Genomic DNA, 144179 nt, shown 5'->3' with positions numbered 1-144179 from the left:
GCATATTAAAATAAAAACAAATCAAAATTGGACTGTGGCACAACTTTATTCCTCTTCAACCATATTCCTAGGTTTAGCTCTAAGTGCACAGGTGCCTGAGGCTCCTCAGTGATGGAGCTTGCTACAGGTCTATACTATGTTCTATGCAGTCCATTCCAGACCCTAAGTTATATTCCAGATGCACCTGCATGGTTCAAGTAAAAACTTACTTTATACATTTTGATATTAAAGTTTATTTTTCAGTGTAGGGATCTAATTAGAATATATTCAGTCTGTAAACAAGTCACTATATAGTTGCAGGAAATTTATTTTTCCTTTCAACAGCATAAGGATTTTAGTTAGTAGCTGGTATGCAGATCAGCCAACCTTGTAGAAAAGGTAAGCTGTGTGAAATTATATATGAGTTATTAATAATTCCTAATAGGAGGAAAAGACCTGACAGAAAGGGTGAATTAAATGACTGTAATAATCACAGAGATGCATTACTTGGGATTCATTTCAGCACATTTGTGATACTCTGTAATGGAAAAGTCAACTTGTAACTCAGCAAGAAAGCATGTTCTTCCTCATTAACAATATTTCCTCTTGAATTTAAATTCTTCTGTTTCATATTCATACACTGATGCCAGTACTACACTTGTAGCATAGTTTTTTATTATAAAAAGGCTTGTCTAAATACATCCATTGAACTACAGCTCCTAAAGTGCAGAAGAGATTGTTTATGTCTATTCTCAGACTTTTCTTCATCCCCTTCTGCACTGAATTCTAAGAAGTCAGTAAAGAATTATTTGTTAAATACTGTGTAATGGCAAAAAGGTCGCTGCAAGTAAAGAAAAAAAGAAACTTATAACATGCTACAGTGCAGAAAAATAGGGTGGGAAACTGTTCAGTGATCTTATTATGCTAACCTTATCTGTCTGATAGAAATTTTAATCCTGCTTTGATGCAGTTGTCTTTCTTACAACTGGTTTTCAGATTATGGTATCTCTTTCTATGTGCACGTATTTTCAGCGCAGGGCTGCCTACATGCTGTTAGACAAAGCAAGATCATCTGGATAAGACTGATAACACATTGAAATATTTTAAAGAAAATGCTTTTCTTGTATGCCCCTAGGCTTTTTTCAAGATCCTGCATGTATTTCTAGAAGGGCTGGGTGAATCAGACAAGCGTGTGCACACCACCATGCACCCGCTGCACACACCCAAGGCCAAAATAAAGGAAAGCCTTTTGTGTAGCATGGAGGATTCATAAATGTCAGCAAGAGAGGTGAATAATAGTTATTAATTTGAGTAGAGGGACAAGAGCTGAGTGGGAAATTAAATTAATAGCTACGGAAGATGCCTTGATAAAAGAGAGCTGAGGAGAAACAATTGAAACAGGCGGAACATGTACATGATAATGGAGAGCCAGTGATAGCAGCTACATGAAAGAGGAAGTATGCAAAGTATCTGTGCTGTTATGTAACAAATTTCATCATAATCCAGCATAGGTCTAAGTATAGGTATGAAGTGCCACACCAGTTTACAGAGAAACTAGGACAAAGATGAGTAAACAGGGCTCTAGCACACAGTGAACGACTTCTGTTCCATAACTTATACAGAAGATGAGTAGGATGTTCATTGCAAATGTATATACAGTGTTAAACAGGTCCTTAAAGTACAAAATTACTAAGTGAAAATTACCGTTCCTCATTAAATTATAACACCTGTTTACAATGAACTGAAAAATACCAGCATGTGTGTGGGAGTTTGGAGGCGGAGGGGAAGGGAGTTAGCTATTTACCGATTTATTTGGTGGGTAAGTTTCCTTATATTTGTTCTTTTTTATACTTAAAAAATTTGCAGTGTAATTTATCTGTCTAAATCTAATCTCTGAAAATTAATTTTAGATGATTTCCATTTCTTTAGATTCCTGCTGGTTAGTATTCCTTCTATTAAACTGGTAGCACGCTTTCCTCTTTTGGTTTCACTTATCTGTTGAGAATTTTTTTAGAAGTTTTGATGAAAACACGAACATCACAAGAATATCTTTGCATCCAATGACCACTTTTGCTAAGTTCTTAGATCTTCTGAAACTGAGAATAAAGTTACCAGTCATATGCGTTTGAGAACAGGTAGATGTATAGATTGGTTAGTCTGATCTGCCATGACCAACAGATGCTGGTGAGAAACAAATAATTTGCATTCTCATCCGTATCAGTGGAATATGCTGAGTCTTTAAGGGCTTTTGCTGACTTTCCAAAACAAAATAGCCCAATTGTTGTTGCATTTTATCTTTTGGAAAAATTGAATTTTAATAATTGCTTACATGGTCTGCTTGGTAAAGTCAAACTGCAGTGACGTGTTCCTGTTTTGGAAATTCTTTCTATTTTTCTCAGTACTCCCTTAATATTAAGGGGTTTGTTCTAGGCTGAACACCATTGGGATTATTGTGCACAATTCATTTTTGTTAGGTAGGCAAACAGAAAGCATCCCAGCACAAATCCTTAGAGCTAGTGTTCTACTTAAAAGCTATTTTCCTCAGTGCACACGGGAAGGCAGAAAATGCACACGATCTCTTCCTCATCGTTTGAGATCAAGCATGTATTTCAAAAATTACATATTTGTAAAGGAAACAGGTCTCATGTTACTCCTTGAGTGGCAACAGACCATGCACTCTGCAGATGTTCCTTGGTTCAGTAATCTCAGTTATTTCAGGGCATTACTAACATTACAGGTTGTACCATTAAACTACAGATTTGCTTTACAGCAAAGTCAAGGCTGTTGAAATGAACAGAAAAGAGAATACTTTATGAATTGTGCCTTATCTTGCTAGGTATCACATGGGGATTTTTATTCAAGGCTCTCCAACATCATGTGCTATAAGACAACATTCTCAAATGCTTTTAAACTTTAATTTCTTCAAATGGAGATTGAAATTTTCTATGTTGGTCACATTTCTCTTAGAATATCTTGGGGAAAGTATCCAATCAGCCAAACACTTCCATTTTGGAGGCTTCAGTGATGTGGTTTAACATGTATCTTAATAAAGAGTTGTGTCAGTACAACTTAGGGCATGGAGGACTATGGTACAGGACAAGTTGTCCAAGGTTATAAGCTTTTGAAAACTTGCATATCAGAATCTGTTCTAGCTTCAGGGTGTAGGTCTTTTTACTAAAAAAGTAACAAAAAAGATGGTAGAAAAAAGAATCACCTATTGGATTCAAGGAAAAGGAGATAGGAAGAGAAACTAGAATAAAGCAGGACCAGGTTTTTGTGGAGTGTGGGTGTTTTTGTAGGACACACAAAATTTAATCAAGACAGGCATTAGCTGAATGGGGAAAACACACATGAGAATATAGGTATGAGAAGATGAACAGGAATCATACAGGGCCTGAAGGAGATGCTGGAACTGGGGAAACAGAAAGATGAAATAGCACACATAAAGAAAAGAAGGCTGGACAACTAAATAAAAAGAAAACCAAAATCTAGTGGTAAGCAGGCATGGCAATGTCTGCGTGACTGATTTGTGTCTGGCTGTAAAGAAAGAGTATACTAAGGGCAAGGAAGCAGCAAACTGAAAGAGAAGAGATGAGAAAACAAAGCTGGATGCAAGGAGCTGAGAGACTGTGAAAGGCTGTAGACTGTAAACTTTCAAGGGATAAACTATGTAAACCTAAGGGAGACAGATCAAAGTCTGGGGAAGTGAGCAGAAGTGCCTGTGCTCACTGGACCCCCTGTACTGAGCAGCAGTAGAAGAACCAATTTCTGTTTCTCTTCATTTGTATTTCACTATGGTGAAATATTTATGGTTCTCATTTCCTAACAGTGCTAATCCACATATAAGATCACAACTGTGTTATGCTGTTGTCAGCTGTGCCATTAGCCCAATGGTAAGCACTCAAGTCTCCATCCACAGAGATATTCAAAGGCTGTCTGGATGTGGTCTCTACCTGAGCCTGCTTGAGCAGAGGGATTGGATCAGATGATCTCCAGAGGTCCCTTCCAACCTTAAACAGTCTGTAATCCTGTGAAGTCACAGCTCAGCATCACGCAGTGTGCAGGAGGAGCAGATCCTTGGGGAATGGCTTGGTTTTTCTAAGTCCCGTGAAGTGCCACACACCTCTCTCTTTCTCTGTCCAGCCCACACACAGGAGTTTCACAAAATTAAACAAGTGTTAAAACTTTCTTCTGGGGCATTATTTCTGTTCCCACAGGTTAATGTTTGGACTCAATGATTTTAGAGATCTTTTCCAACCTTAATGATTCTATAATAAATTGCATAATGACGTGCTATTTGTTGACTGTTCCCTAAGAACCTGGAAAGCGTAACTGGTTTAACAGAGCCTGATGGCCATAATGCAAGAAAATTATTTGTAAACACAAATATACCTGCCACTAAAGGAAATAATACGAATACCTTGGGTTTCACTAATCTTCAAACAAACTTGGAAGGAATGCCAAAAATCATACAATATTTATATTATCTATTTAGAAGCATACTAGTTGCCCTGACTTAACATCTTTCCTGAGAACTGTTATTTCTGCAGTTTAGAGAGAGCCGCTAACATTTCTCTCTGCAGTCTGCAATAAAGACCATACAAACCAGATGCTAATAGCACTGCATTTTTGGTAATATGATAAATATGAAAATGAACCTTTGCAATTTTATCAGGTACCTGTTGAGAATTTATGGAGACAAGTGACCTTAATCTCTAGGAGAACAATAAATACTTACATATTTAAGTGAATGCTAACAACACAAAAAGGGTAGTATTGACATATAGACAGGATTTGGTTTTGCCTGCCTACTTTTGCCCAGAAGCCACCAGCCCTTTGGGTGTAGCTTGTTCTGGTTTTGGCACAGCTTCTGCTTTCCTCTATGTTCCTTTTCCCACAGTCCTGAAGCTGTGTCGCAGATGCCCGCAGGAAGAGAAATACACTGGCAGCCACCAGGAATTTTCAGAGACCTTTCAGTACCTGTTTGTAAGAACAATTCAGTGAGGCAAGGCCTCTTCTTAAAAGCAATTGAATTCTTAAGAACTAGGGCTTTAAGTAGGAAGAAGCTAAATGCTATCATGGGAAAATGCCAAAGCAATATGGGTTTGTTCTAGGGAGATGTAGGGGCTCATTCTCTGTCATCTGTGGTAATGTTCACACACAGCACAACAACCTTAAGTGGTGGCATACAGGAGTAAACGATGACATGTTTCAGCAGAGCTGTAGGGTAATACAGCTGCCCGTAGATCTTAACTCCATGAAAAGAAGGGTGAGAAAAGTCATGACTCCTATCCATACAGACCAACCACAAGCAAAGCAAAATTTTAGTTCTTTGCTTTTGCATTAGAACTAGTTTCCCCTCTGCCATGCTCTACTTTCCTACTCCCAGCCTGAAGGAACAACTCTCCTCACAAATACTGACTCTGCATGCCTTGAGTCTGGTTGCATAAGTGTCCCATGGGCTTGCAAAAAATGTGGTGCTGCTGTGTTCTTGAGTCCTGAGTATATGAATGACACTCACTGTGAACTGCCAAGTCCAGTTTCTAGGTGCTGAACCCCATGGCCTATATGACATTGATGGCTCGAGAAGTACATTGCACTCTTACATTTTTAAATGTCTAATGGTGTTTGGAAGCTCCTGAATAATTTCAGGTATGTGTATTTATACTTCTAAATGCATATATAAGGTATGTACGTGCGTGTATAATTCTCAAAAGGCCTGAACTATGCACTTGGAATGTTTTTTAAAAATTGCTTTCTGAGAAAATACACAGTAACTGATGGTGCTATTGACATAATTCATAAAGGGAATAGTTGATTACCTGTTCTGTAACTGAGCCAATGAATATTCATAGTTCCCTTGGTATGGAGCTGGCATATTTCAGCTAATTAATTCTTCTGCTTAGTTGGTGCATATGCACACTTTTTATACGATACCAAAGTATGTTTAATTGGGGTTTGGCAGATAATACCAAAGAGAGTTTGCAAACAAACAAAGTAGACTCCACTGCCATTTCAATAAATGGAATGGTATCACTTTCTGGACACTTGTTATAAAAATGTCACCTCATTTCAGAAGGGCCTAAAACTCACAGTATTAGGGCAGGTTTCAGTTAGAAAATGGCAGGAGAAACACTTCTTTTTAGGTAATACACTTATTTGAGACGTGCATACAAATTTCTACTCACAGTGTTTATAACTGTAGTTGAAAATTACATGATCCCCTTTCCTGAATGTATTTGAGAATACTATACCACCTTTGAATTAAAGGTTTAGGATGTCGTTTTTCCTCGGAGAATCCTGTACGCAAGCCAAGGTAAACTAAAGATCAGAAGTTGAGCTGCTACCTCAGTTTCTTTCTTAACTTCCCCACTGTGTTTTGCTGGGAACACACATCGTGGCTGGCAAGGAGCACAGCCTGTCACAGGCTGCTCATCACCACCTTGTTGAAAACAAGTTGCCTAATAAGATGACCTGAGGCTGTTTCTGGGGGGTGTATCCAGGTATCCTTTCAATGGCCTCAGCAACGGGACAGTCAGAGCCGTGCCTGGGTCTTGATTTAACGCAGGGTCCAGACACAGCTGAGGTGTGCCCCAAGCCAGGAATTCAGAGCTTTTGTGCTTTGAGAGGCTAGAGGTACCGCAACATCCAATCACAAGAAAGTGATACAAGTGATGTGTTCTGCTACTCTGCTTCCATGGAGCCCTTGCCTGGTCTCCCAGTTGTCTTTGTCCCTGCCACAGCTGAAGAGTTAAAACTTCAGTGCAGTGCCACAATGTTCTTGTGTTAATGGGAACATCAATCCAGCCACTGATCTTGAGTTACTCTCTTCTACCTATGAGAATGACATCTTGTTAAGTTTTAGTCTTAAATTATATTTCCCTCTTTTGCTGGTCTTTCCTCCACTCTATAACCTTTTCCACCCTTATGGCCCTTTCCCATGCTCTTCCTTGGTATCTGCTATTGAACAGAAGACTTATGTGAGTCTATCATCCCCAACAGCATCTTTATGTCTAATTGACTCATGACTCTTTTTGGATCCCATCTTTTTCTCTGACCCATGACTGCCAACACCTTCTGTAATCAAAATATCTAATTCTGGAGCACAGATGATTTAAGAGTTGATTATGAAACAGAGCTTTTTAATCAAAATTATTACTTCAGACCCACTCCTTGTTACACAGGGCTGGAGTCCATCTGGAGGAATCATATTGTCACAGGTTTAAGGGAATAAACTGTCTTTGCTCCATGGTGGGAAAGTGTTTCCATGTATACGAGCTCTAAGGCATCCACAGCAATATTTATATCAGATTAGATGTGTTGCTGGGAAAAAAAAAATCAAATCAAGCCACCCAGAAAAATTCTCCACACTCTGTACTAGCTTAATATAGTGGCACTGGAGTTAGACATCATGTTAGGGGATGCGTGGTTCTCACTTAACTCAGGTAAAACAGCTTCCTGCTGAACTCAAGCTTACTTAAGCAGTTATCAGAATCTCATCTAGACCTGTCCCCTAAGGAAGGTGTGGCTTTACTTCTAACCTAAAGTGTGGAGTTCTGATACATATTGAATTCCACTTATGATCTCAGCCATTAAAATTTTGTTCAGCTCAATGAAAATCAATTCTACTCTTCATTTTTTGAAAATCCATCATTTCTGTGTATACTCTCTAATGTGCTCAGAAACACCATAGCACTTCCCTGTGTATAAAGCTGTAAGATAATATAATCTCTTATAATCATGACCAATATGGCTTTTATGTTCTTGACACAATATATCAAAGAAGGAATAGAAGATAGAACATGATCCCTTTGAAAAGAAAGGTCTAAACTACATTTTGAATATTTCTTTCATAAAACTAGGAACAGGCTGATTCATATTCTGCTTCAGTAACTTCTCATGAAGAAAATACATTTAAAAACTGATTAGTCTTTTTTCCTTCTCATATTTGTTTTTTCTGTCTGAGAAGCTTTAAAAATGAAATCCATAATGAAATTATTTTCTCTGTAAAGCTAAGAATTTTAAGCTAATTTTATCTTACCTACATGATGATTTCATCATAAGTATCTACCTGTTATGTTGTAATGGCCAGTCAGATTTAGTATATAAATTTTAATTCATGATTGCCTTTAGTAGACTTTTAAATAGCAATTATGTCAAAAGAATTTGTAAAATAGCTGTTTTTACAAATGTTAAAGCTATATCAGGGTTTGTTTGGTTTTTTTTTTTTAAATTGTTAACCATGCTGCAGGGAGTAAAAGTAATTTTGCATTCTAAAAAAGGCACAGCATTGGGTTTAAGTATGAAATGTTTTATTGCCTTCTGGTAGCAATAGAGGACTGCAACACCTGGGAGAACCTTGTAATGGGTTTTTAACATTTGTTAGCATTTCCCCCCTATTTTACCCCAGTGCTTGTGGAAAAAAAGAAAATTAGGAGAAAAAAAAAGTCTCTGTTTCTGGGGGTAAATCAAGTCACATAGGGCCTAAAAGTGTTTAAAGTAAGGATTCAAGATTCAAACTGGTCACAGGAAAGTCATTGATTTGAAGTGGTTTGCAGGGTTTTACCAGTGTCTACCACACCAGGGACTACAGAAACCAAAGTGGCTTCTCCAAAGACTGTCCTTTCCCTGAGAAAAGTAAACACCAAATGTTTAGTTGCCAGTATTTCTGTATTGCCTGGGACACCAGCTTCTACAAATATGTTTATACTTACCCCTAGCAAGGGCTGCAGCAAGGGTAGCCCCATTCAGGGGAGATGACAGGGGCATGCAGCCAAGGGAGTGTAATTCCTCTCCCTAAAAGAGCCTTCGAGCCTCACAAGATGGGTTTCTTCTTTTATAGTGCCATCATTTTAATTAGCGTAAGCACTGAAATTATCTGATAGCACTATTGTAATGACCTCAGCTAATGCACTGGTTTTAGCACTGCGTTTTAAATGAGACAATGAATCTAGATGTGGCATGAAAATATTCCAATAGGCATTTTTAAGTATTTCTGTATAGATGGAACTACAGCTATAGTAATTAAAATGTTCTTGTGAGCCACTAACATTCCACTCCTCCTACCCCTTACAAGACTATTTGGATTAGTGTTAGGTTTTACCATGGGGATTCTCGAGCATGTATTTCTATCCAGACCAGAGCATGATCCACTTTTGTCTAGTTTAATCAGTCTCACAGGAGACCCCCGACCTGCTTGCCCAGAAAAGTGAGAAAATAGAAATTCACTTGATAGTCTTGTGACCTGGAGTCAGAAATCAAATAGCAGGATCTCTCAGGAGCACTAAAATTCACTTTCAAGAAGCCATGTATTTAGAGGCACCAGCCTAAGTTCCTATTAGAAGGTGAGACCTGAGACGAGTAACTCGTAAATAAAACAAATAAGGCTACTAATATGCTGCCACTCCAAATTAATTGACTTCAGCTGTTGAAGGTATTTAATGGAGTTGCTTAGATTTGGGTTTGGAAGAGGGCAGAATTGTGCAGGCTGCTTATTGAGTACTGTGCTTTCTGTTTGTGTTACAGATGATCAGTAAATAGCGTGGCCACTTGCAGGCAGGTTGCAATATTCTCCTTTGATTTTCACCTCTCCCATTTAGTGGAAAAGACATATGACTTTTTAGCTTAATCATAAAATACTGCTTTTCAGGTAAGTGATACATGTCCAAAGTCTGTCTACTCATTGAATCAGCTATGTATCTAAAGAGACATCTGCTAACCAAAAGAAGAATAAGAAATATTTTGTCTTTTTCCCTGTGGGACAGCAAACATCAATCAGTAGATCTGCTCCAGAATAAACTGCAGTGATTTTTTTCTTACAGAATTTAAAAGTAAAATTCCCATCCTCTTGATTTTATGGCAGTAAAGACATAGCACTGTTGAAACTAGGTAAGGTATTTATGGAGTAAGGCAATAATCTGAATAGGGGTGTCAGACTCTTACCATTGAAGACTAAATAATTAGAAGTGAGATCATAATGAAATTTTGTTCTGCCTACAGGTGGCTATTTTTTTTCTGTAACCTTTTTTTTACATCTTAAGAATCAGATGTAAATAAAACAGGCAAAGGCATTAAGTTGCATTACAACTGCTTTTAACTTAAATGGTGTTCCCTGAATCTGAAATAACCACTGTTACTTACAACTTGACCTCTTTGATCTGGCAATAACCTAGCCCCTTAAGCTGGAAGGTAACATGGCCAATTATACTTCAGCACTGTTTTTACATGAGACTTGTCCTCCCTAATGCAGATTCAGTGAAACTGATAATGTTTGCTGTATTTTTTCTTTTGCAGAAGTAGACTTGCAAGGGATTCCATTTATGCTTTTTAAATCAAAGATGAAACATTATTCCTGATCCATTGACTAAACTTCCAGGACTTATCTCCAACTATTCTTCTCTTACCCGAGTTTTGCTCTTTGCTCTCCCATATGTGCAAAAATATACAGAAAAAAAGCTACACAATGAATTCAAATATTGCCTAAAGCAATCCGGGGCATGTTGAAAATGTGTGAGTGTGGTGCATTTATATTACAGTAAGTACAGATAAGTGCTTGTGATTTGAGTTCTACAGCAGATTTTTCCTTGCAGCCTGATGTGGTTATGTGCATTATGACAAGAAACCTTTCAGAAACTCAATCTTTCAATCACATTTCCTACCTCTTCCTACTTATCTGGGGCTTTCCTTTTTCTCCCACTTCTCATGGGACCATGGGACATTATTTCCCTAAGTTACTGCCTGTAAAAAAACCCAGAGATCTCCTTCCATTCTCTTTGCTGCAGCTCAGCGTCAGGGAATTTTCTCTCTCAAGGCTGTGTGAGCTGCCAGGTAGCTATTTTTTAGTTTTATCTTTGTTAAAAAGCTGACAAATAGGGCCACCCAGCACCTTCTTTCCCCATACCCTGTTAAATGTCTGTGTCCCTTGATGCAGAGCATCGTATGAGGTAGTGCCAGAAGGTGCCCAGTTTGCATCTGCATTCTGCTAGGATAAAATGTAGAAGTGGATGAAGACCCTCAAAACTACCAGTGGTAGCTGGGGGACCTCAGCAACCTTACCCTTACCAAGTATGATCAGAGAGTTGCGGAGGTATCAGTGGATGTGGTGCTTGCCTGTAGGCAACGTGGTTCTGCAGATGGGGACAGGAATGCTTCACTCTGCCAGTCCTCTGTGAAACACAGATGGAACCCAGGGAACAGGAAGGAAACCCTCCTGTTGTTCCGATCGTCTCCAAGGAGGCAAGATTTGTGTGGGAAGCATGCAGGACTCATTAGAGACAGCAAGGTAGTTTACCACTGAGAGCAGGAGAAAACTGGTGGCAGAAGAGAGCATTTTTGTGAGGAAGGGCACCAACACTCACTGTGGGAGGAATGTAAGTGGGAGTCCAGGCATGTTTGCTTTTTGCAGATTCTTGTTTTTGTTTGTGGAAGATATTAGGCTTCAAATAGAGATTAAATGAGGGGAAGACCCAAAAGGGTCTACAGATCAAGGAGTAAACAAAACACTTTCAGAAAGCTGCTTCTTTTTAGAAAGAGGAAGCAACAGTCAGTCTTCAAATACAGAGACTTTCTGTTTCTAAGGACAAGAATTTTGAATGCTATTGAACACTGGCCAGATCCCAAGATTTCAAAATTAAATATGGGGATTTGACACTTTCAAAAGTTGGTTTGTTTACAAAAGGAACCTGTGTTTTGTCTCCTACTCTTGAAAAGGAGAGAAAGGCTTCAATGAACTATTGTGACCAGCCACGCTTCAGAAAAAAATACACAATTCACGTCAGCGTTGACTGCTTCTTCATGTCTGTCTTTGGAGTGATTTCAACTGTGATTAAGATTTCCAATTATATTACAGCTGGAAGGATAAAACAGATCAATGAAAGCAGAATAAAACTGCAGAGCAACTTGAGGACAATAAAATAGCCAAGCCACAGGGAATGAGAAAGAAATTCACTAATAAAAATCTAAGCTGTTATGAAGTGCCTTTCAGTCCAGCTTCTCAGAGCAAAATGCACATTTCTATTGCTTTTAATCTGGAAGGAACTGAGGCACAAGGCACTGAAATGACAAAGTGAAAGGGCAAATGCAGAGAAACGTCTTGTAAACATGGAATATAAAGAGATGTCATTTGCCATGGAAAACTGTCAGAAGCCTCTTGGAAGGCAGTTTTCAGTGGTCAAATTGTATTTCTTATTGGCTTTCATTTTTGACAGGAAAAAAATCTATGCTTTTCTGTATTTCTCTAGGAAGTAAAATTCTAGAGGGAAGAACAATAAATTTGGGCTAAATTGGAAACATTTAGCATTTATTTTGATTTCTGCTTCAGAATGTAGTATAAAAACAGGATAAATAAAAATTTCATTTTAAAAAAATGAAATTCTTTATTCAGAGAATACTTCAATATGACATTTTGACGTTATAATTCCTCCACTTTTTATTTCTTTTTTTCAAAATACTCACCAACATTCACACAGTTTAGCAAAGTATTTTTAGTTTTGTCAGAACTGCATCTTCTGATGGAAAATGGTTCCCTTAAAATTTTTTTCTGACTGTCTCAATTTCAGTCATGTGCCTATACTATCCTTCTGCTAATGCAGAGTTGTCCCCTGAAGTATATTTTACCAATGCTTTGTCCAGTCTTGCTATAAATGTCTCAGACAATGAGACTCCCACTGAAAGATTAGTCTACAGTCTAATAGATCTGTCAGAAAGATTTTCCTGAAACTCAGAGTATATTTTCCTTGTCTTAATTTGGGATGTCGTGGAGCAGCTCATGAAATGCAAGCATAGTAAATCACTTGAACCAGATGGTATTCATCGGGGGGTTCTGAAAGAAATAAAGTGCAAAAGAGGGAAGATACTGGCAATAAATCATTAAAAATAGCAGCTGTTCCTTTTATGAGGAAAAATCCAGCCTGTACTTAGAATAAAAAATTATTATTCTTTTTTAACTGAATAAAAGATCAATTTCAAGAATGGCAGCCTGATGAGGTTAATCTCAGCTTCAAGGAAATCTAGTAACAGTCAAACTACAGTCCAAGTATTAAATGATTATAATTTTAGACCAAACCATGGCACCTCCCACAGGGGTAAAAATGGATTCTCTGGTGTGAGAGAAATCTTTGAAAGAAAACCAGCCATAATTGTGTAGGAAATTTCATTCTAGAAAAAAAATTAATAACTAAATGGCTTTAACATTCTTGGGTTTTTAAAAAAGTTTCTGGAAAGGAGTCTCTAGAAGAGGGGTTCATTGGAGGGGGGAGTTTGCTATTACTGAGCTGGATAATGTAAATGAAGGCTCCCAATGCTAACATCTCGGGAGGCAGCAGGGAAGGAGTTTATCACACCAGGTGTCCAAACCTGCAGTAGTAATGTCTGTCATGATAAGATATTTATTTCACTTTAAAATGCAATGTGCTTGCATTACAATAGGCAGGGTGAAGGAAATGCACCGAGCAAATGGAGCACAAGCAAGTTAAGATTTGTGATGGTCCCTAGGACTGATGGCAACCCTTTTTTTTCTCCACAGCCTCCAAAAGAATCCTTTATCTCAGTCAGTAACCACAGGAAATTCAGTGCTCTACTTCAGATAAATTTTCCATCAGTGGAATTTAAATAACAAATAAACCTCTCCCTGTGAAGTTTATGTCAATTATCTCATAGGTAACTCAAAATGTTGCACAAGAAGGGCATATTTCTGTTTTCTTAAGAAGCATGTATTTGTATTAAAAAGCAGAAGCAAGACAAATTGGTATTTCCATACAGAGATGAGGAATTACATTTATTATTATTCAGATCTTATCTCCAATTATGTTAGAAATTTAGCAGGTATTCCTGTGGCTTGAATCACCTGTTGGGAAAATCTCCCTGATTAGTGTTGCATGAGCAAGTTATAGGAACAGAATTGTGAACAGAGATAGCAAAAGTGGTCAAATAAAGAGAAGCACAGAGAGCAAAAAGCTGCTGGGAGCCATGTAAAAAGGCAAGAAGGACTGACTGTTTTAAAAGAATTATTCTTTCATCTGAATGCCTTAGGCAAGGAAAAGTAAATTATTTCTTTTCTGCTGTGTCATTGTGGTATCTACTTGGTTTGTTTGGATTTTCTCTCTGTAGCTCTCATTCATGGCAGCCCCATAATTCTGTCCTGCTAGATCCATGCCAGCAGGACCAGCCATCAAAGGTATCTGCAGAACTTCCTTCCTAACATTCACTTTGTCAATTGTAGGCATCACACATTCAGCCCTGCCTCTGGCTGCTTACATTTCCCATCTGCATTTCCACTAGATAAAGTCTAAGTCCCCATAGAAAGTGCACTGGAACCCCTGTGTGGAAAGACTGATCTACAGTCTTCAGATATATCTAGGAGGATATATCTGAAGGCCTGCTTTACTCCTACTGAAAGGGCTTGGGGGAAAGGGATTCTTGCAAATACTGACTCCACCAAAGCTTTTCCTCAAGCAAACCTGGAAGGCTGCCCCAGAGCCAGTACCAGCACTGTTCCTATAGCACAAATTTTACTTGTGGTTATTTTGACTTCAAAACTGTCAGCAGAAAGAGTGGAGAACTCTGTCTAAGCATGTGAGGATTGCTACTGAAGTCTTTGGAAAAAATTTCATATCTGCTTAACTAGAAATGTATCTAAAGGTTTTTCTCACTACAAGCTCTGTATTGTACAACAGTGCTTTTTACTGTTCAAAACAATCATTAAAAGACAGATTCTTACAACTTCACAAGTACTTTGGCACAGCACTGCAGTATTTTACACCTGCCTGCCCTTCCACAAAGTGACAGAGCTGCAGTCTTAAAGCGAAATGTAGTCAAGATCCTGTCCCTGCATTACCTTGGTTAAGGATTCCTCCACAAAGTAGCAATTTTAGGCAGCTCGCTGAGACGCTCTTCCCTTCCCACTACCAGCTGATGCCCAAATGCAAATCTCTGTAAGTAAGAAATCCAGATTCCGGGCCATTTTCCACACAAATCTAAGTGTATTCTGCTTGGATTTAGTATTATTAGCACTGAAATCCATATGCAAGGGAACTGGACATGACAAAGAAGAGAATGTGTTCCATTTTTGTGATATCTCAACAAGATGGCTACATTTTAAGAACAAACAAAACGAAACAAGAAAAGGAAAAGGTCCCCAAGCAATGACAGTTTCTTTTGCTAAGTGTAACAATTCATGTGAATCACCTCAGACAGATGTGCTCTGTGGTCTTCCTGCAGCCCTAGTGCCATGATAATCCCAAGTGAGAGATGCACTGGAGTGCTCCTTATGCCACTCACATGCAGGTTTCTCTGTGGTCTGCAAGGGGATGCAGCCCCTACAAGGTTGGGAGGCAGTTATGGTTCACTCCTATTGCCAAGGCTGCAAAGTGCACTACAAAACAAGGATACAACCATTGCCATCCAGTTTGATCCTTACTTTTTTTCTCATAGCCTTCCAGCATTATGATTATGTGGCCTTCAGCAGAATCTGTTTGATACGCAATGGGCTCCCAGAATATCACCAAATTCCAAAGTAGCCTCTTTGAAAGAAAACTATTTTTGGAAGACTATGAAACCACTCACTCAAAACCTTTGAGATTTCTCAAAATATATTTGGTTTGCTTTGAATTCCTCTCCTTTTGAGGTTTGCATTTTTACAGGATAATCCCTATACTGTGAGTGCTGCAGAAACCTCTGCTTTGCACTGTTGTAGGAGCTTAGGTTGTAAGAACTGCTATAGATATTCAGAATCTACCATAAAATTGCTTTTGTTTCATCTAATGATTTTTGGCATTAATTATGCTCTACTTCTCAGAGACGTTATCTGGAATTTCTACCAAGCTATCATAGAAAGTGGTAGACACATCAAACAATTGATAATCCGTGTTTTGGGGCATAAAATGGGTTCTTCCTGGTGTCTAGAGCCATGGTAGGCCATTGAAAATGATAGACCATCATGCTGCCAATTTTCATTTAGAGCTAAGTTGCTCATATTAGATTGTGTCACTGCCTTAGTAATTAGCGTAATTTTATTCTACTATTTTGCGAACATATTTCTACCATGATACAAAACCTGGTTAGTTCATGTCTCTTTGAAGATTGCTCCCAGAGCTGTCCCATCGTTTCCTTCCAGGAAAGGAAGCGTTGCCTTGCTCTGGGTGGCTTGGAGTACTGTGGTAATGAGGTCCCACCAGGGTGTGGTTCTTTTCCACTTAAAACAGGTTCTCAGACCAGAATTCTGCAGAGTTAAACGTACAATACACAAATGTGGTGAAGATATCACCACTTTCAAAGACACAGAAAAAAATCTTTCATTGGAAAAAAAAAATATAGACTTCCAATATAGGGATTATATCTTGTGAAAGGAAAACATTGTGCTTTTTTTGCCCCTTTTTGTAGATAAAACATTAGTGGATAAAATAGGGGATCGTATTCCTCTTTTGAAAAACTTACGACTTAGAGATTTGAAGAAAAATCAATGTGACATTTGAATACACTTTGAAGTTCTTTCACAGCTTGAAATTTCACAACTTTTGTCTCTCCCTTTTTTTATCAACCGTATTCATTACATTTCCATATAAAGCAGCTTCCTTGTTAAATACCACCTCTCTTCCTCTTGCTCTTTTCCTCTTGCTCACTCTCTCTTTTCCCATATTCCCCCCTCCTGCCACTTGCCCTCCAGGAGTACTGAACACTTTCTCTCAAAGGTAGCAACACACCATTCAATTAAAGCTCCAGCCTTTGTAAGGACAGATAATAACTTTGATCGCTGCATTTGTATAATTAAGGGAATCGCTGCATTTGTATAATTAAGGGACAGGCCTCTGGTTTAAAGGGGCTCCTCTCTCGCCTTTGAAACAGCGAGAGCGTGATGAGCTTGCTGCGGCAGCAGCGCGGTAGGAAAGTCCCCGTCTCCTTTGGTGTCACATCTATCTGCGTACCCAGCCTGCTCGTCCCTGTCCCAGGGCCGGCGATTAGGCAGCCCCCCGCTGGCTGCAGATGGAGTGGAGCGGAGCGATAAGGGAAGCTGCCTTTCTGCCCCGCCTCAGATCGGCACAGGGAGAGCTCCTCTTCACAGGCAGCCCAAGTGTAAGCCGTTTAAACAAGCGTGCAGGAAATATTGGGGTAATTACCAAGCACAGGGAGGGGGTCTCCGGCTGTCAGCGGCATTGAGAATGGATTCGAAAACTCGCTCAGCAGATTAATCGATCCTTTTTCTGCAGCCCGTCTTTTGAATAATTCTCGCAGCAGCAGCACATAGCCAAAAGTTGGGAGAGTGCAGTGTGCCGAGGAGCGGCATCCTCATCCACAGACGTGCATATTTACTGGCATCTGCATCAGGCTTTCTTCTCCGCCAGAGCATTAAGAATTTTAGCGATAATTCATGCTTGGTAAATTTGTTTTCTGTAATAAGATCAAGCACACAAAGGGAGAACGAAGAGCAGTGCCGCCTGCGCTTCCTTATCAGCAGTGATGCCAGCTAAGTGCTCTGATCGCAGGAAGCTGCTCCGAGGTGCTCTCGCCTGCTACTTAATTCAGTTTACTTAGAGAAGAGTTCGCCGCAGTTTTAATTTTCAGTTTCGCACCAGCGAAGTGGCCGCCAGTTCAGTGGAGCAGTGGTGACCAGCGGGCCCCCACGGAGAGCGGCCAGGCTCCTCTCCATCCCGGCAGGCCACTCAAGTGGAACATCGGCCAAGTAGCAGCTTTGTTGCTGGGGAGATGAATACCAGCCTCTCGGTTCCGTCTGCCCCTGCCCTCACTCTTCCCAGCTGGTGGAGGAGGGAAACTGGCAGCGAAAATCTTGATGCTGTACCCACTTCTCACATTTGCCTGGCAGAGGATGCGCCAACAGGAGGGCAATGGTGCGCGGCGCATTCGGAGAGGTGCACGTGTGTCTCCTCTGTAGCTGCATTAGTACATCAGCAGGTATTCTGTGCCTGAAGCAGAGAGGGATGGGGCAGCAAGGAGAGCTTGCAAGAGTTGCTCTCCTGGGTGGCTAATATTACCTGCTCATTTAAGGAAAATAAAATAACGTTCTGTGATTTAGATGCTGTGCTGCAGAGAGGATTTTAAAACTCTTCATTAGCACTGGCTTAGCAAGCTGAGATAGAGCAAGTGTCAAAAATGTCCTGACCTAATTTTGAATCCCGATATTTGCACAGAATGATCTAGTACCTTGGCAGTTTCTGTCAAGGCACTGTTCAATTCTGATTGCATTTAGTTGGCACACAGATTTCTATCATACTAAAATACAGTGAACAGAGCAATTAAAGTCCATTTCTATGATGGTTGTCAGCTTCTTCATACAGGACTTTTCTAGTATTGTGGAAGCTCTCTTAAAGCCCAAAACTGACAGGTTGCTGTGTGTTTTCCCTGTCTCCATTTTTTCCTGCCTTCACCAATGTTACTGGTACATCTGTGAGTGTCATATCCCTTACTCACAAAATACCAAGGGCCAGACTTTTGCAATTAAATTGCAAACATTTGTGCAAGGGAAATCGTGTGCTGAAATTATGTGGGTTTGAGAGACCAAAGATTCCCGTGACTCGCAGCCGGGCAGATGTCTGATCTGCCACCAACGTGTGCACTTCTCTTTTGCAGGCACAGGCACAGACATCCACATGGAAAGTCTGCAAGTGCTGGCTTACTCAGGGTCACACTACAAGGCCGTGTGATCTACATAATGCCCTCAGCAGCCCTCATTTCTTGTTTGGCGTTAAGTTTTCAAATGGAAAATTCCATATCATGTAAGCAGATAAGAAAATTGCTGGGACTTCTGTGACTACGTACTTGTACACCTCCATCCTTCTGTCCTATAAAATGGTGAGAAGCATATCTGGCTGATTTCACAGGGTCTCCCTCAAGTATTCTTACATGTTTTGATCCACAGGTCTTACATTCCTTCAGCCTTGGATGTCATGACAGAGTAGAATGAATCACAAATCTCATTTGACACTACAAATTTCACCTGTGTTTGCACTACAGTGCAAAACAGAAGGGTCCAGCTTCATCCCATTCAATTGCACTCCATTTTACATCCAGGTTTACCCTTATACCTCAGGGGCTGGGGTGCCTACAGAGCTAGAAATGACAGGTTATCTCTTTCCCTGCCCGTTTTTGGCCATAATTTGGTTGTTGATGAGTAGTAAAAGTAAGTATCTCCTCAGGCAGAAGGCTGAGGACCTGTCAGCCACTCCAGCTAGCTCTGGGGGTAGTGACAGTCACAGGACTTCACTTCCTAAGGCTGCCACAGACCAGGAAAGCACAGAGAAGTACTCTTAAATACACTAACCACTAACCTTATGGAGACATTTACAACAGGCCAGTGGAGAAAATTCCTTTAGCTGTGCGTTGTTAAAAATCCACTTGTATCCACACATTCCTAAACCCCAGAAAAGGGGCTGTAGTGTTGCTGTGCTGAGGGTCTGGATGCACCTGTACTGATGATGTTGCACGTGTGGGAGCCAATTTTGTTTTGAAAAGAACAGTGTATCTGCAGCTTGCACTCTGTCATAACATATGTGAAAATAATATCCTACTGCAAGTGTATGCAGCATAAAGGAAACCTTTGCTACAGTGCACATTCTTGAAATTACTCTCTAGCTCCTGAAACTCCTCCTTCTGAAGAGAAGAAACAAGGCTTGAAAGCACTCCAAAGAACCATGTTGACACCACAGCTGCTGTTGTTAATACCCTACTGTGCAGGGTAGCATCCTGAAAGAGACTGAAAGCCTCTGTCCATCTACTCATGCCAGATCCAAAGCAGGTGACTGTTAGAGCTGTCTTTTTCTGGTTGCCAGGCTTTCTTTTGGGGATCCATCTTAGAGTCAAAGGTACTCTCCAGTGGGGCTTGCACCAAGTATTTACTCTATTTATATGTAGCTAATTAAGTGATAATCCTAAAGTATCAGGATACATGTGAAATAATAATTCTTGCTCACAAAGCACAAACTGAGCAAATTATTTGTTTGTTTCTTTTGTTTATGCCCATATGCTGTAAAACTGATGATTGAAAGTTTCTCAGTTCACCTTGGGATGTAACTCTGCTGTAAAAACTGGAGTTAAAGACAGAATAAGTTTGGTTGATGTGGGAAAAGCCCAGAGTTTTGGCTTCAGGGAAGCTGTAGAGCAAAAAATCTGTGTGTTGGACCCAGCTGTGACATCAGAAATATTTTTGAATTTCCTATCGATCGTAAATGCTGGAATGACCTCCCTGGTCAGAGGAGAGGTTCAGAGATTAGTGGTACACTTCGAATGGCACAGCATCTCTGCAGATGTGTGATGGTCTCCTGGTGCAGCTGCTTCAGAGCCCATTTTAGGAAGTGAACCAGGAGGATGTGCCCCACCATGGACTTTTCCCCAAACTGTTCTATGATGAGGAAGGAATACTGAACTGGGCTCCTGCATGCAAACATGTTTTGTTACAATAGTGTCTGCATGGAGAGGGTTGGTCTTTGTGTTCAAGCCATTAATATTGTCAGACCAGGTTAAATAAAATGAGGTTCTTAGTACTCCTTGCGTAAGCAAAACAAGTATAAAGTGTGCTAGGATACAACTAACTTAGATTCTCAAAGTTTTTTGTATAATCAGCAAGGCTGTTAAAGTGCTGCCTTTAAATTTTGGTGCCTCTGTAGTCTCAGGTCCATTCCCAGGGTTAAATAAAGCCTAGTTCAAGATTCTCTACATTGTCTGTAATGGGATCACCAGCTGGAAGTGGTGCAGAAGGGCACTTTGAAAGGTGATAATTTGCAACTGCTTTGCATGGAAATAACTTTCCATTTCTTCTTCCTTTTCCCTTCTATGCTGTCTTCACTGTCTTGGAAGAAGTATCACTGAGGAAAGATCTGTCAGAGGTTTATTAAATCATGTGGGATCCTGTACTAGGTAAACCTTCGGGGATTCTGCACTAGATAAACTTTGTCTTGGATCTAACATAGTTCTTCTTGTGTTGAGCCTTTTTGTTTTAATCACTTTCTTGTGTTTTGCTTTAGAATACCCTATGACTGCAGCTGGGAAGTTTTGGTTGTATGAGAGTGCTTTTACAGGAAGACTACCTCCTGCAGTGATACAAATGTGGTGGGCTTTAGTTTTAAATTATGAATTATTGCAATTCCTTTGATCTATATTGACCATTTTAATGTACAAAAATAAGAGGAAATTTTTATTTCTGTTGGATCTCATGTGATGAATTCAAATGAGAGGAGTCCAAGTTCTTAAAACAGAAGAGCTAAGGCTATAAGGCCATTTAATTGCATGTTTTCCCTATTTCTTTTCCCTTTTATTTCTAAATAATTTATCAGTTGAATTTACTCTGTGTGAGAGCAAGAGGCACCCTTTCTCGAGCCACCTCCGAATTGTTATTGCTTTAGATCGAGTGCCGTAGAAAATAACCAATCCTGTGTGCGTGGCAACTATTTTAGAGACATCTCAATAAAAAGTGTATCGAAGGATAGACAAGATGGATGGGCCAACTGAGCAGAATCAAGCCTTTCAGTCTTTTGACATGGGACGTTCAGCTCACTGACAGTTGAAGTTGGAGCTATGTTGTGCAAATGAGTTTGCAGGATTGAGACCTTAGCCAACAAGCTGTGCAGAAAGTAGGAAAAAAATCAGTCTTCATTTTGATATAGTCAGATTAAAGGAAAATATGAAGCTGAATTTTTTCAAAAGGTAAAGGGAAAAGAAAAAAGGATGGGGAAGAATATAGCTGAAGGGAAAAAAAGCAGAAGAAATAAATTTAGCAATCAGAAAAAACCCCCGCAATTGAGCAAGGAGATGCATTTTATTTGTTAGTTTAAAAAGACTGATGCATATCTTTCTAACCTGAAGTTGGTAATCTTTTCCATTGTTGTAGTCTCTGTCTCTTGAATCATGCAATGTAAACCTGTTAGTTGACATTCAATGGCTTGTTTAAAAGGACACTCTCGGTTTTGTGGTCTCTTTGCAATGGCTCATACAAAACCACTGAGTTTTTGACAGATCCCTGGAACAGAAGGTCTGCTTCTTCAGTGTAAAGGATAGGCCTTTTGCCCTGATTTGTGTTTGAATGCTGCTGCCCATCGGTTCCTCTCTGCCCTCACCCCTGTCTCTCCTTGAATCATCTCCAGTTTCAATTTCAAATCTCTGTGACAGCTATTTCAGGTAAGCACTGCCTTCCAGTGTACTGCTGGCTTACTGCAGACAAAAACACAGGAGAAAAAAAAAAGATAAGGAAAAGGGCAAGACTGTTTGAAAGGAATTTGATCATTACTTTTACTTGCAGTTGCCTTAAGGGTTATTTGTAACAGTAGTGCATATAACATTTTTAGGACATGTTAAGTCATCAGCAATGTCTTTAGATTTTATCACACAACTTGATGTGGAAGCCCTGTTCATGTGTTTTCCATGCTTGTAAACTGTAGACCATCTTGCTGCAAAACAGAGGGATATGGGTAGACAACCATCACATAAAAATCTTACAGAATACCTCTAGTGAAGTCCCAAGTCTTTGCCATTTTACTTTCAGAAAAGTCTCACTGAGTTTTTCTATTGCCAGGAATGGCCAGTAGGTTCTGACAACAACTTTCCTGCAGGAAGGTTTTGCAAGGGTGGAATTGGAGACCTGACAGAACATCCCTTCTCCTCAGCATTTAAATTTAATCCAGTCCTTTTGTCTCTACTGAAGACCACTTAATTGAAATCCATATTTTCAAAAGCTGGTTTGTTTGGGCTTTTTTGCCTGTCTCACAAGCACTGAGTTCCTATTTCTACTTGGTTTAAATAGGTGAAATAATGAGTGAATGCTGTTTAGGGATAGGGGAAAGCAATGGGGGCAACCACAGGAAGCTCTCCAACTTATTGTCAAATCTTCTGGCATTGTGTTTGATCTCTCTGAGGCTTGAAGTCTGCATCATTTTGCCATATCTCACACAAAATAATCCACAATAAGTCAAAACAAGTCAATTTCCCTTTATCTGAAGCACTAAAACCTAAAGATGCATCATCTTGGACACATCAGAAGACATCCCTCTGCTGTATAAAACCTACATCCTAGCAAAGGCTGTGATGAGGGGGCTCTGCAGTCCCCACACCTCTGCTTTTTATTTAGCAGAACCAGACATCCTAAAATGTCTGCTGTGGGCCAAATAGTAGCGGGTTCAAGCTTGAAAGGTATGCAGTTATGGCCTAGAAAATTATCTGGATGAACACTAGCAATCTATCTCCTCATGTGAAAGCAAGATAATGATAATTAGACTGAACAGTGCATCCTTTCCACTCCACCAGCACCACCGAGTACTTAAATCAGTTGGGATCCTGATGTGCTGCTAAAGAGCTTAGTCTGCCCAGTTTATGCTTTTTATTCATAACTTGCACCTTTATGCAGAGGTGATAATTTCCTAATAAATAGCAAATCCAACCACATTATACCTGTCAGACAGTTGCAAATACCTAGAGACACTATTACACAAAAATGATTGTGTATTCTCCATTTTGGGAAAAAAACAGTGTGTGTCAGATTAATGAGGTTATGAGCAAGTGAGCAGAATAAACCAGTAAAATGTAATTAAGCCATTTAGCACTCCATAAAAACAGGAACACATAAAAAAGTAATGCAAACCACAGGGTGCAGTTACTTACCAGCCCCAGTATGTCAGCAGGACTTAAAGGGGCTCTCTCCTTTTTTTTTTTTCCACTTTCAAGGCAGAAAAATGTTCAAATCACTTTAAGCTTTTAAAGTTGTCCATCCATGCGCAATCCACATTGTATGTTATGCTCTCCCTCCCCACCTGTTTCCCCCCTTAATGTCTTCAGCAGAAGAATTTTTTAAGGAAATCACTTGATGTTTTTTCACTCTTTCCAGCTGCAGACCTTCCCATCTTCTCAGGATTTGTTACCATGTTCTCCCTTATGTAGCAGGAGGTGTAAACTCATTAGGATGCAAACACACCAACCAAAGTTGCTAGTCTGTGACATACTTTGTTTTTTTGCTTCTGTGTAAGTCATTTCATTAGAGATGCCTGGACAACTGAGCCCTAGGAAGCACAGAACTGCATCTAGGGAGACAGTGAGAGGGAGTTAATTTGTGTTTGTTTTAGGACTGAAATAGACTCTGGGAGATAACCCACAGCAGATGCAGTTCAGTGAAGATATTTTCATTGCAGAGAACAGACGTTTCAAATAGTTGTTGTCTATCAAAGGTGGTAAAAGTAGATTTTCATTATGCATAAAGCCATTCTAAGTGCCACTATGCAAGAGGAAAGGGATCAAAGGGAGAGAGCTTAACATGCTTGCAGGGTGTGTTAGATTCCCTCTAGTGGCTGATCTTCCAGAATTTAATAAATTACTATTGCCAGGAGCTAATACAAATATAGTCCCTCATTTAGCTGAAGTGGTAGATGTTCAGATCATGCTGATGATACCTGTGGGGGATTACAGTAAAGCATGGGAAGAGAAGAGGCAGGAGGGAGGAACCAGTGTGTTAGCCAAGAACTGCATCCAGAAAGGGAACTTCTGGAAGAGACAGAGGATATGATGTGCTAGCAGTGGCTTGATGTGACAGATCAATGGCTCATGTCCTACAGAAGCCTGGATGTAGTGATGGCCTGAGGATTTACATGCTTCATGGTAACAGAGAGCTAAAGGGGTGAACTTCAGTAAACCCAGAGAAATTCTTTGGCAGGTTCTCATAGGGAGGAATACAAATACAAGGAGGAGAGTTGGAAGTTTCTAGGGGACAAAACACAAAAAGCCAACCAGAAAAGATACATCCCAATGTGAATAGAATAGAGTGGTTGTAGTAAAACACCAAAATGCAACACCAGGAGCTACTCAATGACATGAAAATCAAAGAGATAACTTAAGCAGAAACAAGGTGCTGGAGGCTGTAAAATAATGCATGGCCATGCATAGACATGATCAGAAAGACTAATGAAGAAATGGAATTACAACTAGTGATGGACATAAGAAACAACATAATATTTCTATAAATATAGTTCCTTTGAGGAAGACAGAGGAAAACACAATCTCTCGCCTAATGGAGGCAGGAGTGGAAACATTCTGCTTGTTTCTTTTTTAATGTTAAAAAATAACAAGCTTGTAATTGCACGTCTGATACGATTAACAGCAGTTAAAGAGAGGACAAGAACTCTGTCCAGATAGTCCCAGATCAAGTCAAATAACACTTAGATACAGTTAGTGTGCTTCAGTCCTTAGGCTGGCTGAAATGTAGCCTTGGTGTATTTAAGAGATCAGGAGGAGCTGTTGCTGGGTAGTGATTAACACTCTGTAGGGAAGGGTGAATTCCAGAGGAGTGCAAGAGGATGGACATAATTCTTACCTTTTTTAAAAAAGAGAAGGGGAATTAGAAACTAACAAGCTGATTTTCTGTTCCTTAAGGGAGTGTAAAGATCTTTCCAGCACTGAGAGGTTGCAGTGATAAGATACAGCAAACATGGATTTATCAAGAATAAATTGTATTGAAACAAGACCTTGATGAGCAGCATTGCACCTCCAGTGGGTACTGTGAGGAGGAAAAGGATGTGACATCAAGGCTTTGGGCCCATTCTCCTGTGTCATTCTTGTGAGCAGCCTAAGAAACTATGGCCCAGGTAAAACTACAACCAGGGTGATGCAAAACTGAAATCAATAACACGGTGTTCCAAAAAGAGCAGTGCAAAGTGCTGTCTCTATTTAGGACTGAGAACCCTGTGCATAGATGGGAGCTGGGGATTAACAGGCTGCTCAGGTACATGGCAGAGGTGTGTGACTTGCAGCTTGTATCCTGCATTCTGGGGAATGTGCTCCAAATGTGTGTCACCAAGGCAATAGTGGCAGCCTCATGGGAAGCTTGTGCCTTCTGTGGGGCTGGCTCTTTTTAAAGTCTTGTTGCTCAGGTTTAAAGAAATGTGTAGGTTGGTGGGAGGTACGAGTATGTTGTGAAGAGAAAAAAGATAGTAAGGAGCATGGTTCTCCTCTAAAGTTTCAAATCCTTAGTTAAGGGGCAGAAAGTTTCCAAATTCTAGATTATGCTGATGTTTTGAATGTGTGGTTTCCCTTGCCTTCAACTTTTTACTTCTTTTTAGACTGTGAAAATTGAAAAGACCATTTTTTCATAAAATAGCCTGACCTCATACTAACACAGACCTTTCCTGAGGTAATTCCATCTTAGTTAACTAAAGAAACTCTTTTAGAGTAAGTTATTGATTGCATTTCCAAATTTAGGGGTCTAGCACAGATATTTCTTAAATTCTTTCAGTGATCAGTAAAAATTTCAACTTAAATTCTACTCTGTTTCTGACTTTTACTTCTGGATATTGTTATATTATTTTATTATCAAAGTTTTCTTTCCTGTTACATAAAGACACAGTCCCTTAACGTCTTTGATGAAGGAACTACACGGCTGTCCTGGAGTTTACAGCCTTGCTTTCCAACCCTGTAATGATCCTCACTGATTTGCTCTGAACCCTCTCCCGTATTTCAGCATAAACTCCCAAACATGAAGCTCTAGTGCCAAATCCAGATTTAATATAATTCCCTTCTGCCTGCCTGCAGACTGGATGCCTGCAGAAATTTTCCTCTTTATTCTTCCAGGGACTGTATTGACTCTTTTGGATGCGGCATCACACTGGCACTCATGTACTGTTGTTTATCCACTATCATTCCTAAATGCTTTCTAGAGATCCCTAAGTAAACTTCCCCTGCCTTGTAAGTGTGTCTTACAGTTTTTATTCCTGGATGTATTCCTTTACATGGAGCTGTGTTACAGCACTAAGGGTTTGCTCTTTTGTCTAACCTAGCACGTGATTTTCTTTTTTATCAGCCGTTTTTGAGGTTTAGATTGTGATTTTCTCTGGTCCTCCAGAGTGTTGATAAAGCTGCTGAACATATAAGGGCCAAAACCTGATCACTGTAGAGCTCTGATAAAAACTCAGTCTATCATTGATAATTCTCTAATTTGAATCCATTAAATATGTGCTGTGCTTGTTTACAATTGCTCAAAATTCTTGATCAAAGTCCCAGACCAGGTATCAGGTCATCTTGACTAGATGCTGTATATTGTTTTTGACTTTCTCAGAGGGTGGATGCCAGTGTTCAAATGATTCTGCTGTGTGACTGAGTGAACAAGTGCTAAACACTTGGGAGTCAAAAGCAGAAACTCTCAGAATACATGAGAAATGCTGTGTGTTGGGGGAGGGATCAATAATTACATTTTAGTGTTGCAGTACCGTGGTACGTAGTTCATCTTTGACTAGTTTCTGTGAAGATCAATGCGAGATTTAAGTGAATTAGTGTGCCTAAGTGTTCGCAATTCAATAGCTGTAAAATTATGACAGATACCTTAATATTACTGTATTGGCTTTCTAGAACATCCCACTGAGGTTTTGGTTGTTTTCTTTTCTTTTTTTTTTTTTTAATCACTTTACTTACATTTACAACCCAGTTCTGAGTCAGGTTTTGAATTTTCCTGACATAATTCTTGTGCCCTTTTATCTTCTAGTACTTCAGGAATTATCCTCAATAGCAAATTTATTTGAAGAATGTCATCAATATCCCACTAATATTTATGTAGTTTTCTGAAGAAATATTTTATTGTCTTCCTTGATCTATTTTTAGAACTTGAAAATTAAAATATTTAGTTACACTGCATTAATTTGCATGCCCTGATTTTTTTATTTATATGTATAAAATATCACCATGCACTGATCTAAGTGAACTCAGAAAAGGAAAGAATTGCTGATATTCTCACTTTGCAGACTGATCCGTTTTTTTACTGATGTTTGAGGAGTTAAGGGCCATGAAGTTAACATATATTTTCTACTTCGAGTGTCAAAATGCAGACAATTAGGTTTATATTTGACTTTGGCATTAAGTCCTGAGTTTCAGAAAAGTGCTGAGCCTTTTCAGTTTCCTCTGAGTGCTGGCAAGTGCCTACCGAAGTGCATTCTGTCATCTGATAAGGACAATAAGGAGAGCATCAGCAGCATTCCTTTTTTTATTCCATCATATATAACATGCTTGTCAAACAAAATACAGCACGGTGAGGTAATGACTGCACTGCGTGAGCAAGTTTCCGAGCAGGAGGCAATACCCCTGGAGCAGTTATGCTGTTCCAGGACCTGAGCCAGCAGCTCTCCATGGCTCTGCTTGTGCCGTGCTGTGAGTAGCCAGCATGGGGGTCTGAAATCATCCCTGCTCTGCGCCGTGCAGTCACGGCCTAGCGACAGCATTTGCAGCTTTTTCATGGGCTGCCCAAGCATTGTGTTGTCTCTCAGCTAAAGCAAGGCCCCTCGAGGCCCTGGGCAGGAGGGTACCTTTATCAGGTGCCATCTGAGCAGGGGGACGGGGTTTGGTACCCCCTGCCTGGTGGAGGTCTGCGTGTTCCTTCGGCCAGGCGCAGGCACATAATGGCACAGCTCAAGTTCCGGATGGAGGCGAGGAAAGAGCATGCTGAGAAAAATAATTGAAAACGAAGCTGCATTTAAAAGTAATCAAATTACTCCTTGGGATTAAATTTTTAGAGCCAAATTTTAGCCCTCGTTCTATGGCGGTGCGTTGGCAGGACTGTGTAGCTTGGCCCAGCTCCATGCCTGGGGAGAGTTTACTACTTTTCTGAGTAAATAGAACATATGAAGCCAGATTCTCATTGCTTTTAAGCCTAAGTAAATGCACCCCTTTTTCAGCTGAGTCCTCTCTGATTTATACATATGTCCATGAAAGAAAACAGAAAGAGAATAGCTCCACAGCTGCTAAACCCTTGCTGACTGCTCCCAGAGTGCTTAGGGAAAGCACTGGTAATGAAAGATAAGAAGGCATGATTACTTGGGGTCTGAGTACTTCATAGATCTGGACCTCTCTTTCAGCTACAAAGTGACCATTAGGATGAGGAGTTTAATTCCACTGTGGCATCTAAGAAATGTAAAATTCCATTGTTCAAGGACTCCGCCCTTAAGAGCACCAGGGGGTTTATCCTAAACTGTTTGCCTTACTGCCTTTTGACACTTTATCAATGAGAGTAGTTACTAGTACACAAGAGTAAGAGGACGCTTTATAGCTCCTGTAAAGGAGAAGAAAAGATATGTTCAGAGGGCAGGTGTTATATCTCTGGTCTTCCAGACCACTGCAATTCCCAAGAGTCTAGTCATGGAGCTGCCAGGTTTTGGTGTTCAGTGAAATTAAATATGTTGCTGAGTTGCACTGCCTGGGTGAAGATTTCAAAAGGAGCAAAACACTGCAGGTACCAACCATGAAGATGATTTTTTTGTGGCTTATGTCTCCAACAGGCACCTCAGTGATCCTGGATTCTTTTCTCTTCCTGGGGTGTGCACACATCTGCAACATGCATGGGTACGTAGCAAGGAAATTTGATTTGAGTGAGGAAATGTGATTCCCAGCTAACATCCCTGACACCTGCATGAGGAAGCACCTTGCTTGTACTCAGTGCACCATATGCACCCAGCCTACAGTTTTTGGGCAAGAGCTAAAAGCATGATATAGACTACTGCAGTGAGGTCTCTCAGCATGTGAGCTTGGGTGTCTCCCACAGGCTAAGGCAGCTGTTCTTAAGGAAAACGTGCTAATTTATGTATGTGTGTGTATATATACACACATATATTTGTGCGAACATTTAAGCTGAGCTCAATTTAATAGTTAAGCAAAGAGGGGTTAAACTGTTGGGAACAGCATATATGTAAATATATATATGTACGTATGTGTATATATATATGTGTCTGTATGTGTGTATATATATATACATATATATATACACTGCAACTGGCTGTGACAAATACAGCAGCCTAAGCTCTGTGGCACTGAGGTGTTGCACTATAACATGTATCTGTCTTGCCTGGCTCTCATGCTGAGCCCCTCCACATGCTATTTGAAGATTTTTGTCATACATCCTACACTGTGCTCTGACAGTATCTGGGCACTACAGAGTGAGTTAAGAATGGACTGACACTTCGAACACTGTCCCTTGCTGTTAGCTTAGCACTGTTTCATGTGAAAAATATCTTCAGAATGGCTGTTTCTTTCTCAGATAACAGACCTGCCTACCCTTACAAGTGACAGCTCCATTCCTTCCGCTTCAGAAAACAGAGGGCATCATTAAAATTTTGACATCCATATAGGAATACCACAAAAAGAAAACAATAAATGTAAATACCAAGGTCTGGTATATGTCAAGATTTTAATGGAACCAACACTGTCAAAGATTGCAGAACCAACCAATTGCTCAAGAAAAATGTCCTCACTTCTTTACCGTTCTGGTTCTTGAAAAATGGTAGACAGGTCTTAGAAGAATTAGATTTGTAGTGCCCCAGGGTGAGAGTCACCACATCTGTGCTCTTATTAGAGGACTTCTCTTCCTCCCCAGATGCATCCATCAAAAGTAGTAGAAAATAATTCATGTAATGAAATTGGATGTGCTGACTTCTTTGGAAACTTGGTTCAATATTCACTGAAATTAGAGGAATATTTTAATCAGGATCTTGGGTTTATTTTTGGTTTTGCAACATGTTCATAAGTGACAGGGCTAATCTTTTTTAAAAGTTGTTTCCAGAACACAGAAGAACTTTGAAGTAATAACCTTGAGATTGCACTAAATCCATGAGTAAATTATGACTAAATGTAAGCATTTAGGGCTATAAGAATATCAAAGTTGCCCAATCAGATCAGACCCATTCAGGCTCGGAAAATGGCCACATGCATGACAAGAAATTATAAGCAATCATGTACTAGAAGAGTGCAACAATAGAGTAATTTTCTTCCTGCCCTTCTGTCAGAAAGAGCTCTTCACTTGAAGTATTTCTTTCTAGGTTCTGTTGCTCTTCTAATATAACCATGAAAGGTCTTATTGTCCACAAATGAATAAAGTACCTGATGCCCAATTCTGGCCTTTTCCCAAAAAACGGATACAAAGCAGATACACTGCTCAGCCTCTCTCTCATTAGTCTGATGGCAAAATTCCCATTATGTCTCCTGCCATTGGAAGAATTTTTTCTGTTGAGATTTAATTCACAAACTACATCACAAAGTCACCCAAAACACTTATATAGTTCCTAAAATTATATCAGACAAGAATTGGGAAAACCCACAAAAGTACAGAAAATTTAAAAAAACCCCATTTTTTAAATTTTCAAAATTGTCTCATTACATCTTCATCAATTTATTTTCTACACTGTTAAAAATCATCCAAAAAATGCTTCATTCTTAGTTAACCAAATAATAAATAAATAAATCTTTAACAATTTTTTTTCCTTTGCCTCGCAGTCATATTTTTGGTCAATCCAAATTTTCCTTTAGACCAGCTTCTTGTTTTGGCCAATAAAGGGGAAATATCAGTTGTTCAAGCACGCCTTTCATCTGTAGCTGTAAAGGACTGAGATTAAGACTGCAGTATCCTAAATGCCAAAAATGGTTTCTATCACTGATTACTAATTAAGTAGTCCCTTATCAAAGGACATCCATTCATAGGAGAAAGGAAATCTCATCATTTAAAGGGCCAGTAGTCATGAAATATAAATGAGAAGATAACAGTAATGCTATGTTCTCTTAGCATGCATCATATCCCACAGTGATTTTTTACTTATAAAACATTGAACTGATTGCATACTGTTTTGCTGTGTATCACTCACAAGGACTACTCTTGGGTAATGAAGTGTAATTAAGAGGAATCGTATCCATCTCTTCATTCAAAGGCAATGATTTCCTTTCCCATTAGTTACCCTTTGGAAATACAATGCTTTACAGACGTCATCTTTACCATTGATTTAATTGACTCAGCTGTCTTCAGATGTTAGAGCTGTGTACCAAGGACTTTATCATTTAGATGCTTTTTCTTAGTTCAGAAGTTAAACAAATATAAACTATATTCCTTACCAATCATCAGGACAGATTATTAGATGCAGTGCTAAGCAGCCATCCCTGCCTTTGAAGAACACAAGGTATGTGCTCTTTTCTTTTTTTCTGTTTTTTCCTATGGGAAGTTTCCTTGCGTTTTAATTTGAATTTGCCAAATTAGGTAATCTCGTTACATTTTTTTTTTCTTTCTTGAATTTAACTATGTTTTAGAAGCTAATGAAATATTAGAAAGTCTTGGGGATATTGGTTTCTGACTCCTGAGAATCTGCAATATCAGTCTGTGATGTTGAGGTGAAGAGCAGAGAAACTGAAGGAACGTTGATGCTCTCTCAGGAGTGTGGCAACTTCTATACATGTGCTATTCCCTATGGCTGTCTTCTGACATCTCCCTGGTGGTAATAGTGGCATCCTTTACATCCCACTGGAAATTCACAGTCATATACTGAGGAATTCTGAAGCCCAGTAATGATATGAAGGTAAAACTCAGTGTAGAATTCTCTATGCTACCATATAGAGTAACCTAACATTTTTAAAACATGAGCTTATGAAATTGGACTTGCTGTGATTTCATAGAATCATAAAAACAGCTTGGGTTGGAAGGGACCTTAAAGATCATCTGGTTCCAATCTGCTTGCCATGGGCAGGGATGCCTTTCACTAGATCAGGTCTACTTCTTCTATTTTAATTTGACAATCCTTTATCTTGGCCTTCTATTATGGGAAGTACATTTGAGTGAAAGAGTTAATCACCTACTCTCTAAAATGCATATGGACAAAATACAAACTACAAGCTGAACAGTGTTTGGCCAGTGGGAAACATAGGGTAAACCTGTCTTTTTGGTGCTTTTTGCTTGCCAAGACCCCTGCAAACCTCAGGCCTGTAGTTTTCTGCCAGTCAGCACCGCCACCACCATGTTAATGGTCATCAGATGTCAAAAATCACTTTCACCTTGGAAAATACTTGGAAGAAGAGGATGATGACTAAATAAAGGCTGACTCTTAGGGATAAATATGTAATTTACGATGTGGCACAGAAGGAGGATTACCTGTATAGCACTTCCCTGGGTATGTGTATGCACACAGAGAGAGGAGAATCTGTTCTCCTTGTCACGGTGCACATTTGTAAATGTTAAAGACAGGGAACAGATGACTGTTTAACATGGCAAAGAACTATAAAAGCATTACTGCCTCTCCTTTCTTTTTCAGTCATTTAAATTTTTTTTTAATGAAGTATTGCAAACTGACTTCTGAAGTCATATGGTATTTTAAATACCTACCAAGGGAAGAGATTACTTTTAAATATTGTATTTTAAAGCTCACAGGAGACCTCAGACAGTTTGTTATTCATTTCAACCTAATGCAAGCAATAACAAGCTTACTGGATTAGGTGCCTACTTTCTGAAATAGTTTGACTCTCTAATGTCCATTATTAATTGTTTTAATATATAGAATTCACTGCAATTTATTGTACATGTCTGAACATTCTTTAGGAAATCAGGAAATAGAGTTCCTGGACATTAAAAATGCCCTGGACAATGTATTTTATTACTTCTCAGCTATCTTCTGTTTTGAAAATATAAATTCAAGGAACTCTTAGAAAGGAGGGATCATTAAGAGGGCAAAAATATCAGGGTGGCAAAACAATAACATTCTTCAGCTGCTAATAGTCTCTGAACTGCTAGAAATGCTTCCCACCATCTGCATTTTAGCAACCGAGGTAATGCTATTGGTGTTTTGTATCCTCAGGATCCTCAGTAGTGTCATTAGTACAAACAAATCTCAGGAAAAGTTCTCTGGGTAGCAGAAGGAGCAGTCTGGGACCTGGCTGCTGCCACATCCCCCAGCTTGTGCAGTGGGGATGCTGCCTTTGTGTGTCCCATTGTGCCCTGTTTGTTCATAGTGTCACATGCTGAAGCTGCACCAAGGCCTTGCTGGGTGCAGGAAGAGGTTTTTATCATTAGAGCTGACTGAGCAAAACAGAGAGACAAAGTCTGTGGAAGATAGGGAACATTTTACCTGCAGAATTTCCTCCTAATTATGGCAAATCAGAAAAGCACTTTGATTTGTTAACCATGGGGCTTTCTTGTGTCCAGGAGCTCTGGTTTTTCCTTATGTCTGAACAACTCTTAGCACAGCACAATGATGGCTCAGCACTTGAGCTCTCACAAGCTACAGTGACAGAAGCAGAAATAAATAATAAATATAGCAGTGCTCACAGCTCCCAAACTATTGACACTTGCTGATTTTGGAAGCCAAATTAAAAACAATTTCTCACATTTCAAGCACAATAAAATATTGGGTTTGTAAAACTTAGGGAGATGTAAAACCCCTTGTTGACCTTTGTCCTTCTGGCACTGCTGAATTTAGTAGGCCTAATCTTGAGGCATCTGACTGGCTTAACCCTCCTGTTTTATTCTTCAAACACCACTGATTTACATGGTAGTTTGCCTTAGACAGGGCAGTTGGGCTTTGATATTTGATCCCCATGGGAGTGTTGATTAATAAAGCCTGAGAGGAAAAGTTATAACTGCAGAAAATGAGAGCAAGTGAGAGTCCTTTGTAAATGAGAGTCCTGGGATCTGCAATGATTTCAAATTACATTTCTGTGTATGGGGGGGTGTGTGTGTGTGAGTGTAGTCACTTTGGCACGTCACTTTGGCTTTGGCATGTCAATAGCTCTGAGCGCACTTTAGAAAAGATGCTCTGAACATTAATAATCTGTAGAGCTAAGCTATCTTGGCTCAGGTGATTGTATAAAAATAGCACCATCACCATGTTAGAAATGAAAAGAGGAAAAGAAAATAAACCTGCTAAAAAGGCAGGTAAAAGCAGGGGACTAAGGAAAACAAAAATTATAGATATTACACCCAAGAACTAAGAAGTTTCTCCCTGAAGGCACAATAGCAAAAAATTAGTTCCTTTAAAAGGCAAGATCCAAATTTGGGGCATCAAGAAATCTGAGAAGTAAGCTGTAGGCTTGACACTGGGGCCAGGCACCTGACCTCATTGCTGTGGGCTGTTTGAGAGCAAACAGAACTTTCTGCATTTTCTGTATTCCAATTCTGAAAGGGTCACTGTGTGCTCTAATAGCCCTGGCTACACAAAGCATCTGACACTTTTTCATATGACCCCACATGGCCTTTCTTAGTGTGGAAAAGACTATGAATCTACCAATTACTACTGAAAACTAATAATCAGTTGTGTTACATGCATGTAATAAGACCTCCACTAAAATTTATTGATCAGTGTTTGTTACAAAAACGCTATCAAAATTTCAATAATGTCTTTAGAAATGAATGTCTTGAGAATTGTGGTATGCTCAGATTTTGTTGGTGACCTTCACTGAACTGACTGTAATTTGGAAATACTGTGAAATCTATAAAGGCTACACTTTGCAACCAGCCAAATGTTGAATGTGGGTTATGATTTCCACTGCATGTGAATAGCTTAATATTTTTATTTTATTTTACCTCTGATTAGTTGTACATGGAACATTAAAGCTGGCTTTTTACAGTCAGTGTAGCTAGGGGTATTGAAATCAGAACATAGATCTCTCCTCTAAGTACAAATCAGAAGGACAGACACTTAATAGTTTTGAAACATGTAGTTAGTGGGCCTATATTTTTTATTTATAGTTTTATGATTATATTTTATTTTTCAGTTTGTAGATATTACGAAAGGAATCTTCAGATGGTCCTTAATTATTTTGAATTTAGCTAATGAGATATGTTGCCGCAGTCCAAACTCTAGGTTCATAATAAACAAAAGCTAAAAGAAGGAAATATACCCATTCTTGTTTTTTTACTGAATGTTATTTAGAAATCTTTTTTGTTTTTTCTAATTTTGCAACCACTGAGAGGGTTGTTTTGTTTTTTTTTTTTAATGGTTGTTCTACATCTCCAAATTTCATTGCTGCTCTGTGCTGGGTTTTTGAGAGACCTCAGCTCTCATTCCCGCCAGAGCAATTGGTATGATTTGGCGAAAAAAAGGCAAAGTAGCTCAATGTAGGAAGAAAAGGCTGACCAGAGGTAATCAGCTGTCAAAGCCAAGCCCTCACGCAGCCACTCTGACTGGCTGGGCAGCATCAGTGTCGTGTTTGCCCTCACTATCCTGCAAGGCAGGGAAACAGGTCCATCTCATATTTCAGCTTAGGAGCTGAGGAGGGGAAAGGATCAGGGTGGGGCTGTGCTTCAGGCTGAGTGCCCATCCTGGATTCAGAGTTGCCCCTGTTCCCATTAGATGAGCCACAAGCTAGATCTGCAGTGGTCCCTGGACAAGGTGGGATGGAGTGCTGGCATGACAGACCCCAGGAGGAATATGTGATACATCAGTGCAGCCAGGGTCATCTCTAGTGCCACCACTGTGACTGAGGAATAGGGTCTTGGACCATGGGAGACAGATGGTTTGGAGGAGAGCAGGAATGATGCCTGAATCGGTGTTCCACTTCTGCTCCCAGGAAATGCCCACCCAGCAGATAAACTGAGTATCTTTCCCACGCTGCAGGGAGTGTCTGACAGAAACATTGGGTGATACGTGCTTAGGGCTGGTATCCTGTCTGCTGAACCACAGATCTTCTGTACTCACAGCACTGTAATTGCAATAATTTTCCTTTTCCAGTTCATTTAATGAAGATGGGAACTTGTGGACCATTCTTTATACTTCAGAAATGCTGCATCTCTCATGGACATAAGGCATTTGTGACCAGCCAGGTGAGTATGCCTCTAGCCAAAGCTGTCACTCAGAATTTAAGATAGATATCATATATGCACTGTATACTGCAATGCCTTTTTTTTTTTTTCAATGTATGTTTTAAATGGTACAAGGAAAACATGGAACCCTGTCAACAGTGCGGCCAATTCCATTTCACCGTAGCAGGTTTGCTTGTGGTTTGGTCACTGGCTGGGCTTCTCCTGACAGTTTACCACAGCTCTGAGGGGTTCTTGGCTGTGTTGTTTGTGCTGTTCCTGGGGATTCTGTGGAAAAACAGATTAAGGGATACAACAGGGAGAAAAGGGTAGGGTTTTTGTTTCCTTTCATTCACTGTTGACACTCTCCAAAGGAAAACTGGCAAGAAAGGGATGTAGGTAACACAGGACTTGGCAGAAAGCCAACACACAGGAGGACTGCAGGGGTTGAACATTAAGTCTTTTGTCCATTTCAAGTATCACTATTTTATTCTGTGCAGTACAAGCTGTACAAGTCCTTATTTACATAGGCCACTTATGCAAGCTGGACCAGCAAAATTTCATGTTTTCTGTTGTTCACATCAGTCCTGATGTGCACTTCAGGATCTCATCTGTTATCCTTGCCACTGGAATTGCTCAGTGTATCTCAAAGTAGTTTGAGGACAGCTGCTCAGCCTCACAGAAGACAGTGAATGTTAGATGTGATAGCCACTGCTCAGGTGTTACTGACTGACACTGGATTCACACCATGGTGCATGAACTGCAGTGGCAACAGTGACAACAGTGGTCTGATCCCTGAAGTCATCATTCTATGTCATTTGTCCCATGTTTGGTGGCATTGCCAGGATCAGCACTCTTTAACCTCCCACCACCAGTCTTCCTTGTTCACTCTGCTTCTCCTGTGTGCATGTCTCCTTAATGCCCCACAACCTTCTGAATCCTTCAGGAGACACAGGACAGGTGCATGATTTTGTTTGTCCAAATGGCGACCACCTACCAGAGTGGGAACTTCCAAGTTTTTGGTAACTGGCTCAATTATTGTAGCACCTGCCTTTTACAGGAGTTGTCACATTCTCTCTCTGGGTTCCAAGTATGGGTAGTTCTCATCTAGGCAGGTAATATGACTCATTCTTGGAGCTGGGTCTTTTCAAGGATTTTGAATTAAACTGTATTTCCTTTCAATCTCCCAAATAATAGAAACGAAGGATAATATATTGTTATGAATAAATTATCTTAGACACATATTTTGACTTAGACTTAAACAAGCTCTACTAATAATATAGGAATGGGGAGAATGGGGTTTGACATGAATTCCAGCAAGGTATTTATAGAACTGTTAGAACAGATTTTACAATAATTAAAACAGAGTATAGGTTATGTTAAAGTAAATGAAGTCAATTTAGTTCATCATCATTTTTAGTGCTGCAAATTAACATAACAATGACAACTGTGGTTGTCACTGACTTGAACAGCAGCAGTTAATCATTGCAGTTAATCATTATTAACACATAATTCATAATGATCAATCATGCTTGACTCTAAGATCATAGTGGGCTTGTATTAAATACTATATAAAAGTATAAGGGCATTTAATAACTGTCCAAACCCTAGGAAAATCAGGCCCCCATTTTCCATTTTGATGTAGTGTTATGAGCTATTTCTGTCATGTCTCTGAGTTTGTTAGGACTTGTTAAGTTTGAATTCATCTTGACAGGTAAGATTGCTGCATGTATGTGCAAATAGCATAAATGCCCCATATTTGTCTAAGGTAGTTGTGCTACTGTTCTGACTGCTGAGTCAGTCAGGCAAAACTCTTCTGCTCAGCATTGAACTGGTGCTTTGGCCTGGCAAGTCCCATCTAACTTTCTCCCCATGGCATACAGAACTTCATGAAAAGTAACCTGTGGTTTTTGAAATTACTCTCAGTTCCTCCTCAGCTGCTATGCTCAAAGTTGGTTGAGTAAGGGCTGGTTCCAAGGTGAGCACTGTGCTGTGGTTTATACCTACTTGCAGTGCTGATGTCCAGGAGCACAAGAACCTCTGAAAAGTAGTTTTGCAGGCTGCCTGTATGGCTTTGCAGGCTGCAGATTACCTGTATTCTGAAAGGCCACGCTCTAGACCATGTTCAGGTTTAGGTTTTTTTAACAATCTCACTATTTGTATGCTCATTTACCTCTCTGTGAAGCAGAAAAACGGTGACATAAATTAAGTCCTTTGTCAAAAAGCTTTGGAGTACTACTTTTCAAGTTAAATGTGCCTGGACATTGTAATACATCTTCTTAGCATGAAGGCTAACCGGAGTGATGGTGTTTGTCTTCCCGAGTAACCTTTCCATGTGATGGAGCCCTGCTTTCCTGGGAGGGCTGAGCACCTGCCTGCCCATGGGATGTGCTGAGTGAATGCCTTGTTCTGCTTTGCTTCTGTGCATGGCCTTTGCTTTACCTGCTAACCTGTCTTTTTCTCAACCCATGAGTTTTCTCAGGGTTACTTTCCTGATTCTCTCCCCGGTCCCACTGTGGAGGGAGGGGGTGAATTTAGTTGCCAGTTGGGGTTATTATAGAATCATAGAATATCCTGTGCTGGAAGGGACCCACAAGGATCATCGAGTCCAACTCCTGGCTCTGCACAGGATCTCCAAGAATGATCCCAGGTGCCTGAGTGCATTGTCCAAATCCTTCTTGAACTCTGTCAGGCTGGTGCTGTGTCCACTTCCCCAAGGAGCCTGTTCCAGTGCCCAAACAACCCTCTGGGTGAAAAGCCTTTTCCTAATATCCACCCTCAACCCACCCTGATACAGCTTCATGCCATTCCCTCAAGTTAAAACATGACACCATGATTCAGACATATACTGCACCCCAAAACAAATCAATTTGGTTTATTTTGCCTTGAAGAGTGAAAATAAATATTTCAATTGAAATTAATTTAAAATATTTTAGTTTGCTCTAAGGAAAACAAGAGACAACACTGTGTGCATGTCCATAATGAACTTCAATAACAGTTCAAAATGAGTGTTATTACAGCATACAACAGTGCTCAAAGAAAGCCAAAAATTCAACACAAACAAAATAAAAGCATTAAAGTTTGAAAGCTGTATTATTTCTAGACAGAGGGTAAAGACCCACTGGAGAAGTTGCTAAGTGCCCTGGTACAGCAAAGGATGTTTGAAAGTGCTTTTTTCTTAACCAAACAAAATATTTCAAAAGGAGCAAGCCCCTTTTAAATTCCTCCATGAAATGAAAGTCTCTTCAAGGGTAGTTTGGCAGAATTAAACCATTAATTCATCAGATTTCAGCAGCGTCTGATCTCTGAATATTATGCAGACTGTTTTCTGCCTGAAGGACAAGCAAAGCCATGTGACTCCTGCGAGAGGGTAGAGCTTAGAGCAGCAGGTAAAATTGTGCTGTATTTGCTTCAAAACCAGCCAGGTAACAGGGCTCCATCCATTGTTATGTAATGGATTCAAAATTAGTTCTCTTGCCACAGGTGTATTTTCAATCCTTTTTTCAATCTTTTTTTCATCTTGCCAATAATTTTTTTCCTGAGTTTGAGGATCCCTCATGAAACTGTTATTTTTATGATGCTTCATTCCTTTTCCTCTGGGAAATCACACCGTGCTCTACCAAGGGCACAAGTTCACTTTTCAGCTTCAGTCCAGTCCTTGGCCATGTGTCTCTCCTGTCCTGCCAATGACACTGCTACTTCTGTGACTGCTGTGCTCAGAGAAGGTGCTACCAGTGCAAGTGATTTCTCTGTGTGCTGCAGCCATGCACAAATCCTGAAACACAAGACATGGAAGGACTGGGAATAAGATTCTGATGTGCACCTTTTTTCTGTGCTGCCTTTATCCCTCTGCACATTCTTACTGTTTAACTGTGCTAAAATGATTTATTACCTAAATCAAATTAGGAATGGATCCCATTTTGTCCTTCTATTTTTTGCTCAGAACGACACTTAGAACTGGAGGCAGGTGAGCAGAAAATACTTGAAAAAAATGTTGCTATTAAAAAAGTACTTTAAGTGTCTCTCTCCCTAAAAACTAATTATTCCAAAAGCTTTCAGCAAAAAAGTGGCTTGAAATAACTGAGATAAAAGAAGGTAATATTAAAAAAAATATATTAATAAAAGATTCTATTAGGAGTTTGGAAATTGCCTTCGTTGTGAGGTTTTGTTTTAAGGATTAAAAAAAAGCGCCTCAACTTCAACATTTAAATTTTCAGGTTCTGGCCTCTGAGGGAAGGATCACATGCTGAGTGCCTCAGCTTCCTGAAGAAAGTGTGGGAGGGGCAGGAAAAAGAGTTGAATTCAAAGCAGCTGAACTTCCAACTGGGAGATCTGCTATGGAGGGGATGAGGAAAAACCTGGTCAGTGGTGGGTAAGTACTCTGTTGGTTTGGAGCTTCACTCCGTGTTGCAGAGAGGCCCTTTTTATCCAGCTGGGGTCCAGAGCCTAAAGGATACCACCAGAACATGTTTTTTCATGCTTTGGTGATGAAGGACTGAGCAGGGTTCACTGCTGTGTTTGAGGAGAGCAGCAGCAGCAGCAAATGTGCCTGTAGAGGTGTGAGCCCCAGTGCTTGGGGGATTCTCAGTGAAGGGGAGAACAGGTCCTTACAGGTTGAAGTTGTCTGGTTTTGAATTGCAGTTTCTGACTGAGGGGCAAGTGGTCCCTGTAGCCCCTCTTTGCAATGCTAAATCTTTCATTGTACCCAGCTCTCTATCACTCATCTCTCACAGATTCAAGATGAAGAGGGCAGAGCCTCTTTCTAGGCTCATTTGTTTTCTGTCTGATTTATTTATATTGGTAACTCTTCTGTTGATGAACTATTATTACCAGGATACAAAGAGCAGAGTGAAGGACTCATCAAGATTGATGCTTTCAAGAATACTGGATTGTAAATAATAATGTATGTGTGTGTTTGCCTTGTCTAATGTGTTTGGTTAGAAAACTAGTTGGTTTCTGAAATGCAGTGAACCTGTACATTTTTCAGGATGCTCCTGTGAAGAAAAGTTGAGTGGAACTTTAAAAAAAACAGCCAAATTACTTTCTTCTAAAGAATTTCTTACTTTGTTTGTGGCCCTGAATATAATAATCAATTTATTTCCCTTCTGTTGTATTTTCCTTTGCAACCTGGTGAGTCTCATGAGCAGAACAATGGTGATTATTTTAGGAGCAGATTGTAAATGTAAAGTTGGGTTTTTTTACAATTGAAATAATAAAGGTCTGTAACATGTGGTAGGTGAATATCCTAAATATATAGATAATAAAAATAAGAAACAAATCCAGAAATTTAAATTTTAATTATATATGATTTTTCATCTCCAAAAAGTCAGTGATTAACTTAGGAGTACACAAACCAATTAGTGTATATGAGAATGAGTGGCACTGACACATTGCAGGCACGAGGAATGTGTTATGTTATATTCTTCTATTCCTCATGCCATATAGGAGTGAACACAAATTATTTTAAATCCCAACAGTGGTAAATTAATGCATATTACTTGCATAAGAAGCTACAGGCATCTGTTTCAGTAAAATGCATATATCTATACACACAGCAGAATATGAATAGTTATTTTTCACTCTTTGTTAAAGTTTTGGTAAAAATCTTAGCTATGCAAAACTGAGAGGTCTTGATAGCCAAAGCTAGGAATGAGAACTGTAAAAAACATGTATTTCCTGTGTGTCCTTCTGCTTGGGTTACCAAAAGATAATATTTCCTAGATGCCAGCTTGCTGTGGGCTTTTTCAAAACTTAGACCTCACAGATATCCTGTGTAGTCTCAGCATTTCATTGCTCTTACAAGGAGATTGAACGATATGAAAATGTAGTCCAAGGGCTGGTCTTCAAAAATTCAGGTGCTTCTTATCTAGAGCCACTTACCAGTCAATACTGATAAATATTTACTTGATAAGGTTCAGGTGCTTGGAGGAAAACTGTGTGAATAGTAAGTGAGCAGCATCAACAGGAAAACTTTGTTTTCCAGTATTCATGTTGGATGCACTTTTCCCCTGTCCTGAGGACCTCTCTCCCTTCTCTTCCCTGCAATTATAATTCAGTTATGACTCTCATGATATCTACTCTCACACACATCAGTTTTGGGTTTTTGGTAGTTTGGTTTTTTTACAGAGATATGGTGGTTGCTAGTGACCTTCCTTTGCACCCTCTTTGTTGTCTTAGTCACAACTCCAGACCCCTGGCAGTTTTTGAGTGAGAGGGGCCTGCAATATCTATATAAAATTTGCAGTACAGCTTGACCTAGATTTTACTGTTATTATCATTTATGCAAACAGCCTTCCTTGCTGCTGAGTTCCTGCTTTGACAATGTGAGCTGAAAATCATCCATGGATGTAGCGCAGGAATGCTAAATTCCTCATGTTATTGCAGTGATGGGGAGGGGTGAAGGAAGCATAGATAGCACCTTTATTATTGAACCAAGGTGAAACAGTTGTGATGTTCTGTGCTGCTGGGTTCCTGTCAGGAACCAGCTGCTGGGGCGTTTTGGTGTCAGCATGAATTTGAGTCTGCAGCCTCCTGAGAATTGCTGTGACCTGGTGAGGGCAGTGTGGCTCAATGGGGGTACTGAGGAAACAGGTGGCAGAACTCCTCAAAAGCTTCCCTACATGGTTTTGCAACCCCATCTGGTTTGCAGCTCAGAGACTGGTGCTTAGACTTGGGATTCAGAGGTATGAACACACTCATTTGTTCCTTACCTGGAACCACAAAGAGACCACCATTGCTGTGCCTGGAGCTCTTTCCACACCCAAGCCCCATTTAAATTGCCATTTATTAGGTTATTTGAAGAGCAAGGCACTGTTACCTTACAAGTAATTATACTTTGGACATGGTTAAAGATAACCTCAGTTATCAGTCACCTGGGCTGATGAGGGGTCTGTGATGAATGATGAATCCTAAATACTCCTTTATTTCAAGGGAGCTGCTGGTTTTTGTTTATAAAAAAACAGCAATAATGAAAGGGTTTTGACATCTGCCATTGTTGCAGCATATGTTTCCAAGAACTTCTTGCTATACATGTTGTGAAAACAACTTGTTATGATAAAATATATTTCCTCCATTCAAATGAAATTTAAGAGTACTCTTTAATTTGGTTGAATTCTTCGTGAGCCATTTTTCCATTTAACTCTTGTGATGCAATAATCTAAAAAATAAAAATAAAATCCCTTACATTCTTGTTACAGCTGAGAACAGGTTTAAAAACTGAAAGATCACATAATATCCATTAATTGATCCAATGAAGTTTTGAGTGAGATATCAGGGGTCTAAGGTTGGTTTATTCTATATGCCTAAATTTATGCACATTTATGGTTATATTTTGTCACATAATTTGTCGTTGTACACTACCACATTGTCCTTTTAGCCTAATTTACTATCCCTACTTTTAACACTGAGTGTTACTTTGTATAAATTGGTCTCATCCAGACCTTCCCAAACACCTTTTTCCTTCTGGGTCTCATTCTACTTAGAGAGTAGGGTTAGATGATTCGGTTCAGAAAAGCTTTTACAGACTAAAGAGATTAAAAAATTTTTGCTCAGTTTCTGGTTGAATAGGCTTTTAATTTTTAAAGAATTTTGGAGATGGCAGAGCCTGCTGTACTGACAGGGTCTGAGGCTGCCGTCGTCTACACAAGCAAAGGTGCACAAGGCAGCAGAGCAAAGTTTGGGTGAAGGTTTGTAAGCTCCTATTTCACCTGAATGTGTCATGCAATCCCATTAAAAACGATAATTATGGGCTGAATCTGAACCTTTTTTTACATCATTATGAGTCTTGTTCATAAATTATCCTCTTTACTCTGATAAGCTTCTCTACTTCCAAATTAAAGGAAGTACTATCAAGCACAGGAAAGAGTGGCAGAGCTGTTGCCTCATGCAAACAGCTAGATTCCTAAAATGTATTTATTACCAAAGGATTCAGACAGAAACTACTGAGACCTAAGGACCTGGGCACTCACCCTGTTTCTAAGTCCAGATACATCCAGAAAATGGAGTTTCTGAATCCAGATACATCCCGAAAACCTGCCCCAAGGCAGACCCATCGCTACCCTTGCCGAACTTCATGACTGCTCATCTGTGTGCTACCCCCTACATTTTTTTGTTAGGATATTCTGAGGATGCTGGCACAGATCTTCAGCTCCCTTTCCTTTTCTAGACATTTCCATTGATAGCGAAATAAATCACCAAGAAAATGATACTGCAAATTTTCTCTTCTTCATCCTAAACATGTTTATCCTTGTATTTTCTCCTACATGACAATAGCTCCCAGAGTAACTATACCTAAACAAATTAAAAGTATATGAATATTCTTCATACTATAGTGAGTTTGGAAATAGGAAATTTTTGCTATAAGTATCCTCATTCCCAATTTTCTTTATTCTAATCTCTTGTGTATGCTGCTATACTACAGAAAACATTAAAGTAAATTTGGATAATAAGAAATTAATATGATCCATTTATGGGTCAAATAGTAAGTTTAGATGTTCTTTTTAAGCTCTTAATTGTTTTTTCCAAATCATGTTATGAGAAGACATAGCAGAGTACTTGTAATGGGCAGTTCTGCAAGATAGACTAAAAGCTTTCAGATAATTTATATACATTTTCCTTGGCAAAAAATATACATCACAGGTCAATTTTTTTTTTTAATTGGCTTTTTGGAACCCAATACCATACATGTGCCATAGCCAGACTTAAATGTTAATTGAAATTAATATGAAGAATAGGCCTTATTTTTAGATCCAAGGCAACAAAATCCTGATAGACATCATTTCACTTTGAGTGCAATTGTAAGACTCTCTAGTCCCACAGGTAATAAATAACAACTTGACAAGGCTCCACTTCATGCTATGGGTATTGAATCATTACAAAAATCAAGCTCTTAAATTTAATCTTTAATTTTCTTTCCTTTTTTTTGGTAACAGAATTTTGTTGATTTTGTTTCTAAACTCTGATTATGGAGTTCAATGCGGCTCATTTGGCATTTCAGGGTTTGGAAGTTTATGTTTTATTTGTTTCCATAAAGATTGATATAGGAAGAGAAAATGCTACTCTCTCCTATACCCTATACATGTTAACTGATTATGTAGTTGAACTCTATGACCTATTTATCTTCCTGAAAGAAACAGAAATGACTTTGTCACAAGCTACAGAATATATGCAGGGCTGCACAGTTCTCAGTCTCTACTGCATTCTGAAGAGTGATATATTTTAGCATCTAATATTTATGTTCATTTCAACTTGTATTCTCATTTTTCATCTGCAGTGCCCTTGGTGATGGTAGAAATTAGTTTTATTACAGCTTCCTCTAAAGGACATCGATGCTTGGAGGAAAAACAGGGAGGGGAAAAGTTATCCAGAGGCATGGGCTCCAAATTGATATGTCAGGGAGGTATATCCATGAATTTCCTGTTGAAGTATAGTGATCCATAATCCTCTCTTGTATTATAGACTTATAAATTACCTTCTTTTATGGTATGTCATTGAACTATACATGTCTTTGTATCAAAACTCTGGTTTCAAGCCTAGGATGGAACCATCAGTGTTGTGGAGGTCACCCTGGAGAAACAAAATAGATAGCAGTCTTGATAAGCAGAGACTTCCCTTCCCTCAGGCACGGGCATGGCCGTGGCTGCCTCAAGTCCCTGGGAAGTCTTGTGGCGGTATTTGTTCCTGTTCCGTGGGGCGAGGCTGGCACTGCCATCTGTCACTCACTGCCTCAGGTTGCGCATTTTTGCCTCGTCTCACTTTTTCCCTCAACGTGGCCTCCCTCCAGGCTCTTGCAGCCGAAATCTTAGCAGTCAGGTGCTATTTTTCCTGTGTCTAGCCTGTGAGCCTGCATCTTCATAAAACCTCCAGCAGGCCCTTTTCTCCTCCCCACTTTTACAAGAGTGACGTTTTGAGTAATTCAAGGTTCAGTATGTGCCAGGAAACAGATGAAATTATAAAGCATCCTTCTAATGCCATATAAAGTTGTGGTAAAGGTGTAATGAAGGAAAGAGTAATTAAAGGAAAAAAAGTTCTGCATTGCATAATCTTTTACATTCAAAATGGCTAAAAAACCACATAAATTCTTCTATAGCTATAACATTTTTGTAACACAGGCCCTATTAATCTGACACTTGGTCAAATTGCCAAAAGTTATTAAATATATATGAAACTGTTTTGCAATATTTTGAAAAAAGTCTTGCCCTTTAGAACTCTTGTTGCAGAGATAATGACTTGGTGCTTGGTAAACATTTCATACATGTTTAAAACTTCTACAAGCTATTTTCTTCTGAGAAAGAACTTCTGAGTTTCAGTAGTGTCTCTATATCTCATAATGGAGAAGGAAAACAGACAGGAAGGCACAGTGTATAATCCAAAGCTATTTACGAGAAGGTGAGTGAGGGAGTGAAAGAAATCCCAGGACTTCCAAATACATGGAAAAAATGCAGGCTTGCAGTCAGTGTGCCTCTTTTGGCCACATGCGCCTGGACATGAATGGTGGCCATTTTGCATGGGAAAAAAAGCGCATTCCCCCAGTGTCTCAGGGTCGGGTGAGAGGGGCTCCAAGGGCAGCCAGAGTCCTAGGTGCTGGCAGCTTTGCTCTGGGAGAAATCCTGCGACATTTTAGGAGGCAGCACCCCACTGTCGGCCACATGCGCCTGGACGCGAATGGTGGCCATTTTCCATGGGGAAAAAGCCTCTTCCCCCCAGGGTGAAGAAAAATGTGATCTTCTGAAGTGTAAAACTTAAACCTGACTCCACTTCCCACTCTGGAGTTCAATGACTTTCCTAATTTGTTCTTTTCTACTGTGTGCAGGTGGGGAAACTAATACAAATTTCCAGGAGTTGTGCTACTCTCACCTGTCTGCACAGAATGCAGGTCTCAACAACAATCTTCATCCTACAGAATCCCTCAGTAATTGCAAGTCATTACTCCCCAAAAAGCGAGGGTACTAGATGAACAAAGTCACTGAATTAAATTTTTGCATCAGTTTTTTTTGTTGCCCTTCCCACCCCACCCCTCTCCCCATCCCAAGGGGTTTTGCAACCTGGATTATTTCAGTGTATGCCCCTAAAAGCTGCATTAATTCTATGAGGAGGAGGCAGTCTAGGTGAGATATAGATGCAGGACCAAGATGCAAAGGTGATAAAACCGAGGATATTTTAAGCCAGGTTTGCTGCTAAAGGACATTTCACACTGGAAGCTGCACAGTAAATCTCCAGAGCCTTTGTTCAATCTGTGTTGCATGTTATTTCCCCTCCTTTTCACTTAGCTATGCTGAATACATAAGGGTCACTTTGGAAGAAAAAAAATATTGGTATGTTTAATGTCACTGCTTTATTAGGGGAAAACTGACACAAAACTCTTGCATTTCAGTATATCAAAGGTTAGTTGTTTGCCCCTTCCAGTGCTGATTAGTAGGAAAGTCCAGAGGTGACCCTGTCTGGTCTCCAGGACTGTATGGTTTATCACTGGGTCCTTCAGCTCTGTCTAGGCTTTCTAAATCACAGTACTCAGAGAGAACTCAAGCAGGGTCTCTCAGTGGTGTTTCTCACAAACTGACTTCTTGCAAAACTACAATAGAATCCCAAAGACCAAGCAGTAGGCAAGAAACAAAAATGCTATTTTTAGCAATTCCCTGTGAAGAACTGAGGAGTTGCACTAAGGAGGAACCCACACAGCCAAGTGCTTGATGCAGTGCTTGAATAGGCAGCATCTTCTTTATTGCAGGGGAAAGTTCAGACTTGTGCTGTCAGGCTGCCTGGCAGAAGCTGTGTAAGGCAAAGGGGGTTCTCTGTTGGAGCAGCATGGGCTTGGGGTGCTGGTGAATTATTGAGGTAACAGAGGTAAATTAGAAATACTGCTAGGAGGCCAGTGAGTGTTCCAGGCAGCTGTTTTTAGTACAGGCAGGACATGACTGACTGCAGGCTTATTTTCCAACTTCACATCACACTGTGAAATACTTTGTGTGTACCTCAGCTGTACCTGTTTCAGAAAATCCCAGGCAGGAAGGAGGATTGCAGTGCTTTGTGGCTACCCAGCTGCTGCAGGGAGGAGAGAAAGCTCTCGGGTGCTGCCCTGCCCTGCAGGCAGAGGCTCTGAGGAGGATGAGTTCAGCCAGGTGCCAGTGCAAAGGTCAGGCCTCAAAATTTCTGCACATACAGTAAAATCCTATCAGCAGCAGACCCTCCTTGTGCACTGCAGATGGTTCAGCTGTGAGTAGAGCCTCCCAAGCCCACTGGGAAGACTGGAGGGAAAGATACTGTCTTCTGTGAAGGTGTGCTGGAGTGTAGGCTGCAAGCCAGATCTAAAAACATGAACTGTAGTGGTTTAGGGCATGGCCTTCAGCAAAATGAAAATGAGATGTTCAGGAGAGAGCTGCGATACCACACATTGTATCTCTGATGGAAGAAAATTATGGTCCAGGGGACACACCTGACCATCTTCATCTTTATGTAACTGTTAATTTTTTTTCAGATTGTATTTTTGCATAATAGGGCTAACTAACTGTATTCTATAAATTCAGCCAGACAAATTCTTGCCCAATATGAAATCGTGATGATGGGGGAGTTTAAGTTATGGTTGTTATACTTGTGCTTAGAGACTGTATTCTGAAATAAGTAATCGAAATGAGATACAGAAAGACCTCGTATAGGAAGGATCCAAAGTTGGCAAGGAGTAGAATGAAGATTGGGAATAGAAATGAACAGGAAGATGAGCAGGTAAAGCAGTCACTAGAAGGCAGCGTCATACAACTTTGGAGAGACGTGCAGCAAGGCAGAAGCAGAAAAAAAGAGATGTGGAAAGAATAAAGAACAGGGAAGGTATGGGAAAACAAGTATTGTCCATATAGCATGAGAAGAAGTAATCTAAGTCCAATATAAAATATGGCCTAGAAGAAAGCCAGACATCTAAGTGTATCAAAGTCATAACAAAGAATCATAAGAGAAGTGAGATATTGAAGAGAGCTGTAGGAAGTAAGACAATAAATAAACTGTAGAAACACTGTAGGGGTTTGAAAGATTTTTTTATGTCTTCTTCCTTATTAAGCCTCATCATTAACAGGAATACTGTTTGATCTTATTTATAGCATCAATATACTGCTGCTGTAAAATCTCTTCCAATACTGTATCAGCAGCAGCAGCTGCAAGTAAATTTGAAAGCTTCAGCAGAGTAGTGCCAGGTAAAGCCATGATCAGCCATTGCTTTCTCTCATTTCCAGTGATGCTGATCCTTTGGAGTTCAGCGGATCAGTTCTCTGAGAAAAGCTGAGGGGTTTCTGAGACTCTCCAGCACCTTCATTGGAAAAATGTGCAGAGCAGGCAGTCAGAGTAACAAGACGCCCATTATGGTAATGATTGATTCGGCAGAGAAGAGGAAAGCGAACTGCTAGGGAACCCACATTTGTTGATCAGTGCTGAAAATAATGGGATTAATACTATAAATTAAAAAATAATCGTAAAAGAGGGCTATGGCTAATAACAGAAAGAGGAAAGGATAGAATGGAGGAGGGTAGGTGGGAACACTTCAAATAATGGGAATAAGGTGTGAAGGCAGAGAATAGATACCACATGTAAATGAACCTTTTGGAGTAAGATAAATACTGCCATACACTGATGTCAGTTTTGACAGTAATAGTGATTAGTGTGAGTTGATAATTGACAACAAGGAGCTACAACCAGAGCAGAAACTGTCTGCACGAAAGTCCTGTGACACTATTACTTAACTCAATTAGCTCGAATTACAGAGGTGTAGCTGAATAAGCAATATTATGAACTGTGACTCACATAAGCATTTCACTCTGGGAAGGTAATTCAGAATCTACTAACTAGAAGCTAATAGCCAGCAGGAGCACATGCACAATTTATGACTTTCATTTAAATGGGACTGCTTAACACAAAATAGCTACTTTAAAAATGAGAGTGCTTAAGTCTGTTTTAACACCTTTCTCAGCACTAGAGAAAAATCTGTGTTAAATCAAAACTATCTTTACAACCTGTAAAACTCTTGTGTTTTGCTATTAGTGTTGACAAAACTAGATGCAGCATCATCAACATAGATACTTCCTTATGTCAGAAAGGTGCCATTAGCTTTACTTCAAACATCAGCTAAGCTGTGGTTTGAAAGAGGTACTAAAAATATTTCTGAGTACACATTGTTTCATCTAACACCTGACATTGGCTACCAGGTTCAACTTTCCCACCACGTTGATTCAGGTGGTGTTTCTAGTGACTCTCACATCTATTACCTCAAGCAGAGTCAGGTCAGTTGAATCTAAAGGTGAAAATATTAATGTAGCAGTGAGAAGTTTCTCTGAAAAGCTCTTCAAAACTTACCCCAGAAGAAACAAATCCCTCAGTATTTATAATTGCCACCTCACATTCACCAGCTATACAAATCACGTTTCTTAAAGCAGGATACATTTTTCTCATCATGGCATCAACTGTCATGTATATCCAATCTGAGAAAGTCATTGCTTCTGTGGTGATCAAGGAATATGAGATCTCTTTATCGTCTCTTCAAATTCTTGCCTCCACATCCCCAGGACTTGGGGGAACTTGCATAGGGGCAGGCAGACTGTTGTTGATTTGTGAGGTTTTCTGCTTTTAGCTCTCTTCTCATGGATTATTGCCTAAGCTTTCTTTCACTGTGTTTTGTGCGTGCCACGTGTGAAAAGATATTTTTGGGTTTAATCACGGTATAAACTGAGCCTTGAGCTTTCACAAACAGATGTGTGGAGCTGTACACAATGCTGAGAGAGAATCAGATTGTCCTTAGAACGCCTGCCAGATGTGGCATGCCCCAGCGCACACCATCCCATTGATCCCATTAATTGACAGTACAGCCTGCTGTGTATTTCAGTAAGTCCAAATAGGTGGCATTAGAGCACATAGTATTTCCTGCAACCCACTTTCTCCTTGGTTTCCACTCGTTGTGCTTAAAAATGTAATCCCTGCTTTGAATACACACCTGAAATGATGACAGCATAAACTTCTTGTTTTCATGTATGAAAGACCAATATTGTTAAACAAAACAAACCACAAAAACCTATTATGTCACAGGTGTGCTTCTCATTTAAAACTTCTCCACAAAGTCTCTCTTATAACAATTGCAGCTGATGTTGCATTATCTCATTTTGAAGTACTAGCTCAGAAACTATTTTCATCTAGTCTTTGTGCCACACTGATAGCTTAGCAATAAAACCAAAAAACAACAGGTTAAAAGTGCGTGGAAATCTTTAGTGGAATATAACACAACGTGTAGATCAAATCTAGGCTGATAAAAATTTCCAGAGCGGGGCATCTATACATATGTAATGATTCAGGCCTAAACTGATAATTTCTGTTGTTAAAAAATCACAAAAATGGATTTTGAGACCTATGTCTTAATGGCTACCCTGAGGTCTCTTTACTCGGTATCTAGAACATTTGGACATCTGAGGAGGGACTTGTTTTTGCACTTTAAAGTTCCTCAGGTGCCTGAATTTGCTTCTCAGCATTGTCTCAGCAATTCTGACCAGACTCTGACTAGCAGCATCAAGGGTGTGTGCAAACAAGTTGGTGTTCAGACACCAGGCTTTGCCTTAGTCCCTGTGGAGCTCATTCTAATAGGAAGAGCCCAAGTGTGCTTGCTGGTTTGATTGACTTAGGCTTCTGAACTGAGACTGGAATTAGGGATTGCCAGATCAGGGAGATGGAGATCCTAGTCCAATGTATCCCCTGAACAAGGATTTTAAACGCCCATGTGTCACCTTCCAGGGTACTGACCTTGATGTTAAAATGATCTAAAAGTGTGTCTGTAAGATTGCTGGAAAAACCATGCTGTTGTGCAAAGAATGCATAAAAGAGGCAGAGTCTCTGCAGAGAAAGAGTTCTGCTCACAGCCTGGTTTTGCTAACCTGGGAGGAAGGGAAGAGAACTGGGATACGTGCTGCTGTGATCCACTGCTCCAGTGGCTCAAATAACTCAGAGTAGCTCATGCATTTTTCAGTGTTGACTACCCTTGTTCTGCAGGTGATGAATTACAGACCTTTTAGCAGCTATGACACTCTCTCTAATTGTGTTTCCTCAAATTAGCTCAGAGCTCTAAGAAACTGGCATGCAGTGAGACAACCCAGTGGGAGTGTGGGATTTTCCTGCCCTTGCATAGTGTATAAATAAAAGCTCTTTTCCACAGTCCTTATGAACAGATAGCCAGCTCCTTGCCTAAAGCTGGTCAGAATAGATCCAATGACTTCGGTGAGACTGTGCATGTTCACATCAGCTGAGAATCTGGCCTGAAGTATTATTAAATTACATATTTCGGTTCTGTAAACAGCCCTGCCGTGCTGAGATGATGTGCCTGATTCATGGGGCCTGTTTTGCTGTGGAGGGCAGTTGATGGGCAAGATAACCAGTAGTGAGATCATTAAAACACAATTAGACAGAAGGAAGCCAGAAATTCAGCCGCGATCCTCCCTCCCTGTTTTGTGTCCCACCGTACGCTGGCAATTCCTGCGGACAGCTGGAGACGCATGAGGATGTTACCTCCTAGCTGCCGTGCCATACCTTCTCCAAGGAGAGCAGCAGCTGAAAAGCAGATTGCCTTCCTGAAAATGGGACATCCTGTCAGCAGGGAAAAGCAAACTGAACAAAAGTCTGTGTGAAAATAATGCAGTCATCCTCCAGCTCAAGGTGTATTCAGACCAACTCTTCATTAATTCTTTTAGATAACTGGTCCAAATAAAAGCAAGCAATATGTGAAGCAGCAGGATATACCTGGATATTTATGGACTTCTGTTCATTCCTAAACCAAGGCTTTTCTCGTAGGTAATGATTGGTTCTACTGTTCACAGCAGAAACATTGGAGCTTCTATTTAAAAGAAGTAAGTTAAAACATACCAGAATCTTTTCCCCAAGTGGTATTTCCCAGAACTATGTGATGGCAACATCTCTTTCCTAGACAGTGAACTGTCAGGGCCAAGCCCATTTTTGTATAGAAGGAATTGAAACTGTTTTCTCTAATATATGGTACTACCTTTTCTAAATTTAATGTCTCCAGTCCTTTCATCTCCAGTCAGTGCTAGAGGTCTTTCTGCACCTTTACAAATCTGCTTTCCCTTTTTACTACCTTGGGCAAGTGAGTATTGGCAGCTGCCTTTGTCACCTCAGTGTTTGTGCTGTTTTCCAAATCACCTATGAGTAGCTATCTGGCATAACTTGCTTTTCTTCAATAAAATTGTGCTAAAAAAATATGCTGCATTGGCTGAGACCCTGCTCTGCCATCAGTAGTTTTCATGTTGACTTTAATGGGGCTAGGGCTGGACACATTGGGATTAGGTTTTTCCAGCACTTCCTTTATTTGATTTTTAGAAAGAAATTAACATAAATTTTAGTTCTTCTCTTCCTTTTTTGTTTTTTTTCATGTCTATAAAGTCTTAAACAAGAATGAGTCAGGTTTAAGAGAATGTAACACACTCGGGGCCTTCACCATGGTTAATATTTTCTTGTGCTGTTCTGTCTTGCAATACATTATTATGGATAGTTTGCAAAATTTCATCATCTTGCCTTTAAGGTAGGCAAGGTTTCACTTTTTGCAGTTAGATGATGGCAAGCACTGGTAAAAGTACTGGAGAATTATCTAGCAGAAATATGAAGTCATTTATACTGTGTAAACTGAACTTACCAAGGTCTGAAATTCCTCTTTGTAGTAATGCTTAGCACTTATATGGAGTCTTACATCTTCAACAAAGAGTGCAAACATTCACTAATTAAATCTTCACACTCTATAGGTAACCTGGAGCTGCCATTCTTAGTTTACACGTGAGATGCTAAGTTAATATCCCATCTCATATCAGCTACGGGCTCTTTGCATCTCTCTGAGGGAAAAGCTAAAGATTCTGGACTTTTTTTTTTATTCACACTACCTGCTTTCAAAATTGTCAAAGTCTAAATTCTGTCGCTTCTTCTCACCTCATCACAAGCTGTAAATAAAGACTTTACATGTTTAGCCATTTTTGGAAACTCGCTATTTCTTTTTATAAAATAGGAAGTATGAAATAGAATATGTAACTCAAAGAAAGTGTAGGAGCTTCAGCTAGAAGAGATGTAACAGTCTGTGAAAATGTTACTTTTAATTTTTAATTTAGAAAATGCATAATGACCCACTTTGAAATACAGCTACATGTAGCTGATCACTTGATCCTTCCTTTAGGCCTTATTTTGGCAACAACCAGAATTTCACAAGTATTTTCCAAATATTCTTTTCCTTTGTAATAATTAAAAATTTTAATTAAAATTAGTTTCAAAGCTATTCTAGATAAAGTTTCCTACTCTTACTACCAATTAATCTAATATTAACTGCTTTTATATAACTTTCCTGTGCATTTATGATTTGAAGTGTCCAAAGTCTACAAGTAGCTCTTCAGTATGCCAGGAGCCCTCTTAATATCAATCAACACTGCATATGTTTTAAAGCTGCAATTTTAGTGCTTCTTTAGACATTTCTATGTTCATGTTTTCTGGCAATAAGATGGCATGTATTAGTGTGATGAAGAGGAAGGCAGAGTAAGAATAACTAATAATTATTGCCAATGGACTCTACATCTGAGGAGAAGGGTGTAGCAGGGGTAGTCATCTCTAACGTGAGCTCTTTCTTTTTCAAATGGAAAAGACCAGTGTCTGAAGTGGTGCCCCAGACATTATTTCAGGGTGAACACACACAATCTAACTCACAAAATGTGCACATGAACTCAGGTTTTCAGAATTGGTTTCTCAATTAGGGCGGCTGCTCAGAGAGTGCATAACCTTACTCTTCAGGACCAATTAGTGGACTTTGTTGATGAAGGCTGCTTTCATTTTTATACACTGCTTCAAGCACTTCATGTGTGAAGGACAGGGATAGGTATCCAAATACCTCACTGTCCCATCTGTCCTGTCTGTTCTGCATCCTACCCAAGAACCTGCTTTCCGTTTCTTTACAAAACTGCAACATGTTGTTGTCAAAGCCATCATTTTCCTGTTACCCAAAATGTATTATGTTTTAGGATCTGATACTTAATTTTGTCTATACTTGTGTTTCAAGCTGGTTTTTCTCAGTTTTATTTCTTGTCATCCATTAGACCATGGTGGTTACAGATAGCTGTGCATTCCTTATGGTGCTGCTACTGGTGGTAGAGGTGACCTGACATGCTGTTCTCCATCCTTCTCATCCCAAGAAGTGCTGAGTTTTTCTCCCATTCAGTGGCTGCCATTTTCCTCATGGTGTTTGGCATTTGCCTTGCAATCTCCAAATGAGCCAGTGAGGTCTTCTTGGGTGCCTAGACACTTCTGATAAAACAAGCATGTTTTTGACAGGTAAAATCACTGTCTGTCCTGTGAGTGCTTCACTGACCCAAATGACAGCCTCTCCATACACACATCTGGGTTGTAGCTGTTGTACGATGCAGGAGATGTCAGCAGGAATGCTGGGTGGGAATGAGGCAGACATTTCTGATTAGTCCAACATTTTGAAAATTTCACAGTAGTTCTTTACTTCTGTTTGTGTTGCCATGGTCACACACACACTCTTGATGTATTTAATGTTACCTTCATCTTAATCTGGTCCTTGCCAAAGGCAGCATAGAAATACATATGGTTCAAATTTTGCATGGTTGGTGATCTTGATATCCTAAATATTGACAAACATTTCAAAGGAATGTTTGAACTTAAGAAGGGTTGCCATTAAGTTCTTCCATAATGCTTTTATATTGTTCACTGTTGTAGCACTGACTGTTGTGAGAGTTCGCTGTCACTCAAGATTATGCAATTTTTTAGAAACTATCCCAGTTCCAGACAAACCAAGTCACTTTTCAGTGCTGCTGGACTGCTGCAGGTTGAGGAGTCTTCAAAGCCCAGGTCAAATGTGCAGCTTAAGTAAAGCAAAGTGGCTTTGGTTGCAGTTGAAGAGACCCAATACCAGTTTGCTAGTAGGAGGTTGGGCTGTGATCTGAAACCTGCTAATGCAGTTCCAGTGAGAAGATACTTGAGAGGTAAATGAAGTGACACTCAGATAAGTAAATGCAACTGAGGTTATTTGTAAATGAGATTTGACATATCTCAGGGGGTCAGGGGCTGAATATGTGGGCTGGGTGATGGGCTTGGGTATTTGTGCACCTTCCTTCAAAGAAACAATCCTGGTGCATGCACTCTGTACATAGTATCCAATTACTTATGCCTAAATATATGGAATTCAATTGTCCTTGGGAGTCTGATTTGTGCCTAGCACAAAGCCATGACTGACAGGGTACCTGGAAAGGGAGAACATTGCAATAGGAAGGGGAAGATGGTGAAGCTGTTAAGCCAGTAGGCTTCTGGGTTCTTACATTCTTCCTGAAAGCTTTTCAGGATTTGTGATTTACAGAGAAGGGGCTAATTTAAGGTCTTTATAAAGTTTCCTGAAAGTCAAATAGGTCCTTTCACAGTACAGCCATTCTATCTTTAGGGGCAGTGATATACTTCTTCCCACTCTTTGCAGATCTATGAAACTGAGGTGAAAACCATATTTTGTAAAAGGATGTCTATCCTACATCTTTCATATACCTTGACTGGATTCTTGGCTAAGCCTGTGTGGAGTAATTTTCTAAATTACTGCTCAAAAGCTTATACAACCTGACAGAAAATGTGTGGAGAAGGGAAAAAAACCTATTTAGTTTCTTTTTTCTGTCCACAGAGCTCTGCTAAAAAATATCAAATGAATGTAGTACAGTCTTTTTACTGTCTGACAAGAAGTCATCTTTGAATTCACTTCAGTAAAGTTTTAGTGATGAATTGTACTATTGGAAAAACAAATATTTAAAATCAGAAAACCACGTATGCATTATTTGAATGTGAAAACTACTTCCTTTGATGTGCAAGTTACTACCACCTGGAACTTCAGCACAGTCTTTTAAAAGTAAGATATAGTAATAAAATTGCTAAATATCTTTAAAATCTGGTCACATGCTTAGAAACTGAATATGGGTTTAAAATTTTCTGCTAATAATTTGGAGTTGTTAATGCATAATACAGAGCTGTTGTTGTGCAGAGAACAGATTTTAATGTGTCTTGCTTGCATGGAGAGAGAAACACTTTTCCCACCTAGTCTTCTGAAATCAATTTCACATTTCTAAAACAAACTGATGTGCTTTTTATTCCTGGAGCATACACAGACACTAAAAATTCAACAATGTCTTTTCTGGCAAGACAGGAGCATATTAGTCAGAAAAAGAGTTTAAAACCTTCAACCTATAGCTTTCAACCTGCAACTTAACAGCTCTCTTCTGGTGCAAGGCCAGGGTATTTGATTCTCTCCCAGTGACCATAGGAGTTGAAAGGTTGGCCCTGCTTCCTTTGTGTGATTTCAGATCGGTGTCAGACTTCAAATCAAGCTTCACAGCCAGGACAGCCAAAAAAGGCTTTTCATCACAACACTGGAGAGAAAAGTAGTGCTCCAATGAGATCAAAACTTTAAAAGTCATCCCTGTGTGGTCTGGGTGCAGTAGCCAAGCAATCCTGGCCAGATCTCCAGCATTGCAGTCCATTATTCTCAGCAAATGATTTCCTGCTGACAAGATGCCCCTTTGCTTCTCTGTGTGTTGTAAACAATTGCTAGTTAATATAGAGATTAATTACTGCCTCTTTATTTTTGGGCATCCATGGGTATAAAAGACCAACTGCATACTTGCAAAGATACTCTCATTAGTGTCACCTTAGTATTATTGATCATTCTGACATCAGTCTTCTGTAATCTTTGATCCCACACGCCTGGGGTACATCAGGTTGATAAACCTAAGTTGAAAGTATTCCACCAGCACAGAGTCTTATTTTTCCAGGTAAGATTTTTAAAAACTTGTGACTGAAAAGTTCTTCATCCTGCCTAGCTTTCTGTAAGACTGGGTCCCAAGAGTCTTACTTGACTTCCACAGATGCAATAGATTCACATATTCAAACATAATTGGAGCACTGCTAAAGATGACTAAGTATTGGAAATAATTAAAAATTTCTCATGCAGTACTGGAATCATTACTTTTTATTTCCATGGAAACTTTTTAATGGATAGTAATTGAGATTGGCTGGCTGACAGAGACAGCAAACAGTCTGTTACTGCAATACATCAGCAGTCTTATTCTTGATACTTGCAGGCATTGTTTAAGTATTTACAGTAGAATTACTTTGCAAAACTGTAATCTGAGGCTGATGAGTATAGCAAGTTTGGGTGGCTGTAGACTACAATTTTTTCCAAGGTTAACTGTACTAAGTTTATAGTGCACCTGATTACTCTTTGATTATTCAGCATGGACTTGTTTTACAAAAGAAATATTAAAAACCAGGCAGTCCAGTGGCCAGTCCCTGATTGTTTGCAGAAAGATAGAATGATCTGCAGGGAAAAAGGAATTGTGGCCTCATAAAAACAGCAGGTCCATTACGTGAACCGCACATGTTTCCTGGCTTACGCATTCTGTGAAAATTCAACGGCTGGCATTGGCACTATGGTTATAGAGGGACTCCTGAGGTTCATTTCTCTGAAAAATTTTAAATCAAAAATTTGGACTTGTGACCTATAATTTGCATTAGACTTTTCTGTTATGTTTATTGTGATCCTGCCCCTCTGCTCAGCCCTAGTGAGGCACATCTGGAGTGCTGTGTCCAGTCTGGGCTCCTCAGGACAAGAGAGACCTGGAGACCTGGAGCAGGTCCAGTGGAGGGTGACAAAAATAAGTAAGGGACTGGAGCATTTTTCTTATGAGGACAGGCTGAGGGAGCTGGGCCTTTTCAGCCTCCAGAAGAGGTGACTCAGAGGCAACCCTATCAATGTCTCTGTAAAATGCAATGTAAAAATGTAAATGTATGTTGCTGATAATGCATAAGTTTTATGATATTGTAAACAGTTCTTAAAAAGTCAAAGAACAAACTACCTATGGGACTCTCCTTTTATTCTGACTGATAAAATTTCTAGAAGATAGAAAAGATTCTTCTCCTGACACTTTGTAAGGTCTGGATTTAGGATTACTCTGCCCTGGACATACGCTGGAGAATGTCAACATCCCATCCTCAGGCTGCATGAAACTCCCCGCAGGAGCATAGCTCTTTGCTGTAGGGACTGCTCCTTTCTTTATCGGCATCTGACTTAATGAACAGCAGGCAGGGTTTTATGGAATACTCAATTTGTAAGGAAAAAAACATTTTGAAAAGGAATCTAAATTACAGACTGGATCATTTTTACCCTGGTTTCCTCAGAACTCTGAATCTCTGGATGACCCCATTCTGCTTTTGATCTGCTCCTCTGCCTCCCCAGTGCAATGCCTCTGCTTCCTCAGAAGCAGATCCCTGGCTGTACGCAGCTACACGATATGTGACAACATAAACCAGTTGGAGAATTCCCCAGCAGTGAAATCCGCCTCACACACCTCCTTCCTCCTGCATAGCTTTAGAGGACTCCTGATGCCCCAGGTAGCTGTGCAAACATACAGGGTTCTAGTTATGGAGCTAATTAACAATTATATATACGTGCATATTTCCTTTTTATAGCCACTGCCATTTGGCTGACTGGCTGCTTGTGTATCCTATCTTTGCAGTAAGGAGGAAAAAAATAAAGGAAGGGAAAGGAGAAGAGGGACTCAAGGGTCCTTTGTATGGAATATTGCACTACTAGTAAAGTAACATGACTAAGTGGTGGGATCTCTAGCAGTCCCTCAGTATCCACTACAGTAAAGATTTCATTGTTTTTAAGTTCTTAATTAGTTTCTTAGCATTTTTTAACTTGTAAAATCTTATTGGTGATTTTGAATTCAAAGTATATGTATAGTCAGAATACTAGATATTGTGCTATTATTTAATCCTTTTTTCTACTTAGAGTATCTGCTTAAAATATGGTTTTATATTTTTCTAGTTTCAAAATCAGTATAGGTATGGAAAATCAATATAAGTATGGCATATGCCTTTGTCTAGTGTGTAATAGAGCTGGCTGAAGGACTACAGTCCCTTTTCAAAATCTTAGAGATTTTAAAATTTGTTTTCCTTTCTTTTTTTCTCAATTTTTAAACTAAAATTACTTCTGGGATTTTAGAGAAAAAAACCATTACTTTAAAGGTCAGTTTGTATGCTTTCCTAATAGTTATGAAAAAAAACCAAAACAAAACAGAAAATAAGTCAGCCCACAATTGATCTACTTCTGCAATATGTAACCAGTAGTAAGCAGCTCCTCTCAGATAATAAGCTGTGGTTCATCCAATATATTTTATGACTCAAAAGTCTGTAAGGACCCAAATAGATTTCATCTGTGAGCCTATTCTGCAACATGACATATTATTCCTCTAATTTATTTTCTCATTAAATAACTAAGGGAGACTCTTGTGATTTTCAGTGTTGATGCATGATTGAGTAAAACTGTGCACTGTTTTTAAAAGATACAAGTTAAAAAAAGAAAAAGAAAAAAACAACTTGGCTGGGAGGCATAATGTACTACCATTTGATTAAGAAGATATTTTGACCTTTTCCTTTCACCCTTTGCACTTTCATTTGATTTTTTTTTTTTTTTTTTTGCTTTAAATTATTTTATTCTCAGCTATGGCAAATGGTCCTCTTGAAGACTTTTGACTTTTAAAAAATTTGTTTACAGACCTTCAAACAGATTTTTAGTGAGGGAGAAAATAGTAGCTGTATCCTATCAACTCTCACCTGAGCCATTCTTCCCTCAACGACTGTGATTTTCTGTATGAAATTTTAAGTGACATATTTGCAGTAGCTGCACAGTGACAGCAATACTGCCTGTTCCTGAACAGAAGAAAAGAGCTTCCATTGAGTTTCTACTTCTCCTTGCCTTCTTACCTCTGCAAAGCAGAGACAATTCACAAGTAAAATCCATCAGCATATTTTATTGGAGGAAGTGAAGGACACAAGACTTGTATGTTTAATATCAGAGACAAAAAGAGCTTCTCTGATTTCTACCTCAGCCTTCAGGCTGTATATGTGAGCCATTAAGAGCTATACATTTTTAAATCCCCTGAGCCTTCATTAGTCTGATGCCGTAGAATGCAGAGAGGAAATTTGGATTTCTTTTTAAAAATTATTTTCTTAATGCTCAACTGGAAGAGCCCAGTATAAAGAAACATGACTAAACACCATATAGAATCACAGAATCATAGAATCAATTGGGTTGGAAGAAACTTTAAAGACTGTCTAGTTTCAACCTCCCTGCCACAGGCAGGGACACCTTTCACTAGACCAGGTTGCTCAAAGCCTATCCAACCTGGCTTTGAACACTTCCAGGGATGGGGAATCCACAATGTCTCTCGAAAACCTGTTCCACTGTCTCGCCACATGCACAGTAAAGAATTTCTTCCTAATAGCTAACCTAAATCTACCCTCTTTCAGTTGAAGCCATCACTTGTTAGAGGATGTTTTGTCTGTTCTGAGAGGAAAAGTATGGGCAGTGGAGTATCTACGGGAAGGTTTAAGGGCGTTTTTCTAAAAATACTTTGTGGGGACTATATGTGTCTAATGTTATTATATATTGATTTTAGATAAAGATCAAGGTATAATGACTCACAATTTTATAGCCTGCCATAAGAAGGAGAAAAGCTTGATGTGCTTGAAGTAGTTGTGTTGCTAAGGATATATTGTATGGTTCTAATCCAGCTGAGTGATGATCAAGGAAGTAATAACCTGTTATTATCCATCAGATAGGAGTCCCTTGCCAACCAGAGACAGAAATCATAATTCAAAAAGGTTGCCATGTGAGAATTTAGTTTCTGGAATCTAAATAGGCACAAACCAAATCAATAAGTTGTTGGTATCACTGTCTATGAAGAGCCACCTTGAATCCAAATTCTTTGAATTTTTTCCTATGCCCAGCAATAAGATGTATCTCTTATCTGGGGTCAGTTTTATGTGCTGTCTGTTGTCTATGGATTATGGACTTGAAGATTTTAATGAAAAATAATAGGAACTTGTGTTCATGGGCAAAAGCTAAGATTAAAGCAGTCCAATGAAGAACTAATTTATTTGAAGTGCAGAAAATTTTATATGGATGACTTTCATCCTTCTTGCCATTAAACACCAAACCTGCACCATAAGGACACGTTGGGTTCTGATCAGGAAGTAGAGAGGGAGTTACCTCCACAAAGTCCCCAAGACCTTGGGTATGGCAAATGGTCACGAAGGTCTCTCATGATACTGTGTGTTACTCTTTCTTAAGAAAATGGTGTGTTCTGATTTCACAATGAATAAAACCTTTCATCTTTTCTCCTACAATGTTATCTGGAGACTCAGGATAAAGAGAGGGATCTGCTACTAGCTCTAGGCATGTTGGGTGCCAAGGGTAAAGCTGTATTTATAGGACCTCCTGGAGTGCAAAGGCCAAAGTTTGAGGGAAATAGAGTGGGCACAACTCAAAATATCCAGGAAAATGAAATGTTAGAACAGACATATTGTAGGATTTGTCTTTTCTAACAAGCAAACCTATCTGTGTGCACTAAACAAGGTTAGTCTGGTAAGATCACCTGGTGCTTCAAAGAAACTAATCAGGAGAAGCCTATCTACAGGCCAGTGATGAGTTTAGCTCATTTTGTGGTTTTAAGTTGCTTGCCTGAATGCCAATAAGGAAAACAAAAACAAAACCCAAGCACCGCAAGTAAGGCAGATCTGCACCTCTGTAGGCGCATGCCTTTGCAGCAGTCTAGCGTAGATACTGCAGCAGGTTTGCTTCTTGAGCACCTGCCATTCCTGCCAGCCTTGTGCTGGGGATAGCAAGAACAGCTGGAATAACAGGGATGTGGCCTTCTCCCCTCCATCTGTTGTACTGATTCCTAGACCCGTTAAATCTTCCTCTGCTGCTGGGTCTGATGCTTCATGGTTTGTGTATCTTTTGTAGTCCCTTACTGTGACTGTTGGCTGTGAGTGCCAACCTTCCTGTTTATTAGGTAAGGAATTTACCTGAGGAACTTTTAAACAAGAAGCATAATTTCTTCTAGTCTTTGCTTAAGTACAGGTTTTTCCTTTCTCTTGAACTTTATGTTCTGTTGACCAAGACTAAGAAAGATGTAGGGATTTTGGTTGCAAGCCTATACCTCACTGGCTCTAATGCTGTTTCAAGCACTCAGTGTCTCTAGGATAAGTTGTGTTTTGCATGTATAATTTCTGTAACTTTACTGAACCCAAAGTGTTTGTGGCTTTGAAAAGCAGCTGCTTCTGGTTAGTTTAGTAATTCTCTCTCAAAGTGCAAACAGATTGTGGAGGTATATTCTCCAGTTCATCCCAAATATTGTTTTGTTTCTCCTTGCCACTGTGGCTGATCAGACAATGATAAATTGCAAGAGAGTTAGGGAAGATCTGTATTTTAGACTGGTATTTTTCTGTTCACCTGAATGAACTTGCCAAAGATGGATAGGCCCCTTTTACCTGTGTGTGTCTATGGCACTAATGCTTTGAAGTAAGCAGACTTCCATCGAGCATGAGTACAGTCCTGCTGGTTTCCCTCCCTGTGTGAATGTGCCTGTGTGAGAGAATATTTATTTATAATTATGCTTGTATCTGTAACAAAAACACTTATTTAAATGAGAGGAAAGGGAATGAGTGACAGTAGGTGTTCAGCCCATGGGGTGAGTGACCAGAAAAAGGCAAGTGGCTCAGCAGCCCCGCTGAGCTGGCTCCTGCAGAGCGTGTGCTGCCAGGCAGTGCTGCCTGCGGCTGCTTGCTGGGGGCCACTGATCCATTGGATGAACAAGGCTCGAATCAAAGACCGGGAGACAAGCCATGTCCTTTCCCTTTCCACTCCTTTGCTATCCATTAACCCCCACAGACTTTCCTCTAACAAAAATGCAGACATACACACACACAACCATCTGTCCTTCTCACTGTGTTTTATTTCCAAGATGACTGGTGAGGGAAAGAAACCTCTTCTGAGATGTTCACTGATAACATATCAGATAAGACACAAAAATAAGCTCACTGTATATATTTCAGGATTTGCTTTTTCTGTAATAGGCGGCCTTTCCTGTCGTGAAACAAACTAGCAAAGAAATAGGCAGGTACCGCTTTAGCTGCGATGCTAACTATGAGTGACTTTTAGTGCAAGAACGTTATGGAATTTGAGGTAGAAAATGCTGCTTCAGAGGAAGGTGACTCTGATGGATTATGGCATAACAGAGCTATGTAACACTTTGAACACAGGTCTAAGTGACCTTAGGCCCATGTATTGGCCTCTATTTGCTCAATGATAAAGAAAATGCACTGCTCATACTTAATGTACTTTTCTGCCATGCATCTGAAAATATTAACAAAGAAAACCATTGTATAAATGATCTAATGGCATCTCTGTTTAGGTTTTGAGCTGCATGACATTGCTGGTGAGGAATATTAACTTTAGTGCTGTGCAAGAGAAAGAATGCCTAAATCCAGTGCAACTCCCTGTTACCTCAAATTTTCAGAGGTGTTTGAGCCTGGAAGTGTCTTTTAAAATCAATTTTAAATGTTAACAGATTTTTCATGATCAATATTATCAGAACTATGGCAAATACATCACTAACATTAAGCACAGGAGTGAGGATAAAGAACTTGATTTTGCTAAAATCATGTCAATTGGAGTGGACTGTGCTACAGAGCTGGTATTTATTATACCTGTTTCACAAAAAACCAAAGAAGTGGGGGCTTGAAAATTTTACTCATAGAACAGAAATTTGGCACATCTAAGGGCAGGATAAGATTGCATTGACTGCTTGCATTTTATCTTGTGAAGGAGAGCAATGAAAATTAGTATAGGCGGGCTGTTAAATTAAGGTTAATGATTACTCAGAATATGCTATGCTGGTTTTTGTTGATTATATTTCACATGACACAGATCTGGTGAAGGTTAGGTTTCAGGGTCAGAGACAATAACTTTTCTCCAGAGAGTTTTGTAATGTTCAGACTGTGACTCAAAGCCAGACTCCTCATTACACAGACCTGACATAGAACTCCCAGGCTGAAATTGGAGCATGTGAAAGGGACTTGCATCTGTGCTTCTGCTCTGCAGTGCTCAACCCTTCATGGAGAAAAAGGGGCAAAAAACCTTAAGTTATCAGCAGAAATGCAAGTGCTGTGTAACATATGGTTCTGTGGGAGACAGTCCCTTAGTAACAATCCAGATTTCAAAAATGATATTTGCTTCTGGCAAGGAGTTCAAAAACTCTAGTGTCTCTCAGTTACTGTAACACTGGCTTTGGCCATGACTTTCAAGGGCTTTGAGGGACTTTCTAAGCTGTGTCAGGATCCCAAAAAGGCAAAAATAATTAGTTCATAACCTTCAAACTAAGCTACTTCCTTATATTCCAAGATTTCCTTCAACTTGGAAGAGTGTGATCATAGCAAAGTTACTATCTTTAGGTTTCTTGGGGATTTCCTGACTAGAGAGAGGGATCTTTGCCTTCCACGTTTAAGTGATTTGAAGTAGTTGAATGAAAATAACAGGAAATTACTGTTTTGGTAAACATCTACAGTTTTCAGAAAATTTGAATCAGTTACTGAATTGATAGCAGGACATATCTTAAGAGAAATGCAAATTATATTTCGTTACAGTGGGGATACTGCAACACGTGTATCAGACAATGAGGCCCATGGAAAGAAATATATATGGGCCGATTCTTGGTAGATATTTTCAGAGATGTTTATTTCTCCAGCCGCATGGCCAGAGCTCTGCCGAGGAACTGCTCAATCACGGGACCCGAGGGTCCTTGCCCCCGCAGGGGAACACAAACCAACCAATGGGGAACGAGGCTGAGCAGGGGCAGGGAAACCCCGTGCCTCCCCCCCAGGGCCCCTCTCCCAGGACCACATGGCAGGGGGGGGAGGGCCCCAACATTTCACCCGTTTATTTTTAACAAAAAGAGATGTAAAACCTAACATTGAAAACAACTGGATAAACATAACAAGAACATGTTTAAACATATTTAAAACAAAACAAGCCACCCTCCTGAGTCTTTAAATGTCCAAACAGATTCTGTGGAACATCTTAAGGCTGACAGAAGGGAGACAGGACTCTCTGGGCATGCTTTGTGAGGAAACTGAGGCAGGAGAGGGTTTTTGTACCTGTTGGAATTCTAAACAACAATAGTTAATTTCTTCCCTCCCTCTCTTCATCCCCCACTCGGCATTGGAAAGGGATTTTTGGGGAAACAATTGGCAAAGGCATGGTTTTGTGAGAGAAGCCATGGGTGGAAAAATGGATTGGGAATACATTGGGGATAATAGGATATAGGGTAAAAGGGAAAGGTGGGATTAGGAAAGAGAGACTGTAGGGGCTGCTTGTAATGGGAATATTGTCTAACATGACTACCATTTTTAGCATATATACTGCCTTTCACAGAAACACCATCAGGCCCAGTGACCTCTGCTGCTTGTAAACCTTTCCTTCCTTGGATTATTTTAAACTCTACTATTTCTCCATTTCCTAAGCTTGGGATGTATTTTTCAGGGTTATTCTTTTTAATAGCAGTTCTATGAATGAATATGTCTTCCTGGTTGTCACAGCTTGTTATAAAACCATAATTTTGTTCAACATTATACCATTTTACTATTTCTAGAAAACCTTAGCTATGATGATTTTTTTCCTTTTTCCAAGTGGCTGCTGTTTTCTGTCTTGCTGCATTTTCGCTTTCGCTCGCTCCCGTGTTGGAGTTGTCAGGGCTGCTGGGGCCGTCGGGGCTGCTCGTGCCTGCACGCTCTTCCCGGGGTCGCATTCAGGGCCGTGCAGGCTGGGCCCGGCCGTGCCGCTCAGCTCCCTGTGCGCCGCCTCCTCTGCTCTCAGCTGTGCTGCCGCTGCCTGGGGCCGCACGCACGTCTCGGCCGGGCGCCCGAGCAACAACCCCCGCCCCCCGTGCCCTGCTCCTGCACGTGTTTCGGCTGGGCGCGGCCCCGCTCCACTGCCGCCGCCTGTGCGCCGCGCCTCTCACGGGGCTCGCTCCACCACACGCTGCGTGGGGCCGGGCGGGCACTGCCGGGTCCCACCTCTCCCGCCGCGCCTCGCTCCGCCACCGACACTGCGGCTCGCGCTGCTCCGCCCACGCGCGGGAACTGCCTCACTGCTGCTCACAGAGCGCTCGGTCCATGTGGCCTGGGTTGTCGCACGGTCCCTGAGCCAGGCTTCCCTTCGCCAGGACACAGCTGACATTGCTCAACAGTCTTGGTAATTAAATAATACTAATGAAAATATTCTTCCATCGGCATATATTTTGACTCAGAAATTAACTGTGTCCAAACGGTCTTCCAAAAGTCTTTGGTAAGAATTAAATCCCAAGAAATGTAGAAAAAGTTCTTAAACAACCATGCCAGGAAGTGTTTCAGTTCCTTTTGAGCTTGAATTAAGCTAAAATTTACAAATCGTTGTTCAAGAATCTTTTCAAGTTTAAGATAAACGTCCATATGCAGCTCTGAGAGCCAAGAGTCTTTCCACGGTTCCTCTATAGTTTAGAGATGGAACAGCAAAACAAAAACAAGAAGAGGAATCTGGAGTTTACTCCCAAATCAGTTGCTGTCCTTAGGGATTGGGGATTGTTCTGCTCGCAGTTCTCTACCATTTGCTACAGTGGAGGTACTGCAACACGCGTATCAGACAACAAGGCCCGTGGAAAAGAAATATATGGACAGATTCTTGGTAGATATTTTCAGAGATGTTTATTTCCCCAGCCACATGGCTGATGATGCCAAGGAAAACTGCCACAATCACGGGACCTGAGGGTCCTTGCCCCCGCAGGGGAACACAAAACAACCAGCGGGGAATGAGGTTGACCAGGGCTAGGGAAACCCCATGTCTCCCCCCCAGGGCCCCTCTCCCAGGACCACATGGCAGGGGGGAGGAACCCCAACAATATTTCACTTGCAATATGATGTTTAATTATACTGCTTACCTTTCTTGAAATATTTAACAGCAATGGATGATACGCAATGTCCAGTAGAAAGGAAAATTGATCCAGGGAATACTGATTATACCCACTTTAATAAAATGTTAAATACTACTGTAATGTGCCACATCAAGGAGGCACTTGCTCAATGTGCCCGATCCCAGCACCGACTGCTCTTAATTTTCTGGCATGACCTTGGAAACACTGCAAATTTCTCATATTCCCTGCATCACTAAGAACAGAAAGGTAATTGTACCTTGCTCTGCAGTGTTTACATCCACCTCTAGCAGCACTGCTGGGGAGGAGCAAGTCAGTTCAGGCTGGTTTCCAAAGTTGCACTGGAGTAGCAGGATGCATTTTCATTTTTAAGACACTGTTACTAGAGTATTACTTGGATAACAAATTGACTTAACCCAATTGCCATTAATGGGTGCCAGTGCGTGTAAGTCATACTTGCATGGAAAAAAAGAACATGAAACCAAATAGTTGTCTAGCTGTGACAGCTGAAAAGCAATTGATTTCTTTGTCCAGTGGCCTTTTGGCCTCTCACTTTTCTCTTTCTGGAGAACACTTGTTGACTGGGGCAGCTGTGATGGAGAAGCCTGTGTGCAGTAGCCTGGGAGGGAAGGAGCATCCCCCTCCTCTCTGAGGTTCAGCCCATGGTTGGTTGATGAGCCTGAACAAATCACATTACCTACCAAAGCCCCACAACTTCTCCCTAAAATTTAGAGGCAATAATGCTTTTCTGCCCTGACTGGGAAACAACAAATCCATATTTCATTACCAAGAAGTGCTTAAGGACCTGTTTCATGCAGTAAGGGAGGCACATCTGCATGCAGTAGAGGGTACTTTCCTGTCAGTATTCATCCATAACTGCTTCTTTGCCTCTTTTTTCCCCAGAACTGGGCAGACTATTCTACAATGGTTTAGACTGAGAAAAACAAATTTTGTAGCAACTTTATGGTTCAGTTAAAGGTGCATCCTTGTACCCGTCTCTGAGAAGAGAGGCAATCGTTTATGTCACTCATATCTCTTTAATATGCCAATAAACTATGCTACAGGTTTTACTTTTTCACTTCATCCTTGTACTTCAGAAGTGAGTTTGAAATGCTTTCTCCAAGGAAAATGTAAGCTCATTTCACTAGATGGCCATGTATATTACTGACAGGTGTCAAAAGTGCAGTTCACTGGCCAAATAGGCTCCTACATATCTCTAGTGAAGAGTTTTTACTGTTCTCTGGCTTGTATCCTTTTGTCCACTGCATTGAGACAAAGATAACCATCGATTTAGTGTGTAAAGCCTTGGTTTTCCACCTCTGGGATAATGGCTCACATCCAACTTGACCCTCTTAAGTGCAGTCACTGAAACAGATGGAGATGAGGCTTGGGTGGGCATAAATCTGACCAGTTATGAGGATGGTTTGTAGCAATTTGAACTCACTAGACAGAGAAGGTAAAATATACATGAGTAATGGGAACCACATTGAGCACATCATTCTGAGGAACACCAATACGTGCTGGGGAAGAAGGAGGAATAAAAAGGTGTTTAGAAAACTCACTAATTGGGCTGGCACATGTTTTCAGAGGAACATGGAGTGGTGGCCAGGTAACAGGGCTTCCTGTTATGCACTGCAGCATCTGAAGTCAAAGGGGATTGTGCTGAGCCTCCATAATCTTCTCTGTATGATGCTTCTGATTATCACAGTGTGGAGTTCTGATTAATTTAACTTTAATGTGCTTGAAAAAGAGAAAAAGGAATTCAGAACTGAGATACAGGGAGCAAAAGAGATCTGTGTTATACTTGTGGCTCTGGAGATAGCTGTTGGTTTTCACCCTGAAAATTTTGTAGGGAATGTTCAAAGCCTGAGCAGTAGTGGTTTTGATAACAGGGTTCTCCTTGGATATGTAGAATTATTGCTATTTACTCCATAACTCATCTACAAGTTCCTTATGGCCTTTCATGGGCTTTAGTCAAAAATAAAGTTGTACAATCTGAGCAGTTAGGGTCTTTTTTTATTTTTGTATAGGCCCATTAGAGACACTTCTGCAAGTTTTTAAAACTGCATGTTCTGTGATCTTTGAGAAGTGCTGCTGACCTTATATGGAGGGGGTGGGGGTGGAAATTTTTATTTAAATACCTTCAAACTCCTACTCCCGGCCTCAGGTAGCATTTTAGCTTTTGTTTGGGGTGGAGTAGAGGTTGTTTGTTTGTTTGTTGGGGGTTTTTTTGCCACAGATAGTTTTTATTTCCCACCCCACCACCCTGAATTACCACAACTAACATACTTGGGTTTCAGCTCTGTAGCCTTTAATTGCTGGTGTTAGCCATTCTCTTCTTTTTTTATATTTTTGATCCCACATCTGCACTTTTCTCTTTAAAATGTCTTTTGAATGCTGGTATAATTAGATCAGTAGCTACCAGGTGAGGAAAGTTGAAACAGCCATTTAATCAAGCTGAAAAAACCCTGGCTTCACGAGGGGCTATGTGGTGTGCTGTTTTTTTTCCTTTTCCTTTTTTTTTTTTTTTTCCCTCAGATATTTCTCAGAGGCACCCTAAGGATATTATTTTGTTTTTTAATGGTAGAAAAAAAAATGTTTCTATTCTCATTATTTGTGTACAGACATATTTCTTGTCTGTTGTTTTATATATCAACCTCTATAGGCCCACTTCGAGAAATTTATGAGCACTATCCCAAAGAGCACTAGTTGGATTATTAAAATTAATAATCTACAGTTTGAGGTCTTTTAAGAATAGGTTTTGTTTCCCTCTAACCTCACTTGTATGTGCAAGGAAGTAAAGTTTTCTGAAATTCATTCTTAGTTAAGAGTAAACAAACAACCAAGTGAACACACTGCAGGCAATGTGCTGCAATTAATATGGGAGCTGTCAGGGGGGTATATTATAATAAGATGAACTGACAGTGCTGTTCAAACGCTGAACCTAAATTTTCTACTCCAAGGAGAAAATTATATTTATGCTGATTATAACTTGCTTTTCAATGACAGGCTTCTTTTATGAGAGATAAATTTATTTTGTGTTGTGAGTAGATGAGGAAGAAAACTGTTCCTTAGAACTTTAAACTACAATGGCTGAAACATTAGGGAAAAATAGAAAGCTCACAACAAACACCAAACAGCTGCTTCTCCTGTATATTTAATATGTACAGCTCTATTAGATTGGTTTATTAATCCATCTGCAGGTATCCAGAAACAGGGGCCAGATGGCTCAGGAGATGAATAACAGCATAGAAAGGTTTGCAAGTAGCTATCTACTGCAGGTCAGAATTATCCATATGATGTTGCCTTCAGGTGTCTATTCAGTAACCAGCAGGGATGGCTCTGGAGGGACGGTCTCACTCCTGTGCCTTGTCCTGTACCACCGAAACTGCTCCAAGATTTTTCTCCCATCTGAAGAGAAAAACAGAGCACTAGAAATAGTGACAGGCAATCAGGCAAGTGCTGCCTACACATCGGTGATGATGCTCCCTGGTAGGATGCTGCAGGATGTTTTATTTTGGGATAAAGCGCAGCAGGTGACTCCATAGGTGGCAGTGGATGCGCGTTCACAGCTGTCTCCTGGGCTCTGAAACGTGCACACAGCAGGCTTCCAAAAAGTGGCATCAAGGTCTGTGCTGGAAATCTGCCAAGGGATTGCATGTTTTGTACACGCTGTAATACACGCATTTGTGCACACTGTAATTTAATAGTCTCCATTTTTAAACTTACGTGATCAAATCTGGTCTTGAATTGTAAATTGAGGTGCATTCTTTTAGCTGGGTTCTCTGAAAATGTAGGCAACAAATATTTGGAAAAAAATAGTGCCAGGCTTTGTGCCTGGTTCTCTGCATTTGTTTTCTAAAAGTTTAGAAATGATTTGCTGTTTTGAATTTATGATTATGGAAACTGGTATTATTAGGTAACAGCAAAAAAAATGAGAAGGCATGGTACCACAGTATTAATAAAGCTGGTATAAAATGAGTTATACAGATGCAATACAAATATGATCCTGCTTTCTCTATTTAATGGGACTATAAAGAACCATGGTAAGATTCATCATATGGCCAAACCTCCAAAAACTCTGTTTCATGGTCAAGCATGCTGCAGGTGTATTTCTCCAGACACCCTACCTGTATGTGGGTATTACCTTATCACTCAGAGTAATATGACACAGTCATAATACAATATATGAATTGTATCAGATCACTCCTGTCAGTTCTGGTTTCAGGCATCAGAAGTGAAATGAATTTGTCCTGCCTCTTGGGCCCCACAAAGGTAATCATTTACCTTTAATCCTTTGAACTGCTTTTGGAATTAAGGGAGTGGTACTACCTGGATTATAGGCTTGCATTGGAGGCCTGTTCTGATGTCAGCTAGGCCAGGCATACCACATAACTCAGAGGACAAATGATGCATATGTGTGTAAAGGGATTAACTACAGCATGAATACAGACTATGAATGACTTTGCACCCAGATGAAGGGGGATGCTGCCTGACACTGGTCCATTTTAAGTCTGGAGGTGTGCTTAGAAGAGCTGTTGAGGGTGGTCTAGGGAGATATCCGTGACACCAAGATAAGTGGTTCTTTGATATCTCTGTCTCTTGTAACACTCTGACGGTATTTGTACCTTGTATCTCGCTTTGTAATAAGTCACTCTGATGACTATTTAGTGCAACCATGTCCTGTTGCTGTACTTCAAATAATGGCTTGGTCTTCTTGCTTTTCAGGGTATCAGTTGAAACTTAAATTCCTCATCCCCAAATGCTAATGGATATGGCTGCCAAAATAAACAGAGAGTCCCTTAAAATAAATTATTATTTTGGGATTTATTTAATACTGGTTCTTTGTGTGATTTTTGGGTTTTTTTAATTATTATTTGTTTATTAGGCTCTTCCTCATGCTTTGTTCTCGCTAGTCTGGTAGATTATACCAAAAATAGAAAATCCTGAGATTTCAAATAGAAGCAGGGACAGGGCTGGATTCAGAGCCACAGCTGCATGTATGTAATTCTTGAGAATGATTCTGTTGAAGCACGTCAGGTTTGTGTCTGTGTGTTTCTCAGCTCATGTACATTAGTGAAGTCAATGATGTTAAAATGCAGAAATAAAGGCCAGATATTTAAGTGGTTTAAATAGATTCAACTTCATAGCTTCCCTGGACCCATAGCACTTTGCATTTGCTGAGGATTTGACTCGGTATACTATGTCCAAATATCTGTAAAAATAAAACCTGTAGAAACAATAAAAAATTAAGACCCCTGTTACATAATTAACTGTAAATCTTAATTCTTCAATGAAATAAGATAATTTGACATGGAAATACAACTTTAATACTGTAGATGAAAAGGATGGTTATTAATATTGTTGTTAATATGACGAAACAGTACAAACTATTGAGTGAAACATGAGCTGAAGGACTTGGGGATGTAAAAGCAGTTAGCGTTCAAGTCCAAAATTACATCCTGTATGAATTCAGGTGGAAGAATCAGATTTGAGGTGTTAAATCTGAACACAACAAGAATTCGTTTCTACTATCCAGTGACTTTAACTTGATCTGCTCTAGCAGATAATTAATTACCATATCTAAAAACAACCCCCCCTATTTTATTTATTTATTTATTTATGCTTTCAGGCTGTCATCTACCTTAGATAAAATAAGAGAAAGTAGAGCAAGAAGGTTCTTGGCTAAAATTGAGTATATTTGCCTTTACAAGGCAAGAATCTAATCAAATGCTTTACTAGCAGCTCCATAAATACAATTTCATAAATCAATACTTAATTCATTTTATAATTGCTGCATCTATCCTTCATTCAGCCTAGGTGTCCTACCTATAGGGAGCTCTGAAGCTGCCTGTTTGGTGTTCCCTGGATGGCTGCAGATGGTCACTCTTTTCTCATCTGTTAGCTCCTTTATTTTCTATTGAGTGTTTTTTTATGGAGACTCTATTACGTCCTTTAACTTCCCCCCTCTTTTCTCTCTCAGAACTACTTATCTTCATCACACATCTCTTTCAACCTGTCCCAAAATTCACTCTTGCTTTTTGCTGTATATCTCCTCACTGTTCACACATGGGTAATGCTTCATTCTTCCAATCATGTGTTACTCCATCACTTTTAGTGCATGGGAATAAAAAAGGCTTTTCACGGTGCCTGCTGTCAAGTGCATTTAAGGAACTGTATTCATGGCAGAGAGTAAAAGCTATGGCTGGGGGCAATTAAATGCACTAGTGAAGCAGAGGAGTTTCCTGACTGCAGGGTCCACATGAGCATAATCTGTCCAAGAGCTGAGAAAGTCTTATCCTTCACTGAGGCCACGGGGAGCTGAAAGTCTCTGAACGCTTTGCAGGAGCACGTAATGAAATTTATGGAGAAGCCAAAGAATATCTCGTAAGGATGACTTTATGAAACGTTACTCTTGCCTTGTAGTGGCCCACAGGTTTTATGATGCTGCCTTGTTCAAGGTAACACCATTGTCAACATAGTAAGAGCCTTGGCAGCGCATCAGTTAAGAGATAAAAATGGAAAATGCTCTAGTGAGATCTAGATTTTGCTGGTTTCTCTCATGCCTTACTACAGCAGTGGCCCTGCTCTACTCTTCTGTGATGAATAAAAGCAAACACCACATAACCATGGCAGTAGGAGTGTTGTAAATGTACACAGCTGTGCTAATAATCCTGCCCTTTTTTTTAGTGCATGGGTTGAGGTGGTTAGTTGTTACGCAAATAGCTGGAATGGCATCTGACAGTCTGATTCTATAGTATGAATTTGTTAATAAGCTAATTGGAGTGCATATTAAAAAAGATTCTTAAGGTATTTACACATGTACAAATAGAAGATTTTCAATGCTTTATCTACTTGGCTGCAATAAAGAAAATCAATGAAAAAATGCCATCTACTAAGCATTAGTGCTTGAAGAGATTTTATTGCAGTAAAGATTTTTCAAGAAGAAAAGCTTAAACTGGTAGACTTGGGGCATTTTGTAATTTTTTTTGTCTTAACTGGCTTACATATTTTCAGATGTGTTTCAGTTAATTTAAGAGTTTCACTTAGGTTTTCCTCTCCCCATCTACTTCTGTGTTCACCAAGCAAAAAATTCATGTACTAACCTGGAAGAATATTGTAATCCTTACATTGAAATCTTGAAAATGTAGAGAAGCAAATATAAGAGAGGTTTCAAAGATATGCAGCATGCTTCTAGTAAGTGTGGATCAAGTGCAGTAGAACTGTTTCAAAATTGACTAGCTCCAAAACAGCAAAATCCTGCTCTATCTTCCTTCCAAAAAACTTGCTTAGATTATTTCATGTGAACGAAATGAATGTGGAACACCAGCTTCGTCCAAAAATCATGCTGTTCTGCGTTCTTCATTCACATCTCTCAATTTGCCTTGCTGACCAACACTGGGCAGATTTAGTGTCCAGTGCATTTCTGTACTCAAAAATATTAAATCTCATGATACACTCTATATCCAAAGGTGCTGTGCCACTGTACTTCTTCTGGTGGTCAGAACAGCGGTTTCTAACATCATTAATTCCTCAATTCCCGCTCACTTGGCCATCCACGCCAATGAGAAAGGTGTCGTACATTCATATCCTCTCCTGCATATAGGGAGAGTTCAGACCTGTTGTGCACAGACACAGATATTTAGAGTTGACTCCTGACTTGCAAACTGGGTGAGTTTGATCCCTAACTGCAAAAATTGTTAGAACAAGATGGTCCTCAGAAAACAGTTAATATGATAGTTCGGAAGGATAAATATGCTGCTGATTTAAAAAATGACAGCAAAAGTTTTGCTAAGTGGAAAGGTAGCTCATACTCATATGGAAAGTTTTGCTAACTGAATTTGCTGCTGAATGTTCTCAGATGACCTTATATACTGACTTAGCTCCCCAGTCCAGCCTGCCTGAAATTTGTATCAGTGTTTCTGTTGCCTTTCCAGAAGCGTGTATATTGTGTGTATGTTTGGACCTGCATGGCCACACTCAGTGAATGTGATTTTTTTTCTTTAGTGAAATGGGGCAGGACTTGAAGGAACATCTTCAAAATGAGGTTGGATTAATCATCCCAACCAAAAAGTTGCATTTCTAAGAGATGATTCCATGCCTGATGGATTCCTATTCAGTGCAGCTTATGTATGTAATATTCAGATCAGAATTATACTCCAGGAAAGAATAGTGAAACATCATGATTGTATTGAGGTGGAACAATTGTAATACAACTAACTACGCTGCTTAAATATTAATTTTTATGAAAGACATTCATTATACTCTTCATCTGGTAAATTGTTCTCACTTAAGACTCATTCCAGTGTTCAATATCTGATAGAATATTGGAAAAAAATCATAAAATATTTAAATGCTCTCATTAAGTTTTGGGCAGCTTGTATTGACAGTGAATCCCACACTTCATTTACAATCGAGCTTACAATTGCCACTTAGACATAGCTGCAAGTCCTCTGAGTCTTTGCTACTAAGAGTTAAAATGAGAATTACTATGAGAGAACAAACTGAAAACAAAAAGGCCCTTGACTGGCCTACCATTTTTGAGACCAGCACCGAACCTCTCTCCTAATTTATTGGGCAGATAACAACAGCTAGATGCTCTGTATGGCATCCAGCATTGTGTACAAGACCATCCAGCACATAATATGTAAGACCAGATAAAAATGGCATGAAATGGTATCCTTGTACATTACAGCATTTTAATCTCTTATCTTGTGCTTTGTTCTGTCTTGTTCAGTGCAGCTTCTGCCAACTCATAGTAAAAAACTAAACAGGTACATCTGCACTTATTAACCACCTGTTGTTCAATGTGTGCCTGTCCTAAGGCTCAATTGCAGTGCTAGCAGTGTTGTTGCTATGAAGCTGTCTTAGACCTCCTCCTCCCCAGCAAAAAAAGCTTTCATTTGGCAGGGAGAGTCTCACGGATACCTTGATCACTTTTGTCTTCGTGCTGGTACCTTCTTTGTAAGAACAACACGTTCTTTGAAGAAAAACTGAAAAAAATACATGTATATTACTGGGCAGAGGCTCTGAGGCTGCCTTTCAGACAGCCTTTTCAAAACTGAATTCCTTTCTGAATATTTTGAGGAAGGCTGAGTTTTTTTAACTACATCTGCCCCTGCATTCTCTGTAAAGTCTTCCAGGAATATTCTAAATGCAGAGGACAACCATGATTGCCAGCCACATTAGAGATACATCCTTGGACCCTGTCTAATAGCTTAAAGCACAGATGGTGAGTTTCAACAATTTTTCTGTGAATTTATAATGAGAAAAAAAGTTTTAAATGAGTATAACTTATATAATGACTTTGACTTCAGCCTTCTCTGTCCTCCTTCTGCATGTCACACATCCTGGAATATCGGTTTTTCAGGGTGAGGCATTGTATTTTCACCAGTATTTGCCTAATGCTTTGGCCAACAGTGTCTTATTGTCCTGAAGGTATAGGTATGGCTGTAATGTAAAAATGAATAATAATTTAAGCCTCTGAGAAGGTAAGAAGTTGTTTTCCCCTTCCTAAGGTAACAAGAGCAAGGAATGGTCACAGCTGCTTTAGCTGTATCTGTAGTCAGATAAATGGAGATGTAGGAACCACTCGGGTTTTAGTAGCCATGGGGAATTCAGTGACAGAAAAAACTTCATCGATTGAAGCTTTCTATTCAGAATTTCTCAGTGATGCTTTAGGACCCATCTTAACATGTGTAAACTTAAAATTCTCTCTGTCATGAACAAAATGACAGGGAAAGGATACTTATTCTGTAATGATGGAAATGCTCAAGAATATTCTGGACAGTACCAAATACAACATGGTGTTAGACCCTTTCTGGAACTCGAAAGAACTATTGCAATACAAATAACAGGAATACTCTGCTGGGAACTTCACTGTGAGGTGATATTGACAGAGAATTTCCCAGAAAAAGCTGTTGCAGAGTAAAATATGATGGGACCCTACTATCAGAAATACTTCTAGCAGGATGAGTGAACAGATTAGGACCAGGTGCTTGAGCGATGCCCTAAGTTTTGAATCATGCTGTCCACTGAAACTGAAACATGGCAGGATTCTCTGGAAGGGAGGAAGGATTAGCACAGAGGTGATGGAACATGAGGCTTTGGACATTTGCACTGGAGTGTGATGAACAAACATAACTCATTATTTTGTCCTGAAACCAAGGGTTGCTTTTTTCCTTTCACAGATTTTTTATCAAGTGCTTTTACAAGCTGCCCTTGTGATTTTTTTTCCTCCCCCACTGAGGTCTTTTTCTTTCTTTATACTCATCACTTACAAATGGGAATGCATTGCTTATCAAGTGTAGCTTACATGCTAATTAGTTAACCCCCAAATTCCAGATTGATGAACCTGGTATCATTTCAACAGGGAATATTCGATGTTTCTACCCAGTCTTTGTGGCAACAGCTGCATCTAACAAAACAGTTATAATAATAAAGCATTCCCTGCTTGATGCTTTTGCAACATTGACTTATTCAGCAGCAATCATGAAGGATTATTCAAAGCACAGACCAATGAGCAGCAGCAAGACCAATGCCTTCACAAATGCAGGGTAATCAATGATGTCTATTTTCTGAACAAGAATATTTTCAGTTGTACTGCAGGCAGAATTCCCTCTGGTTGAATAAGCTGCTGAAGTGGAAAATTTTATTTAACAGCATTTGGTAAGAGTCTTGCAAGTCTCCAGTGAGTCATTAGGCGTGCTAGAAAGAGTCCACTTTAGCTGAGAGTTGAATTTTGAGTCCTTCCTAGGTGAATATTGTTTTGAGAGGTTGCAGTAACCTAACCCTGCTGTATTCTCTAACAACCTTCCTGCCCATCCACACAGAGCAGCAATGTGAGTCTCAGGTAGGGACTCCTGGGTAAAATTGCCCAGCTTTCTAAAATTCACCAGCTGTGTCTAAAAACTAAAATACCAGGATATTTAAATATGACAGAAATTGGGTTTATTCTGTTAAATAAGTGTTTACCAGAAGCCCCTAGACTTCACTGATTATCTGCAAGATCAAATGTTTCAGCCAGACCAAACATGGTTTGGTAAGGGCCATGTTGACCAGTGATCCAGGAAGCTACTGAGGGCTAATACCAATTTTACCTGTGTTTTTCATTTATCTTTCCAGGACCATGAGCATTACATACATACATACATCAAGAGCAAAAGGTTGCTGGATGATTTCCTGTCATGCTTCCTATTGCTTCACTGAGGTCTGTCCAAGCATGTCAGCTATTATCAGAAAATGCCAACTGACTAAACTTGGCCTTACCCAGCCCAAACACATGCACAGACAAGAATTTCCTTAGGAAATGGGAAACAAGTTTTCAAGTTCTCCTGCTACTTGATTGAGCATAAGCTTTCAAGGCACTCCTGTGAGTGGCTGAAAAAGAAGCAGGTGTCTCCTTTTGGGGACTTCCCACCCTGCATAAAGCAGCTGTTATTTGTCTCCCTTGGTGCAAACTTCTGCTGATCCAAACCACTGGCTGAACTTACTGAAGTCCTAGGCAGTCTGTCCTTCTGTCTGGTTCTTTCACTCATGTTTGGGGGGTGGAGGGAGAATAAGAAGATATTACTGTGAATATTTTGATTGTGTCTTGACATTGGAGGTGAGAAAATATATAATAAAGTACAGGTGGGAAGGGAACACAGTTTCTGAGAAACTGTATTTCCAGTACAAGTTTCACTTGGTTGTCTGGGTGAACTAATATAGTCTCTTTCTGGTCAAATTAGAAATCTATGGCTAACCTGTTGCCAACACTTTTATAACGTTTGGGGAGATATGACATCATTGAAAAGATGAGCAAAGGCATCCTACAGCTTTTACATCAACTCAACTTGATGGCCCCTCTCCGGGTCCAGCTGTATCCTGGCACGGGAAGAGAGAGCAGCACGACAGCTCTGTCCTTTCTTCTCTTCCTTCAATGTCAGGCTCTGCATTAGCTGACATGGGCTGGGGCCAGAGCTCCCAGCCTGAGCTCCCCTGAGACAACTCTGCACTCGCACCAGCCCCCAGGGCCAGAAGACAAATGAGAGCACCTCAGGAGGAACCTGACTGAGTAATAACAGAGCCAGCTGGAAAGGTTAAAGGCCACCCACCATTTGCAATGCAGTAGGTCTCCTGTACAGTACAGCCACTAAAAAAAAGCAAAACTTGTGACGTTTAGCCTATTATTTTGAGTTGCCAGGATGCTTTAATTGAAGCAGAGCAGGCAAAGTCAATTCAAAATATTATAAATGTTTTGTCTGCAGAGGAGACATCCGGACAGCATGCTCTCCTCTCCTGAAGGGATACCCGAGCTAGCTCTCAGAGCTAGTTCAGCTACTGCGAGTAATAGAACCAGACTAGCGTGGCACTCTGCCCAGACTAATTTATCTGTCTTCCTGAAGGCAGGAAGTCTGACAGGTCTGCTTTATTCAGTGCCTTGTCACTAATGAGTGCTGTGTAACCAGAGCCTCTGAAGAGCACAGTAATCAATTTAAAACAGCTCTTGCAAGAACTCCTTGAAGTTGAGTTCTCAGCCCTGTTAATGATTCCAGATGAGAGTCCATCTATGTAGACTGGCTGTCTAGAGCAGGCTTGCCTGAGCACTACAGAAGCACAACACGAGGTAGAAGCCAGGTCTCTGTGGCTGGAAGCAGACACACCAGCTTCAGGTCTGAAACACCAGGCCTGACCCACCTGTGCACCTACTAAAAACCAAAGCTAAAACATCAAGGATTTGAGAGAGTGCTCAACCTGTGCTTGGAAAATCCTGCCTGCTGTCTGTAATGACCCTGTTTCAGCTATTACTGCATTTTAAATTCCTCAGCATGCTGTTGAGTCAAGCCATCAGTGAGAGGGCAGCAGAGATGTTAAGCCTTATGGTCTGGCCCTGGCACTTTGCTTTGACATTTTTATCAGTTTTTCACTTCTTTTGTCTGTTTAATCTATTTCATTTTCCAAAGCCATCATCTGTCTACCAGCCTTATTTTCTTTCCAGGCATTATTACTATTTTTTTTTTTTTTGAGGTGTTATTGACAGGTATGATGCAGGCAAACTGATATCTAATGCAATAATAAATCAGCTACAGCTGAATCCCATATTCCTGATATAATCATATTGGAAGAAAGTATTGTGTTATACACATGAGACCCTAATGAAGTCAACAGCTCCTCATGTGTAAAACCAGCAGAATTTGATCCACTGAGTTCAGCTGGATCTGGCAGCTCTCCAGATTTTCTGAGCTGAACTATTTTTGTTTCGGACTTCACAGTTGCCAGTAGGAGCCATAACATTCAACATCAGAGCAGAACTTCCCAGAGATAGTCCTCTCTAGAGGCGATTAAAATAACATAACCTCCAGACATATAATATCAACAACTGTATTTACATTTATCGCTTGAGGGGATATTAGTTTACTGTGCATTATATTGTAACATTCAAAATAATACTTATCATAGCCTGAACCAATTCTTTGCTCAAAGCCACTTGTAAAAGTCAATGGAAGCATGAATTAACCTCCTAACTCTATTCTAATGGTTCAGAAACCTCTATGTCCTTTCTTGAGCTCTTTCCTTTAAACTGCAATTTTAGTTTGTGCTGCTTACCCCACTTTTTTTCCTGTTTTCATATTAAACTCAGAAAGAACAAATTGGATTATCTAATCTTCCTCTTCAAACTCTGCTATGCCCTTTCCAGAAGATGGTGACTCATAATTCCCTCCTTCCTTTCATGTTCTTTTCCAACCTGGCATCTCCATCCATGGCAACCAGGCTATGCCTTCTTCAGATAAGAGTTTGAGATTTTTTTTGTCCCTAAACCATAAAAGCAACTCTAAGACAAGAGGTTTTTTGCTTCCCTAAATGCCTGATTAGCTCATCTGCTCTGATCACATCTCAAGTGCTCCAACATGCTTTTCAATGGTTTTGATAAAGTATATCTTAAATAAGCAGCATCTTCCTGAAGATGGCATTTACCTTACCAACAGCTACTTCATTAATTTCTTTCACATCTAATCTCAGATGTGAAAATATACACTTAATTTTCTATGATGCCACAAAACTTTGTTAAAGTGATATGATTTTCATAATAATTTTGGCTATGCATTCTTTGCAGGTTGCTACCTGCTCATATTATTTGTACATGGTATCTTCAAATTTATTTTGACTCAATTCAGTAGGATAGCATGATAGATCCTTTCAGTCCCTAGCCTGAAGGTTTTCTAATAACAAGGATGTACAAGCACTGCACAAGTATAAATAACAATGTCAACAGTATCTTTAATTTATACAGAAGGAATAGCAACTATCGTTTCAGTAGCTTTTTTACTGCATACGTATTCTCATGCTTGCACCTGCTAAAATAGGTATTGAGAATGTGGAGCTTCTGAGTAGTGTGAGATACTGGAAATGTAGAAAATTATTTTAAAACAAACGAGCAGACAAAACCCAATCAAAGAATAATCAATATACTAAAACATAAGCAAAAGCAATGAGAAATAAATTGCCAGGAAACCAAAGAAAATTCCACTAAAGTTAGATATTTTGTCTTGTAACATGCCAGGGAATCTGGGAAAGTGGTTTTGTCCAAGATACATATTAAGCCTTGATTATACAGTAAATCCAACACTAGTAGAAGATGGAAGAGTGCATCAGCACTACTCCTACTTGCTGAAACACATGTGGGCTCAGTACTTCAAAATGTGTAACCCACCAGCTCTGAAGGACATGCCACCAGAGAGCTGCTTTTGGAACTAATACCCTGGCCTTGGAGAAGAACGTACTAACACATACTTTATTTTGTAGGTCTTTCTCAGAATCCTTTTCCTGCCATTATGTAAATAAGATGCTAATCAAGAGGTGTGCAGGGAAAACATATTCTGACATGTTGGCACATGGCATTTTCAAGCAGTACACAGCACATTTATCATTATGTTAATGTGAGATCCCAGAGGCAGCACTGCCTTTAAGGCGTACTTGAGCATGCCAAAGTTTTCCCTTTCGTAGGAGGCAAAACAGAAGATAGATTTTTCATTCATGAGAATGTGAAGATTCCCTGAGTTATGCACAGCAGTCAGAAACCCTAAAATAAAATAATATTTTGCATTTGTGCAGAAATTTTTTTCCTTTTCAAAACATGAGCAGTTTACTATCTGCATTATTTTCACCCTTTTAGAGATGGCATAACTGAGGCAGAGTTTAATACACCATTTTTTCAATAATGCTGGCCAGCATTTTGGCTGCTAGGGATGTTAAACACCAATAGTTTCCTTGTCCTTTTCTTTTGTAACTTACACCTGAAAAGAAGGTTATCTAGATAAAGCAAACGAACACAAAATCAGAGAGAACTCCTAAAGTATTTGCCCAAACCACTTCATCAAGGTCATACAGCAAGTCAGTGTGAGGGCTGGGAAAATATTCATGACTCCTATTTTTCAGCTCATTCCAACCCTCAGGTCAGATAATACTCCAAAAGCTTAAAAGATGTTTAAAATGTCATATGAATTTTCTTCAAGAAAGGATGCAAATCTGAAGGATGTGGCTTACGGTAAGGAACAGCTTTTTCCTGTGAGCTTTAGGTGGTGAGGTTTAGCTATATTCCTGTATCCGTAAATGTTCTCAAACTTTCAGGTATCCCAAGTTCAATTTGAAAATATGATTGATAATGACTTAGCCTGTATCTCCTTGTGCTTCTTCTACTTCTTAACAAAAAGTAAGGCACAGAAATAACAATGAAAATACACAAATTTATGGTAAAGGAAACCATTTCAATACAGAAACTCAATTATTTGGAGGCTGAACCCATTTCCCTCCTGCCAAAATCGAATATACATAACATGCATAAATGCACCAAGAATCATGTTAACACCAGTTAGCTGTCTTAGCTTTCTTCCCTCTTTATTAGAAGGCTACTCCAGAAAATGAGGTGTCACTCATCAAACGTAGACTCCACATATCTGCAAATTATTAGCTATTCTCAAATCATTCAGCCAAAAGCAAACAAACCCCGTCCAACAAAGAACAAGCACTTTGTTCCTTCACCTCCAGTGAGAAATTGCACAACAGGTTCAGAGGACATACTGGAGAAAAGTGTGTGTTTTGTTTCTAACCAAATACCCTGAACCTCTTCAAGATGCAGTTTGCTTCTGTTACGAGTCACTGCTCTGCCTTCTCTCATGTTGTTTAGCAATAGTGGGCTCAAGTATCAGAAATATGTTCTGGATTGTCATGGATGATTACTTATCCATCTGGACCAACTTATAAATTTATGTCATTTTGCTGAGAATATAAACAGTGGTGAAGACATGCCAGTTAAGGATTTAAGATGTCCTAAACGACAATTAAATTCAAAGTCAGTAAAAACCTAAAAACTATAAGAGAAATCAGGTCTTTTTGGTTCTTGATTCCTTTAACACCTTAACCTCCATGTGATTGTTTAAAGTAGGTTTAATCATGGGTCATTTATATGTACAGGGTTCAGTTAGGAGCTTTCCCCACAGTACAATAAAACTGCACAAAACCAAAATGCTTCTGGTCAGCAGTGCTAAAATTTGTAAATGTTACTTGTTTTCATGTAATCATGAAAACTATTTTGCTTCATCCTACATTGCTTTGCTTTGCTTTAATCTTATCTATATGCATTAAAGTAGACATCAATGGCTTAGAATGGCAAACTTGTCACAGTTAACCAGCAAAATCTATATCTGAGAGTGCAACATTCACCAACAACTTTGGCTTGGCTTTCTCTTAGTTGCCAGGAATGGGATGAGGAAAAGCTAAACTGACATTCAACCCTTCTAAAATCAAACATAAAAGGGCACTCTGTTTTAAGAGGTTTATGAGAAATAATGTAAGCATTTGAGCAGTGGGACACCTTAAAACTGTACAAATACAGGGGTATCTATTAAAAAAAAAAAAAAAAGAAAGCACAACAAAGTAATTGAAAGCATAAAATAAATGGAGGATTGTTAGTTGGATAGAAAGCTCACTAACTAAACAACACAGCAACTGTGAATCACTTTCATTAGTTGTGTTCTTCACTAAAATGAGGTAATTTGTAACAGCACTGCTGCCCCAGAGCAAGTTTTGAGCCTTGATTTGCTCTTGGTATTAATGGGCTCAAGCTGAGAACTCTGAGTCTGTATTCCAGGTGCTTCATAGTCTACCTTCAGTTTATTTACCTTCATGGCAATCAGGTGAAACAAGCAATTATTTTCCCATTTTCCATAATCCTCTTATTTGCCAGCCCTTGAGCCAGTAAATTATTATAAAATTAATTAAAAAATAATGTAAAATCTAACTGTCATTTGATAAAGCAAAGTAAGGTTCTTGGGAAGGCAAAACACACATTTTCCTAGACAGTACTTTCTTTGGAAGCCCTGCAGCAGGCATTTAACAGGACTGAATGAGGCTCTGCCACGCACACCAGCAAACAGAGAAGGCTGAACACCTGCTGCTGGCTCTGACGGTGCTCAAGTTGCTGTTGTGTCAAGAGAGAAACCTCACCTTATTTTCCCTAGACCTTGTCACAATGCTCAAACTGAACTTGAGTAGAGCTTAGAGTACATGGCATCCTCACAAGTGTTCAGTTGAAGAGCCTTTAAATGCCTGCTTCCCAAGCTGTAAAACTACCAAGCAGAGGCTTTTCCTGAATTGATGAACAATAAGCCTGTCCCTATCTACCTGCACAGGTGAGGGCCCAGCTTCACCAGCCCCAGCTGGAAGGTATCACCCACCCAGCCCAAAGGAGCGAACAACAATGGAGCTTCAGGCATCAGGGAAAAATTCACACTTCTTTCTTCTTTATTGCATTGAATTGTAGATTTCACCCTATTTACGGATGCATAACTAAATCTAAATAATTCAGAAAATGCAAGTTGAGCTCAGAAAAAGTTGTCATGAGTTCTCTCTTTATGTTGCATTACCAGCTGCAGGCCCTGACAAGGAAGGAGGAGAGTGAGGTAGGAGAGCACAGAGAACACAGCCACTGACACAGCAACATGAGCATACCCATGAGCAAACCACTGCCTAAATGGGCAAGGTAGATACGGGGGGAAAGGGGAGGCCAGCACAGGGAGCAGAGCTGAAGGTTAACAACAGAGCCAGGATCCCAAGCCCTGACTGCCACAATGCTCAGACTGGGGCACACCACTGCCAGAGTCCTTGGCACAAGTAGCTTTAGGGCTGGCAGTGATGTCTCTGTCACCCACTGTGACGCTTTGTCTCAGGGCACGGGGGTTAATTGCTGGGAATGTCAAATGAGAAGGGTTAATGATGAGCTGAAAGGAATTTCAGTATTGCTACTGAACCCTCTGATTACTTGGGTAGCACTGTGGGTGTAAAAAACTCTAATGCTATCATCATTTTCTTCCAGGCGGTTAATTCTTTTATATATATTTATATATTTTTCTGTATAAATACATGCACACAGACACATTTTCTAATTCCAACAATGCTGGGACATGAAATAAGAAGCCTAGCACTTCTTGTCAGTGCTAACCTGCCAAGATGCTACATCAGCAGCACTAGAAGTGAAGAGCTCCCTGAATCAGTTTTACCTCTTTGTTATGGTTCCCTCAATAGTCAATCTCCCGTCCTATTATCCAAAACTTTTATACATTTATAACATGGCTGATACTTCTAGGTCGTGTATGTCTAGAAATTTTCTGAATTTTCAGCACTTTTAAGGATTATTTTGTGACATGTTCTTATAAATAATAATTTTTGTTCTTATTGCAGCTCCAGTGCCTCCTCTTCATCTGAACTGTTACTTGAGTGCTAGTGAGATAACTGGGTGTATCAACTATTCCTACAGACATTTTTATGCAAGTAGTGATTCACTCTTTCAACATCATTGCTTTAAATATAGCTAAAGAAACAAAACATTTTTCAAGGAAACTTCTAGAACTGTGAATAATATCACAAAGGTGTCCTTTTGTGTGCACCACAAATAGCCAAGTGTAGATACTCATAATCTAATTCAAAATCCATGTGGTTTTCTCTCATATTAAATACCATTAATGTTTTGCTACAGAATGAGAAAATCCCTTTTTGCTTTAGCTATTCTACTGCAATTAGAAAACTGTATTTTTTTTTCATTTTAACATTACTGCATTTCTCAGATTTAACTTATTGCTATGTAATTGCACTACATTTAAAAATAGAATGACATTCAATCCCAGAACATATCACAGAGGAGTCTTAGCCAGCAGGAGATATCTATTTAATCACTACTTTGCATTGTTACAGCAACAGCAGGAGAACTATAGGAAGAATTGCCTTAAAAATTAAACCATGCAGGATGTTAGGACTGCCAAATAATGGATTTCTAAAGAAAAAAAGAAAACTCTGACACTCAAAACCAAATCTGTTCTGTTTGTTTGTGATGATAATGCCTTCCCATGATCATACAAATGACATTTAGGTATTTCATTAAAATCAGGATACCCCGATCATGGAGACTCAGATAATTTTCTAGCTCCTTAAGACAGATGTTTAACTTATCTGCAGTGTTCTCAGGCTGTAGCCCAGTGTTGCAATGCCCTGAACACACACTGTCCTCACAGTCACCATCCACCTCACATGGTCACTAATGTGACATTCCTAGTCCGGCAGTGGTTCTAAATGCATGGCCAGAGGACTGGATAAAAACACAGGATAAAAATCCCAGTATTTTAAAACAGAAGTAATATTATTCATTAGCCTACAGTGGCTACCCTCTATCTTAAATAATACATATTCCTAAAGCTGCTGGTTTTTCTTTGTTAAAATGGCAATAATTTTGTTACTAGAAAGTCATCAATAGCGTATTTATCATTTACACTGTTTATTAGCAGATGAGTGTAATCCCTGGGTCAACCTATGTGTGGCTGTAATACTCCAAAACTCCATGGTCTAGGATCAAGTAGAGCAGGCAGCACAGCTGCCGACGTAAACCAGCATCCCTCAGTGCTTGTGCACTACCAGTACCAGAATTGATTCTTTCCAAGAGCAAAATTTAAGATCCATGATCCATGATGTGCTGGGCATTTGCTTAGAAGAGGACTGCATCAACCCTTTCAACCTCATTAACCACCAGGGAATTGTACTTCTGTCTACACTATGGTTATCCCTGCACAGCACAGGGAAGGAAAGGAAAGTCATCCTAAAACAAAGAGCCATGGTGAGGGTCTCCTACTGCAACAAGTACTATATACTGCTTAAAATGGACTAATGAGTTCATTCATAATATAAATTAACCATTATTAATAATCATAGAATCATTAAGGTTGGAAAAGACCTCCAAGAATATCAAGTCCAACCTTTGATTGAACACCACCACGTTAAATAGACCATGACACTAAGTGCCCTGTCCAGTTTTTTCTTGAACACTTCCAGGGATTGTGACTTCATCACTTCCCTGAGCAGCCTGTTCCAGTGGCTGACAACCCTTTCAGTGAATAAATTCTTCCTGATGTCCAGCCTGGACTTCCCCTGGCGAAGGCAGCTTAAGAATTGGCAGCCTGAGGCAATTTTGTCTCATCTTGTCACTACTTGCTTGGCAGAAGAGATTAACCCACATCTTACTAGAACCTCCTTTCAGAGTTGTAGAGAGGGATAAGGACACCAGGCTAAACAATCCCAACTCTCTCAGCCACTCCTCACAGGAGTTCCCTCTAGACCCTTCTCAAGCTCCGTTACCCTCTCTGCACTCGCTCCAGCACTTCCATGTCCTTCTTGCAGTGAGGGGCCCAAAACTGGACACAGCACTTGAGGTGCAGCCTCACCAGTGCTGAGTACAGGGGGACAATCCCTGTCCTGGTCCTGCTGGCCACACTATTCCTGACACAAGCCAGGATGCCACTGGTCTTCTTGGCCACCTGGGCACACACTGGCTCATGTTCAGCCACTGTTGACCAGCATCCCAGGTCCTTTTCCACTGGGCAGCTTCCCAGCCACTCTGCCTAAGGTTGTTGTGACCCAAGGGCGGTGACTCAGCACTTGGTCGTGTTGAACCTCATTCCATTGGTCTCAGCCCATTGATCCAGCCTGTCCAGATCCATCTGCAGAGCCTTCCTGCCCTCCAGCAGATTGACATTCCCACCCAACTTGCTGTCATCTGCAAACTTACTGAGGCTACACTTGATCCCGTCACCTAGATCAACAAAGATATCAAACAGGACTGTCCCCAGTACCGAGCCTTGGGGAACCTTATTAGTGACCAGCCACCAACTGGATGTAGTGCCATTCACCACCAGTAATAAAATCCATGGTATTTCTGTATGCCATTGCATTACATTGTCTAGCCAAGACTGCACAGCATTGCTATAACTGCACCTCCCAATCTGCCTAAAGATGGGGGTCTGGTCCTCTTCTTGCATTTAATTGTCTTCTGAAAATTATGCTTTTATTTTTCACATTTGAAAACTGTATGTTTTTTTATTTCATCCTAGAGCTGGTATCATTTTTATTTCATCCTAGAGCCTTTCCTTCACACACACACACACCCCCCACCCTCATCCCCTTCACCCAACAGAAAACTTTGCAGATAGAAAGATACTGTGGTTTATAGTTAAAGACCTTTTGCTCTGACAGCATTATTAAACAAAGGGTTTGTTACTTTGGCTGTAATTCCACTGGTTAATTGGAGGATTTGCCCTTTTTTTAATTTAAGCATTCACGTCCTCATTTGCAGTGAGTGGCTAGAAACTTTTTGTTGAAACAATTTCTGTGTGAGAAACACCATTGAACTAAAACCATTTTCCTAAATATATAATACCTTTGTTTAACAGCATTGTTTTATGGGGAAAAAAAGTATTTTCAACACTTCCAGACATTCATTTGTTTGGCTCCTTTGGAGTATGGATTCTAAACAATTAGGAGTAGTGCTCCATTATGTAAATTGTAAGGATAGAGTGGAGGAAAAAGGTTTACTAGAAATTTTAGCACTGTCAGTAAATGGACTGTGGCTGTGACACTTTATTTCAGATGTTCTTGCCTTTATGAGAAAATAATAAATGCATGTGCTCCCTTTGTTTTCAGGAAATGTAATTTATGGATGTCTTATAATAGAGGTGAAAAAGTACTCAGCGATGCACAGATTTAATTCCTATCTACTTGTATTCAGGAGAGTTTTCTGCAGCATGTGCTGCTTCTTACAAATCTCCTGTAGCATAGCCGGGCATTCAAGTCACCAAAGGCTTGGATCTCGGTTTTGCTCTAAAATCCGCATTGTACACCACGACTTTTAAGTCTTTGAGGCTGTGCCTGCAAAACAGCTGGGCAGTCTTAAGGAGGTTTAAGGGCTTTAGATTTAATACTGGACTATATATCCCAGTGGACTTGGGAGTGACAAATGCTGAGCACCGACAGTCCCATGGAGCATTCTGCTGGCACTTACTCTGAAGCTCCACACTCCAGGCTTTTTCTTATCTCCCACCCTATAGCCAGTAAGGTACTTGAGAAAGGGAATTTTTGGCATTGAAGAGAACTTGAAAATACCATTTTACCTCCTCTGACACCTTCTGAAAAAAAAAGGATAAGTCTTTCCTAAATTTGACACAAAGCCAAAGCCTTAGCCTTCTTGATGCTGTCAGTGAGTGGAGAGGCAGGGGAAAAGCTCGTATTGATTACAGAAGGTTAAACCCAAAGGGACTGTGAAAATGCGAGTTTTCACACAGATTTAAGAAAAATTGTTGTGCTTCAGAGATTCTAGAATGTTGGTTTGAAGTTGTAAGCCGTGGCTAATGGCTTTAGTAACATTGCTATGTAAATTTGGAGCTGCAGAAGTTACTCAATGTGTATGATCTAGATGTACACAGGAAAGTATATCCTGTGTGCCCTACTCTATTCATAAGACTCCCTCCTTTTTTCAGTTGATTAGATACAAGAGATCAAAAAAAAAAATCCTCTTATAAAAACCTGGACAGCCTCCCTGTGGAAACAAAGTGGTTTGATATTGTGTTTGTTTACACACACCCCCCTTTTATCTATGATATGGTTGCAGTATATATTTTGCCACTCAAAGTTTGTGCACACAACTTTTTATCTAGTAGTGTCTGGAAAAGCTACGTTAAAAGTACTACACACTTCTGAAGTTCTTTTCAATGTTTTCCAAGAGGACATGTAAAAAATGTTCTTGTCTGATACTGGAAGTGATCCCTATCAGTTCTACTTCATAAAATTCCTAGAGCTTTCATTTTCATGCACCTTCACATTCTTCACAAGCAGTGGTATTGATATGCCATATAACAACCTCTCTCCAGGATGACTGCCGCAAATAAGTACTACTAAAAATATCACCAAGATTGATCCTTTTTCTCCTGCCCAGTTATCAATGTTCAAATGATTAGATAGTGCCCCTGGGCATAAATATGAATAACAAAAAGAGGCCTTTGAGAAGCAGCATAGAACACTCTGGACAAGCACCAAATTTTGCAGAGAGTTGGACAAACCTTAACCAAAATTATATGTGTTAAATCACTCTCTCCTATGTGAAAAGAGTGCAAGATCATAATATCTATGGTCCTCTAGTCTGCCCATGGTTTTCCATGACCAGTTTGTAATGAAATTGGTTTATTGCTACATGAGAAAACAAGAGGTGGGTTCTGACACAGACTCCACTGGCACCACTATGAATGTGTTTGCTTCAAGGCTACACAGTTTCATTACACTTTAGATGAGCTGGTCTAACCTGTAATAACAGATCAATAGGTCTACGTGCATTAGCCTTGATGTGGCAGTTTATGTGATCCGGTGTACCTACACGCCCGGTGCTTTGTGTGTCTCTGACACGTTCTTCTCACTGCACATGCATGCATGCAAATAATTCCAAGAAGCACCCAGAATTTTTTTTTTTTTTGCAGTTTACAAGTCCTCAGTGCCCAGAAAGCTAAGAATACATTTTCCAGCAATACCATTTACTCCCTGTTGAGTATAGTCTGCTGGTGGAAAAAAAGAAACATTCAGTCTTGATGTATAGATTTCAAGGGACTGCATGAACATGTGACAGTGCTTACCAGACATGTATATTTACATTGTCATAGAATCACAGAATGGTTTGGATTGGAAGCGAACTGAAAGGTCATCTAATTCCAACTCCCTGCTGCCACGGGCAGGGACACCTTCCAGTGGACCAGGCTGCTCAGCGTCCCATCCAATCAGGCCTTGAACACTTTGAGGGTTGGAGTATCTAAAACTTTTCTGGGCAACATTTTCCAGAATCTCACCACCTGCACAGTAAGGAATTTCTTCCTAATATCCAATCTAAACCTGCCTTCTTAAGTTTAAAGCCATTGCCCCTTGTTCTATCACTGCACACTCTTGTAAAAAGTCTCTCTCCAACTTTCTTGTAGGCCCCTTTATGTACTGAAAGGCCGTGATAAGGTCTCCCCAGACTTCTCCAGTGTGAACAACCTCAACTGTCTCGGGCTTTCCTCATAGGAATGGTGTTCCATCCGCATAATTATCTTCTTCTACATATATATTTATAAACAACAGCAGGAACAGAAAAAACCAGAATACATGCAGCCCTGTTTCCTGGTATGATGACTTTTATAAGCTTGGGACTAAACTAAGATTATTATGAGCATTTCCATTGCATTCTCTTGACTGGGCTTTTCAGATGTGTGGAGAAGTCAGCTGAACTACCCCATATCTAAAAAAATGTCAGAGAAGAAGAGAAATACCCTGGACAGCAGCTAAGAGTTGAGTTACATCCGACAATGCTTTGGTAATGCTGAATACCAACTTGTTTCTAACAGCAGCTTTACTCAACCACATGCACCAACAACAGATTCCACCTCCTCAAAACACCACACTGGCTACCTGACTTCTACCCTCCAAGAAAAAGACTTGTGCTTTCCATTCAACCAAATGCCCTCAAGTCCAAGACAGCCTAATGCCTTTCTTTCTTTTTCTGTAGCAGATGCAACAGACATCTTGTCATGCCCTTCTTCAAGAAGGGAAGGAATTTCCACCAGAAACTTGAGTTGGATGCACACTGGGTCTTTGGGTGTAGAGGGATCAGAGAGCAGAGGCTGGGAGAATAGAGTGGGGAGAAACTTCCCAGGGAGAAGTGCAAGGCTTATGGAGTTTTTTTCTCTGAAGAGGGGGAATACAACAGCAATGCTTTGAGGAGAGAAGAGTATATAGGATTAGTGGATTTAGAGTAAAGCAACAGAAGCAAAAACTGTGGAGATGCACCTTTGCTTAAAATATTAGCAGGACCTTGCTTTGGCTTACACTTCCTTTATTAAGTATTGCCTTTCAGAAAGGAGATGCAGCAGTTTGATAACTTTGGTTTAGTAATAGATGATATAGCACCAATAAAAAGGTAGTGGTGGGGGAAGCCCATTCCTCCCAAATTCCTAATAGCTAATGAAAACTGTGACAGTCATTACCACCATAGGGGTTGTGATTACATCTGTTGATACAAGATTTTTATTGGCCCACAGTCAAATGCCATCTTTGCAAACAGCTCACAGCAATACTGCCCCTGGGGGGTCATTTTGGAGCCACTGACTTAGGTGGCACTGTTTGGTTTACTGTTTTCTCGTGAATGTTCCCAGACATTTTGGTGCCTGCCTAAGTACGGGGCTCGCCAAGAGCAGCCAATACAGGTCATAAAACACTGTAAATAGAGAATTTCCATTTCAGCTGTGCCTCTGTCCTGAATTCAGGATGGCTGCCTCTGAAGCACTATACTTAAGGGTGCCTATGATTCACAAGAAGTTTCCAGCCCATACAGTACCTGCAGCTTTTATCTCTTTGGCTTTGATCTCCTCTGTATTCTCTTAAATATAATTAAACCTGTCACATCATTTCCCTGTCTTCTGGATTTCTCCCTGAAAGAAAACATTTATGCACAAATTAGGAATTTTAAACAAAGACAGTTCCAAAGAGCAATAAAATATATTTGGGACATTTCAGCTCCACCTCATATATCATTTGCTGACAAATGTAGTGCATTCCATTCTGACAAGCTCCTGAACCAGAACATTTTATTTCATTTTTTCTGGTACAGTGTATTTTACTGCAATTTTTATTAATCTCCACCATTGGTAACCTGGAATCTTCTTGTGACGTGAATTTGACAACACTGGCATAAAACAAAGCGCAAGTCTCACTGACAAACTGCTTAAACTTCATCTTGCAGTTTGACACATTGATTTAACTAATGCAAAAGATTTTTAAGGAAAAAAATTCCTTGAAACTTTCAACAAATTTGTGCATTGTTCAGAGTTTTAACATAGGCCAAAGCTGCGTTTGCCCCCTTAAACTGCATCTAAGCTCAGTGTCTAAGGAGATATGAAGTGCACAGTATTTCTATGAACCATTCATTTTATTCCTTACTGTGTATGTGGTGTTGCACAGCAGAAAGAAACAAAAACCAAAAAATTTTTCAAAGCTGTTTCGCCTTTTCCTGTTAAAATCTGAATTCAGCCCTCCAGATTGTTGTATCTTCAGCAAGAATTCTCCACTTTTTATTGGTAACATCTTTCCTAGCATCTCTAATAGCAATATTCCTTTACATTCCAAGTAGTTACGGGTTTATCCTCACAATGCTCCTTCCCATCCCATAGCAGCAAAATTATTACCACCCTACATATGAAGATCTGAGGCACAAAGTGATTACATGATTACCCACTGTAGAAACAGAATTTTGAAGCATAGCAAATTGTTATCCCATGTTGAAGGAATGCTTTAACACTGACACCATAATCCTGTGCAATAAGAAGAAAAATTAAAAATAGCATGTTAAGAGGGACACCGAGTATGATTAACTCAAGTGGACGTAACGGATTACCTGAAAGAGTGATGAGTTACATGAAAGACTACAGAAACTACTAAATGCACTGTGCTGAATTTCATTAGAAGTGTCCTTGAGTTACAGGAAGTGATGGCTCCTTCGGAAAGGCAGGAGCTTGTGGTTAACACCCATAACAGATGAATCACAAAATGGGCGGTACTTTGTCTTGCTAGATCATGTGAATTTCTCTAAACTCCATCTAAACAGGATGTTGCCAACTCAGTAGCCCTGTCCAAGTGACCTGAGCCAGGTGAGGGCAGCCAGGATGAGGTAGAGTTGCTGTGCCCCTGCACTTTGGGTGGGATTGCATTAGTTCTTGTGTTTCCCAGGACCTCTGGGGCAGTTGCACACATGCAAGAGCTTTGCAATGATCCTGAATGCAGCTCTCACTTAATACCAGCCAAGTGACAAGTCTAGAAACCAGAGATCCTGGATTTAATTAGTTTATCCATAAGAAGATTAAAAAATGATCCGTTTGGTTTTAAGAATATTTAGAGGGGAAAAAAAAATGAACACCAGGTATTTCCTCAAGCTAACAAAAGAAGACACTGCAAGATGTTGCTGGTATATGGGAACAGGAGCTACATAAATTTCAGAGGCTTGAATTGATGTGATTTTTTTGACCTTTAATGCAAGTCCCATGATATAAGGATTTTTCATAAAGCCTCCAACTGCTGTAATTATTTCATTCCTAGCATCAGTGTTTCCACAAAAAAATATAAAATTGTTTTCTATTCCTTAGTGGCTCCACACAAAATACATTTAAACTGTGAACACTGAAGTCTAAAGTGCAGAACAAGAATGAAAAAAAATCCACAACTTTTTTATGTATGACATTGACAATGGGGCTATTAAGCTGGGAATTAAATGCACAATAGTTTTAAGTGAATATGAGAGGCACTTAGCAACAGATTGTACAGATGTGTTGCCCCATTACATGGAGTCTTTAATTTGCATGAATATCTGGAATGGAATAAAAGAAGTTCATTCGGTTTCTTGGATATGAAAATATTAAAGGTACTTTGGCTTGTGCTGTACAAAAAGTGGAATTAGATGCCTGCCATGGTTCTTCCCCAACTTTAAAAAATACCCACAGAATATGATTCCCAGCCCTGTTTCCCGTTTGCAATGCATCCTGGAGAGATGCTCTGTCAGCCTCATGCTGCAAATACCCTGCAAGAGCTGTCTCGTACATTCTCAGGGGATTTGTCATCTTTCAGCCGCAGATCTTTGATACTGCTACTTAAAAAAACCTTTAAAAAAAAAAAAGGAAAACAACAGTAGATGCTCAGAATGAAGGGATGAATAAAAAAAAAGCCCAGCACCTTGAGAATGTGTGACTACTCTGAGTCTGTGTTTTACACAGAAGGCTAGATGACTGAGCACACAGCAGTCTTGAAGACAGCACATTCTCTGTTGGGGGAAAAATAAAAAAGAAAAAAGACACATAATCCAGTTCTGTTAGCATACATCCTATGAGGGTTTTTTTGGTCCTATCAGACACTATCTGATGTAACAAGTTTTGTCACCAGCTTGGTGTGACAGCACAACATGACTCAAGAGAATCTCAAAGGAACTGACTGTTTCAGGTGTGTTATGTTTAAAACCACAATATTTTCCCAGGTTCCAGTCTTCAAAATAGTGCCAGGCTGGAGCAGACTCATATTGCTAGAAGACACAGATACTTTTGCTGAGCTGACAAGAAGCTATTCCTTCTAGACATGCTCTGTAAAGCATGTGGGGCTGTCAGGTGTCTCATTAAATTAACTGAAATGCTGAGCTAGCAACATAGGTTATTATTTATAGAGCCCTACAATTTCAGATATATACAGAAGATAGTGCCAAACATGTAGGACTATCCATACTTCTCAATTTGAACACTGAACATATTCATTTTGGAGAGAGAATGGAAAAGGCAAAGTATGATGAATGGAGAAGAAAAGGAGGTGAACCAGTTGTGAACGCCGCCTTAAGGCTCTACTTTGAGAGCACTGTCCATTCATTACATCAATAAATTGCCTGATTTATCCCATCTAAACTAAAATTTTCTTTCCCTGTGTCCTTGTACTGCACTTGGTCCATTGCTGACATCTTGCACTATGCCAGCTGAACCAACTCACTAATTACCAAGGACTCATTTGAGGAGAAGAAGCATGAGCCACACATAGTTCCTCATTCCCACAGAAAAGCCTTCAAGGCATGCTGCAGAAATAGAGGAGAAAGTTAAAAGGATACAGAGAAATATTAGCAGTTATGGCCTGTGATTTATTTGGGTAAAGATAATACCAATTATTCAGTTTTCCAAAGTTGGCCACTGTATTACTAATTATTGTACAAAAAAGGGGAGATATCACTTAGGAGGTAGGTGGGAGAATATGATTTTCAACTTGCCAGTTGTAGAAGGTTTAAGGTTATTTACCAGGTCAGGAAGAATGAAAATAATTGACATTTATCCCTTCAAACAAATAAGATCTAAACATAGCCCTCTTTCTTCAGCAGCTCAGCATGACTTAGGAAGGGCAGAAGCCCTCTGCAGTGGCTGAGGTATGATGTAGACCTACACATTGACAGAAATATCAAAAAAGCTTTGCAGCCTACTTCAGATCACACAAAAAAATGAGATGAAATGCTGTCTTCAGAGAAATAAGTTCAAAAGCTATATCACTTGACCATTTTCTACTTGACTTATAGCTACAAAACACCTTCAAAAGATTGTGAGCAACAGTGTGACAAACAGTGAGAGACATAGAGTAAGGGAAAGAAAAAATGAAATAAAAGTTGCAAAGTTGAAAACATAATATAAATTGAATAATCCTGGCAGTCAGTAATGTTTACAACTGTGGCATTCCTTGAAAGCTGTGAAGACTTAAGGGACATAATTGGAAAAAAAAAATTAAAAATATAAAAAGCCCTACAATTAGGAGAGCCAAATTTTGTTTGAAAAATTCTCCCATCTCCCTCTACCACCTCTAAAGCTGGCTGAAGAAATCTGGTATTTTTATAGCTGGCCAAAAGTTGGTAGGAAAGCTTCACTCAATTCACTTGAATATTTTTAACTTTACAGCCATTGGAAGAGTTTGCAGGACTTCTCTACTTCTAATGAAACAGTGCAGTTGGCATAATAGTCAGTGTGTTCCACTGAAGTTCTAAAAATAAACCAGAATAAAAATGGGTGTGACAAAAAGGGTCTTGGAAAGCCACTGAGACACGTACAATGTGACTGTTCAAAAACAGATAAGCGAGAAGAGCAGGGACCTAAACCAGTCCATAGGCTACATGCTTCAGCTAGGTCTGCTATCTTTGCATACTTGCCTCTTGACTGGGCCCAGGTATGGCTTATCCTACGTCTTTATTTCTAAATAAAGGAATATCTAAATCAAACAAGTCCTCTGTCTCCTGTTGCCCTCAATACCTGAGCATCCACCCACTGCACATGAGAAGCCTTTCAAGAACCACTCTGTGTACTGACATCACTTGTGTTGGTAATAAAGAGAAAATACTCTTTGTGCAGGTGGCACAGTGTCACATACAGTGTAAAGGCAGCTGTGGCTTATTACATTAGGTGGCTTTTTCTCAAAGGTCTTGAGAACAAACTGTGGGTCTTATTTGTCAGGAGAGCTCCAGATGTTAGCAAGGCAGACCCATAATTTTTTATGGGCTTGGCATGTTGTTTCTGCTTTCACTGATTAACGAGATAGTGCCCCTTATAGCAGGTCAAAAATTGGATTCTGTAAAAGAGGACATTAGAGGTTTACAGCTTTTTTGGGAAAAGAAAGAAAAATCAAAAGCAAGCAAGTGCATGACACAGTGGGCATTGACCAGCTCTTTTGGAACTTTGGCATTATTGCACCAAGGAACAAGCAATCATTTCTTGAAGAGTACTGATATTCTGATATACAAGGCAGATGCATGCAGGGTGTTTTCATCCTTGAGAGTTTATGCTCACTGAATCTTGCATGTAAACCTAGTAAAGGTCCCACTCTCTGTAATGTCCTTGGGAAATAGTAATGAGTATTTTGGACCAAACCACTACACATGAAGAGTTTCTCAGGAGCGGGCTGACTTTAGGCGCCCCTCCATCACTTCTGAGAAAGGACCACTTCAGTGCATTGGTAGTAGCATAACAAGATTAAGAACCTCTTGAAACCAGCTACATTACAACAGTACATCACAGCTACTGACAAGGCACATTACCTAGGTGATATCCATCTGATCTTTCACTGCAGTGACGGCACTTTGGTGAGCTGTTAAGGTAGGAATTGCTCTTTTCATCTGCCATAGTCCAGCAGTTCTGCAGAAATATTTGGTCTTAACTAAATGATATGATGGTCAAATATGCTTTATTTTTAATCACTGTTTGGATGATTTATTTTGTGTACATTCCATCTAATGGGCAAGTACTTCCAAGAGTAAACATATTAAGCAGCTCTTGAAAAACCTATACGAAACAAGATTTTAAATCTGCTTGCAGTGCATTAATCAAGTGGCAGAGTAAGCAAATATTGATATGTAATTTAATCTTACAAACTGTCCACAAATAAAGACATATAGATCCAGACAGAGGGTTTCCATATCTGTCCCTGGGTCCATAAACAAGCGTAAGCCCCACTGTGTTGTAAGGCAGGGAACATGAGTTTAGGAATGTGCTGCTTAATCATCTGAACTAGAGAGTGCAAAAATATATCAATAATAGCTTTTAATTAAATGTGGCATCACTGGGATGGAGCAAAGCAGACACTAATGCCAAAAGCAGCCTCTTGATCAGCACAATGTATTTGTGCATGATGGCTGAACACATTTTTAGACAGGTTGATAAGATTTGGAGTGGGCTTTAGGGCATGACTGTAAACAGCAGGGTGTTGCCAATCTGCACACAGAGCTCAGCAGTGTTAGAAAAATTAACTGCAATAAGTAACTGCAAGGAATGTGCTGTACTGCAGGGCAGAGAAACATCAACCTCTACTGAGGCGTGGATAAAAAGCTTGAAGGTGTCCTACTCCTGCCTAAAGGGAGCCATTGCTTTAATGATACACCCGGGCTCCAAGTGACCCTGGAATAGACCTGTCCCTTCCACATCCGAGCTCCCACAGCTCTGCCATGCCAAACGCTGCACAGGTACAACTCCCTCCACATGGTTTGTGTGAAACCCTGTTTAAAAGTGCAGCTCCTGACAACAGACATCTCTGCAGCAGAGAGTCCCCTGCAATGTCTATAGAGACCACACTGGAGCAGATGCCCACACTGCTGATCCATGCTGGAGCAGGGGAGTATTCCCTGACAAGGAAAAACCCATACTGGAACAGATTTATCCTGAGGGAGTGCTGTCCATGGAGGACCCACACCAGAGCAGAGGAACTGTGTGAGAAGGAAGAATCAAAAAGGAGCTACCAGGGGCTGATGACAACTGCCCATTGTCCATCCCCCTGTGCTGTTGGGTAGGGGACAGTACAAGAGTGGTATCAGAGGAGTGAAACTGAGCCTAAAAGAAGCCCTGATTTGTGGAGAATCCTAATTTTTGGTTTGCTTAAACTCATGCCTTGAACTGGAACACATAGAACAGGCATGCTCTTCTGCCTGAGCAGTGCATTTGTCTGATGCTCACATAGGCAAACCACTCCTACGTACAATTCACAAGCCTCTGAACTCCTGCCTTTTCTGGATCTCAATCAATAAATGGCACACAGAGACTTCTGATGTTTACTTAAAATAATTTGATTTAAATACCCATTAAACTATTGCAAAGGTCAAGACCAAGGTTTGTAAATCTAGGCACAGAGAGTGCATGTGCAGAACACGAAGAGGAAATTGAGCTACAAGGAATAAATTCACAATGCAATAATGAGAGTTTAAACAGTTGATATGAGTATGATTGATGAGCTTTATCACAGAAAAATTGCAGAAGCTCTCTGGTTTCTTCTAGAAAAGTATTATGGGTATCAAAACCTCAGAATTTATTATTCTGATAAGTACCACATGTGAATTACTTCAAGCATCTTTTAGCATAGTGACAAGAGCGTTCCTATCAGGACAACATGCCTTTCAAAGACTCAAAAAGCATTTAGTTTCCTTCATTAGAAGTAAACTGTATATACACAAATATAAAATATTGAAATAGCAGTACTGGGTATGAGTTCAAATAAAACACACTCTTCCTTTTCATAGGCCACATACAGATGAGGAAAATATCTTTTGCTTAAACTGTTTTTGATATTTCTATATTATAAAGTCCCAAATCTAATAATGTTTTTTTCATAGAATCACTAGTTTCTGCAGGAAACAGTATATGTGTTTGTCTTGCCAGACAATGCATTTTCTGTCAAGTGTATCCACCAGGCCATAAGAGAATTGTCTCTGTAATCCATGCCAAGCAATGTTTTTCTCTACCAGAAGAATGCTTTTCTCTACCAGACTCCACAGCAAACGAAAAGCTTCCTGTGTCTAACTTCTGAGCTGTTGCATTCACACATTGCTGTGATTTTTGCTGGCACATGCTCTATCTGTCCCATGGAGCTGCTCACCAGTGCTGCTTTGGCAATTCTGTGCAGGTGCAAGGCCAAGAAGTCACCTTCCACATACAAAGATTTAAATAATTTCAGGAACTGTTGGTTCCTGAGTGACTGGAAAGGGGCACAAGAAGGCAAAGCTGGCTGCATAGATCCTTGAATAAATTAGAAGAGCCTTAGGGCACCTAGAGGCAGTTCAAGAAGAAGGAGCTACCCACACTTTGTCCCTTGCACTGATGCCCTGTAAAATTTAGAGCCTAGAATGCAGTACTCTTTGGAAAGAGAAGTCTTAAAATGTCACAGCTCACAACACGAGACACACATTTAAAACTGTTCCCTAATTGCACCGTGTCTGTCTGCTGCCTCCCTTCCTTACACTTCCCAGTGAAGCAGTGATTTCCTGTGAAGAAGCGTGCACCAGGCGTGCTTCATGAGAGGCTGGGCTCTGCCTCGTGCTCATGGACTCAGGGGATCAAAGCAGGTACACAGTGGCCTGCAAGTGACACCTTGCGATGCTGCGCTCTGCCCAAAGCTGTGCGTGTCACTAGACGCTGTACAGAGCATGTGTTTGCTGCAATGCAGCATGAACCAAGGTCCCGTGCTTAAAAATGGGAGTTGTAAAAGATTGTAAACATAGGCTCTACAAACTGTGAGCCACAGATGAAGGCTTCCTAAAGTCCTTCAAAAAAAATGCAGTGCCTTGTTCCAAAGATAGAAGAAGATACAGCTCTGGCAGAAACAAGGAGAGCAACAGGGAAATCAGGTTTCTGAGAATGTCAAAGCATCTTTCCCATCAGTTCTGAATTTACGTATTTTTACAGTGTTGCAATTCACAGAGAATAGCTGAATTTCCTGATTCTCCTTCATGGTGTAAGGCATTTTTGTAAGGATTTCTGATCACAGTTTGCCCCATCAGTTTCATTTAAGGTTAATAGGGTATGTAGTGTGGGAGCTGTACCTATCCAATCTACCATGATTCTTTAGGCTGTGAGATAAACGCACTGAATTATTGCCCATAGAAAGGGATCACCATGCAGCGATAGAGGAAATGGCAAGGCAGCAGAAATCAGGAAGGATTTAAAGTAGGTAGATCTGAAGGGTGAAAGGTTGCACCTGGCTTCTGGTATTTCCAGACTACTGTTTTAAAATGTGTGTGGCTTGTTCATAATTAGAAGTTTGAGATGTCAGTTTTGATTTTTGCTTGTTTTGATGATTGCCAACTATACCGAACATGTTTTTCAGATGGAAAACAAAAAAGAATGATCATTAGTGGCTCATGCGCTGGCATTGGATGTCATTAAATAATTAGCATTTTCCAGTCTGCAGAGCTGCAGCATTGATTTCTCTGTCATTCTAGGTACAGTAAGAAAATCTCAGTGATTTATGGATTGTATCATAGGTAATGAGTTTACAGCAAAGCATTTTCTAGATTCACTCCATTGATAACGTGTACCTTAGATGATACAACTGCATCAGTTCATTAACTGGCAGTACCTTCCAAACACACCAAGTCTTCTTTCACAGGTTGTTATGGTCTTTTGTGACAAAGAGTTATAAGCCCAAATGAAATAAAATTTGAGGTCCATTTTTGTCCCAGATCTGAATTAACGTTCTTCTTGTTTTTTTAAAGAAATATCTTAATGAATTTTCTAGTTTTGTTCTCTGATATTACTCCATTCAAGGGTGATAATTTAGGCCCCTATTCTTCATGTATTTCACTCTAAAGTGGGTTTAACCTGATTCCTAATGAACTTTGTTATTTTTACCATATTAGGAAATGAAATGGCAATTTCTAAAAGAAACTGATGAGTTTTAGTTCCTACAAGCTACAGATGTTAATTGGGATCCAGGCTATGTTAGGTTTTTTGGTAGGCTTTTTTTTATCTCAGCATCTAGGACTTAAAGGTAAGGTTGTTAACTTCCTTTAATTAGAAAATTTGCTTTACATTCTCTGACATTTACTTCAAATTTTTCCACACAACTCAGTGGAAATTAATTTGGAAACAATACAAAGTAAGGTGTCCCTCTCTGGTTGCATCTGCTTGTGATTGTTCTGTTTTTAAAGAAGGAAATATTAACTGCCTGTCTCTGTAGATGCCCCTCTTATTTTGACGTGACTCTCTGATCTGCCCTTGCCTTCCCAGTGCCCCTACTCCACAGCTGTGTGGTCACCTCACCATGCAGTTTCTCAGGAGGGCAACACTCCCTGTCCTGTGCAGGGAACCCCACAGCAGCACTCACCAGCTGACAAACAGCACAAGCATTAATTGCTGTCTGCATCCCTTTGTGTGCCAAATCTAGGTGCTTTCTGTCTCTGAAGAAAATTGCATACAAAGTCAATAAGCTCAGGGGAAATGGCTGTAAAAATACAATTCTTTAAGTGGAAGGAAAGTAAATTGCCTATACTGCTCAGGTAGTTTTGGATTTGTTGCCTGTTTCCATATGAGAGATTTCCTTCCCAATAACTTAAGTCTCAGAAATTATTGTTAGTCAGTGTAGGCTTAAAAGTCTGATGCATTAATCTTTATATATGTTCCTTTCTATTGCCTCTTGCTTTATTTATGGAAATCATTTTGCTGGAGTAATACCATAAGCTATACAACTTGTTTTCATGAGGAACTGAAGTTGTAAAAAATAACTCAAAATAAAACTAGACATGAAATATCATTTGAAAAGCACCACATAACAGTTACAAAAATTTATTACTTGCAGTAAATATTGCTCCAGTTTCTATGTAGGTGAGGCTTTTTAATACTGCTACAAGCCACTATTTATACCTCTTCTTTATCATCCAGGAGTTTAAAACCTATCAAGTGCCTCCTCCTTACTTTGAGGATTCACAGGCCACCTTGTATCTTTTAGCACATTGCCCATCTAAACAATAGATTTACAACTCTGAAAATAAACTCAGACTACACGCAAGAGCTTTGCTTACAACACAGATAGTGGCGCTGGTTTTGGCTACAAAAGAAAAACTCAGTTTGTTGCAAAAGTAAAGTAACTAAATCTCACCTGAATAGCAGTAAAATATAATATGAAAGGACATTATTTACCTCTGGTATCTCATCAGTGGTTCTCAAACTGGTTTGATTTTTTAGTCTCGGTGTGCTCCAAGCTCATATACCAGCAAGCCAGACACTCAGCTTGGAAGAAACTACCAGAGGAGTAAGTACTGTAGATGTCACAGTGTTTGCAGCACCTGGTCCATGAACTAAAGGAGAATAATGAAATAAGATAATTGAACGTGTGCAAATAAACTGAGCTTGATTTGCATCTGTAGCTCTGAAGCTGGGTATGCAAATATCAATCTTTATGCACTAATGTTGCACCTGCAGGAATAATCAGAAACACTGTTCCTGGTGTGAAATACTTTGCCTATATATGAATGTAAAATTTTAATTAAAAAAAAAATTACAACAAAACAAACCCACCTGTAAAATCTGTGAAGATCTTGATGCTCAGGTACTGAGGAGATGGGGAGGGAGTTAAGAAATTGTGATTTAGTTGGCATCTGAAAGCCTCCATCTAAACTTTTCTCATTATCTGTCGTCCTGGGAAGTATCTCCAAGCCTGTTATTCTGTTCCCACCCATGTTGCTGCAATCACAAAAGGTAACTATTGCTGTAACCCTGTGGGCGCCATGTGTGTCTCCCAGTGGTGCTGCATGCACAGGGTGTATGATGTCAAAAATGTATCAGGGTATTCTTCAGAAATTTCAGGATTTAAATGTTCTCATAGTAAGAGAATAATTTGATCTGTTAGATTCACAGATGTTGAAGGATTTGTACACCTGCTGGATTTACGCCCACTGACATCCTCATCATCCATCTTTCATGCTCACAGTAAGGACTATATGTGAACTCTGTGGTGTAAACAATGCTCCCTCATCCCTGCCAGCCACACTAAAATGGCAGATGCTATTCCCAGAATCTCTGCACTAGACTTCCAATTAAAATACTATTTGCACCAGTGAAACTCTGCAAAACTGGTATTTTCTGATTTTGTTTTGAAATTAATGCAAAAAAGTACAGAATAAATAAGGTATATAAATTGCTGTAAAAGTGACTCAAATCTGATACATTCCCAGCATTTATGAACAGGATTACAAACAGCTTCATTTTTTATTTTTCACAAACAAGTTTAAGCTTTGTTGTGATTGATCAGAGCTGTGTTTCGCTGACCCAAATCCCTGTCTAAACATGCTTCTCTCTAGTGGTAGATAGCAATATCAACATTCAAATTAATTAGTTTACAAAACACCATGTAAAAAGCTCAGAATACTTCTAGACCTATTTTCAAATGGGTTTATAATTTCAATGCTGGTAAAATAATTATGCTTTTTACTCTTCAGTAACCCTGCTGAATATTTTCGTAGAATCAGAGGATATCCTGAGTTGGCAAGGACTCACAAGGATCACCAAAGTCCAGCCCCTGGTCCTGTACAGGACACCAAAAAAATCATACCGTGTGCCTGAGAGCATTGTCCACACACTTCTTGAACTCTCTCAGGCTTGGGACTATGACCACATCTCTGGGGAGCCTGTTCCAGTTCCTGTGGTTAGTTTAGTCTTCAGGTAAAAATCTTTAACCTTTACATAAGCCTATTAGCCTAAGTTAATGCCATGAAATTGTAACTAAATACCTGACAGGTCCCCCAGAAAGATGTGGAAGGTCCATATTTGCAGTATTTTAAGAACGGGTGAAACAATGATGGACAACACACTGCCTTTGCAGGAGTTGAACTGAACTTGGTATTGCTCCCTTAGCTTGCAGACTGATAGTGGTCTGTGATTATTAAAGGCTGTTTATAAAATAATCAGAATAATAAAGAGACACAACAAATGGAATATTCCTACTTCCACAAGCACCAAATACTTTAAATGAAGGAAGATGCAAGTAAGAAATGCGTGCTCCCAGGCCAGTTATCTTTCTAAATGAGCTTTAGAAAATCTCTAGATGAAAGTGTGACAAGTCTGAAGTTAAAACAGCAGTTCCTATACTCCCACATGAGAACTATGAGCCTTAAGCACACCAGTCCAGGTATGAAGAAACATCTTTCAAAGATTAATCCTGAAGTATACACAGGACCTGTAGGGTAGGAGTTTGCATTTTATTTAAGCCATAAAAGGAAAGAGCACTAAGTATTTCTCAATGCATGTGGCTGCTCACAGATCTTCACCTTGCCAGTGGCACCTGACAGACTCAACAGAGAGAGCACTTGGGCTGGACAAATGAATGTCTCCTAGTGCAACACACTTAAATGTAAAACTGCCAACAAGGAACACAATCCTGCAGCTGGGTTAAATCCTCTCCTGTATCTTGTTCACTACAAACCACGACACAGTCTCTCTCCAGACCCATCACATCTGCACCCTTTCTCTGTGCCCAGTATTCAGCAGACTCTGTCTACAATGTTGAAGAAAACCTGTTTCCTCCAAGTGCTTGGTGCCCTGGCCCAGGAATCCAATATACAACAGCTTGCAAACTACCTGGCAGTCACTGAGTACATGCATGTCTTCATATGGATTCTGAACAGGCAGCATTTTAACACGATCCCATAAAAATACAAGTAGAAGATTTGATGTTTAAAATTCTCTACTGAATATTGCTTTGTTCATTTTTCAGTGTTGCCTGCTATCAAAATTGCTACAATTTTGGTTTGGTTTGTACAGCTTCTAGCGGGATAGGGCTCTGTTGCATCATGAGGATCAATGCCTACGTGTCCTACTCATGTAAATGCTAATTAATAACTTGAAGAGTTTGTGCTCTTTGCATCTTTGCAGTGCATTTGGGCTGTACAAACATTTTTACTAATGCTGGCAGCTGGCAAAATACTGGTAAATAATGAATAATACAACTTAGTTAATAACAGAAAACCAAACACATTGATTTTATTATAAATCAGCTGTTGGTACTTGCAGAGAGCAATATCTTTCTCCATATTGCTAATTACTTCAAAACATCAAAAGCTTTTGAGCACTCTAAATTTCATAGCTTAATTACTCAAATGGAGAGAGATTTGCATTTCAGGTAGACAGAGCCATCAGAATTAGACTGCTATTATCACTTTATTTTGACACCTAATTACAAATAAGTACTTTAGGTCAGATTCTTGATTGCATCCAAGATCTGCTGACACAGCAGAAGGGCAGTAAAATAAGGAAGAAGTCAGCTTAAAGTCATCTTTAAGAGCTCCCACATCTCGGCATAATTTAAAGTTTTAGCTATGCCTGCAATAGCCTTCAGAAAACAATTATTCTAAGCAAAGACTTTGGCATTTCAGCACTTAAGCCACTCCATCTTCTCACCATGCACTTCTCTGAATTAGGGCTTTTTACTTGGTTTGTGTGGCAACTTGAAACTTCCAGTGGTGAGGGGGCTACGGGGGCAAGCACTGTGAGAAGATGCCAGAAGGTCCTGAGAGTCCGGCAGAGCCAATGCCAGTGGATTCCAAGATGGACCTGCCACAGGCCAAGGCCAAGTCTATCAGCAATGGTGGTGGTGCCTCTGGGATAATGTATTTAGGAAGAAAAAAAAAAGAAGTTATTGCATGCTGCAGCCAGAGAAGAGAGGAGTGAGAATATGTGATAGGAACCATAGAGACATCAAGGTCGGTGCAGAAGGAGAGGGAAGAGGTGCTCCAGGTGCTGGAACTGAGATTCTCCTGCAGCCTGGAGGACTCCACACCAGAGCAGGTGGCTGCCTGGAGGAGGCAGTGACCATGTGGGAAGCCCACACTGGAGCAGATAGGACCCAGGGGGACCCATGGAGAGAGGAGCCCACGCTGTGGCAGGTTTGCTAGCAGGACTTGTGACCCGAAGGGGGACACACACTGGGGCAGCCTGTGCCTGAAAAATTGCACCCCATGGAAAGGGACCCACACTGGAGCAGTTCATGAACTGTAGCTCATGGAAAGGACTCACATTAGAGAAGTCCATGGAGAACTGTCTCCTGTGAGAGGGACCCCATATTGGAGCAGGGGAAGGACTCCTCTCCCTTAGGAGGGAGCAGAAACAATGTGATGAGCTGACCATAACCCCCATTCCCCATCTCCTTGCACCACTAGGGGAGAAGAGGTAGAGAACTGGGACTAAAGGTAGGCCTGGGATGGAGGGAGGAAAGACAGAAGATATTTTTAAGATTTGGGTTTACTTCTCATTATTCTACTCTGATTTGATTGACAATAAATTCATTTAATTTTCCCCAAGCTGAGTTTGTTTTGCCCATGCTGGTAACTGGTAAGTGATCTCTCTCTCTGTCCTTAGCTCAACCCAAGGTGAGCCCACCACAGGCTTGTCCCAGTCCCAGGCTTGTGCCACTACCCAACCACCCTGCCCAGTGCATGTACAAGATGTGCTAAGAAGGAAGCAGATATGGGGCAAGAAATGTTTTTTCTGGGGCAGTTATATCAGGTAAGCACAGTACAACAGTGTTAAAGCATATATCCCACCTTATGGTTTTTGTTTTTAACATGGAGAGTCGGTATAATGTCCTATGCAGCCAAATTGCCTTTAAAATCGAGCCCACCCATTGTGTTTAGAGGCGCTGCCTTTTAAGGATTAGCTACAATTTCATTTGCATGCTGAAAATTTACAGCCACATCCACAGCATGCAAAGTTGCTTCATCTCTCTCTTTAGATGGCAACAACTAGAGCCAGTGGTTAAGCAATGGAAGTTCATTCAAAAGTAACATCTGTTTGTACTTCAGATTTCAAATCACATTGTTGCTTTTGCTTTTCATCAACACTTTAGCTAAGACGAGCAGTGGCATTTTGCATAATATTCAAGAATTTGCTTATGCAAAACACAGAATAATTACTTTTAAGATTTTGAAGAAAAATCTCATAAGAGCTTGCATTTTCTACATTCTCATCTAGATATAAAATGTATAAATCTGATTTCTTCCACTCCTTGTCTCTGTCTGAGCTTTTGTTAGATGACATGTGCTGCTTTGCACATGAAAAGCATTATTTTTGCAAAACTAGCCTTCTTCAGTTCTTTTGCTCTGTGGTACACTGGTTTCATTGACTTCTACATGATGCCATTGATCAAATGATCCGTGCTCATGTGATAATTAGATACTACAGACTGCTGACTGAAAGACAACTTTTGAGATTGTTACTGGATAACTCACTCACAAGTCCTTATGGCCCAGACAACACAGACTGATATAATGGCAGAGAGTTTAAAACAGTTGTGAAAATTATATCAGCTGGAGGTCAGGATAGCAATTTCTCATATTCACCGAAATACTCAGATTAGAGCAGTGGAGATGCTCAAAGTACAATGCAGGTGAAGGTGGTTCAGAGGAAATTTATACCTGTAACCTGCCATGGTGACCTGCATGATCCCCCATGCATCTTTGTTCACGTTCTTTGAAGTCCTTCTTAAGGGAAATGCTAACACAAGGAAGGATAAATCTATAAAGGGAGAAAATAAAATTTAAATTATAACAATTTTTAAAAGTTCTTCAGGCTTCAACCAAGATTTCCAAAGGTGACCAGTGAATTTATGTTTCTCATCAGCAACACAGGAAAAGGCCCTGATCTTCAGAAAAGTGCTGAACCATCTAGAATATTTAATATACTACTGAACAGCCTTGGAGAGCTTGGCCACTCTTCGCACAAAGAAAAACTTGAAATATCGATTTCATTTGAGTGATGCACTCTTCTTTTCTAGTTGAGATTTTTTTGCTTGTTTGTTTGTTTCATGAAACATCGACAGGCTGCGGCATAGGTGGGTGGTGTGGAGCTTTCTTTGCTCATGTGGGGACATTCCAGCTGCCTGTAGGACTGTGGCATGGTGCAGACTGGGACTCTGTGTTTTTTCTTATCGTTAGGTCACTGTCCTTGTAGAAACCTGCAGTGTACTCTGGCTGAGTAGTGGAGGAGGGTGTCACGTCCCCATCCAGAGCTGAGGCTGTCAAAACCAGGGAAACAAGAACCAGCAGACACCTTACACCCTGAGCAGCCCCTGCCTCCCTGTGCAGGACTCTCCTAGCATTGGGTCAAGGATGTCCATCCCACATCTCCCTGACAGCCAGGTGACATCTGCCCTGGGCCAGTTATGTTCCCAGTTCCCTGTGGCACAGCCATGATATGACCAGAGCTAGTGCCAGAAGCTGGTAGCTGCCCTCTCTAACGTGGCTGTGCCATCATAAGGGCTGTCGGTGCTGCATCGGTGTGACACAGCTGTTTGTCTTTTACCACTTGAGTGAGAAGAAGCAAAAATAAAAATTCAAGAAAACAATAAAAAAGACATTTTAAAAAGGGAAGAATTACACCCAATAATGGCAATGCTGAGCCTGCAGGTTAAATGGCCAGAGCAGCAATTTAAAGAGCAGCAGCTCAGCAATGGCTAAAAGGGAATTAAAAACAATAGGTCCTACTCACTGCCCAATATTAATGATTTCCGTGGTAATTTCTGTTGAGATTTGTGGACTTGAAGGCTTAATTCAGGGAGAAAAATGCATTTTGAGTAGACTGAAGGTAATATTTCACATCTTTGGAGCTTGAGACATGTCCAATGCCAAACTCTGCATCCACAAGTGGCTGAGAATGCTGAGGAGGTTTGGGCATTGACTGCTGGACTCACATCTGTTTTTCTTGGAATTGAACAAAAAGATTTGAATGACCAGGAATGACTTTGTGCTACAGACTTCTCTTTGTCACTAAAACAAAATAGATAAACTAGTTTTCTTCTGCTTGACTCACTGTAAACTATCACACCCTTCTGAATTGACAGGACAAGGGGCAATGGGCACAAACTGAAGCACAGGATGTTTGAATCTTTCCAAGGATGGAGCATCTACCCCCTTTCAGAGGTCCACTCTGAGCAGCAGGAAACTCTTGCTTTCAGGATGACCTGACAGGTTACCCAGGGAGGCTGTGGAAATTCCACTTTTGGAGATATTCAAAGTCTGCATAGAAATGGCCCTGTAAAACGTGTATATTTTGCTCTGCTCTGCAGAACCATGCTTAAGAGTGATCTACAGAGTGCAGATATTCTCTTCCCTATTTTTTTTTTCTTATATTGGGGTGTGGCTTTGAGCTAGTAGGGATTTTGTAGTTTTCTTTACAAGATTGCATCATCAAGAACTGGCTAATGAGAACTCAAAAAGTGTGGAAAACATCTCTTCCCTCAGAGAATTATGCAAGGTTTGTGAAATTGTCCTTTCATTTTGAAAATCTTGGGTCAAACCCTGCTCTGCTCAGAAGAATTTGGTGCAAGAACTGGCTAGATAGACTGCTGAGCCTCTTTTTCTCATTCTATATGAAAAAAAGAAGTATATTTAGTAAAAAAAAAAAAAAACTAAAAATCAAAATTACATTCATACTCACTGCAATTAAAAACGAAACCCCAAGCAGTCTTTATGTTGTTGAGTGATGTCAGGGAAGCAAACAAAACCCAGAGAAGGGTCTTTGGGCGTAAAAAGAATTTCAAATACTTTTGTTATCATGTCCCCTTCTGTTCTGACTGTCCCACGTTGCCTTTTCAGAGGAAGAGCTCAGCGCAGAAACTGGTGCTTAATTAGGTTTAATTTTTGCTTTGCTCTTTCAGGTCACCTTTAAAAGCTGAGAGCCATGGCTTTTCACCAGGTATGCCAGAAGGTGCTGGAAGCAGTGCTCTGTGCAGTCTGTTGCAGATCCTTCCTCACAGTCAGGGATTGCACAGCTCTGTCTCCACTCCCACATCCCCGGGGATCCCTCAAGGACGGGCGGTCTATTTTTCTCTTTATAGTGTCCATATCCATCCTAATTAGTTTGAACCAGGCTATAAGGATTAACGAGATCCCTTCAGTAAGAGGCTTTGCAGAAAGGGTGACCTCCCACCCTCCCAAGTTGTATGTGTGTGAGCTCAGTTGCTCATTTGGAGCACAGATTTTTGGAGCACTGTACGTGGTAGACCTGCATTCAGAAATAGCACAGGAGACTACTATAGTATTTTCCCTTTAATCTCTAGAAACCAGACACTGAATTTTTCCCTTACAAAATTTTATGTCAGTATAAATGCCACCAAAGTTGACCAAAAAAATTCCAATATTTATAGGCCTGACAGGAGATAACAGGTCCCCGAATGTACCCTCTCTGGACTTCAAGGTTTTGATGTGCTGCTTCTAATTCTCAAATTATCTGGCCTCCTCATTTCCCTGTCTAGGTTACCATATTTCACATGGTGCTATTAATCATATAAACACTATTGACTTTTTCCTGTTGTAATCGTTGCTTTCAGCCTATCTCCTGGAACTTTTGATTGCTTTTATAAAATTGCTATGTTGCTATGACAGAAACTAGATTTTTTTTTTTAATAGGATAACAAAACATGAATGCAGAGAACTTGGAAGCTGTAGGTCTGCAAAGATTTCCAGTGACAACACTTTGGGAAAACTGATAAAGCCACAAGTGATGCAGTGTTGTTGGAACCTGATAAGGATTAAATGTGAAGACAAAAAAAAAAAAGCACAAAGTGGGTTTGTTAAACAGAACATAGGCACAGTTCACAAAAAAGGTGAGGTTAGAGAGGCCATCAAAACCAGGGCCCTGAACTGAGTTCAGACTTCTGCATCCCACCATGATTTCCCCTTAGTGCTAAGTCAATGGGATTTTACCTTGGCTGTTTTAGAAGTTTCCCATAACAAAACTGCTGAGTTCTCACTATGCAGCTGATATCCTGGCTATTCTGCAGAATAAATCTCCTCAGGACAGATTTTGCTTTCCCTTACCAGTCAGGATAATTCCAGTCTTCAGCAAAATGAGCCTGGATTGACACCAGTGCTAATCAGAACACAACTATCCTGCCTGAAGGGAGCAGCCTTCAGGAAAAGTTCTTATGTTTGTAACAATTTCTATTTTGGATTGCCATTCTGTTTTACCAATTATTAAAAGAAACAAAAATTATTAGTCCTTTTATTGTTTTTGAAGCTTCTACTCCTAATTCTGCCGCCATTATTAAACAAGTCCTCCTTCTGCTCTTTAGTAAAGGTACTCATGTTACAGGTGTATTCTTCCTGCCTACTTTTGATTAAATAATGCTCAAGTTGAAGCCTACTGAAGACAGAAAATCTCTCTCTGACAAAGTATATAAAAGTTTAATTACTACAAAATACTGCACATACTGTGCAAGTTTCCGCTGTATTTCCCAGTGCTCTTCTTTCACCCCCACCACAGTGGGCTGTAACCACATTTGTCTCTAATACCAGACATAATTGTATGTTAGTTTATCTACATTTTAGCTGTCCTCTCCCAAATCTCATCTAATCTTTTAATTTCAGTTCTGTGATGAGAAGCCCTAAACTGCACACATTTGTGATTGCATTCTTACCAAGACTGCCAGAAAGTTGTTACTTGGAAAGAAGCAAGAGTTATTTATTTCAGTCACTCATTCTTATCCTTAGCAGGTCAGGCTAAGCTGCACTAGGGACATTTACTTCTGTAGAAGGCTTAGCTAAATGTGGAAACTCATATACCATATTACATCTGTATCACAGATATTAGTCCCCAGTACACTAAGGATGACAGAGCTAGAGAATGTTATTTCTTTATAAGACAACTCATTCTTTTTTTTATATATATCTTTGTGTTATTTTTGCAATATTGCTGTAGAGTCTTTTAACCGTTTCACTCACCATACCTCCCACTAAATTCACCCCACTGCCATCATCCACTAGCATTTCTTCCAAACTGACACAGGTGAAGGAATGAGTAACACAGATTACTCAGCTTTTAAATACTAATTCTCTTAAACCAATCTAAACCAGCCAGTCACCCCATGTCACTTCTAAAAGGTTACACCAATCTGATGCTGTACTCCATACTTGAAACCTCTCTCCTGGTTGCTGTCACACCATCATGCCAGCTTAAAAGTGATCAAGCTACATTTGTCCTATTTTACAGAGACAGCGTTGAGAAACACACTTTTTTGCTTATTCAAAAATATCATCCATTTCAGAAGGATCCAGAAAAAAAAAGCCTTCTTGAAATGATGCTTAAGCCACAGAATGCCATAGAAACCGTGTCTGAAGGGTTAAAGGCATAGTATTAAGAAATATATGCTCTTGTTTTCTTATTATCCAGACAATATTAAAACACAAAACATATATGGCTGCTATACACTGGACAACAACAACAGCAACAATCACAGCAAATGGTCATTTCTTTGAGAAAGTCATTGCAAACCCCTCCTTTGAGCTGTCTCTCACACTTGACCCAAACTGCCCCATAGCTGTTGCAGCCAGCCTGGGGGTAGTCAGCAAAACCCCACTGAGGGCCCTGGCATAAGTGCAGAACAGCAGGAGAATTCTGCTACTTAAAAATATAGAGTTGTGTCCTGGCAGCCTCTTACATACTGTAAGAAACTTTTACACCTTATAGCTTTGGTGTTGCAGCAAATTTGCAGGAGGTTTGCAGTTACCTCTGTCGTGGTATGATATCACTGCTTGTCCTCTTCGAGACAAGGTAACAATGAAAGACCTGTATGGAGGTCTTCAAAATTCTGGTGAAAATGGGAAATGCTGTCCCTGAGGAAAAGCCACCCTGGAGTTAATAACCCTGGGTTTCACTTTCAGAAAAAAATAAAAAAGAAATCATAACTCTACCTTTCGTTCCCATTGCTTGATTTTATATTTCATTTTATTTTAAATGTGTGGTTATAATTTTTAGTTTAACTGTAAGCTGCCATATTACATATATACCTATTTGTGCTGCAATGTAATAGAGCTGTGGTGTGACACAGCTGATTGAAATCAAATACACCACAAATTTAAAATGTCTGCATTTACTGTGACAGTTCAGGTGTCTGAATTTTGCAGAAGAAATAACAGAAATTATAAACTGCATTTTAAATGCCATGATAGTCTTAACCACAGAAAGTGTCTGATCCATAAATGAGTAAAACTCCACGACTTAAATGTGAATTCTATATGGTTTTATTTCTTAAAAATCTAGTACTGATTTCAGCGAATTCAAATGTCTATTGGCTTTAATGTCTCTGATCAGAGACTTCCTTGAGTATTTCAAAATGTAAGAAATATAAACACAGGCTCTGCCAAGGCTGAAAACTGGGCTCAGTCCCCACACTTATTTTTTGCTGTATGCCGTGTCCACATAATTTTTTCCCTTAATATGAAAAAGGCTTCAAATATGTATCCAACAATTTTGAGATACATACATTTTGCAATGCAAACCATATTACTTCCTATGTCAGACTTAATGCTAAATTAATATCAGGGAATAAAAGCCAACAAAAAAAACCCCAACAAAACAATCAAACAAAACCCAAACCAAACAAAACCCAAACAAACAACGACCAAAAAAAAAAAACCACCACCACCAAGAAAAAAAGAAAAAGCTGCAAAAATCAAAACTACAAGAAAGATTAGTAGCCCTGATACTTAGTATAACTTTGTGTTAAAAGATTTCTTGAGACGATGCCGGACACATAAGACTTCTTAACCACCATAAATCTAACATTAATTTCAATCCATGGACCATCAAAGGGGAAAGACAAGATAACATCTCTGTAAACAACCACCCACTCCAAGTAATGTAAAATTCAGCAAACATTTATATTCCTGAAGCCATGGAGTTGTTCAAACTAATCCTGACCTTTCAAATTCCTGTGCAACCATAGCAAAACCTAAGAAAACATGCACATGTCCTCTGATACCAGGCTTTGCTGCAAGTACAAGGGTCTTCATAACCCAATTTGACTTTGTGCCTTGAACCTTTGTTTTCCTCCATGTAAGGCACCCCTAGATCTGACTCAGAAGACCTAGGAAAATCCCAATGCTCCAGTTTCTGCAGAGCTTATGCCTATCAGTGCTGATCATAAGTTCTTGAGCTGGGTTTGAGACCAGGGCCCTTACAAGTGAGAAATCACATGGGAGATCTTATTCTCACAGTTCAAGGAGATAAATGAAGTATCAAATTTAGAAACTATTGTGTATCTCCCATCTGAAAACCTACCTTTCCTTCACCCATAAAACTACACAGTAACCAAAATAACATTCCAAACTCCAGTGAGAGAGACTCTCATCACAACAGAAGTCTTCTTTCTGTAACATGACCAGAAATCCACCTTAATAACACCAGGCATTTTCAGCAGAGTGACGCATTCAACTGAAAGAATTAAACAAGACTAGCAGCCAACCACAGTTCAAATTGTTCATGCAGGCTTGTTAGAAGTAGTGAAAAGTGAAGCCATGGGAAGAAGCATCTATTCTTTTTTAATTATGTGAAAACAAAAGATGTAAAACAACCTACTGCATTTCCAGATCTTTGGGGGTTTGAGTGGAAGGCCACCCACTCCTGCTCTAATTGCTCAAAAAGGAGTTTCCTCCTTATTCATTTGCATCTCTTTCTGTCCAATTTTTTCAGTGAGATGATTTAGCACCAGTGTCCACTGAATAAAAAAAGCCTGATTAATGTGCAGCAGCTGACATTATAGCATATACATTCACGTTAGTGATGGAAGAGCCTCATGTAATTGGATCAGAAATTGGATAAAATAATGAAAAATTTAACACAGCCTTTGTCTTTATACATTACAGTGGCATGGCTGTGAGGTCAGGAAAAGGGAGAAAACTAGAGGAGTTTTAAATGCTTTCTGGTAAAAATTTGTTTAAGGCATGCCCATGATTAAAACAAATGTGGTATCCCACTGTGACACAGAGGTACAAGAGAGGGAATAATAAATTGGTGGCATTGACAAGGTGTCATTTGTTATCTGCTTTAAAATGTCAGGTCGTGTCATTGCACTGAAATATTTTCTCTCTTGATGTATGTCTTACAAAGCAAGTTCAATGTTTGGCACTTTTCGATTTCAATAAAAGAAAACAGCTTTTAATCTGGAAAGCATAGTAACCATCAGGAAAATAAGGTCAATTCAAGGCTCCTATTTGAACACTTTTTCACAAGCCTCTTGAAAAAGCCTACTCTAAGTGGCCTTGTTCATCATAGAGCCCTATTCTTACTCACAGAGCCCTGTCTGGCTTTCTGCCCATTTTTTTTTTCCTCTTTTTTTAAAAAAAATAAGTATATTTCTGTGATTTCAGTACCAAAAAGTAAAAAAGAGAGAAATTTTAATTTCTTTAGAACTTGAGTCTTGTGATAAATTGATCAACTTTTTGATCACAGAAATTATTAAGGGAATGTTTCCCAGGCTGACATTAACTATGTGCTGGAAATACATGATGGGGAATTTAAATAAGTTATGGCATTATATTCATGACAAAATCCATTAAATAAACCAGACATCTTATGGGAGAAGAGAGCAGTTATTATGTTTGTATTTTTTGCATTAATGGAGAATAAACCTTTTTTTCCCATAAATCTATCAGAAACATGGAAAATGAAAAAGTGGGGGAATAGACTGATAATGATAGAACACAATGCAACTTCAAATTAAGTCACAAATTTAACTCACAGGATGCATTTGCTCAGGTGAAAGGTTATGGTAAAAAACCTGAAGATTTCTTCTATGAAGTGTTCACAAGCACAATTCCTAAAGAACCTGACCATTAGTTACTTGTTGAACCTACTCTCCAAGGAGTACTTTATGTTATTGTTCGGGAAGCATGCCTAAAATAAAATGAGAGGCAGTAGCAGCAAGTTAAAACCTAACTAATTTGATGTTTTTCTGGGTAGGTGTAGACCAAAGCACCCTGGATCCTGACTTGCCTAGTCCACAAAAAGGAGAGTAGGGGAGGTAAAGGAGAGAATGCAGCATTTGTTCTTAGGGGCAGATTTGGGGAAGTAGATGGCTCTGTTTTCCTGAGGCTGTTGGAGTGTCAGGGCAGTACTAACTGAGAAAGCATCTAGAAAGCGCTATTGCATTTATGTGCAAGTCTGCTTTTGCAATGTTTTTCTTACCTCATTTTTTGTTTGCATTCCCCTCAGATTCAGAGCAGCATCCTTGCACAAAGCTTTGAACCTAATTTCATGGACTCAGCAGCAAAGTTTGCACTGGTAAAGAGAGCGCAAAACGGACAGACTATGAAGATCCCTGGCTTGGCAGGACAGGCATGGAACAAAGTGGAAAAACAAAGGTGAAAAGGTTTTTCTAGCTCATTCTCAAACCAGTTTTTACTAGATCCTGCTTCTCTAAGCTATTTTTTTTTTCTCCATCTCTGTGATACATTCAGCTCCTCAGTGCTCAGGTGAATCCTAAAACCAGTTTCTTCCAAATGATGTCATTTAATATCTCTGACCTACTTTATCTTCACCAGTTCTTTAGTATTTATCCAGAGGAAAATTTGGAAATACAACAAGTAGCACCACAGAAATTAAGATCCTAGCATTGTAACTAGGCTTTATTCTGCTTCCTCTGTAGATCAGTAGCAGCACACAATGGCTCTAATTAAATCAGCAGCTACTCTTTTTTTTCCTGTCATCCTAGTATATATCAGATCCTGGTGCACTAAGCCTCTGTTTCTCCAGTTCAACCATATCTCAGCACCAGTAATATTCAAATAATCTCTCCTTATCACCTCTGGATATATCCCCCAGAATTTCAAGAGGTAAATATACTGGTGGAAGAGGTGAGGAGGAACAGGGTGAAATTGTACACCAAAAAAAAAACCAAAACAACTATACCAGGTGTGTATTAAAAAATAATATCAAGCAATTTGGCCTTGTTTCTTGGGCACTAATTGCTTTCACTGTTAATGACTGGTTTGTACTGCATGATACTGTAAAGTCTAACTTCTGCTCAGCACCTCATGGAGCAAGTTCCCTGACATTTTTCACCTTTCTGTAGTCCAGCTAGGAAGTTTTACATCACCTTGAGCTGAATGCCTTGCAGACACTAGAGAAAGCAAGCACCTTCAGTTATGAGGCAGTGTTTCACTCCAGCTATTACAGCACAATTGTTTAGACTAGTGGAGGAATAAATGGCCCAATTGTCCACAAGGGACCAGGGATTGTCAGGCAGGGAGGATTACTGCTGTTGTCTGTGGTTTATTAGCTAGCATTTTGATTCAATGCCTGATACAGTCCCATAATTAAATTTAATTTGTGTGCAAGCTTGTAAGAGAGAGACAGGGAAAATATTCATGCATTGTGCAGGTGATAGGGAGAGATATTTTCTCTGCATACAGACTGGTTCCAGTGAGAGATTCAGGAAGTTTCTAGGGTGGTAGCACAGCAGAGAAACTTGAAACTGAAAAACACCCTGATCTCTAGGGTTAAGAATCTATTACAGTGCCTGAAAAAAAAAAATTGAAAATATGTGCATAGTCACCTAGAACTAGCTACTGGGAAATACTAAACATACAGGTGCTTGGGAAACTGAACTGGAAGAACAGAAATCCCTTCTCCAGAGCTTAGGCACCTGCCTTAAGGATGTCAGGAATATGCCTTCATTCTCTTTAGGATTCCAATATGGTAATCCATTCCTAAAAGTATTAATATACTCTTTGAACAATTCTCCTCCTAGAGGAAAAGAAGTTGCTTCTATCTCTCAGTTATTATTGCAATAATCTAGAAATTGAAGGTACATAATTTTTGGCTTGGTTTTGTTTTGGGTTTTTTTTTATGCATCATCATATTTATGTAAGACCTCTGTCATTTAAGTGATGGGATGCTAACACTAAGTTTTACCACCAGATATATTTCATCAGTTTTATTCCACTTACTAGATTCAGTGCAAGTTTTGCCACAAGCAGTGTTAGCAAGATCTTAGCACTCCTAAACACAACGCACCAGGAAACATCTTTTACACTAAGTAAAGCAACATTAGGATGGTTTGTTTTATATTTCAATCTGGGAATATTTGGCATTATTATTGAAACAGTGAATGCCACATCATTATGACCTGTTCTCATTTTAGCAGCAGGAAATAAGTGTTTGGCTTTCACTGCCTGAGAGGAAGCTGTGGCAGAGGGAGCTGCCTCCATAGATGTTCCACATGTACCACAACTTCGGAAACACCCAGACATATGCTCGGACTATCATTGCTAATAACTCCTTTGACATTAGAGGCTGTTAAGATGCAGCTTCTCCACTGCTGTAGTCATCTGTTGCATGCCTATAAACTCTCTGCTTAATAAGAGTCCACTCACAAATTAGAGATCATTCAGACTTTCCTGGAGCGTTTTCTGTCAGACAAATCATAAAAACTAAACCAATTACAATTTACTGATGTGCAGCTATAGCAGTGGACGTTATTACCTTCCTTTAGATTTATTACGAGGCCAATAGCAGGAATGCTGGGCAGCAGACTGAATTGTGCAGCCTTCACAGCATACATGGCTTATCTATTTCCCCATCACTGATCACATTATGTCCTAGGGCATGTTCTCAGTGATTCTTCACGTTGTTGTCAGATATTATCAATTTAAGTGTTTCACAAGCAAAAATATTCCAAATTATTTCTTTCATTCAGTATTTTTTAAAGAAGATTATTAAGAAAGGGAGGTGGTTAGCTGTTGAGTATACTGGAGATACATGACTGATGTAATAAAGGGGCTTGGGTTTGGCTTTAAAGATTATGGTGATACACAAAACTTGTTCCCCTCCAACTGATTTCAGCTGAACAACATTTTGTAACATCTAAAACACCTCCCTTTTTAAAAAACTTTTCTAAATTTCATTTTAAAAAACTTTCTAGGACTTGAAATTAACCAGTGGTCTATGCATCTGGTGGATGCCAATTACTCTTTCCTAGATTTTTTTTTTTTTTTTAAATCATTAATAAGAATGAAAGTAACTATCTATGAAAATTGTCAATAAGGAATAAAAATTGTTTGGAAAGAGAATCTTTGAACACTGGGTGAGATTAAAAATGATAGGTTTTTATTTTTAAAAGGAAACACATTTCTTTTATATTAAATTAGATTAAATACTTTGTTGAGTCCAAACCCAAGTATTTAAATTTGTATTTGGGCTCTCAGCACTATTGAAGTTATATATTAGTAACTGGAAAATTATTTTGAAACATCTTAGAGATTTCATTTGAAATTGGCTTAAATTAAGCACTTTGCCTTTTCCTAAATTTATGTTTTCTGAAGAAGTAATTTGGAAATCTAAGTGAAATTCCCCACAAAATCCTAACCTCCTGGAATCCTAAAACTAAACATATAAAACTGTGGCTGACTGGTTGCAAATATTTTCTTTTAGCTCTTCTTTAGTTATAACAGTATGGTATCTAAATATTGAAAATACTAAAAGTATTTAAATATTGAAAACATTAGATATTTAAAAAGCAGGAAGCAAACACGTATTTGAAAACAAGTACATCTAATTTCATGATCTTACTAGCATAGTTCCTAAAAGCAACAGAAAAAAATAGTATTTGAACAAATGTGAGATATCTGGTTTTTTGAAACTCCTACTGTCAAAGTTCTGAAAAAATTAAAAAAATTCACCTCAATTTGCCACTGGAAACTGGTTATAAAATAAAAACACTGACAGGTGGAAGTAAACAGAGAATTTTTGTACCCTTTCTCTTTTAGTCTGGATTTCACAGACAGTAGTCATATTCTGGTCATTAAAACAAAAATTCTTTTACAAGAAGATAGCAAAGTTTTGTTGCTGATAATCATATACACAACATTTTAATTGTTAGAAGAAGCCTTTTTATGCAAATAGTTCTTGACATTGATAGAAAAGCATGGAGCTACAACACACACAAGGGAAAAGTTTTGTAATAGACTTCTAGCATCATACTTGAAAGTTTCAGCCTTAAAGCATACAAAAGGTACATTATTTGTACTGAAAATGCTTAATTATGCTTTTACTTTGGAGCACCATCCTTTGATAAAACAAATTCTCTTAAAACGCAGCACTGTTTATCAAGATACTGGTATTGACACAGATAAAAATTTGCACATTTTATTATTATTATTATTATTGGCTGTGTCCAGTACGTGAATGTACTCACCCTGCCATTCCCATGTTTGCATCTATTTCAGACAGAGAACTTGATTGGTGGGGGTTGGTGGCCCTCTCTCCCCTGATTTCCCTCCTGACAGAGCTCACTGCAGAGGAGCTGAGAGGAAGATGACCCCTCTTAACCAAATTGCAACGTGATAGTGACATGAGAGCAGTCCAGGGAGCATTCACAGGCAAAGGGAGGCAGCTCTCAGTGAGCAAAACTCAACATATTCGGAACACGAGGTCCCAACAGGGAGCAGAAAGCATGCCAGAAGGAAATGCTATAAAAAGAGGTCCAAAAAAGTCTCCTCTTATTGGATCCAAAGCAAGTACCAAAAGATTCTGATAAACTTTCACACCTAACTCATTGTGCTGGTTTTTTCTGGGATGGTTAATTTTCTTCACAATATCTGGTATGAGAATGCATTTTGGAGTTGTGCTGGAAACAGCGTTGATAACACAGGGATTGTTGTTATCCTTATTGCTGAGCAGGCCTTGCACAGAGTCTCAAGGCCTTTTCTACTCCTCATCCCACCCCACCAGTGAGGAGGCTGGTTGTGCACAAAGAGTTTGGGGGGGACACAGCCAGGACAGCTGACAACATATAAATCTGGGGGAAGAAGGAGAAAGGGGGGAATGTTCAGTTTGCCTTCCCAAGTCACTGTGTTCACTGATGGAGCCCTGCTGTCCTGGGGTTGGCATGGGAAGCCCCTGTTTTGCTTTCCTTGTGTGCACAGGTTTTCCTTTTCCTAAACTGCCTTTATCTCAACCCACGAGTTTTCTCACTGTTACTCTTCTGGTTCTCTCCCCCATCCCAACAAGGCAGGAATGAGCATGCAGCTGTGCAGGGATTAGTTTCTGGCTGGGGCTAAAAAAAACACCCAGCAAGATCCAAATACATCCTTAAAGTAAATTTAAGGTAAATTACTTTCTATTTTCCCTCATCCTCTTCAGTTACTGATAATCAAAACCAAAACCAGATATATTTCATAATTTCATTTTTCAAAACTGAAGCCTACTCCTGAGCAACTTTGGTGTTTTCTGAGAATAAAGTTCACTTCTGTCAATCACTGTAAGGCAAAACTGTTGTTTAGGAATAACATCACAAAGAGCTCTTGAGCTGTACAACATAGGAAATCTCTTACTAGTTATATGTTATTTTTAAATTTTTTTTTATTTAATTACACTTTTCGTTAAAATAAAGTATAGGCCTTGGAAGTGAATCCTTCTGACTTTCATTAGGGCCTGACTGAACGGCACAGATTATACCCATCCATAAATTCCTCAAACTTTTTATAAGGATACAAAGGACTAATTTTAATCTCATACTAAAATAAATATTCACAAATAATAGTACTGAATCAAGTGAAGGGTAACTTGGTCCCAATGACACTCTTGGAAATCTAGAACCACTCTATTAATTTCAATAACATTTTTGCAGTTTAACATTAACACCAAAAAGGTGAGAATAGGGACCACTGGAGCATAAAAGGTGTCTCACTGCTTAAAAGGTGTCTCACAAGTGATTAAAGTTCCACAAACACTGGTTTTCCTCCAGAATAATTCCACAGGGTGACATTAAAAAGTCTTATTTTGTACAAGTCCTTGTATTACTGTCTGATGGCAGCCAGCAGATCACAGCAGGGGAGTGGCAATTTATAAGGAAATGCAGAGGACTGGCAGCAGAAGTGGTTGCACTTCAGTGGATCTCCAAGTGGCCATTGTTGTTGCATAAATAGCACAAAAAGGCAACAAAGAGCAAATTTGCTGGTGAGGGACAAGTACACTACAGACTCCAGAAACTTTGGAACAAAGTGGTATCGGGAGCTTCCCCACACAGTCACCTGTAACCAAACGTGGTGTGTTTCAGCAGAACCCTCAGCCCACAAACTCAACAAGAACTGCCCTGTTGGAAAAAGCAACAAAAACCCAAAAAGCATTCACTTGTGCTGGCCTGGCTAGCAAATATGAACATCTATTAAGGAAAGTTGTTGAGATGGAAACCTGTGCAGCCAGAACTGGGGCAGGCTGCAAAGTGCCTGTGAAAGAACTGAAGAAGCAAGCAGCCATCCCAGAGAGAATGACACAGAGCATGAAAGCCATTCCAGGTAGTATCAAAAGGCTGGAGAACAATATCCAAGAGGCATAATCATGAATGAATTTTTAGAGGTGGAGAAGCCCAACCAAAAGCTAACTGAATTATTGCTCCCTACTGGCAGCAATATCCTACATATCCCAATGTCATGATGAAAACTGGTGGTGTGATGCATAAAGAAAATTTTCTGCTCGAAGATGGAAAATTTGAAGTACAGCTGCTCAAGTCCCAAAATTGATAATGAGGTCTAACTATACCAAAATCACTCACAGGAAGCACTGGGAGACCTCTTTATGCTGCTGAACTGGTATTTCATGGTACACCATGCAGGACCACTGTTCATCTGGTTAGGAATATCCTTGCTCCTTGCCCTTTAACGACATGTATAAAAACACACATAAAATACTACCAAGTCAAACCACCTTACAATCCAGCACTTTACATGAAAGCTAACAAACATCCTTTGGCAAATTTTTATTTGTGGGGAGCAAGAATACAGAAGAATGGTACTTCAGAGGTCCACAGCTCCTCCAGATATCATTCCAAGACATGCCAATGGTCATGTACAAACAGCTCAGATCCAAGGGAAAGAAGAAAGGAGCTGAACTGATTCTTGTGCAAAGGGACAGGTCAAGACAGATGCAACACCACTGTGTCCTATGGCCTGAGCCCTTGGGCTAGTCTGACATAGGCAGGTACAGTGCGAGCTGATATCTACAGCCCATTCACATGGACACCACATAATTTTGTTATCCAGATATTTGTAACATGAGAGATCCAGAAACTGATTTGCACGTACAACATATGGCAGATGGCACGTGTAAGTGCTTCCTGAGCAAGACGTCATGAAAAATTACAAGCCAAAAAACCTCAGGAAATGCTATCAACCAGATCACACTAGCCAGAATTTTAAAATGACATTTCAAATTTGGCCCTCACATAACTGCAAGAAGTGGCTAATTTTTCCTTGTAAACATACTTATAAAATTCAAGACAGTTGGCAAGCAAAGTGCCTACTTATTCAAGAGAGTTGTCTTCCTATATGGAGAGCACGAAGACTGTTCACAGTTTTGCAAGCTTGTCTTGTAAGACTTCATATTTCTGTTTATAAACCAGCCCTAAACTATCTGGGATTATAAATAAAAGTGTGACAGGAAGAGGACCTCCGTGAATGATCCCTATTAGGGAAGTATGCCCTCTGAAAAATATGAGAAATTATTCATCTGCAATGTCAATCCTATATTTCCAGTTTGCTTCACAAAGGTACTCTGCAAGGCAAGATATAGCAGCTACAGCAGTATCTTCCTATTTTCTGACAACCATCTGTATATGTCTTTCCATTCCAGTACTATAATATTTTGATTTTAGATATCTGTACATAAAATCTTTTACTGACTACATGGAATATCACTTTAGAATGGTTTGGGCAACACTAGCATCCCCCACACAGTTTCTCTTAACAGTTTCTGAGTTTCTGATTTTTTGATTTCTTTTTCATCATATATTGGAATGAAAACTAAACCTTTACAGTATTCAGAAATCAGAACCACAACTTCTCTGTTTCTATTGAATGTCAGAGTCCTTTGGTTCAGGGCTTCCCTCTCCCACTTTTTGTCATTTATATAAGTGGCCAGAAGTGAGCAGAGAGAAAATTAAAGCACACAGAGGCTAACAAATCTCCAGATATTACTGGAAAGTCAAGTGTGCAGCCAGGTGAAAGAATGGATTTCTTAACTAAAGTTAACATCACTTTAATCATTAAACAGTGATGTTCATCCCAAGACCCACACAAAGCAAAAAGCTGTGACAACAAAGTCTAGCTGAAATATTGTCCATATTTCCATGACAAAGCACTAAGTAATGCCTGCAAAGCCAAACAAACTGTTTTCATGCAGGGATATACACTGTCTCATTTATCCTTACCTAACATCTGCGTCTGAGAAGAAAAATCAGACTTCATGAAAAGCTTACTTCCATAAGTAACTTAAAGCAAAACAAATTAGGAAATTAATGTTAACAACAGTGCAGTCTTAACTAATAGAAAAAACTAAAGGGTGCTAAAGGGAGCAAATGACAATGAAACTTTCACGTAATTTACCAATGGATAAGAAAAAATAGCAATTCCCACTTAAATGTTTTCTTTTGGAAGAAAAATTGTGCAATCCAAGCCTAGCTTTTTTTTGCCTATGTATCCTTAACTTCGACATCTGTCAAAGAAAATACAGTTTTATTCAGGCTGCAGCCTAGTTTTTTCAGTCTGTTTACTCTTTTCTTTATTGAAAATTTTATTAGAAAAATATTTAGCATTTACAGGTTGTGGCTATACATCAAATCCATGACTCCAACTAGGAAGGACAAATCCTGGTACAGAAACCAAAGCAGCTTTACTGAAAGTGCCTTCCATGGAACATTCTGGTATACACCAGCATTTCTTTGTTATGCCAGATTTTTTTTTCATTTTGCCCAAAATCCATTAACTCAGAGAGAAGCTGTAGGGCTGCATATAGTAAAATTTGTCACCTTGAGAATTACTTCATTTCAATGGAAGGGGCGGGGCAGGGAAAACTTACTTGAAACTAGAATTCAGAGGGAAAATTGCAAATTAGCTCCTGGCTTTCAAAATGCTGCAGTCTTTAAAGATGAAATAAGTAAACAGTTTCAGAGGCAAGAAAAAAAGATCATAAGAAAATCTGCCATTTTACTTTCTTTTTTTTCCCCCTGTTCAGTCATTCATATACAGTTCTGCTTATAACCTTCCTTTTCAGTAAGGACAGATTGTCCTTTTAAAAAGGATACTTCCTCCTACACTACCACCAGGAAGATAATATTGTATGTACTCATCCTGAAAAGAAGGAGGCTTTTTTAGGAGCTCAAAATAAACCAGAGAACTGAAAAAGATGAAATTAGGTTTCATTCAGCTCTTCTTTGCTTTTTCTTTTTAAATTAATCTTCCAATTTTCTTTTTATTATTTATTTTTATTTTCACTGCCAGCAGAAACTCAGAGAAAAAGGAAAACCAAGCAGATTTCTCTAACATCAAGAGAGGGTCAAATAAAGGACATGGTGCACCTTGTCAAAGGCACCTGTGCTCAGCAGCCTGAAAAAAAATGAGCCAATATCACTTGGAAAATGATTTCTTTCCTGGATTTAGCAAAAATCCTTTGGCTTTTGCTGCTGCTGTGGCTGTTGTGAATCAGCAATAGTGCCATGCTTCTTTTTTCTGCTTTGTGGTTGGTTTTATTTTCTTCCTTCATGAGGAGCTTTTGAAACAAAAGACACAATCTCTCTCTGCTGCAGCACTGTGGAAAAGGTTAACCAATTCTAAGCACAGTGGTTATCCTTTCAAAGGGTTTTTCTAACAGAAACAGATTTTTTTTTTAAACCTGAAAAACCTAGGGAAAAAATAAGGGAAAAAAAGGGCCCCACATTTGTACGTGGAAAACCCTAAAACTAGGAATTTTTCATCAACATCTCAATCTCACTCATCTGAACCAAATCAAAGAATACGAAATGAGATTTATTTTCCTTGGATAAACCCACGTGTGCACTTCTAAAAATACTTTAAATGGCAGAAAACAACTGTTCCACTACATCCTCACATTCACTGATGACTCTGCACACTTAGACACACTAGCACACATATCCTATTTTTTCTCCATAGTATAAACTAGTGAAATTTAAGCAGTGTCATCCGACAAACTTCAGGCCAGCACAGGAGCTGGCTACACTAGCACAAGTTTTAATTTGGCACCTCATACTCAGAGAGTCTCTGCATTAATAATGCAACTTAGTCTTGCCATGACTGGACCAGCTTTTTTCCTCCTCATTGTTTTTATCATCTCAAATTCCCGTGCTTGTTTCAGATGTCTCTGTACCTGACCTTCACTCAAGTTGTTTCATAGGGCACCATCAAAATGTACCTCCAAAACAGCTGAAGCATACAGCTTTTTTTAATACATACAATGATGATTTCTTTCCCTCCAGAGAAACTTAACCTGTCTAACCTCCAATTCCTTATATTGGTTCTGTAAAATAGAAATATCTGTAAAACCAAGTGAAAACAATAGTATTTTCCTTCTCTATCAACAAAACCAGAAATTTGCCACCATTAAGTACTACCATTTGCTCAGGCTACTTTTTCACATCTTTTACTGATGCTTGGGAAGTTACTGCAATCAAAAAAGGGCACCTCAGAGCAGCTCCCACGCTGCTCCAGCATCCCAAGGTGCTCTCAGCTCCCATCTTGCAGAGATGATACAAAGAGAGAACACTTCTGCAGAGGGCAGAGGCAGGAGCCTTTGTCCAAGGTCCTAATGCCTCTGAAGAAGCTTTAATTTGGGAGAGGAAATGGCAGAGTCCATGAAGTTCCCCCCATTCATGCTCATATGACACAGTAATTCTCACTTCATCTGCATAAACTCACCAGCACTGCAACTGAGTTCTTACAAAACAAGGAGTAAGTGAGGTCTCCATATAAGAAAAGAATCAAATTCCTTCCCAGCTGTCAGGTGATTACTGAAAAAGGGAAAGTTTTTAAACCAGCTGCAAGCCTAAGCAGGATTTACCTGGTAATACCAATGTATCAGAGCTTATTCAGAAAACCAAAGGTAAGTACTGTCTGCTAAGAATATTATCACCTCCACAATATGCCAGCACTACTTGCTATTCACAGACCAACAGTTTCTTTCCTTTTTTTTTTTTTCAGCACTCATTTTTTAAAATCCCATACCAAATTTAACACATGCATTTTTTTCATCCAAGTATGAGGATGAAGTTTACTAATAGCTGCACACCAGGCTGTTAAATTAGGACATGCTTCTCAGAGAGAAGAACTGAACATTATTTCCTCATCATTTGTAGCAGGTTCTGCTATGCTGTGTATTTTCAGGTTAGAATATGAAATCCCATCTTGATTTCTGGATCTGTAAATTGATCAATAAGATTTTTAGATTAATGTCACTGCTGGTTTTTAGTAAGAGTTGAATTTCACTCCCTCACAATGACATACAAGAGCATGTCACAGAGTCTCACAGAATGATTGGGGTTGGAAGTGGCCTCTGGAGATCACCTAGTCCCACCTGCTGCTAAAGCAGGTTCAACTACAGCAGGTAGCACAGGATTGTGTCCAGGTGGGTTTTGAATATTTCCAGAGAAGAAGACTCCACAACCTCTCTGGGCAGACTGTTTAACTGCTCTGTCACCCCTGAAGTAAAGCTTTTCCTCATATTCAGATGGAGCTTCCTGTGTTCCAATTTGTGCTCATTGTCCCTTGTCCTGGGCACCACTAAAAAGAGTCTGGCCCCATCCCCTTGACAGTCACCCTTGTATGCATTGATAAGATCCCCTCTGTCTTCTCTTCTCCAGGCTGAACAGGCCCAGCTCCCTCAGCCTTTCCCCGTGAGAGATGCTCCAGTCCCCTCACCACCCTTGTGGCCTCTGCTGGACATGCCCAAGGAGCTCCATGTCTCTCTTGTGCTGAGGAGCCCAGACCTGGACACAGCACTCCAGATGCTGTTCCACCAAGCAGAGTAGAGGGGCAGGATCACCTGCCTCAACCTGCTGGCCACACTATTCCTCATGCACCCCAGGACACCAGTGGCCTTCTTGGCTCAGGGACAGCTTGTTGTCCACCAGGACCCACAGGTCCTTCTCCTCAGAGCTGCTCTCCAGCAGGTTGGCCCCCGATCTGTGCTGGAGCCTGGGTGGTTCTTCCTGGATGTGCTGAACCCTGAATTTGCCTTTGTTGAACTTCATTAAGTTCCTCAGCTACCGGAGAAGTTATTTTTTCTTCATCCTTTTTTTTTTTTTAACTTTTCATTTGCCTACTTTATCATAAAACAGAAGCCATTGACACACCAAAGATCATCCATAGCAGAGTATTTCATCCAGGCCTGTAAGAAGGATGGTAGGACTGGCCAAAGGCAGCCAGCCACCCAGTGATCAAAAACTGCAGCATGACTTAAAGTAGAAAGGTCATTGTTTTGAGCTCTCCTCTCGCCAAATAAAACTTCAGTTCCCAGCTTCCCAGCTAGATGCCTGCTTTTCTTCTCTAGTTAGGCTTCCTCTATTATAAAATTCAATTGAACTGAGTCAGCTTCCATCATTCTCAAGACATAATTCAGACAGCCTTCTCCTGCTCTGACACTGAGACCCCATAGAACTTCATTTCCAGTGTGTAGATTTTTCTGACTGAGAACCCAAGAAACAAAGTTTTGTGACAATTCAGAATATTTTTTATTACTGTGGACTATGTCATAATTGCTGGAAAGAAAACTTATGACATATTCAATCACTTCATATTTACCACTACATTTTTTTTTTCAGTTATTAAATTTCACACTGAAATACATAAAAGTTTCTTCACAGAAATTCCCCAGATAAAAATAATTTCATGAGGAAAATACCATTTCTCACTTTTCCACCTCTGTAGAAGATTCTGAAGGAACAAGTCACCAAATATTTTCAGTAATATTTTTTTCATTTAGATACATAGCAATACAGGGGAAAACCAGAAAAATAGAATACCAATATTTGCCTTCAATGTTTTCTGCTCCAACTGAACAAATAATTTGGTGTTGTCTCTGATACTTTGTGCAGAATCCAAATTAGACCACTCTGTTTATTGACCACTTGACTATTTGAATGAAGCCAGAGAACAATCTGCATGCTGTAACACTCATCTTCCTGTATGGGTTTAATCAGCACTGAAATATCTGAATTACTTTTGCATTATGTTTGCTAACTGAATTTATCTCCTGAAAATATAATTTTTGTCCATTAAATACCTCATTCATTGTAAATCAAGAATACTCATATGTTTTATCCTGATGTTATTTCAATTTACACCAGTAAAAAACCAGCAGAATTTAGCTAACTAATGGCTGAACAGGTCTGCTACTGCATTTGGTGTTACTGAAGGCTTGATAGTGAAGTGTCTTCCTAAAGAAGATTATATGAGCTATGCTTTGCACATTTCACATAGGAATGCTGACACTTCCTCAGGTCTGCTTCCAGTGTGAATTGTTGGACAGCCACAGGTCATTAGCAGAGGCCATTCACCGGGCACAATTTTACTCAGGCTTGAAAGGCCTTTAGATATGCTTTGTGTGTTAATTTCATTAGCTTTATGCATAAAGCCTTAGAAATTTTATTACTGACCTGGAAAAATATAAATACAAATTGCAAAACTCAGGGGGTTTACACGTCCAAGCAGGTAGAGCAAGCTGCTAATTTAACTAACCATATACGAACATTGTTTCATTTTTGGAAGTGTTTTATCTCTTATTTCCCAGAACTTTCACTATTCTTTGTATTGAGAGGGCAGCTACTCATTGTTGTTACCTACTAATTAAGACTGAATGTCTGATATTATAAGGGTTCAACTGAAACAAGCTGAAATGAGCTCTCTGGGCTGTCAACCCTCTTGAAACCACAAATTAGTGAGATGCACATCGCATGAAGCTCTCCAGAAGGTCAACTTTTAAGTAAATAAAAGCAAATACACTGTGGAAAAAATAATAGTAAAAGAGACAAAGCGGATTTCTCTTAAAGAGACTACTATTTTCCTACTGACATAAAGACTTGCATAATCTCTTCAGAATGTTTTTAAAGATTCTGCTTTTTAAAAGGTCACCAATTCAATGATATATACATGTGCACATGCCCCCACATACATATAAGTATTTAGACACACAGTTTTAGATTACTTATATCTGTAAAACCTGCTTTGTGTGAAATTGTTTCAGATTGTTTATACAGTGTGGAATAAAACTTTCCAGTTTGCTAATGGGGATAAAAAACTAGCCAAAACCACAATGTATTTCCTTCTCCTCTCCACCTAACTGAAGGCAGGAAGTAATTTTTTACATTCAGATATTTTCAGTCAGATTTTTCTCCCTTAATTTAGGAGAAAGCGAGTATCATAAGCATCTCCTGGAAACTTAGAGCACCCAGGTTTACTTATGATTCTTCTTGGTGTGCATTACAAAGAAGAACTGGCACAGTTTTAAGCAACCCATCTATTTTGTAGGACTCACCACCTACCACCTGTAATCTACATAACAGAGCATGTCATTTGATATGTGCATTGCTCCTCCCCACATTCATTTCCAGTGTGTCACAGCTCACCTGTTTAGCAATAGCAATTCATCACTGACAAACAGCACAATGAAACTTGTGATGGGAGCCAAACCAAACCAAAAGAAAAAGTCTTGCTCTTACATTTTGGACTAGACACAGACCCATGTAATACCACCACAAATTCAATTAACTTTGCACTGTGATTATTAATGACAGAACAGTGTAATGAGTCAGAATGAAGATAAAATTCCTGTGGCTAAGTGAGTCTTGATGCTGAAATTTCTTTACCAAATTAAAGAACTTCTTCCCCAGGCATTTGGGAGTCTCATTAAAAGCCAATTTAAGCCAATGAGAATCTTCGCTTTGACAGGCATAAGTTTGAATTAGGTCCTCATTGCATTAAAATTGAAACATGTAGGGGTCAATTTTTAGGAAAAACAATTTCTTAGTACTGGCTTGGTATTGTCTGTATCTGTTCATGCATACAGCACAGATCTGTGAGTTCATATCAAATAACTATACACAAATGCATATAGAGAAATCTCACTACATACATACATGTAATAATCCCATCTGAAGATATAAACAGTGACAGTAGATACTTTTAAAAAGGCCTCAGAGTTCTCTCAAAGCTTCTTAGCTCATAGGTATACTATGAACCATATGCCTTATCCCTTCTTCTGTCTTATTATTAAGAATCACATGAATTTTGCACTTTAATTCCCCACCCAGAGCTCTATAAATTAATCCAGAGTTTACAGCTACATAAAGGACATGGCTGCCTAAATCCAAACTAATTCTGGCGCACTGTGATGCTCTAATAACAAAGCTGCTTTTCAAATTCAACTGTCAAGTATCACCTAGACCTCTATAATCCTAGACATTTTTGGCTTTTATATTGAAACTTTACAGGTGCCAGAGTACTTGTGGCTTCCCCAATGGCTATTTATCATTTCGTGGGAGGCTAGAAAGGATGCAGCCACCTTCTCTTTGTGCAACTACTAAACTTTTCTTTGCAAAACACATATGTGTGTGTTTGTGCATATCTATCATATGTAGATATATATTTACATATATATATATGTAAAATAAAATTGAATTTTAAGACAGCGTGCAAGACTGCATAGGACTATTTAGCCTGAATTAAACCTTAATTTGGAGGCTCCTTGATTCAAGACCCTGCTCTAAGTGTTGCTACACACAAAAAAATAAAAATTACTCAGATGTTAAACCAGGAATAAAAGTCTTTTTCGCACATGTTTCAGTAGTTACAGACCAGGATTATCCAATAGATTGGAGGCATTGTCCTTCTTTGTCTTATTTACCCTTAATTGAGGGGAGCAGATTCAAACCAAAATTAGCATCATTCCCATTCCTACCCCCATGCCAGTACCCTACTGGAAATTATGCAAAGGCTTCTAAGGAGAGAAGATCAAGCATGCAACAAATTACCAGAGGAAGTGATGACAAAATGATAAATTCAGACCAAGATCCAATATCTTTCTGTAAGACAATCTTTAGCAAAAAACCCCCAATACTTTTTAGAGGGAGTCAAGTTAGCTGCATGAAAAACATAACTGGCTACCTGAAAGAAGCAAAAGTGACCCACTCAGCCCCAGAAGTACCTTTTGCTGTTATGTTGTATGACCTTTAGCAGGTAGCATGTGTGTTTACCTAGATGCAGTCAAATCTGTATTGTTTCTAAAATCACTTTCTATCTTTATTGCAAAACCCTTTCAAAAATCCCAATAACTAGATGAGTTTTTCTGGACTGTATCCTGCAGATAATCAAACCGGATGATCTCATAGGTCCCCTTTGGTTTAAAATTTCATGCACTGGCTCTTACTTTTATCTGCCAAAGCCATTTTTTATGCTCTGAGGATTTTTCCAAAGATAGATGAAAGCTGGACATTTGTTATCTAGCTGTTTCCTTACAAATGGCATGGCCAACTTCCTGCTTCCATGCATGACGTTACAAATGGAAATACCAACTGATCAGAGAAAGGCATCTGAAAAAAGAGACACATTTCCAATATTCTGAGATTATCTTCGGAAGTTCATTTAAACTGGAGGTGCTTCTGGTTTAGCTATATATCTCCTCCTAATGGCAAGCAAACAGCTAAAACCTCTTCCCTCAAGCTGACAATATGCTCTTGCTTCCCCAGATATAAGACAACTATTTGACTGAAGCCAGTAGACTGTAGTCTGCTATTGAAATTATAGTCAAAGACAGATCGACACCAGCTTTGTCTCATAAAAGAGATTTTTACAGCTCCCTTGGAGCCAAGTCCATTATATATATTTCACATTTGCACTAAAATTCATAGCCCTTGGAAGAGTTTGGATTCAGTCATCATCCTAAGTATTTGGATCTGACTTGGAATAGCTGAAAGAGAATATGCTAGCACTTTGGTGCTGCAAATAAAAGAGTAAAAGAATACAAGAGTAAAAGAACCTTCTCCTCTTTTTCCTTTCTTTCTAAAATTATTCTCCAACCTTACAATGCACATCTTACTTGAATATTATCATATATTATAACTGAAACTTGAGAAATGTTAGTAAATTCTATTCAAGGTATCCATAAATCTTCTGAAAATTAGAAATAAAAATCCACAGAAGTAACTACTTGATTCATTTTTTCTACCAGTTACAGAAAGCAGTGAATAGAGAGGAGCCCGATAGAAACTTCAATCTGCCAAATGACTCTTGCTGGGTTACTTGAAAATAATGTAGTGCTCTCAATACAAAGATTCTGACATACCAATATTAAGATGAGAAAAACAACAAAAAAAGTAAAAAAACCCAAAACAAAACAAAAGCAAAAAACCAACCAACCAAAGAAACCCCACCTCATTTCAACCAAGAGACCAAGGTGATCCAAAGTTCTGTTCCCGAGGTTGATAAGAGTTAAATTTTGCCTGTTAGAAGCATATCCACATTCCAAACATATTTTCATACTTCACTTTTTTTTCAGTCCACTTGCATTATGATTAAAAGTCAAATGCAATGTGATAAATAACTCGTTAAAATCTTGCCGTAAACAAGATCCACCTGGATCAGAAAGTTTTCTGCAGATACAACATGGGTTGAAGAATTTTCCTGTCTCCAGTGTTCTGTCAGGGTATGTGCATGACCAAATGCACAACTTTCTGGTTTGGGTTAGGGCTACAGAAACACCATAAATCCAGAACCTTTTGAATCTAAACGCTACAGTTTAAAGCATAGCTTTGGAAGTCAAAGCTGTATCATTTTACCTCAGGGGTTGTTGCCACATAAGCTTTCTTTATCTGAACAGAAACAGAAAAGCTTCAGATTTATAAAAAGCTTGCAGCCTGTTCTGTGAAGATTTCTAACCCAATTTTGTAGCTCTAACATATCATGAGATTATACTCAACTCTTCATGGCAGACAAGAGGAAACCTGTAGTCCCTTTAAGACCTTGGGGATGAAGAAGGGCATCCTGATTAAAGTATATATTTTCTGGCTTCTGAAAGTATTTGAAAGGCAAGGAAAAGGCTCCTAGACCTAGCTAAATATTAGATAATTTTCCTAACGCTTAGATGCTTATCTAAAAACAAACTGGCAAAATAGCCATTACAAGCCATTTGGTTTCTTCTTGGGAAGGACTAAGACACTAGTGCAGCCTAGACTAATACAACCATTTGAGAATGAACAAGCTGAACACCACACTACCAGGCTGTGTTGCTTACATTATGACTTTTCAAATAAACCAGTTCTAAACCAGCATATACACCACATATAAGAAAAGTGGTTTGAGTCAGTTGCTGCTCACCCTCTATAATGTGCACCTGTAGAAAAGAAAAGGTAAAAAGTATAATAGTGAAAGAAAAATGACAGTGGTAGCAGGCAAATAAGAGAGTCAGAAGGGTGAGATGTACTTTAGTGGCATTGATGAGACAGAAGAACACAGAAGCTGAATGACCAGAACCAAATCCAACCCAGAGCCATCAGAGATGCGGAAGCTTTTTGTTTTTATTTCTGTTTATAGGGTGAGCTGTCTGCCAGGTACCTCTCCTGTCCCTTCCTGGTTCAGTGTTGCCCTCCTCCTGTGGTCCTTGGAGACCTCATGTGAAAATACTGTGAGGAGTGTGATAGAACACTCTGAACATCTCTCTCTCTCTCTCAGTATTTCTGTCTGTTGGGACTCTCACAGAGGTTTGATTTCCAAATATCTTCTAAACCAAGAGATGCAGCCTGCTTTTAACCAGGCAAGTCAACTACAATAAAGCACGCACAGTGCTATAGAAAATGTGGACCTTTTAAAATTATTCCTTGTTAAATAATTAATACAATTTTAATATTTAATTGCACCTTTTTTTTTTTTAAGAATTTAACAGAAAATTACAGAAATTATAATGGTCTACCTAGCAGCAAGAATGTGTTAATTTTCTTAGCAGGTATATCCCACTAATGGAATATTTTCACAGCATTACCATATCAGCATGTTAATACCATTTGCAGAATTCAATAAGAGTTAATGAGAACAATAATTATTTGAGAGTGAATGTTGCTTTGGGCTTTATTATTCCTTTCTCGTAACGTGGAGTTCTTAGTTTTGGACTCTATGTAATGGTAAACTGACTACCTCACCAAGTAATTGAATTTCTCTTATTACACACACACACACACAACCCCCATAAAGGGCATGTGATGCAGCCAGGACTCAGACAATGCTTTTCTCATCCTTGCTGGATCATTCAAATTCATTGTGGGAATAAGTCAGATCCTACTTACAAAAACACTACTGAAACTCAGCTCAGTGTCCACAAATACTGGTAGATATTTTTCATTTTCAAGGGGGTTTTGTAATCAAGATTATTTGCCCCATTGACCACATATTCAAGCAGACCAAAGGCTTACAGAATTAATTAGAAAAAATAATCCCATTAACTCTTGAACTTAATAATAAACTGGTACAGCATTAACATTTTGGTCATTAAACTTATTTAATTAAATTTAATTGAGCTCTCAGATTATTATGACTACAGTAAACTAACTACCCACATTGCCTTGTCCCTCCTTCCATCCCCATCCAGGAGACAAGACAAGAAAGAGGTAAAAGAGGAGGGAGGGAGGCAGGAAGGAAGGCAGGAAGGCAGGCAGATTTTGTCAGAGGTAGAGTGATTCAAAAAGTGGTTCAAAAGCACCTCATATCAGAGCTGGGCTTCATGAAATCAGAGAATGAAATCTCTTCAAGCAAAGAGGAAAACCTCTTAGGACCATTTCCCTAATCTCTCGAATGAACTGGGAGTGTTAAATCCTAATTTCTGTTATACACTGTTTTGTCACTAACATGGAATTATTTGTGTTTAGGGTACCTTCACACTCCTTGTGTCAAACAAATAATATAACATTAAATCAGTGAAGAAACTAGTCAAGAAATACTGTTTGGACAATTGTATAAAATATTAGCCAGATGCTTTTTTTTTTTTAAGAGTTTCCTCTCTGTGTGTTTGAAATGGGCCTAATTTTACCTTTTGAAAAATCTGCGACACACAGAGTTATAAATTACAATTAAAAGTGCAAAAGCCTGTCCATTCTGAAATACAATTTCATTATAAATTATCATTAAGTCAGTATTCACTTTTGCCAAAACTGTGTATATGCCCTAAGGAAACTATATTTAAAGGCAGAGATCCATATATCTTAGTGCTGAGTTATGACTTCCAAGTAGAACTACATAGAAAGGGAAAACTCTGTATGTTTGTAGTTTCACCTTGACTCTGCCAGAAAGACAACCTGGGCTTCATTTCCTTCCTGGGTTAATCCTTCACACAAAAAAAGAAAATTATTTACTAACACTAGTTACGTAGTCTGAGCTTTCCACTTTCCAACCAGGAGCTTGGCAGGGATGTTGCCAGCAGCAGCACCTATATACTTTCCATAAAAACAAGATGCTTCACAAGAAAATGCCAGTTCAACTAAATTCAAGTGTCTGCTTTACACATTTGCCATCAAAAAATATCTGGGAAATAAAAAATATTTTGATTTAGACATGCGACTGCAGCGTTTCACAGCAGTTACAGACAAATTACCCCATGTCTTCAGTCCTCTAAGGAAAGACAGCAATATCTTCTGAAACATCTAAATTGGGGGGCATAAATGATACAGATAAATGAAGTCATGAGGCACAAAAATAAGAATCCTCTGACATACCAAGACAGCAATACCAAATACAAATACTGAAGATTAATACCAAAAAATTAAGGTTTGATTTTCCACCATAAATTCAGACATTTCCAAGGAGAGAAAAGCCCAGCTTTCAAACAGTTCAAATCATCAAAATTTATAATGCTTAAAATGGATCCCAGCAGATCTTTGTGCAAGAAGCTCCACTTGACTTTTCACCTTGCCCAAGTGTCTAAAGAATAATTGAAAATGTCTCTCAGAGGCTTTGTAGTAAAATATACATTTAATACTCAGATTTCTTTGTTGTAATTCATTCGAAGTCCATAAATACCATAACTTCTGTTATTTCAAACTCCACTGATCCACTTCGATGTTTTTAAGAAGTTAAGATTTAGACTAGAAGTTTTCTAATAGTAAGTTCTTAATATAGAGTTGTGGCTGCAATTTCTATCAGAAGCTTAATATTTTCTCTCAATTTCAAGATATTTAGAAATACCAGATCATAAGCAGTAAGGTATATTTAGCAATTGAGAAAGACTTAAAATTGGGAGAATTAAAGTTTGAATCTCCCTTTTAGACTGAACAATTTATCATAACATTTTACTTGCTGCTAGGTATCGTTGTCAAAAATGTCAGAGAGGTGTGGATTCAAAGGCTGTCACCCTAATGCAAATAACCTGACTGACTGAAAGCTTCGTCATTCTAGTGAAAAGGCAAAGAAAGATTATAATCTTTGCAATCAGTAAATAAAATTTATACAGAAAAAGGGACAAAGAGTTTTGTTTTTAATATACTTACCCCTTGAAAAACCCTCAATCATTAATAGACAACAACTAATTCAAACATTTCAATTACCTGTAGAAAACTGCACCATCACAAAACAATCTGGAATGTCTATATACATGTCAGCAGATTCAATGAAGCTCACTAATTCCTCCCATAACTGAAGCCAAAAACTTGCATTTAGAAGTAAAAAGTCTTGGTTTCAAACTGATGAATACTGTTCTACTACAAAAGCAAGTGTAAGCCTTTTCCTAACTGAAATCAGTTTTCATATTAGATATTTATGTGAATGACTTGTTCCCATTCTTCCTTTCTCTTTAGGGTACCAGTGTGACTAGGGTGGGAAAAAACAGTGGAGAATCACCAAAGTGCTACTTGAAACCAACATACAGAGTGAACCAAAATTTCACACTTGTAAATATTTATAAGATAGGATTTCCCATTATATGTTCAGCATTGAATGGTGCATGTTGTTCTTATTAATGTTTCATAAACATTTGTACAGAAAACAATATGCTTAACTTTTCTTCTAAGTATTAAGTAGAATTATAGCAGCATCTGCTTTCAACAGTTGAGTGCACAAGCTATTCATGCCCTGTCGTAAATTCCATGATGCATTAAGATGCCATTAAATGTACCTTCTGTGGTTGTCTGCTCATTTACATACCTTGTAAATCATCGTGTAAAAATCAAGTGAACTAGGGAGTAATCACCTGCACTCTTCCCTTCTGCCACAAAATGCAGAGCCATCCACATCTTCCTCCATCAGGATCATCACCATTAAACATAGAATCAATTATGTCAATGATAAGAAACTTAATTGCTAAAGGCAATTTGAGCTATGTTTTTTTAACAAGTCCATTTTCCATAAAAAAATTTGAAAGCCAAGCAGGATAAGCAAGCCAGGATACATAAACATAGTTGGTGAGCCCTTTCTCCTCAAGGATCCTCAGCTGGGAGTCTTACGTAAAATAAATAAACAAACAAACAAATAAAAAACCCTTGAGAAATAAAAATAAAATAGAAGCCTGTCTCTTAATGGTCTTTCCTCCTCACACACAATCTTTAGCATGATTTCTATACTGCCTCTGTACTTGAGCAAAACAGAAGAATATCTCAGCTTTTGCTGAACTAGAACATACTGGAGAAGAACATTTCTTTTTTTATTATTATTTTTTTATTTCATTAAATTTCCAAGTACTGTTTTTTCCCCGTGCTTACTGGTTTAGTTTCTCCAAGCCAGTTTTTAAGGAGATATCTGGAAAAGGTTTATTTTTATGAAAACATCCAAGCAGTTTCCTGCATTGGCTGGCAGGATAGTTTTGTCAGTGTTGCAGGTGTACCTCCACTGACTGCAGACTCACTCTCTCACCACTCTGGTGATTGAGTCTCTAATGGTCAGGAGCTTGGAAATGGGCATCTGCACCTGGGTACCAGAGATGGCAAAGTAATGTGCTTCTGGCAGGATATCTACTATGTTTCATTGTTTCCCCTCCAACATTTAAACATTTCAGTCCCTATAAATTAGATCAGCTTTCTCTGAATTTAACTATTACTTCCACATATTTCTTATGAGTTTTGCTCTTTCTAAGAAGCCAGACAAAAATGTTTACCCTATAGGAACATTGCCCAATATCTTTATTCAGTCGGAGTGTCCTTGAAAGGGAACAAGCCTGGTGAACTGCAAGGTCTGAAGTCAGCAACAAAGGAAGGCTGGAAAGGAGCTCTGGAGGGAGGGAGAAAGGGAAGGAGAGAGAATGGTAAACACTTCTGAGGGCACATATGCGTCCAAGGTGAACTGCAAGACTGCCAGAGGTAACTAATTTATTTCATTTTGAGTCTGTCAACTTCCAGAAAAATACTTTTTAAACTCTAAGAAAATGAAATAATCCTTGATTTTAGTGTCAGGCTTTCACCTAGCACACACAACTCCCTTGCTAGGAGAATGCAGCCTATGGGACTTCTTAGCATCCTTTTCAAAGCAACAGCTTCTGAAAATAATCAGATCACAGTTTGTTTCCCCTCAGAAGGAGAATAAAAAAAAGGGAGGAGGGAAGATAATAAATAATATGAACTTTCTTGCATTTAGTGACAAACGTTGTGAAAAAAGCACAACGCTTTGTAAGTGATGCTTTCTCCTTGCCTGTCATCTGTGTTTATACCATATCTATCAGTCTTTGCAACCCTCAGTCCTTGAACTCCTTCTGCAGGCAATAAAGAGAAGCATCTACCATGTGCTTCATTACCAAACACCAAGACTCTTCCTTTAGCCTTTCAAGAAATAGTGGGGGAGGAGGAATTGTCTTCTGGCAATTAGAGGATATAGGTGTTGGATCTGGGGTGATAGGTCTGTTATAAACTTATGTGTACAGAGAAGAGACCTCACAGGTGGAAGAGGAACAGTTCTGAAAACTGAGCACACCATTGTCTAACAATTTTTGATGGAGAGCCCCTTTCAAGCCAGCTCTTCAAACAGGACGAGGTCAGGTTTGAGTGGATCAGGCACCCTGAAAAGCCCAGGTAGACAATAGAAACCCCACTTTTACAGATATCTCTTGGCATATCAGTCATTTCTAGATGAAAATTTTTCAGTTCTATTAGTAAAACATTAATGATGAAAACTGTCAGCCTTGCACTAAAACAATGGGATCACAGGTAGCAGTGGCAAGCCAACAGCTTTGGGTGCCACCACAGTCGCAAGAGGAACAACTGCTATTCCCTCTGAGCTGCCACATGGTTCTGGGTGGACAAGACAGATGGAGAAGCTTATTCTCCCACAGATGATGCTGGGTCACTGTCTCCATGAGGGAAAACCCTATCCTGGCCAGCTGGCTGCCTCTGTGCTGCTGCTCACCCTCATCCCCCACACACTTATCTTCTAGAAACAGAGGCCACTGCTGTGCTGCTGGGAATGTAGCTTGGGAAAAGCAGTTGTCATTATAAATACTTAAACCCTTTTCACATCTTCTTATTCCATTTTTACCAACCTCTCTAAACAGTTTACAGTTCAGCCAGCACTGCCAAAGCTTTCCTGCTATTTTTTCAGCGATTTCTGCTACTGAACCTCTTTATTTTCTCATTTAGGAAAATATTGAGGTTGCCTGTTGACCCCCTTGCTTTTTAACTCTGGAACCAGTGTTTGCATTGGAAGAAACTCTTTGTGATGCTGAGTGAAAGCAGAGCACTGAAGGCACTGAAAAATTAGAGCATACCTTTGTTATTTAGAGACTGTGTGGCCAATTCAGCCCCTCCTGTCACAACATCATCTCCATCCACTTGGCGTTGCAGGCTCTTACTGCAGTCAGACAGCTCAGAATATTTAAAAGTAGGTTTGCATCCTAATTTAAATTCCACAAACAAGCCTGTCTCCATTGAGAAGTTCTTCAGTTTCACTGTTCTAGGAAGCAATTCTCCCTTTCTTATGCTGTAAGCATCTCCAAATATTCATTCATAAGAAGATTAACAATAATCTCAGTATCAGTCAGACTAGATGTTTTTCGTTCTCGCTGAAAAGCTACACCCTTGCCAGTGCTTACACGTGCTGAGTTCAGTCCTTTTCAGTCAAAGGCTACAAAGACACAGCAATCTGCCTGTGTGGCTTCATTTCCAGCAAACTGATCCCAGAAATTATCACATTACATTTCCAGCTCTCTAAAAAACTTGCCAATGTGCGTAAATAATTTTAAAATGTAAGAACAATGCTCGAGTCATCTTTTTTTTTCCACCAGCACAGTCTGACCATGGTCCATGACTCATGCTCCCATGAACTACCACTGCATAAAAAAGTGATGATTCCTCCAAGCAGCTGGAAAATGTAACTGAATGCAGAATCACAGCCTAATACTTAACATCTAAAAATCTACTAATTCATAAATGCAAATTTATATACATATCTGCATAGACATGTGTCTCTCTTGATCTTTCTAACTTCAGAGATTCTTTTTGGTACTGCATGGGTACTCTGGCCTACATGGGTAATTAAAGATATAATTGTTCCTTACTTCTGAGTTTTTCCTCCAAGAACACTAACATATGTTTTGCAACAGGCATATTATATGGCATAACAAAAGAAAATGTCATCACCTTTTATTTCCTTGACAAGGAAGCTAAAAAAATTACACAAAGAATGACTGAAACAACCTAGTTCAAATTTGAAAACAAACCAGAATTCTTTAACTAAACCAAAACTTTAATTTCATGCATATTTTTCCCAGGAGGATTTTGAGTAAACACAAAATTTCCATTGCTTTTGTATTTTTAAATTTTTTTCCTACTCCCAGTCAGCTTGATTCTCATAATAGGAAAGGGAAAAACCTCCTAGAAACAAGAGAGATTCTGTGTGCTTGTAAAGTTATATTCTTGAGGGAAATGGAACTTTCTCACAAACATTTTCACCTCTTCAAAAGGAATAATGTTTTGTCAAGAAAAAAAAAGAGACAGACAAGTGTTATAAAAGGTACTTTAAGCATATCTCAGTCATATTTATGACTCTGAAATGTGTGCTATTTCAGTACTTCCTGCTCTGTTACATTATTCAGCTGCCAACTGTCCTGTATTTCATATCCTTTACAGACATTTAACATAAAGTACAC

The 144179-nt window shown here is 39.5% G+C and overlaps 1 long non-coding RNA gene across 3 annotated transcripts; it reads left to right on the top strand.

Annotated features, from left to right (window-relative positions):
- Positions 1–29214: 29214 nt before the first annotated feature.
- On the top strand, positions 29215–140558 carry LOC125326769. 3 transcript variants are annotated; one of them, XR_007203989.1, is made up of 5 exons: positions 29215–29280; positions 36411–36502; positions 40696–40850; positions 49239–49240; positions 104709–104773. It is a non-coding gene; the product is annotated as an uncharacterized LOC125326769 (long non-coding RNA). The 3 variants fall into 3 exon arrangements; XR_007203990.1 differs by lacking the exons at positions 29215–29280; positions 49239–49240; positions 104709–104773 and adding exons at positions 32086–32270; positions 118506–118654; positions 139909–140558; XR_007203988.1 differs by lacking the exon at positions 29215–29280 and adding an exon at positions 32086–32270.
- The last annotated feature ends 3621 nt before the right edge of the window (positions 140559–144179 follow it).

The sequence above is a fragment of the Corvus hawaiiensis genome, chromosome 5 (assembly GCF_020740725.1).
Source record: "Corvus hawaiiensis isolate bCorHaw1 chromosome 5, bCorHaw1.pri.cur, whole genome shotgun sequence".
Lineage (NCBI taxonomy): Eukaryota > Metazoa > Chordata > Aves > Passeriformes > Corvidae > Corvus > Corvus hawaiiensis.
Note: the sequence above shows the minus strand (reverse complement) of the source record. Positions and strands in the feature narration are given on the sequence as shown.